A 144179-nucleotide genomic window follows, 5' to 3' on the forward strand; every position below is an offset into this window, starting at 1 on the left:
CCACGTTTGTACCCCTGTCATCCACTTCCTTTTCCTAAAACCACTGACACGTCCTTGCCCTTGAAATTCCCCAGGTCTCTTTGTGTCACGAGGCAAGGCAAAGAGAACTTCACAAATTCAGCTTCTGTACATGCAGATGTGTGGTGGGGTCCCCTGTGTCATGGAGTGACCACATGGGGCTCTGCATGTGCGGATGTGTGGTGTGCCCGGGCAGCAGTTGGAGCTTGGCAGTTCCTCTGGTCGCTTCTCCAAACACAGCAGAAACGTTTCCTCTGCCTGGTCTTTTGGGGCTGTCTAGAGAAAGTCTTGAAAAGTCCTGATAGTTTTGTTGGACTGTGCTTAACCCACTGACTGATGAAGGCTGGGACTGATTTGTCCTTCAGCACCTTAAAGCCAGGCCACCCCTTGGCAGGGCAGGTGTCTGAGGCATTGGGAACTCTTGTTTTACCACTTCATTACTTACCTGGACAGCCATCTCTTACAGCTTAAGGTTTGCTATTGCTGGCATCATGCTAGAATAAAAAATACTATAAGAAAAATAAAATACTACATAAAAAGAAAACCCAAACCAGAATTCAAAGCTGTTTCTTAAATTTGTGACTTTCTGTTCCTTGTATGAGAGAAATTGGGGACCTGGGTTTGTTCCCTCCCCCTTAGCACTGTTGAAAGTAAGTCAGACTTCTGCTTCCAAACTTCTTCAGCCTTTTGGAGGGTTGTTCAGTGTCTTTGTTGTCTGTTTGTTCTCCCACCTCTCCTCCTTGCTCAGGCTGCCAGCTCTCTGGAGCACTGCTGCTTCTTGCTGCTGTTCCTGTGCACGTGCCTTTAGACTAATATGGTGGGATCCTGGTCACAGATCATGGTGATGGCACCTCGGAGCAAATAAATGCAGGTCCAAACTGGAGCTCCCTGTGAACGAATCTAAAATCTAGGCTGGAATGATCTGACCAGGGGATGTTGATATTAAATGTTCTTTTCTGTTAATTGGTTACATATGGTGGCCTGAATAAATAGGTGTATACAGGGCTGGGTGCAGGAGTTTAATGTTCAGGAGGTTTTGTCTGCAGGCTGGGGTCACAAAAAGTGAGTGTGGAGGAACCAGAGCCTTTAGCAAGCCCCTAAGTTGTGGAGGAGTCCATTGCACGTGGGCAGGGCAGCAGCTGCTCCTCAGGGCATGCAGATTCCAAACATCCCAGTACAAGTGATGCCCTGATCCAGCCAGGCAAAGCAACACTGCTGCAGCCGCCCCCAGTGCAAGGAAGCAGCAGCAGAGGCCCACTGGCTGCCCTTGATAGATTTGTGCCCTGCTATAATGTAAAGGAAGGTGCAGAAGGTATGGCTAAGACTGGGGCCTAGCATAGATTTATTTTTTTAAATCTCATTTTGGTTGCGGAAACAAAAAATACTGCTATGTAAAATATGACAAATGTTTTTTTTTTTAAAACATTAAAAATTGACAGGGAGTTTATTCCTCCAGCATTTTCATGTACAAGTTAAGATATTTGAATCAATGTTTTAAAGAGAGGAATTTAAAGCAAGAAAACCCAAGACATGAGTTTACCTAATTTAAAGCAGAAAACCAAACATATGAGTTTACCTAACTGAATGACAAGTATGCATCAGTTCCATCAGAGGCTGATCTGAGGTGCACAGGAGATACTACTGGATAGTGGGAGTTGTTACTCACTGGGCTGTGTCTTTGCAAGTGGGAATTTGGGGTCATAACTTTATGGCTCTGTTTTGTAAATCTGGTATCAAATTGCTCAGTGGAAAATGTTACAATCTCTGCAAAACTGTAAGTATTCTGTGCCACAAGCCTTAAACTTTCACCACTTGACTGTTACACCACCTGTGTGTAATTAGCAGCTTGACATCAGATGGTAACTAGAAAGTTACGTTAAAATGAAAAACCTAGGCAACCTGATTTCCTATTTTCATTTTATACAGACAAGAAAAGACACCACAAATGCATAGTCCCTTCCGTGCACATATTCTCTCAAATATTTGTCAGAGGCTTTACTGTTTTAACCGAGGATACAGCTAGCTGAATGCACATGAAATACATTGTTGTTCATGCAAATATTTTCAAATTAGAACGTATCTGTGATATATTTTACAGAAACTTTGAGTGTTAGTACAGCTCAGCCACATGAAATCCACCTGGCGAACTGTGAGGTGTCTGGTTTCAGAGCCAGCTTCACTGAACCTAGCCCTCGTTGCAGAGTTAATTGGAAATATTTGTCCAGGGAGCTTGCCTAGCGAATTTCGTGTGTTGTTTGATTTCCTCATTCTTGGAGTTTAATCTGTCATATCAGAACGCGTGGTTTGGTGCAGTTGGTTGGTACTGTCTAGAGGAGGGGATGGGGTTGGAGGGCGAAGCCAGCAGGCAGCGCAGCTCCTGCTCCCTTGGATCCCCAGCAGCTGGGAAGCCTGGTGAGGAGGAGGGGGACAAGATAGTGGCCAGGGATTTTGGAGGAGGAGGAGGGTTGATGGACAGCTGACTGCTGATAGCAAGCGCAGGCTGGATCTTTGGCATTCAGTACAATGCCCTCCTTTGGGTAAAAGTGATAGCAGTAGGATATCTCTGTGCAGGATCACTGGCTGAGTACCCCACTATGATTGCCAAGTAATCCTAATTGTGTTTGTTCTTTAATCCAAAATTAATCTGAGCTAAGTCATCTGAACTCTTTAAAGTAAAAGCATTTGTTTCATTGCTGCTCTAAAATAGGTAAATCTCTTCTTCCGTGTTCTTTTCAAACTTTTGAGCAATACCTTGACTTTTTTTTAAAGCCCTTTTGCCAAGTTATTTTCTTAAACAGCAGTGACAAGAATATGAAAGGAATTAGAAAATTATTATGGGATTAAGACTCATGCACAAAAGACATGTAGATTCCTTGTCCTCCAAAGAGAGCAGGATCGGTTCTGCTATTAAACCTGGTGTACCTGAGTACAAAAGGGGGTCCTGTGCAGTGATGTATGTGCTAGGTAGGAAAGTAATGCATGGAAGAATCTTTGACTAAAAAAACCAAACACCTCCCTCCCCTAGACAGTCTAAAAGGGAATAGTCAAAAATCTCTTACGATTTTTAGAACTGAAGAAAATGTATTCTTCTCCTCTGTTTGCGAAAAAAGGTTATCTGTCAGTAAATAGCAAAGTGGGTACACTTCTGACTTTCCTGATTCTGTAATATGTTCTTTCTCATCAGTAAGAGATGCTTTGCTGTGTGGACAGATGTTTTTCTAATTCCGTATTAAGTTCCCATGTAGAGTGAAATTAGATGGGATACAAGAATGATTTATTTGATACTTCTTTGAGAGTTGTCCTCCCCACCTAATTTTCAGCAAATGGAAATGTCGCCATCCATATCCTTTTCCTTCTAACCATGGATATACCAACAGTTTTCATAACAATGCTGTGTATATGAGAAGGAAACTGGGTTTTTTGAGGAAAATTACATACAGCTCTCTGAACTCCTGTTTGTTACAAAATCTGACCAAGAAGTAATTACTTTAAAACTCTACTGACTGGACTTTGGGCTATTTGGACCTCCCAGCTTACTGAGGGCCAGTCTTAGACCATGAACTCTAAGCTTAGTGCTTGGTAACCATAAAGTTAATATCACTGGGAATTGCATCAGTGAGGGCTTCAGGATGTGGCTGTGTGCATTACTCTGTACCTTATCCTAGTTCCTGTTTTCTTCTCCCTTTGAAAGCCCTGTTTGAAGTTGCTTCTTAATCTCCTCAGCTGATGACTTGAAAATGCAGCAGACCTCCTAAGCATGAGTCACACCAGCCCTCAATCATCAGTATTGTCCAGAAATGCTCTGTTTCCTTTCTCATCTCTTCTTACTCCTTAACCAAGGGCAGCGATGATTCATAGTGTAAAAGGACTAGATTTGCCTTTGATATGAGTCAACAACTAACTCAAGATCAAGAAACAGCATCAAACAGGCCTTGCAAAAAGGGAAGGCAAATTTCTTATTTACTGTGGCTGAATCAAAAGTACAGGCATAGACATTATTCTTGAAAAATTGAAAGATAAATTACACTGGCTTGAAAATCCCCTCATACAGATTCTGCAAATGTTTGAAGAAATCGATGTGTGTTAAAATATACTATGTTCCAAGCAAATCAAAATCTTGTTTCTCTTTTAAACATCTTTGCATGGAAACCTTTCTGCTTTTCTTTTTCTTTTTTTTTAACAGAAATCTTTGTGCTAGGCACTTCACAGGCAAGCAGAACAAGATGAAAAAATCTCCCTTAAGAAATATTTTTAGGAATGCACTGAAAGTGTACAAATCTCATCTTATTTTAGATGTAAGTAATTATGTGCTTACCTGCTACTTATGTCTTTAGGCATTAATCACCTCTTTAACGTTAAGTACATTTATAAATTATTTTCCTCCATTGTGGTCTAAATACACAAAATAGGGGGAAAGTCTAGGGAGGGATCAAGACAAAATGGTTATAATGAATCTTGTAAATCTAGAAAGTTACTTCAGGGATCTTGAACTACTAGTATTGATCAACTCTGGGTGAGTAATACAGTTGAGCAGGAGCAGACTTTGCAGGATGGCTGCACCCCGTAGTCTTGGGGTAATTTCCTCTGAAGCAAATTAATATATTCACTATAAATATTGACTGTCTCTTTCCCTCTCTTTTGCAGAACTCAGTTAGCCCAGAAGATGACTTGTTTCTTTAAACTGCCTTGAAAAAGATGCTGGAGGAGATGGAAATGGAAATTTTTATTAACATGCTGAAGGAATTAGAGGGTTTCCTTTCCCTCTGCCTGTCTCTTGAAATTCAGCTTCTGTTGCTTTTCCCATCTACCATCATTATAGTTGTCTACCTGAACTCTAAGTTCTGTGAGGCTCATCTTGTGTCTTTAGCTGGTAGCCAAAACAATCACTTGTCATTTTCAAAGTAAGCTGACAACTGCTCAAAGGAAGAGTTTGGGAGAAAAGGAGATGACTCCCTGAGCAAAGTCAGGCTGCTTACATAGGTAGGTGTAAACTAAAATAAGATCTTGGACCGCACTGAGGACTTTCATTTCTCCATGGAGGCATGGATAAAATTCACATGATGATGCAGCAAATTCTTCAGAGCTGTCCACTGGGCTCTGAACTGGTGCTCCTTTGGTTGTAGCTCTCCACAGTGTTTTGTTCAGTTCTCAGACTGATGTTGGCTAATCCCCTCTCCATTTATAGTCTGCTCTGATTCAGATCCTGGAGCCTCAAGATGTTTGTTTTTCCTCTTTCTTTTGTGCAGCTTTTAAGGTGGGCACTATTTGTGTGGACTTTCTTAGTAATCTCAGAGAAATGAATGAACTTGTTTTACAGGACACAAGTGATTTTCATAACTGCATTTGCTGTCAAATACCTTCAGTGTGCTATTCTGTGCATAAAAAGATTTTAAGTCATGTGATATACTGTTGCAGTAGGTCTTCTGTATCATTTTGTTTCAATATATGTGCACAAATTTTAAGAAATGCATTAATACCATCTTTGGTTCTCCAAAGCAAGTAACTTCTACACAAACAGAGATTTCGTATGTGTGGTCACAAATTTCATGGCTGAGTACCCGAATGATCATATTCCTGGAAATTAGGAATAACCATATAATCACAGAATTATTAAGGTTGGAAAAGACCAAGATCATTGAGTCCAACCTGTGCCCAATCCCCACCTTGTAAACTAGACCAGAGCACTGAGTGCCACGTCCAGGCATTCCTTGGACACCTCCAGGGATGGGGACTCCACCACGTCCATGGGCAGCCCCATCCAATGATTAACATCCCTTTCGGTGAAGAAAATCTTCCTGATGTTCAATCTAAACTTCCTCTGGTACATCTTGAGTCTCCATCTGCTTGTCCTGCCAACCAAAACATGAATAGTTATTCATCTATGTACGTACACCTGTATACATCAAATGTGGTCTATAGGTCTTACCTTGTTTAAAATTACAGTTTCTCCCCCACCCCTCTAGTTTCTGAATATTCCTGTTTTTGACATTTGCTATTGTATTGATAGGGCTTTATTCTCCCCTGAATCTGCATTAATTTTGAATCAAATATCATATGTTCTTAAACCAGACTCCTCCACTCCTGGTGTCCACAGACCTTGCATGTATTCACTTTTGTGTTTGCTACATTGCAATTTTACACGCCAGTTATCTAGAACCTCTGAGCAAAGTGCTGTCTGCCACATAAATTTCTCCTTCAAAGTTGTTAAAAGGAGTAGGTTTACACTCAGAAGGTCAGCCAGCCTTAATCACTGGCTTTACCTTTTGCAAAGTCAATGCATTTTTTTGCATTACTGTCTCTTGCAGTGACTGATTGCGTCCTGTCTGAGACCAAGAAAACTTTCTTGAACCTGTTTACACGAACAACATCAGACTGGTGTTTGTACTACCTCTCTTTTACTGAAAACTCAGACAGAGTTTTTTCCAGGTTTATATTCTGGCTGTAAATCATCCATCTGCAATTGAAATAACTTTTTCTGTTTGTGAGACTCTTTTCTCCACCACTGGCATAAGCAGTTTATAGCCTGCTTTGGCAAACAAGGAGCCAAGGGGTTGTGCAGGCATAAGCACTGGAAGCTTTTAGTTTTCCTGAACATATTTTCTGGCATTCACCTTCTGTTAGGTTTCCTGAAGCATTACCTACAGTCTCTGGCGATCTCCATCACTGCAAAAATGTTGTTGCAAAACGTCACATAGCGGGTTCAGGTGATGATTCTGTATAGCAATTACCATCAGAAAAGCAAAGGAAGGGTGTCTTCTTCATAAGCTGTTCTTAGGCTAATTATTATGATTAATGTGTTTTGTACGCATTTTTTGTGGATTAAAGTTTTTTAGATCAACCATTATGGCAGTCAAATTGGATAGAATTTTTTTCCAGCCAAATTTATCATTCATGTGTACGTTTTTTCTCTGTAAGTAAAGAAATAATTGATAGCCATCTCTAACCCCCCAAGGCCTAGAAGGGCCTCCAGATCAGACCTGGTTTTCCTATGAAAGTTAATTATTTACTCCTACCTTTACATTGCTGTCTGTTATGTTCCAAGCTTACACCACCAACTCCCCATCTGTGACACCGTTCTATTGTTCATACTCACAGCAAAATACCATTGGTAAACTTCTGTATATTCCCATGTTAGGATATCCTTTCAGGAAACAATATGGGTGCAGTGCACAGCCTAAAAGTTACAGCGAAGCGCTGCGTTTAGAGGGTGTAAGTTAAAATTTCATGGACTATAATTTTCTTTGTAAAGAAATTTTCCACCACTTCATTGAACTACTTAGGATGAGATGAGAGGAAGAGGGGGTAAATGAATTTATTAAGAAACACTCTTCCTGGTAGATATGTGAAGTTCTGCACAGGCATTGGCTTGGCCCCTTAGGAGGTAGATAGAACATAAAATCACAGAATGGTTTGTGTTGAAAGGGATGTTAAAGCTCTTCTCATCCCACCCCCTGTCATGGATAGGAACACCTCCCACTATCCCAGGTTGCCCCAACCCCCATCCAACCTGGCCTTGGATACTTACAGGGATCCAGGGGCAGCCACAGCTTCTTTGGGCAACCTGTGCCAAGGCTTCACCACCCTCACAGGGAAGAATTTCTTTCTAATATCCAACTTAAATCTACTTTCTGTCAGTGTGAAGCCATTCCCCCATGTCCTGTCACTCCATGCTCTTATAAAAAGTCCCTCTCTTGGCTTTCTTTTAAGCTCAAGGTGGGGGTAGAAGGTTTCCCCTTCCTCTTCTGGAGCTGGTAGATGGAAGACTCATTCTAAAAGTGCATCAGTACTCTCTTCTGGATTTAGAGCAATAAGTCTAATTTCTTCCTTAAGTTTTCATCTAAGTATGCTTCTAAGTATGTGTTGGCACATGTATAGCAGAATTTGAATTCTGTTAACTTTATTTTGTGTTCTGTTGATAGCTTTTCTATGCCATTAAAAACATCTGAGAATATATTTTTGAGCTTTTAATGGCTTCTGTCTTCCTACTGTATTCAAATTCTTAACAACCTAATATCTGGCATTTTCACCCCTTGAGTAAGTACTCCTTTTCCTGAAAATATTTTATAAGAAAACAATTGTAAATGTTATTTCTTCTAGATTTTGTTTTACTTTCACATGGAGTTCATATCCACATGTTATGGTTTGATTTCACTCTAATGTCATCAAAGAAAGATTTTATCAATTCTTTCCCTATAAATAGGTTTTCTTTTCAAAATGATTTTGGTAACTTCAGCTGACTTGTATCCTGTACATACTCTCTGGGGGTGAGAGTAATTTATGCACCCATGTCTAACCCATAAAAACTTGTAGCCATATGTGAAGAGTCCCACAACATTTTCTTCGCTTCTATTTCTCACAATACTGGCATGCACACTCTCTCGCTTTTTGTCCTGGTATTTGGCTAAGGCTATGGCTAAAGTTTTGGTTCTATGATCCACAGAGCTAAATCAAAATCTGATTACAGCTTTAATCAGTCACAGTCAAAAAATGGTGCTAAATACCTCAGAAGTCTTTCCATCTTTTTGTCTCCTAGGAAATTTCTATCCCAATGGCTTGATTTTTCCCAAAACTGCAGCATTGTGATTTCTGTAATTTAGAATGGCAACTAGTTTGCTCTTCTCCTCAATACATCTAGTGCTTCTGACCCAGTACTATGTAATAATAGCCACTTTTGCCTTCTCCCCCGTCACTGTCTTCACGGAGGAAAATATTGGTTGAACCTCTTTCAGTTGTGTAACAGATGTCGTGGAGCAGTGCCGTGATTGACATGAGCCCTGCACTTATCCTTTTATCTCCACCTCAGGTTTTAGAGATTGCCTCCAAATTTATGGGATCAGATAATGCTCAGTCACCACTCCAGTGAGAATCTTGCATTGATACTTATAAGCCATAGATAGTCTTTTCTAGAATAAGCAAACTGTGAAAAGAGGGGATTAGTGAGAAACCAAGGGCAGAGAGGGCTCGCCACAAAGTCAGTAAACATCTGAGGACAGGATGAAATTAAATGCTCCATGCCTTTTAGATGGCCAGTTCTCTTGCAGCATGTGTCCTCTTTTGCCCTAACCCACAAAAAACATTGCCATCATGCTCACTGAAGCAATAACATGGGCTTCTTTTTAATCATGTTCCAGTTGCTCTTGTGCTTGATCTGGAAAGGAAAATACCTGAGGCCAATACTTGGCAAACTCTTTCTGTGTAGCAGCTAAGATTAAATAAATGTTCCACTGAGCTAATAATAAGAGCAAGTTTGTATCCAAAACCATTTCTGAAAATATGTATTCATTTTTTAAAAAATGTTTTCAAACTAACTTGCCTTCCACAATTTTTCAAAGAAACTGTTAATTCAGATTTCTCCAGATTTTTCTGTGAACCCTCTTCCTCTCTGAAAAGTCTACAAGCATTCACCAAAGGTACTAATGTTTGAGATGACATTCTGCTCTTTGTCAGACACTGCTGCTTTAACAGGATTATTTACAGTGCATAGATTACATTTTTAATGTTTTTTCAGGCATACATTCTGAAAATTATTTTATTCCAGTATTCAAGCTTTTGGGAACTCATCTTTTCCCAATATGCTTAGTTGAAGGACAAGAATGAATCACAAAAAGAATTGAGTAAAACTCAATTTAGCATTTCTAACAAGTTATTTACTGTTCAACTCACCCACTCCTGCAGTGGAGAAGGGGGGAGGCTTCAGGTAGAAGTTGAGAGCCTTTAAACTCATCTTTTATGCGTATAGGATAATGCAAATGCCATCCAGTTTCAGAGGAATGACACAGATGGGTTTTGCATATGTTGTTAGAGTCAGACTAATTTTAAGAAAAACAAATACAAAGGAGAGCAGATTGAAGAAGGAGATCAGTAAAACTCAGAGCAGGGTTCAGGTTTTACAATGTATGTCTGTTCTGATGGCTATGGAGTTATGCTTATACATATGCTCACAATCTCTTTGGGTCTTGCATTTCCACTCTGGTTTTACTGTAAAGAAGTTTACAGTAAAGTTTTAGGTTATTAAAATATTGTAAGTTAAGCTATTACCTTGAAAAAGGCCAGGTGAAATAGCACTTTCCAGTGTTCACAGTTGATTTTCCTGTGTTTTGGAGCACTGTAACTCTAAGCCAGTATGTCACAGTACATGAAGTTCCTGTGAAAGTTAGTCGGGATATATCCTTGAGGACTGTTATGAAGCATGCAACCACGAAATATGGATCAGAAACATAAAAATGGACACAGAAATCTGCAGCTAGTTGGGGCTGTGCAAGATGTCCACAATGAAAACAGAAACTACATGAGATTTGTTTAGTTCGAGGTTTTGTTTGGAAATTCAGAATAAAAACTGCGTTTGTCTGAAGTTTTATTCAAGTCCACTAACTTGTCTACTGATTCTGAATTCTTTCAGATAAATCTAGGCTGATTTATAAACTGGTATGAAAATCTCACTAAATTTGTGGTTTTGAACAGTTTAAACTGGCCATGCTATAAAATTGAGGTAGCACCCAGTGGTTTTGGCTGGGTTTTGAGCGGCTGTTTTGAGTTCAGTAGAGCCCCAAGCTCAAGGTGGAAATCCTGGAGGTGCCAAACCTGTCCTGCTCCCTGCCATGAGCCTTTGGCAGGGCTGCAGGAGTGTGCAGGGGAGCTGGGTCTGCTTCTGATAGAAAGACTTTAAGTGAGGGAATCTGTCCTTTCTCCTCGAGCAGATGTGCTCAGTCACAGAATGAAGTGTGAGTGTGTGTCTGCATAGGGCTGAAAAGCTGGTCTGGGCAGTGAGCACTCAGGCAGAAAAGTAACTGCCGCAAGTTCAAGAATGTTTTATCCAGTTGTGAGTTGAGAGTGTTTCTACTTGTGTTATTATGTCTACTATTATTAACCTCTTTCTTCACCTCATACCAGATTTTATCAGTAATGCGTGTTTTGAGAGACAAGCAGCTCTTTTCGGAATGGGGCTTGTTTCTGTGACCACTTGTTCTGCATCTGTCTTGGGTGATTCAGGAGCAAATTCATCCACTTGTCTCCTCTGAAATATAACCCACTGTGCTTCTGTTATGTGCATAATTTCACATATTAAATTTATTTCTTGTGCTGCATTTATTTTAAAACTTTATTCAGCCATGTGCCTCTGTGTGCGTTTAAAAGGAGCCACAAATATTTATGAGGCAATTTTAACACTTACCAATTGCTTTTGTGGGGCTTGATACTTTAATAGCTGTAGTTATATCAGCCTTGGCTGATATTTCCTAATTATTCATATCCTGACGTGTTATCAGCCATCATAGAGCGTTACCAGCATCATTTTAAGCTCTCTTCACCTTCTTCAGTCTGGGTTTTATTTGAAAAGCAGACATGCAGTCCCCAGTGAGAATTAAAGTAGAAGCATTAGCTTGCAAAATATATGCCAATGACCTAATGATTCTGACATTTCCACAATACAAGCTTTACAAGAAGGCATGCAGACAGCAAAGTCTGTTTTTCTATCTCATATTTTTTTAATGGCTAAATGTTTGGAGGAAACAAAATGGATTTATTCTGCTCAATCCAGGGTATAATATCAGGACTTATCCGGTTCCGGGCCCCAGGGCTTCAGACAACTAACAAAACACATCTTACTTCTGCTCTGCTAGTTCTCTGTTATGCTTTTCACATGCAGGAAGAATCAGTAAAAGCATAACCCAATTGAATAAAGCAGCATGGCCTGCTATTCTTTGCTTATGAAGCATCACATGATAGACACCAAATTAAGAAGAACCCCCCACCTGTGGTTAAGTATGTGTGCAACTGTCAAGCCGTTTTATCTAATAGAGAGGGAATTTTACCATTCCCTTCACTGCCAGAGTACAAGAATATGTTAAAAATGTTAATGCCTTACCAAAGCATGCTTCATTGTTTTTGAATAATCCAGTGATTTTACATCATTTAAATAAAATCAAAGCTGCTCCCTGATCTATTTTGAAATGCTTCCACCTTTCAAATCCTTTGCTCTGATATATGGAAAGAAGACTAATCTGAGGTGGTTCTCCTTATAGAGTTTAAGTTGCAATTTGTTTTTTGGCTCTTCAGTCGCTGTTTATGTAAGGATGTATTGGGATAGGGCTGTCTGCCATGATATGGTGAAAAAAGCAAAACCATCTTTTCTAATAAAAATAAGATGCTATTTAAACAAGAGGCTAAAGGAAATCTATCCTCTCTGTTGACCTTTCAGACTGTGGTAAGCATAGAACATACAGCGCCAATTTTATGACACAGTCATGTCAAATAGATTGTATGTGACATATTTGAGCTGTGATTTCAAAGAAGGTTTAGATGTAAGAGTCAGGAGGGAAAACCCATTCAAATATGTTCTTGTTACTTTTTGTGCAGTGACTTCATGGACCAACCACCTAATGACTAAGACATGCCATATGCATGAACATTCCCTTAACCACAGATTTTTCTTGTTCATTTGCTTGAAGAACTCCAAATTTTTCCTGTCATTGCCCAGGAAATCACAAGCAAATCTAATGGCATTGTCAAAGTCTTAGAGGTGCCTGGCATTTGTTCGGATACTGGGCTGGTCATTTCCTCTTTCGTGTTTTTCCTTCCTCTCTTTTGCATCCTTTATCTACTCAGGCAATGAGCTGGCTGCAGGAATTTCTCATATCTACAGATAGTGGGGTCCTTGCAGCAAAAGGGTTTAAATATCGGAGGTGGCCTTTGGACATTAAAACCATATAAACCTGGATTGCTTTCTTGTGATGCAGTGTTCAGTAAACAAGCAATGAAACAATAACTTCAAATTCAGCAGAAGGATTCGTACTGCACTTGTCATTGCCAAGTTCTGTGACAGAAATATTCCAAGTACCTGTCTGTAGACCAAAGACATGCAGAAGTGGCTTCTCACTGGGTGGAGAAACACAGTCCTTGCTGAGCATAAGAGTCATTAGTTGCGTTCCGGGATTTAGCCTGGAATTAACATGACTCATTTTCTTGCAACATTTCTTTCCTGCCGTTGCTGATTCTCTCTGTGCATGTAAAAGCACTGATAGGGCCATCATTAATACACAGCACCTCTTTTCTTCTTAACATTGGCTTCTCTTTGCTGCAGAGGTGAAAGCTGTGGAAGCTTCTGCCTTTGAAGAACTACTTAGGATGAAATGGTTTTGAAGTGCATTTAAGGGTGTTTACTTTAGGCACTTTATTTTTTTCTTTATTTTTATTCCTATTGGAACTGGCTAATGTTATTCATTAAACTAACAATTTCTCCCCTGCCTGTTCTTAAGTGTGACTTGTGACCTTGCAATCTGTGTATTTTGTCATCACAATGTGTTACCATGGAACTGATTTTGATGTCATGAATAAGGGCATTGTGAGTTTCCACATTCCCAAGCATATTTGAGACACAGGTTTGGAAACAAAAATGACTTCACCAGTTAAATATTGTTAGATCCTATAGTATATCAAAGGTAAGAACACTTGTGCCCTATATTCCTTTACATAGAAGAATCTACGGTTAGGAATTTCAAAGCAGGTATATACAAGAATGACACTACAAATAGCATTTTGCAAGATCAAATATTTTGTGAGAGTATTGAACTCTAACCCCTTTATGTTCCTGTAGACAAAAATCTTTCATATTGTTCATGGAGCCTCCTCAGACTGTCTAATAGGGATTCTGTATAAAGAGGAAGAAATGCAGTGTGCTGAACAGCTCCGGGATGCTGCTGGGACTTAACTCCTTCAAGACAATAGTGACCAAAGGGAGTTTTCCACCCAAGATCGCTCGCAGGCAGACAGAGGGCAATGTACCATTGCTGCTTTTGAAGCTGGAAGGAGTGTCAAGGATTTTTCAGAAAAGCACCTTACACAATGCACAAAGGGAAAATGTACTTTCGTTGTGCAGCAGAATGCATGTATTTCATGCCTTAAATTAAAAAAGCAAGTTCCCTCAGTGATCTACCTACCCACATAAGGTTAAAAGAGTTCAGTGGAATCTCTTGTCAAGCTGTTCCCCAGGGTGTTTAATTCATCACAGTTAAAGACTTAATAGCATTCTACTATAATGGAGAAGTTTGAAAAGCCTCAAGTGAGTTTTAAATCCTGGGTTGCAAAAAAAAATCTAGTTTAGCAGGAACCTCATATACAGTTCTGTTTACTTGATCTGCTGGTATTTTTTCAGATGAGACTTACCCATCCATTGCATTTTACAATCTAGCTCAGTAGCAGTTTGCTCCTGGCACCAGGCAAATATGTCCTCATTAAGTAAAATTTATGCTAATACCATTCTGATTAGCCAGCAGTCATTGATATTCACTCTCATTAGCTAAATTGGTTCACTGGAAGACATCCCGTCGAGGGGCTTTTTCTGTTTTAAATGGAATATAAAATGTATGGATTCACAGAGAAGACAGATGATGATAATTATACCCTGTGTTTACTCCAGCCGCTTTTTTATCCTAAAGCCTCCTGAAGTAATTTGCAGCATTTAGATCTGCAAGGAGGGAGAAGACTTTTTCCCCCTTAGAGAAAAACCTCTGTCAGAAATATAGAAGCCATTCAGGTTTTATTGTTATTAGCACAGATTGCACAAAGGAATCTTCCATTCTGAATTTAGGAGCACTTTTTGATGAGACAAAATGCAGACACTTCATAGGAAATCTAGCCGGGGAATAAGGTCAATTCATGCAGCAATGGGACTTTCTACATGCAATCCTTTTGGAGTAACCTTGTGACTCTGACTTACCATCTCTAGGAGTTGTGCCTGCAGTGATATTGCAAAATTAGCCTCAGAGTGAACCTTTCATCAAAAGTACAAGGATCCTGTCTGCCCAAGCTTACAGATTTTGGTTAAAGCGAATGATAATTTCAGCTGAGAATTTTATTATATTTTCTTATGTTAAAACATACATGATCAGTTCAAGCCATGGTTTGATGCAGTCTGGTATGATGCTGTGATGAATTACCACCTGTTTTCTCTTAACTCTGTTAAAGGGCTCTTGTTGGGCAGAAAAGACCAAGCTGGAAGCTGTTACTGCCAAGGTGTGTTAATCTTGCCATTAACACTATTAGGTCCAAGAACAGGTTTCTTTGTATCACAGCCTCCATTTCAAGTGCAAGAAGGAAAGCAGGGGTCTTAATGCCTTATATTCTTACTGATATTAACAAAAATCCCTATTGATGTCTCTCTCTTTATGCAGACATATCTGTCCTTTCCAAACTCTGCCCCTATAGTTGTCTGATAAAGTTGTTTACCTTTAAATATTGACACTGCATATACTCCATTCTCTTTAAAGAAGTAAAACATTTCTCTGGTCCATTCAACCCTTGACCTTACTAGAAGGATTATAAACAAGGATGTCTCTTCTTGCTAAATTTTTACCTTTTGGATCTACAATCAATACTGCTACTTCATCGAGGCTGCCAAGCAGCAAACAGATGGCAGCAACCACTGACCATTGGCAATGGTGAGATGGGAAACACTGGCCTACAGTGACCTTTGACTGGGCTTGAAATTCCTCAGTTTGCCTTTCAATTCCCATCACTGAATAGTTCACATTACTCCTGGGCAACAATTGCAGTGTTTTCACATGTGCACTTCTGTTTCAAGTAATCTCCCTCTTAGATTGATCTAATCTTTTCTTCAGTAATCAAAACTAGTTCCACATCCAAAAGGTGCTTTGGAGGGGAGATCTGTGACCACGAGCAGCAATGTGAAACCACCCAGATACAGATAAATTGCTGTTCTCTTTCACTGCACAGAGAAATTGTGTCCTAATGGTACAGCAATTACTTTGTTTCCATGGTAACGTGCGTGAGCGCTATAAATAATGTTTGATGTTTATAAACAATGCTGTTTACACTGAATTACATACACTATTTGTATGCTAATTTATGGGATTCATTTCTAGTTGTTTCACAGCAATAGAAGAGCAAACAGAAAGCTGAAAGTTTTTTGGGTGCTGTTTTGAACTGTGTGGTTATTAATTTTTCCCATGTTTATGTCCAAAGGAAAAACTGCATGAGCTGAATCTATTTCCTTACCATAATATATACACTCACTAATGGAAAAAAACTCTTGGAATGAAAAACTTACAGAATTAGCAGATTATTTTGCTTTCCATCATCACTACTGTACTGGGGGTTTTGTACCAGAAGGTAAAAAACATTTGGGTTACAATTCAGCAAAATGTTTCTGTGCATGCTTATTTTTAAGCTTGTAAAGTGATCAAATATCTTCGTTTGATATTTTAAAATTGCTTTTTAATTTTTTTTCCCACCTTTTATTATGTAACAGCAAAATATTTTCTCTGTTTTAGATTTGGCCATGAATTTTCATGATTTTTTCACAGAACCAGCAAAGAGCTGCTGGTATTTTTTTAATAACGTAATAAATTCACTGCAACAGCAGTTTATTTGCTAGTCACAAATAGTGGTTGGGGGAAAAATGGGGCTACTACAAGTATTTAATGGGGTTGCAAGAATGGTTGCAGTGAAGGCAAATTTTAATAAGTGACATAGGAATGTCCACTGGCAGCTGGAAACACAAGGACGAAGGCACGGCTCTGGAACGATGGAGCTCTGTCATTATCAGCACGTTGGGAGGCACGAAGGGCATTCCTCTTCCCTCCTCCTGCATGTCTGGGGAAGCAGAGCTCCCTCATGCAGCTCCTTGGCCACGGGCCAGTGTGACTGAAGCACTGCACCTACCTCAGTGAGCTCTAATTGCTGCCTACACACTCTGCGAGCAGTGTTTGTGCTTGTTTGGCTTGGGAGCTTTGATAGGCTTTAGCAGCCAGGCTGGAAGAGGGAAGCAAACATGAGCAAACAGATTTGTGTTAACAGACTGTGAGTGTTCATAGGGCACAACACCTGTGGGCAGACACGTAGACAGCGGCGGGTACACCTCTGAAACAGTAAGAGAGTGCCATTTACCCATTGTTAACGAGTAAATGAAATACATTGCATTAAATTTGTTCCTTGGCAGTCGTCCCAGTTGAACTGCCATGCTGGTTAACTGTGGACGCCCCTGTATTTACATTAAAATAGTTCAGAAAACTTTGCCTTTATTCATGCCCTGAGTATGCAAACTCAATCTCCTCAGCACGAGCTGCAGAAAAGGCATCGAGGTGGGCTGAAGGCTGAGCTTACACCTCTCTGGTTCCTGGTTCTGCACCATGGCTCCTTGCTGGTGGCAGGACAGCCTCACAAGGGCAGCAATCCCAGTCCATTCCCCTGAGCAGATGGGGTCCCCTGTACCTTTGATTTCCTGACACAAGCCACAGCCAAAATGACATGAATGGAGTATTTGCTTTATCCTCTGGGTGAGAGTTGTTTGTTTGCCTCATCCACACTCAGAGTGACTCCTCAACCTGTGCTGAAGCTGTGTAGCAACAGGCAGCATATTTATTTTGCACTGTTTGGTTGCTGGTCTTGAAAAGTTTTGGCTTTTAGGAAAGCACCAAGGAAACAAATACGAGCCAAATAATAAGGCTGAATAATATGGGATTCAGTAAAGGGCTGTTAGCATTGTGACAGGGCTGCAGTGTCACTTGGGAGCCTCTGCTTGGGCACTGACTGCATCTTGTCTCTCCCTCTCTTAAATAGCTTCTCCATCACTGGCCTCCATGTGTTCTCCTGAGCTGGTACCACGAGAAGCAGAAGCAACCACACCAAGTTTTCCAGCAGTTTGCCTATAGCTCTCAAAGTAGCATTCTGTAGCATTCTGCCCTCTTCTCCCCTAGAGGATGCAGAAGTAGTCACTACTCAATAAGTGCAGAGAAGCCAAGCATCTTCCATTTGGAAGTACTGAAAATGACTGAAAATCGTTCCAGCCGTAGATTGCCTGTTGGATTGAGTATTCCTGTGTTTCACAAATAGCTGTGGTGAGGTTAAAATACCCTGCTCAGTCTGTGCCTTGCTGCACCTACTGTGTGTTCCTTGATCCCTGTGTTTGATTTGATCTCTCTGACATGTCCTCTGCTACACCTGACATCAGGACTGAGTTTTACCAGGGTTTGCTGAATTAAGGAAAGGGGAAACTACCCAGTCATTGGGAAATATTTCACAAATGAGATCTCAGGTCAGGCCAGTCAGCTCGTATTTAATCAGCTGTATTTATTTTAAAACTGTGGCAGAATATGGTAGCCTGGCTTTGTTTTAATGGTAGGTTTCTGCTATTTAAATATTGTTTTCTGTGTTGTTTTGGCGGTTTTTTTTCTCTATATCTTAATATCTTTAAAAAATACTCGTAACACCTTTTGGCTTCATATATTTCTCTGAGATTAAGACAGTGGTATACTCCAGTTTTTTTTTTTTTTTTTTTTTTGTTTTTTTTTTTTGTTTTGGATGTCTGAATTTGGAAGAATAACAATAACAGAATATATCTGAGAAGGATTAGAGAGGGGAAAAATACAGGACTGTCTTCTTTTGGAACTGAGATATGAAACTCCACATGGTCACCTAGTCAGGATTTTTGCAAAAGTAGGAGGAAAGAAAGATTATCAGCTGCATTGGAACAGAAATGTTCAAAAAGATAACAAGCCCCTTAACTAGGAGTAGGATGATTTCCCCATCATGAGTACACAAACACACACACACACTCACACACTCAAAAGAATCCTGAAAAGTGTTCTCTTACCAAGGAAGCACAAAAATTTATAGTTCCCCTTGATTTAAGATAGGGTCTGGTTTGGACCAGTCAACCAATTTCAGTTTGATATTTGTGAAAATTTTCTGTGTCTTGTTCATCCTTTCTTTCAAGCTTTTAGATTATATATATTAAAATATGTAATTAAAATAATGCAAAAATTAGGATGCTGAGGAGGCCTGCCTTAAAAAATGTTCTCACTCCCTAGTCTTTTGTTTTTATATTTAATTTGAGATATGCATCACAACTCTATTTTGGTCTTGATTAACCTGTCTGTTTTCACCAAAGATTTTTTTTTTGCATAGTTTGAGAGGTACACCAGAGTTAGAAAACTCCCTCTAGGATCCTCTAGTCTGGCTTTGCTGGGTGTAGACTCAGAGCCGAATTTGGTGCAAACCATCACCTTGGGCAGGTTTCAGGTCAGGAGTTGAGCAAAGCCTGATTTGATTTATTGCTCCTTAAGCTGATGTGTCTTACCTTGCAGTCATCCATAGTGGAAGGGGAAGCTCAGCCCCCTCCTCTTTCAGCTGGAGATGATAGGAGCAGGCAAACACTTCACTGCTTTGAAGTACCAGCAGAAAGGCTTTCAGGATTGTGGCCAACACCCTCTGCAAGTGCCTTTTGGATCTGTCTCAGCTTGAGTAGAGACATTTGAACAGGTATCAGGTTGTGAGGGAGTGTAGCCAACTAAAAAGCTGAAGTGGAGAAGGAAGCTCAAGTGAACCCACCTAGGGAAAAGAGGCAGCTCTTGAATGCAAAAGGCTTTAAACAGAAAACTGAGGATTCTCTTTTTAGAGGGAAGCGAATGCAGGTCCTAGGGAAAGCATTAATTTAGCTGGGTTTTGAAAAATTTTATTTCTGTTTATTCTCTTTGCTGGTGGGTAGTTAGGCATGAGAAGAGAGTTTCAGGAACTACCTAAAACAAAATTGACAGTGCTGGTACTTTCGCTAAATGTGTTTTGTGTATACATGACTTCCTAATGCAGAATCAAAAACTACAAAAATGGTTCAAATACTAGTAGAGGGCATTAAATTCACTAAATCTTAACTTCCACTTAAGGGAAACATCCTCAAAGGGGTGTGGGACCTTTTTATTATCTGCTTCTAGAATCAAAAAGAGTGCTAGTTCTCACTTTTAAAAGTAATACGGTTTGAAAAATATGCACTGATTAAAAAATTAACATTTTCCACATGTACATTTTCATTTTAACATTTAGTTTGCAAATACAGCCAAAGCATACAGTGGCATCACCAGGGATTGTTAATGGCTCATTGCTTCCTCTTGCAGGTTTTTGGGACTGAAAGTTGATAAATACCTCTGAAATGGGGTTACCTCTGGATAAGTTAATGGAAGCATTACAAACTCAGGAGTTTCTGGTTTATGATCCTGAAGATTAGAGAAGCTGAATTTGAATAAGGTGCTTGGGAACAAGGAAATTTGGTGTTCTGACCTGATGTCTGTGTCCTTTTGCTACATTTTTTCCGTTTCTAAAATTAACTTTATAACTTTATTGAGTATCTCAGGGGTGATTTCTGTTTCATGGAGACGTTTCAGCACAGACTATGTGAACTGTTGCAAAGGGTTTGGAGATGTAGAGTGCTAGGGGTGTAATTAGCCAAAATTAGTGTGGGTGAAAAAAATCCAGGATATCCAACTTCTGTAAAAAGACCTTCAACCAGAATAAAAGAACAGAGGCTTATTCCAGGAACATTAATGCTTAGGAGTGGCTCTGTTTGACTAAGAAAATGCCATTAGAACCAAGTATTTATGACTAAACACACTTGAATAGAAAACATGTAGAGAAAACTCTTGGTAGTTCATTTGTCAAAAGCTGGCTGAACTGTAGCCCTGTAATAATTATGTACTGGGTATCACAGCCAGAGAAGCTGGTAACCGCAAACTGACTTCCTCATTCCTTCCCCTTCCTCCAGGAGTGGTTTGGATTAGGTAGTCAGCTGAAATTTCCAAAGCACGTATTTTCTTACCATGCTGCTGCGACCCATCTCCAGGTACTTCTTGCTTAGATTCCACCTAACTCCTTCTTTTTTCATTTCTTTCATGAAAAGAAAAGTTTATTAATGGATTGACTCAGTAAATCTTTCCCAAGTCCCTCTGCATATGCACACACGCACGGGGAGGAAAGCAACTTAGATACTAAAAAAAAGACAACTGGGCACTGTTGAACACAATCCAACAACTCTCTGGTTCCTTGTCCTGAACAACAGATATTCTGTATCACCTAATATTAACAAACAAAAGATTTTTTCCCACACCATTATATATTTACATTAGCCTACTCTTCAGGCTTGGCATGTTGGCTTCCTAAGACTATTTGATCCCAGATGCAGCTCTGTGCCAGAATTGCTGGAACAAAATGCAGTGGGTGGACAAACCTGTCCTGCTGCATTGCTTCTGGCCTTTTAAAAACAGAAAGCATTTTTCTGACTCATTACTGTAAATGTACTAACAGAGCATACCTGTGATGGTTTTCTGACTGAAAGTGCCTGCATCTGCTCAAAAGGTTAACACGGGTGCAGATCAAGTGCATATCATGACATATTTGTTGATATCAGCCAGGGGCAAATATTAAGTAGCTTATCTTTTTAAGAGAGAGATAAGGAGGAAGGATTGTGAGGTGCTTGCCAATGAATGTATATTCATCACAACTGTCGCTCCTATGTGCTGCAGGAACCACAGCAGGTAGGGCTGGTAACAGCACTGAAATCCAGGACATCTGAGTTCAGCCCTTACTCTTGGCCTTTGCTGGGGCCTTTGGCAGGGCATTTAGAACTAAATTAGGCTGCCTTCTGTTCCTTACTAGGTGGAGGGAGAGGTTTCACACATATCCCCTTTTAGCAACTGCAAAATCATAGAATCACAGAACAGTTTTGGTTAGAAAAGGCTCGTAAACATCATCTAAATCCAACTCCCCTTCTGCTTTCCATTGAGACCTGCTAATAAAAGAAAATACCTACAAATAAAAAAGGAGGTCTTATCAGAAGTTATTGGGTGCTGATGACACAGGCATATGGAAGACAATGTACAAAATTTGTATCCCTGTATTTCAGTAGGAGGCCACAAAATCCACTCCCCTTGAAAAGGGAAAATTGAGGAAGGAGCTTATAGAAATTGTTCTGAATATCTGCAGTGAGTGTTTTTCAGATATGCACACACATATACATTTTTATGTATTTACATGTATCTGTACATGTGTGTGGAAATACATGGATAATGTGCATGCATTTTAGGATTTTTATTTGGGATATAAGATGCAATTTGAGGACTACCTTTTTTCCCCCTCTCTCTGGGTATGCTAATTCCTACAAGTATCATAGAATCATAGAATATCCTGAGCTAGAGGGAAGCCACCTCAAGATCATCAAGTCCAACCTCTGGCCCTGCACAAACATCCCTCAATCCCACCCTGTGTCTGAGAGCATTGTCCAAACCCTCCTGGAGCTCTGGCAGCCTTGGGGCCGTGACCATTCCCTGGGGAGCCTGTTCAGTGCCCCAGCACCCTCTGGGGGAAGAACTTTTCCTGATATCTAGCCTAAACCTCCTGTTATATGTATATTTCTGTGTCTTAAAATAATGCAATACTTACCTCAGCAAAGTGCTGAGGTGATACTTAGCACGACGGAAAATTCTGTATTGTGTCTAGCACTACTGAAAATACGTGATTGTTAAATTTCACTGCCTTTTGAACAAGCCTAACCTGGAAGCTGAACTCAGCTGGGTGCAATGTCAGGGTGCAATCCTTGCAGGTAATTGGGATGCAGTTGCTGTGAGAGCCTTTCAGTGCAGCCTGGATCCACTCTGGTGCAAGAACCAGGAGAAGATTGCAATGGACATCCATTAGGATTGTCCACAACCAGCATCATTAAATGTTCACCCCTTGAATAAGAGTTCTCTGGACAGCTTATTTGTTTAGAGGAATTCAAAATCATAAATAAGATGCTTTGTAGGAAACTACTTCAATCAAATCACTGAATAATAGTCTGCTTTAACAATTCTCTTTGAAATAATTTCTGCAGGGAAATAGTCCATGCATTAAATCAGGAGTTGGAGATTGGCTGGAAGAGAGGAGCGGATAGCAGTAAAAACCAAAAGCAAAGCAAATTTCACTGATGTAGTAGCGTATGTATTCCACAACACATAAAATAATAAAGATTGCACTTAAAAAAACCTAAGGAAAATAGAATTGGTGCCCAAGAGCAACTGAGGCAAATGGTAGAGGGGAAATGGAAGCGCATTCACATGATACAAATTTTGGTGCTTAATTTCAGCAGATAAATTATCCAGCGTTTTCTTCCTAGAGTTTTTCTCCAGATGAGAGGGAGAAGGTCTGTCAGAGCTGAACTAAGGCCCCCCCCCGGAGCAAGATTGCTCTCCCTATTGTAGAGGGGCTCCAGGGAGGCCGTCACTTCCCTTAACCCGTCTTTTAGTCTTTTAAGTTGAGTGGTATGAATAGCCTTCAAAATGCCTTTGGGTTTCCCTTTACCCAAAGATTGAGGGAATGCTCCTTTTCATTCTCAGCCACAGGAATTAAACAATAAGATCAAAATCTTGTAATCTCCTTGGGAATTCCTTTCAGCTGTATGGGATCTAAAATGCAGGGTTTTCCCTAAATTGCTGGGCAAATGAAGGCAGAGGCTAATCATACAGCTGGCTTTCGATACAAACATTTCCAGTCTCTGGTATGGTTGCCAGTTGCTTGGGATTGCCTATGAAACAAATATCTTAATTGTTTTTATTACCTATGCAAGTTTAAGTCTCATTAAGCTGGTGTGTTATTGATTTGAGGATCTGTTTGCATCAAGAGGACCTGGAAACAAAGCAAACTTTAATATTTCAATTTTTTGGTCTTTCATTGCATTGACTTCTGAAAAGGATGATCAAAATAGACTCACACTGGGGTCTCCAAACAGCTAATAAATAGTATATTGCTTTTAGTACAAAGAGCACGACAAAAGATTTTGAGTTTACAGTAGTACTATACCCTCTGTCTTTGTGCTCTATGGAACATGTTGCAAACAATTACCACGTATTATGTGAACTGCCATTCTTCACTGAATAAATCTTTTAAAGCAAACATATCTCTACGGCAGGAATGTGCAGGGGTGAAATGCCCTAAATCTTCATTTAAAAAATTAGATGCAAGTTTTAAATTTGAAAATATATGTTCCCTGCCAGAAAATGATTCCCTACCATTTCCTAATAGCAAATAAAACATGAAAAAGAAAATACTTGCCAACCTTTAGGTAGGTTTGTTCAAGTCTGAATGCGCAGAGATGCAGATGGGGACTTTGGAGTTGAGGGGAAATGAGTTTGTGGGTGAAGTTCAGCCTACAGTGCGGTTTGTTTAGCACACAGGAGGTTTCTTACAATATCACTAACACAAACTGAAATTGCTTACAACTTCCCATGCCTTTCCAACTTTGATGGTTTTTTTCCTTAGGCATAGGGGTTTTTGTGTATATCCCACATCTTGTTGTGGCTATCACTCAGAGAGAAGAATGTTGGGTCTTTACTGTACCATTTACTGTATCGCCTTCGCTGTGGGAACTGTCATTGCAACAAAAGCTCTGAAGAGCTGGAAAGGAAATGTGCAGTCATTCTGTCCAGTTATGAAAATTAGCTTTATAGAAAGCATTTTCTGCTGAATGCCATTTGTGCCTTCAATAGTGAAAGCCACAGTGAGTTATTTGCATGGGAAAGCTGCTGTAAGGGAAGGTCTTGATTTGTTACCTTCAGTATCACTTTGGGGTTTCAACCTTCAACTGAGAAAGGAACCCGTGGAAATATGTTTAAAACTTTAAGTGACCTGTTTACAACATGCTTTAGATTTGTGAAAAGATTTGCAAAGCCTTTGATGAGTTTCATCTAGTTTCCAGATGTCATTGTAGAAACAAATGTAATATTATCGTGTGCTATAAAAGCTTCCTGCAGCTCTATTAACAAGTTTCCCATGATGTAATTAGAAAGAAGGTGCAATGTTTTCTTTGGCATCTGTGGGTAAAATGCTGTGCATACTTATGCTGCTGTAAACCCTGGCCAACTTAGTTCATTTTAATGAAGTTATTTTGGACTCAGTTCATGTAGAATTTCACTATAGCTCTATCTATATCTGGATATCTTCCCTGAGGGTAAATACAGCAAAAGTCACACATTTTCTTTAGATTTTGTATAGGAAGGCACTATTCTCAGTATCAAACATGTTGTAACTATTTTAACCAAAGTAAGTGCTGTAAAATCCTTCAGGTTCAGATTCAGGCAGGATTTTCAGATGTATCCATACCTGGCTTGAATAAGCTGGAGCATGTACAAGTGACTAAGTCAGGGCCTTCAACCCTCTGTTCTATGGCTCTTATTCCTCTCTGCTAATCTGTTATGTGAGGTTCATGGACAAGCACCATTTTTGAGTTGGATGCCAAATTTCTATCACAAAACATTTATTTTCTTCCACCAAAAAATTTGTCTTTTCATTGTAGCCAGCTAAAGTCTCTGATAGCAGCAATGTTGGTGCTGGTTTCTCTGTAGGACTGGTGTAGGTAGATGGCTTGAGTCTGATACCACACACAGTCATGTTCATTACTATTTTTCCCAAAACACAAAAACTGCTTAGGACTTTGAATTTGCCTGTCATTTCTCATGTGGAGAAGCCTGTACACAAATGGCCTTTTCATAAGACCTTGTTGCCTTTTCTTTTTTCCTAAACAAAGAACAAATAAAAGGAAAAGAAACTAGAAGGGGAAAAAATTAAGTTTTAATGGAAACACATTTCATTTTTGTTTTCTGCTTGCCATAAAACATTAACATAGTAAACAAATTGATCTTTGTTCTTAAGTTCTTTAATAACATAAAGTATTTTGAGTTTTGTCATGGCTAAAGTATGGTTAAACCACACATTGCTGGTCATGTTCCAACCTCTATTGTCACAGGTCTTTGACATTAAACTACATTTTTAAAATAAAAGTTGTGTGTAACCCACTTCTATTCACAGACACCTTTGTTAAAAGTCGCCGTTTTGGGGGTTGTTTCAGTGTATTAGTGGTAATGGTGTTTTCTGACCAAAACTACTTTTCCTTGGGACATATTTCAAAGTCCAAGCATTCCCACTGCCAGCCCCTGCTTTGTGCCATACAGCACCTTTTTGAATGCTGCACCTCCACGTGAGCAAAGCTTTTGTAGGATGCTCTGAAACATTACATTCTAGACTGCTAACCCAGTCATGGGACTGTTACAGTGGTCTTATAATAGCAGACAGAGCTATTTCAAATAGGGGTGTGGAAGAGAGAAAGTGTCACTTTGGTCCACTTTTCAGAGTGGTTGGTGTTATAATATATAACCTTTTTTCCTTTTTTTCTTTTTTTTAATGCAGTGTAGTTCGCAATAATTTAAAATACTCTATAGACATTTAAACGATATACAATAATATAACTTAATTGGATTCCTCAATTGTACTTAACAAATACTATTCTAATGTATTTACAGTATCTAGTACCATAAAACTGTGCATTACTGTGTTTGGGAGCTTTATTTGCTTCCTGTCAAGAATGTAGTGAAAGTACAGTATTATCACTATTATTCAACAACAATACCCATGAATCCAAGGGCCTTTAAATTACATGGAGTGAATCTAGTATTTTGGGGGCCCCTTTGACTTTTGTGAAGTTGCACTCATTCATGCTGAGGCTGGTATTTAGAAATCAAGAGCAACATTGAAAAAAATAAGCAATTTTGCATTGCTCTGTGGGGGAGTTATCAAAGGGGTCTGATTTTCAGAGGGTAAGTGCTTGGGGTCAGAAAGGCAGGTCCTCACAAGTGTTCAAATGAAGGTCCCCGAATCTTTAATTACCTTTGATAATATGGGTCCACAAATTACAGAGGTAATTCTGGCTCATTCACATACCCAGCACAGGAGCTGGTGGAGCTCTGGGTCCAGCAGCCCCTTTCCCCAAGAGCACCATGTGGATGGACAAGTGCTTCTGTGTCAGGTGGGGAGGACTCATGGTTCTGCAGCCCCTCAGTATAAGTAATGAAATGAAAATAAAAATGAAAAGCTAAAAATGCAGATATGCAGATGTAAGGACATTTTTAACTCAAGTTTTCAGAAAATCAGGCAGGGACCCTTGGGACAAGCAAATAATTACATGGTTAAATGGGCTGTGTTATAAGTGGGCATATCTGGGCTCTTGGGGTTAAAACTCTAGATTTTACAGCAGTAAAATATCTGAGGCTGTTTTAAAAATCTCTCGTAGGGAAAAGGTATGGGAATTAGGATTGAGTGCTATTAAGAAGTGAGCTTCTTTCTTTCAACATTCATGTGCTTAACAGGGGGTATGTTATTGCCAATCTTAAAATAAAGATAACACAGACTAATCCAGATTTTAGCTTTCTTATGCTTGTGAAGCCATGACAGCTCAGAGGGTGCAGCAACCTAGAGCTCAGCTGCCAGACTTTTATTGACTTCTGAGTGCATACTGAGTGTAAGTTATTTAAAATTCTTGGAAATATTAACTTTCAAGGGAAATATTAACTTTAAAGGGAAAACACAATGCCTGGAAAATCCTGCCAGTGCATTCAATGGCAAAGCAAAACCTTTGATATTTGTTGAAGCACGTTTTTGTATCCTAAAACTCCCTATGAGGAGCTGTGAGCAGGTGCTCCACACCTCAGGCCTGAGTCTAAAAAAAAGTCATTCTTATTCAGGAGGCAAGCAGGAAAAGTCAGTATCAAGCATTGGTAACCAAAGGTTCATGTGATATTTTCATTCGGTTCTGGCAATTGCTTAAGGCCTACAGTAATTGAACTCTCTAATAGTGGAGTGACAACAGATCAGTAGCGTTGAAGAACTTAGGGAGAACCAAATACAAAAGTCATAAAGTCAGAGTTCCAATAAGTTTACATTTAGTACAGAATTAAGACATAGCTACCCGTTAGTGCTTAGAATTTTTTGATACTATTAAAAACATAAATAATTATTTTTAATGTTCATTCAAAGAGTTCCAGTGTCACTGGCAGCTGTTGTAATTTTGTGCATGTCTGTTGGGGTTTTTTTCCAAACTGATAGTGGAGTATTTCTGCCATAAATTTTGCTCCCTACCAGTTGTTTGCTCTCTACCTGCTTTCTTAGAAATTTTGGTTTTTGCAGTGAGAATGCTGTGTTCTAGTCAGTGAAGATTTCATTTCCTTAAAAAAAGTCTTTGTTTGCACAGGGCTAGAGAGTTTTGTTGCTGTAAAATAGGAGAAAGTGTCTTTTTCTTTTAAATGTCGTGGGAGCTGCAATGCAATCAGCTTCTCTGATATGTATAATTTAAAACACTAAGAGAACTCTACAACACTCAGATTGTAGTTTAAAAAAAATAGAGACAGAGAGAAAGTTTCATGTGGTTGTCAACATCACCTTAATCCTGTTGCTCTTGTTTCCAAAGCAGTTACAACAGCCAGCCAGCCAAAATGCACCATCCTTAGAAGTGTAAGTAGTAGTGGGGAGGGAGTGGTTGTTGTGGTGTTGGCTGGGGTTCTTTTCCCCAAGAGAATTAGATGTGCAAAATGACGCTGTCGTTTGTTGTACTCCACTTTCCTCGCTCGGTGGTTTGTTCTGTTTGTTTGCACATGATGCCGTTATTTGCAGGTGAACACCTCTGTCCGCTCACTACACGTGTTGCACTTCACAAAGCAGCACCAGTGGAATTTGCAATTGCATTGCCACACCTTGGTGTACTGGTGTGTGTTGTACCCTCTTCCACAGCACATCATGTCACACCCGTCCGCATTGGGAGAGGTGCGGTTGCAGAGTCGTCCCTGGGTGCCGACGCTCCCTGTGGAAGCATCTTCCTCACAGTAGTTGGGTGACTTTTCAATATACACTAAATCTGTTTCCATGGGTTTCTGGTAGCTCTTAATCTGCTTGATCTTCAGGAAGGTTGGCTGTCTCAGTCTACTGGCTCGTACCACCTCCACTTGCACTGCAGCGTTGTATTTCTCTTTCAAAATATATCCAATCTCTCTGAATTTAGGAAGCGTGGTCCAGCAGGTCTTAGTTGTACAGGAACCTGAAACTCCATGACACTTGCACTCCAATTTCATTCTCTCTTCGAGAACCTATGGGTACAGACATTTGTGTATTGTTACTGCAGGAAAACAGTATTGCAAGCCTTCCTAAATCTGGGTCTGTTTAGGTCATATGAATATTCATTACTGCTGGTTGAAATTTTTTGAATGCATGCTTGTAAGTCTTCTCACCTCCCAGCTCATAACACATTTTGTTTCAAGTGGCACCTGGTTGGAAATACAGTGTTTTGTCATTTTTTGGTAAAAAAATTCCATTGTCTTTCCAAATATTGGAGGATATTTACTGACATTTTAGAAGACATTTCTTTAGAGACAGAGGGGACTTAAATTTTTTCAAAATATTTTCATTTTGAAAACAGAAAAAAAAAAAGGAGTTGGGGGTTTTTTAAGTGGCGTAAGATTCAGAATACTTAATTGCTTTAAGTAACGATCAAAGAATGCTTAAAAAGAACAGTATATACTGTGTGACTGAATAAGCCTACATGCAGGGAGGTGAAACTAGATGATCTCCAAGGTCACTTCCAACCCAAACCATTTTATTATTCTATATTCACTGCATAATTAAAGATTTTGCCTATGCACCTATACCTATACCACCAGTGGTAAATTTATGGACTATTCCACCCACAGAATGTCCCATCCCCTTTAAAAGCAGCACTCGTTGCAGTATTTAGTCCAACTATTAAGTGAATAATCAGTCACAAATACATTTTTTTCCACCAGGGCAATAATAACACAGCATTAGAGGGAAAAAAATCCACTGAAGGGTCCTGCTCAACAGTGAGCCAAAGAGAAATGTATTGCTGTTGTAGGAGGTTCAGCCAGAGGGGTTTAATTCAGAGTCAGAAGGGACACAAACTGGTGGCTGCTTGGGCTCAGGCTCCACTGTCATTCTGCTGTTTCTGCTGCAGCCAAGCCATGCCACGACTGGCACATCCCTCCTTCCCTGGGCCAGGTTGTGCCCGGGGGAAGGCAAGCGATGCCCTGCCGCTCCGTGTGTGCAGCAGAAGGAAGCCAGCTCCATGGAAGCGCCTGTCTGTTTTTCTGCCCTTGCGCTACCACTTAAGCCTGACCATAATTACACCCACAGGCATCATTAGCTTATGAAAATCAAGGCCTAAGAACAAAGCGAACTGATCTTTCCCCTTTGCAATGGGATGCTAACAAAGAAATATGAGCTACCGAGCTTGTCTGAAAGCATTACTGATGCTGCAGACCATCTCCTGTAGTGGTTTCGCTGCAGATCCCAGAACATGACTGAAATGGGCAAAGGATAAAAGGGCCGAAATCTGAGTACAATGGCATAATGAAGTAGGAGGGAGTAAAAAATGCTTACTGCTTCAGAAACTGGCCTTAAAATAAAAGCTGTACAGATCTGGTTATCCCTGCAAATAGAGGGCACCCTCCTGAGTTGTTTGAGTTTCACTTAAATTGTATGGTTTGTTTTTTCCCAAATTTCTGGGGTTTCAATATTAAAGAGACTATTTGGATTTGATTCTCCCTTGCCAACATACGGTAGCAAGTATAAGATAGCTGAGCAACCTATGCAAGAATCATAAAATATCCTGAGTTGGAAGGGACCCACTGAGTCCAGCTCAGGACAACTCCAAAATCCCACCCTGTGCCTGAGAGCATTGTCCAACCACTCCTGGAGCTCTGGCAGCCTTGGGGCCATGACCATTCCCTGGGGAGCCTGTTTAGTGCCCCACCACCCTCTGAGGGAAGAACCTTTCCCCTGATATCCAACCTAAACCTCCCCTGACCCAGTTCCAGCCATTCCCTCGGGTCCTGTCCCTGGTCACACAGAGCATAGATTGGAGCTGCCCCTCCACTGCCCCTCAGGAGGAGTCGCAGCCCCTGCTGAGGTCTGACCTTGGTCTGCTCATACATTAGACCTTCTGGAACCACAGGCTTTACCCAGGTCAAGGTCAAGTTACCCTATCAGAGGCAGAAAAGGTGTTTCCCAGCAAGGTTTACTGAGTTGGGGAAGAAATTCCTATAGCTGCAACTGCTCTAAAGAAAATCAGCAAGGCTGTGATGAGCTGGGTTTTTTGTGGACACTGGAATGCACTGTATCACCTTCCTGTCTCCTATACTTGGTAGAAGAGAAAACTTGCCACCTTCTGCTGCAGCAGCAGCATTTCAGTGGCGGTGAGGAGATGGATGTATTCTGGATGTACTCTGGGGTCTTTTAGGATCTCCTCTGTAACCATTTCAGGCCTATGGAGAAGATCTTTGGAGAAAGACCCCCAAATAAGATTTCAATCCTGTTCCACAAATCTGGGTTCAAATAATCTATTGGTATTTAGTTATGTTTGTAGGTATGTATAAACATGCTTAGAAGCTGTGCTTGATATTGCTGAAAAATGTTTGGTTTTTTTGAAACTAACCCATTCCTGCAGCTTTCTTAGCATGCAGTTGCAGCTATAAGAACTGCAGCAAAATCCATGACAAGAGGTGGAGGCAACCTTTACACCTCCACCAAACAGCACTATGATGTAAGGATTTCCAGGAAAGCATTGCTGATGGGATCTGTCACCCCTGAGTCATACTCCTCCCTGAGCAGTGAATCTTGATGAAGTGTACATATTTTGTCATGCTCTACATGTGTTTCTGGTGGCTGCATTTTGGTTGAAAAGGCCAAGCCAGTAACTTGCTAAGAGAGTGGAAGAAGTTCATGAGGCTCCTTATTCTTCTGTGGGCTCAACACTGTGGGCACTGTCCCAAAGAGCCTCTGATGTGCTTCCCTGATACACTAGAAAGTGTCATTGTTCCTGAAAGACAGACATCACCCATTTCAGTGTCCTGGGTGACATCTTTGGAAATGTATTTTTATATGTGGATTCCTGTCTGTCTATATAATAATTGTTTGCCTATGTGTATTTGGTTGAGATACTGATGTTTATATACATTATTACATACGTTTTGTATATATACGTATATATATAATCTATAGACACTGCTTGGCAGCCTCTACAGTACAATCTCCAGCAACTCTATCCTAAGTCTTTATTTTCTTTTTTTGCTGTTATCTTTCTGAAGGTCCAGTTTTGTGATTCATTTTGGTGAGCAGAAACCTGATTTCACTGCTGTGTTTTTTCAAAGATTCCCACTGTTTGTGATGGTGGGAGGACTTGCAAATGCAAGCCATGCAGGCTCAAAAAAGCAGAAGTTTTGAAAAGTATTAATTCATGCTCCTGAAGCCAATCTTGCAGGTTTTTTAAATTTTTTTGGAGGCTTCTCTCATGAATGTGGAATGCTTGGGGTTACAACACTGAGCAGAGGCCCAATCATCAGGTAGTTAAATTCCTGAATGCTATAATTTGTGTGCCCACAGTCAGCTGTGGGTATAAAATTGTGCCCAAAAACTTGGAGGTCAGGGAATACAAGGCCCAAACTAAGCAAATTCTAAGCAACATTTTTTCCCCCCTCTTTCCACCCAGATGCTGCCTAGTGCCCCTCCTTGCTGACAAGCCAGCATGCTCTGGCCCTCCCAGAGGAATGTCTCTCTGCATGGTATCTGAAGCAGCTTCCCACTTGCCAGAGAGGTGCCACGGGACCTGGCAAAGCTGGCCAGATCTGACCTTGCTTGCTCAATGCTCTGAATGAGGAGCAACTAACATTTTGCTTCCTAAATGTCCCTCCAGCTCAGCTTTCCTCAGTGAAATTCCCATCAAAGCTCTGACCCTGAACCTTAAAGGTACTTATTTACTCAAATCTAGGACACGATGCCAAGCTAGGTGCTTAATTAAAGATTGAAAATCATTAGCTCATATGAGCCACTCTCTCAGCAGTTTCATTTGTCATATGTCAGTGCCTCGTATCTAATCTTGAATGGTTTACAGCAAGATCTACCTCCCAGAGCAAATTCCCATCGTTGGGCTGTGCTGCCTCAGATTAATCATAGGAACATTCCTCAGGTCCCTTTGCCACATACAGGCCCACTCCCACCCCAGAAAGATCTTGTCAAGTAAAATTTTCTAACTACTGCTACTTTGTTAAATGAATTGTGAAATATAACTTTAAAGCTTTCTTAATCCCACATCTTTTTATACCTATATAAATCATACATCTAAAATGCAATTTGAGGGCTGTCTGCTGCCAGTTAAATAGAAAAAGACTTGCAAAGACCAAAATTAAACAAAATGATATGCATGAAAAGAAATTCATTTTTTCAAGTTCCATATCTAAACCCAACTGCATAATATCAGATACAGTTTCTGTCCATAGTAAAAATCCTATTTGGATAAAGTATGTAAAAACAATAGTTACATTTTGTGTGTGTTTTGGCTTAGCCCTGCTGGTTTGTGTTTTCCCTAATGGAAATGCACATTGTTGGACCAAATGCTGAATGTAACAAAATCCATATAACTTTTTGACTGAAGTATCTAAAAGAAATAAAAGACTTTAAGAGTTTTGCCTCATCAAATATGCAAGCGATCAACTTTTTGTTTTGGGTAACAACTACCAAAAGAGAAAGATTCTGGTCACAGGATGTCACCACTTCTTTGATGCTCATGCAGCTGCAGCCACGAGAGCTGAAGGCTTGCTGATGATGTGTGGGCACTGGCTAACCCAAGTCTCAGTGCAGCCTGGGGCCCACCACTGCTGACAAAATGCTGATCTTCTGGACCCATCTGGGAATCCAAGATGAGTTTGTTTGGGTTTGGTTTTTTATCTTGGATAGGCCGGGGTGTAACTAAGATTAGTAGGGTGTAATGCTACTCCTCTAATACAAATGTCCTGAAATTATTCTTTGTTAATAGCAGATCACAGAGCCCAAAATTGAGTAGTTCATGATGTGTCTCCTTAGGTTGTGCCCAGCCCTGTGAACAGGGAGCATGGAGCCAGCAAGAGAGGAATAAGGATACTTCAGCTGCATGATTTTCTTTCTGCTCCTCTGTGAAGCTGTTCCATCAAGCATCACAAGAGTATTTATATTCTATGGGATGTGGGATGAGGAACTGAATTACTGTGTTTATTCCTCTTGTCACATCCCTGTTTTTCTTATTGTTTAGTTTAATGGGAGCAGGGAGCCTTGGCTTTGCAGCAGGTTAGTATCCAGACACAGCATGAGGCAGTTTTTCCCTGGCACTGGCCAGAGCTTAGCAGGGCTGGGAACTGTGGGGGGTGCCAAGAGGTATCAATTCACCTCCTCCTGCCCTCCACTTGCCTCCCTAGGTAAGGCATCTTCTTCCATAGTGTCCCCACTTAATGCGTTGAAAAAGCTGAGGAAGGCCCACTGCACTCTTTACACAAGTTCTCCTCTTAGCTACCAGGAAAATTAACCCAGCATTTTGGGACCTGCTGTCCATTAGATGGATGTCTCTACTTGTTATGAGGATGAACAATAGCCTAATCCATCAGTGTTTATTCTCTGCTTCCTAGGAAAAGAGAAAATAGCTGTTTGAGCAATAAACTGCTGCAATTGGTTACAACTTTCTGAATATTATTTTTACAGTGGAATGTTGCAAAAAGCAATCTTCTTCAGAAATGTCCTCCCAGTCATCCCCAAAGCAAGTGTGCTTGCAGTGTTCCACTCTCTTACCTTACAGGTAAAATTTTAAATATCACCTTAAATAGTTAAAAATATTTCACTGGTAGTGTTTTTCTGTCAAGCAGAACAGACGTGTCAGGTTTGAGGTTGTGCAGTGATATTTCACTGATGTTTGATATGTTTTGCATGCATTACATGGTATGCAGGGGCATGCACATTTCTTGAATAAAACCATTTAGCAAGTCCTAAAATATTTGGCTATTCCCCCCCTCTAATTTTAAAGCAAAATGTTCAAAATTAGGGTAGTACCAGATGTAGCTGCTGGCAGTCTGCGTTAAGGGTGTGTTTCTGGAAGAACAAATAGGCTAACAAATCCAGCCCAACTGGAAGCAGGAGATCTAGTCTCATGAGATTTTGAGCCAAAGCTTGCATATTCAGGACATATGGATAAGCCTTTAGTTATCCATCTAACCCACCCAAGCTATAGCACCAAAATTTTTGAAATTGGATTTATGTCTTCAAATCACTTTAAGTGGGAAGATGGAAAGTATAGCATGAAGTACAACTATCAAAAGCTTTTCTTTCATGAGTGGTCTCACAAGGGATGTGTAGTGAAATAATTTGTCACTTTTAGAGAAAGAAACTTTCAGCAAATGATGGACTCGAGACTGTAAAACCTGGAAAGTCACATTCTTTGCATCACTGAAATGACTTAGGAAACAGTCACATTTTAAAGAATATTTTAGTCTTATAAGAGCATAAAATTAGTTGGCTGTCACGTTTGAAACTGGAGTTCAGCCTCCACTGTGTCTTCAGAACATTTCATGCAGAGTCTTTTTCTGGGCATTGCTTTTTATCTCTACATCCTGTCAGGTGACAGTGTGGGCAGTCTGTAGCATATCAGGTGCTGTGCATCTTGCAGGAGCGAGCTGATTAATTATAATGCTTCATGTGAGGTGAAGGGAGTTTACACTGTCTTACATAATATATGCACAGACAATATACATAAATATGTATAAATATCCATAATTACATGCACACACACTACGTATATTTATGCCTGTGTATTATATTATATTATATTAGTAATAGTATTGCATTATATATTAGTTTTATATTTTTATATGTATATATATATGTGTATATATATATATATATATAATGAAAGGTAATCAACAAATCACCTCATTAGCTATTCTACAGCCAAAGCAAGTGAGCAAAGAAACCCCTTCCCAATACCACAGGCCTGTTGCACCTGAAACTATGAGAAAAAGCCATGGCTTAGATGGAAATGTTGTCCCAAGTAATAGAAAAATCTTTCTTGTTTTTTCCCCACACCCCATACTGTTTCATATATAAGATAAACTGTTGTCATCTTCCAGGCATTCCAAAAAAACAACAGGACAAACCCATTGCCACTACAAAGGAGTAAATATTGGAATGGTATCAGGCTGAGTTGCTGGCAGTGAATGTGATGGGTGTGTTTCTGGAAGGGCCAGTTTGTTGTCCATGTAACCACAGTCACTGTCTACTGTAAGAGCCTAATTGATTGATAAACTGTTAGAAACATTTCTACTTTTTGGTAAAAGCTGCAATCTGCTACCAATTTGTCAGTTTGTTCTTCATACTCACCCCATAAAAACAAAGAGAAACATCCATTTTTATAAATGAGATTCCCCATGAGAGATGGTTATTGTTTTGCAGCTTTCAACAAAAAGTTAAGATTAATGATATGTGTTCCTAGATGTTACTCTAAATTCATTTATCCCAGAATAAAGATACTTATTTCTAAAAATACATGGTAGAAAGCTGTCTCATAAAACAGCATCTAAGCTGACTTGGTTTGTTGGTATTTAATTTTTCATTACTCTGTCAAAGTTTTGCCCACAGCTCTCTCTGTAATCTTTCAGATTTGCCACAAGACATTCTTTCAGTAACATTTGTATTAGACTTATACTAGTCCTCCTTTGGGGGCTTGTTTTCATTTACTACACTTGTACTTTCCATCCCAAATCATAGTGGACATTTAGAAACTGACAGAGAAGTTTGTTCCTCTGCTCTTTCACACCATGAGGTGCTGCTTTGCCACCAAGCATAAATCTTCCATCAGGAGCATCTTGTGTCACCAGGAATCCCTGAGCATTTATTTATTCCAAACGACACCAATGGCAAGATTATGATTTTGTCACTGATGCTATTTATTGCAAATCTGTCAGAAACTTTGCAAACCTGCCATTAGCTGAAACAATTCTTAGAAATGCAATGCAGAGCCATTGGGGGATGCACGGCAGGGCAATTGGGGGATTCATTCATTCCACAGTCATCAGAAATTCCCTGAAAAGACTAAATGAAAATATTTTCCAAGGAGGTAATTTATCAGAGGGTAGTACTGAACATCTCAACCCTAGACTCCAGTAAAAGACCCCCCAAGACTGTTTTTCCCCTCATCTGTTTGCAAAGTTTGTGCAATTATTTTTACAGCATGCTGCTTTTCCACGAAGAAAAATTCCTCTGGGCTCTGCTTTTAGCAACAGTGAAATGCCAGCAGGCCAGCTTTTGAGAGCATCCCTACAAGGGCAAAATATTAGAGCCATACTGCTGTACTTACAAACCCCTCTGATGCCCAGGCGTGTGTGGGACAAGTGCTGGGAGAGATTGAGAATGGGCAAGATTTCTGAGAGCACATGAGAAAGTCCTTGTGGTGTTATAAGAGAACATTCAAATAACTGCTCAGGGGGAAAAACTGGTGGCCTTGACTAATGATCGTAGCAATGAACTTCTGGCCACCTGGTAGACATCAACAGAGGTCATCAAGGGCCTACCACTGACTTCAGAGCAAGTTGGGAATAATCGTAGTTGGGGTTGGGACCTCTTCGTGTCCTTTTTTCCTCATGTTTCTATCTTAGAAGGCTCTGGGCTTCAAAAAGAAGACTAAAATGAAGGTAGCACATTTGTTGGCTAAAAATTGTTCCTAGCTAACTCAAAAAGCCTATTTGATATGACTGAAAAAGAGCTGCAAGCCTTACCATTACACATGTGAATGTGGGGTTTTTTAAATGGTCAAAGTGCTGTGAAATCTCTGTAGGAAGCTACAAAAGCATATATGTCCTTTACTGTCTTTACCATTACCACTCTAAGGTAGAAAATACTGTTTGAGCACTTCTGAAGCAACAAAGTAATTAAAAAATAAACAGAGTTGACTGTGTTTTCCTTCTTACCTTTCATTCCTATTCATTACACAGGTAAAATATCCTTACTTTGGGTTTTTATAATAGCAGTCATGAACCAGAAGCTTGGCTACAAAGTGTTTCCAAATTCTAAGACAAGCCACATACAGATCAGCAGGATGATACTGAGAGACTTTCTCAGAGCAGTACAAGCATTTCCCAGTTGTGTTGTGAGAGTTTTGGAAGGGAAAAGGATAAAGATGGAGGTTCAGTGTAGTATCCAGGCAAATGGAGGAGCCAGTGAGGGAAGGTGTGCTTCTGGACCTTACTCTAACAAACAAGGAAGGCCTTGTTGGGGATGGGAAGGTTGGGGGCAGCCACGGCTGTAGTGACCACAAGATCATGGAGTTCAGTGTCCTATGAGGAGGAAGGGAGCTGCAGGAGCTGGGGCTGTTCAGCCTGGAGAGGAGCCCCAGCTGAGAAGGGCCCTCAGCCCTGTGTGTCCCTGTGTGCAGGGAGGGCTCCGAGCAGGGCCCAGGCTCTGCTCCGGGGGGCCCAGCCATGGCACCAGAGGAACGGGCAGGGACTGATGCCCAGGAAGTTCCACCTGGACAGGAGGCAGAACTTCTTCCCTGGGCAGTGCCCAAGCCCTGAACAGAGACCAGAGAGGGTGTGGAGCCTCCTTCTCTTGACATACTCGAAAACAATTTGGACACAATCCTGAGTAACATGGTCTAAGGGATCCTGCTTGAGCAGAGGGGTTTAGACCCTTCCAGCCTTACCCATTCTGTGATTCTGTGATTGCTTCCGTGATTCTGTGATTTCTGACTTGACTGTGAATAAGGACCATGTGGAGTATGTAAGAATTACATTCATTCATGCATAAGCAAAATCTCCTGGTTATAGATTTTGTGTCAGGCTCACAGTCCAATCCAGCTTTACCAAGGACCCCCAAAACTGCCAGATTTCAGGTGAATGTAGATCAGATTACAAGTTTGCCTGGATTCTCAGAAGGAACTTGTGATTTCACACTGAAATTGCAGAAAACTCTGTAACTGCTTTTGTAAGGTCCAACCCAGAAACACAGAAAGCATATCCTGTGTTCCAGAGTTTTGTTCTAACTTTAAGTTTCAGTCAGTCTTGAATTCAGAATGTCTAATTTATACAAATAGCAAATTATCTCAGAAGAACCAGAATCACTAAATATTACAACTCTGAATATTCATTTTATGGGAATAGATATCATAACACCAACATTATTTCTAAACATGACTCTCAAAACCACCTTTTATATTAGTATTATGATTTGTTTTTTGCAAGAACATTTGCAAAAAAGAAAATTTTAGAATTGTTAAATGGAATTTATTTGCATGAATGCTGTTACCAGGAGTATCCATAAAAATATGCACTTCTTTAGTTTGCTTATGTCCCTCTGCTTATGAAATTCTGATGAAAAGTAAAATACTTAATAAGAATCAGCAATGTGGTCTAGTGGTTACTGGGCTGTATTTAGAATTGGGGGACCCATGATCAATGCCCAGTTCACATAATGAGCTCTTTCTGTCCTTGGGACTTCACTGTTCTCCATCTCAGCTTCTGCTTTTGTTCTTTTGTCCCTCTTTCACATCTAGACTGTGACATGTTCCAAGCAGGACATGCATCAGGATCTCCATGGGGGTGGCACAGCACACACCACAGAGGATGCCAGTTTAAGGAGGGATGATAATGCATCTAGCAGTAATAAACTCTCCCTGGCAAGTTTAAGAGCTGGCTTCCATCTTCTTTTGCCTCCAAACACAATTCATGATGCTGAGCTGAAATTCCCAGCCTAGGTGAAATGGTCAGACCTGGTCTTCCAATGTGATGGTGAACTGCTGAATGAGGTTCTTTTGTGCCCATGGCCACAATATTTTAGGAAAAAAGGACTGTGCCCCTCAAGGCTGCTTTCCTGTTTGGCTCTTCAGTCAGCTTTCTCCTGCACATCTGGAGACCTCAGTGTGAGCTATCACTGAAGTACCAATCCTGTCTCTATGCCTGAGATTATGCCTCTCTCACCACATTGAATTTATGTAGGATTTCCATCCCAGTGACTACTGCCCATACAGAACCTTCAGTTTCAGTGCACGGCCAATGCAACTGTGTTAATAAGCAAGATCCAGGCAGTAAGATAATCGCACTGTTTCTGTCACCACCAATTCTACTCTCTTTGCCCAGTGCTCAGTTGCAGGACTGAAAGCACACATGGTTTCAGAGGAGGAAAATTCAATCTTACTTTGGTGATTAGAGGAGAAGGATTTTATTGGATTGCTATATTGATATATTGGATTTTTCTGCAACATCGGAGTGGAGGGCTTTTCCTGGGGGAAAACAATTTAAAGGGTATAATCTCTCCTGGGGTAGGTATATATGATGCAGAAAGATCTGTTACACTTTTTAAACTACAAGCTTTGAGAGCTATGAGGATTGTTAGTGAACATAAATCAGCATAGATCCATGATGTTTATTGTTTCCATGACAAGCAATTCAGTCATGGTTCTAGACATGAAACTGTTTCTTCTTATGCAGCCGTTTGTAGCTGTGTAGTTACAAAGAGACAGTTGTGTGTTTGCCAAGAAGTGCCCTGTGTACTACTGCGTGTATTTCATTAGAGCTGGGGTCAAATAAGTGGTTTGGGTTTGGCTGGAGTAAATATCTGGAAGTGCTGTGGAAGCTGAGCAATGCAGACAACTCAGTTCTGTCCCATCACAAGCCCTGACATCCCTTGCTAGATTTTTTGCAAATTGGATGAAAAGCAGTGATATATCATTATACCAAACAGATCCTGCAAGCTCCTCCCTGTTATCAGGGGGGCTGGAAAGAAGGCTTAGGAAGCAGAAATTTTTACAGGAGTACCTGTAATATATGGCCAGCTCTGAATAAAAAGAAACAGCAAAAAAACCGTGAACAATAGATACCATCTGGTGACTTGATGTGGGTGCAGGATAACATCAGAGAGAGGGTAAGTTCTCAGGGAATGCCTCCTGCCACCAAGCCAGCCTCCCCCCATCCTCCAGCACACACATCCCCATCCCTTGTCCTTTCTGGAATACCTTTCTTCCAGCCTCATTGTTGTGCAAGTTCATCAGCCTCCGTGCATTCTTTTTGATTTCTCGGGCATCAACAAACCTCCGGGAGAACTCAATGCCGTATCTGATATCCGCAGAGCAGCCTCCCCACTTCCAGCCCTCCTCCTGGTTGTAGTAGCCCTGTTTCTCTCGGTCACAGCCACAATTGCTGAGGTTGCCCTGGCTGCAGGCGGCCGTGACAGCGTGTGCAACCCCGGCAGCAGTAATGGCATAGGTGAACGCAGCTTCCCTGCTTCCTGTGGAGAGAAGCCAAAAGCTGATGGGTTGGCAGAAAGGCAGCACGTACTTACTAAAGAAAGTACATACATTATCTACAGCAAGGGGGTCAGGCAGCAATGTGAGGAGGGCATTACTGCTCAGTGTGGATTTCTCATTCTTACAGAATTCCACGCATATTTAAAATGCTTGGCTCAACTCGGGCTTATTACCCCAGGTATGCAGCCATGTGATAGTCCCATGTAAACCTCTTCACCAGAGGGGAACTTGGCAATGAATCTGGACAGTGGTGAGGTGAGGCCACAAGATTTGTTTTCACACTGTCTAGTCAGGTTTGCAAGCTGAACTTCATCTGTTTCAGATTAATAAAAAGTGAGTTAATAACTACCTCTGAGCATTGGCACTGCATGGATAACGAAAAGTGTTCAGACAACAACAACAAAAAAAACAGGGCACAAAGGGGGCTGATTATTAATCTAGCTTTATAAATGCTCCAGCAGCACCCATTAGTGATGCTGAGTGCAAAGTACTGCAAGACAGACCTACAGAGACAAGAACTGTGTAGGTTTCATTTTCTTTCAAGGTAGAGCTTACTCCTTTCCCTTGCAGACTTCTCCTGTGCATTAGTTTGGCTGAAGTGACCCTTTTCCACTCCTACTCTGAATCAAACCTCTGCATTACCATGGCTATTGAGCATACAAGGGGCATAGAAGTGCTGTGACAGCACTATTTTCTCTCCAAAACAGGAGAGATATTGTCATGGAAGCACAGACTTGTTTTAAAAAAAGTTGTTTTAGAAAAGGAGTTATTTATTTTTTTTTTCTGTGATGCTGCTACTTGCAAAGGTTCCTCATTGCCAATTCCATGTAATGGCTGTTGATAATGAGTATATGAAGAGAGGTAAATAAGGCCCCCTTCTATACTGGTGGGCTGAGGTGCCTGTGAGGTGCAAGGAGATAGAGAGGCAGAATGATGGGAAGGGAAGCTACAGCCCATCCCTGCTCTCATGTGAGACCACGCTCTGTCACTGACTTCACATAGGGCTGAATTGTGGCTCTAGGTGTTTTGCTGCACTTATTTATAACACTTGCACACAAGTTCCCTTCTCAGTGCTTTCCTCTGTGTTTCTCTGGTAATAAGCAGACAATCCTGTAGTGCTGCAGCCAAAGAATAACTGTAAAGAATTTGCAGAAAGTTGCTGAAATGCTTTAATGACCACACACAGAGCTCTAGCATCATAAGTGCATTTGGGAAGGAAAAAAAAGGAACAAATTTTCCAGAGGAGGAAAATAAAAACCAATTTAGAAGCTAGTTTTAATATTTTAATTTTTGGATTTGTAGATCTCATAACTATTCTGGAATGATAACTCCACTGTTATCATTTATATGATATTTATATGAAAAATGGGGGGATTTATATTTCTTATTTCATAGATAGCTTCCTGAAAGATTACATCATTGCCAGACATGAGGAAGATCCTACAAGAAACAATCAGAAACTGAGGTTTGGCACCATTTGCTTGTTTCTCTAAAGCAATAAAAAAGAAACTTTGGGTAAGGGAAAAACAAAAGGGTGCTGTGTTCTTCAGCTACCAAGAAGGCTGAACTGACATGTGCATTATTTGAGCACATGGTGCAGTTGCAGGACGGCCTCTGCTTGCAGACACAGCGGTGTTTTGCCGGGCTGTACGATGTGTGCAGTCTGGTTCAGTGCTTCCCAAACCATGGTCCGCAGAACACTGGTGGTCCAGGAGGCCACAGTAAAGGGTTCACAGCTAATCCACAGAGCCATATTAAACACTATTTTAAATAGTGTTTTCAATTAAAACTTTGATGATAATGATGCCTGGTGGTCCATAAGAAATTCTGAGGGTTGATAGCAATCCAAAACAGTTATGAAACTACTGTTCTAGTTCCTAGTGTTATCTTCATATGTTGATATTCACTCCTCTCCTCTTCGCTTGCCAGCTGAAGTCAAATCTGGCACTCTTGTTTTAAAATGTCTTCTGTTGACTTGCAGGATTTCTTTCTTCTTCTTTTAAAAAAAATTCTATTTCTAATCTATAAATTGAAATATTGGAAGTATGAGAGGTAATAGAAGCTACATACATAGATACAGTTTGCTTTTCTTCAGGATGAGGGTAAATGACGATGCAAAATCAGACCCAGGGAAATTTTTGGTTCAGTCACCTTTGAAGTACATGTAGAAAGGTTTATTAACAAGAGGAAATTTATTCCTGTAAGGGAACATAGCAGCTGTGACCTACAGTTCAGTAGTGGCAGTTGCTCGTATTTTGTGTTTAAGCTCAATATATTCCCTATGTCTCCAGAGTACATGGTAAGACATTTTATTATGGCCACTGTGTCTGTGACCTCTTTGTAAATTTTCACACATTGCTTCCCTTGATCAGTTTCATAAAATGTCAGCATATAATATTCCTATTATATGCTGACTACCATGAGCAATAAAGGAAAGTATCTTTCCTTTACCCATTTGAGAGCTATAGGAGGGATGGAATTATCTCAAGTCATGGGAAAATATCAAATGGAGACCACAGTGACTCTCTGAAGAGATTACTCTCCTGTTTCGATGCAACTCTAAAATAAGAAGGTCTCAGAAATTAGACCTGGCTTGAAAGCCAGGTTTCTTTAGCAAGTCAAGTTGTCCTGCTAAAAAAATAAGGGTTTTGGGAGTTACTATTTTTTTAACTAGAGGATGTTCTAAAACTTCACTTGTGTTCCTGAACAGTTTGCTAAAGTCCCAGGATCAGTACAGTCTATCAGAAACTGCTGATGGGGGAGGGAGGGGAACCTCTGTGCTCAAATAATGTCCACTGTACACAAAGCTTTCCATTGGCATGTCATCACTTGGAATCTGTTCTAAGCAAATCTTTGTTAGGCAGCTAAAAATATTTATGTAATGATTGCTGTGACACCTTAATAGAGAACAATAATCTCATTTTATGGAATTTTCTGAGATTTCAAAAATATTCTTGGTCTGTAATGAAAAGGAGACAAGTCTTTCCAGAAATGTTCATGAAATGAAGACATAAGTAGCAGCAGATTTGGGATTTGACCCAACTTTGGGGGTAGATTTTTCTTTTTCCAGTGAATATCCTGATTATCTAGTTATTTAGCACTGTATATACTCAGTGTCTCTGTCTCAGAAGAAAAATTCTTGTCTGACTTCCAAAGTTTTCTGTCACATAGACCAGAATAATTCTGTCAAGATTTTTATTTTGGTGAAAAACACATTGCTTCGGCTTTTATTGCAACTCTTGGATTCATCCATTTCTCTGTTAGAAATGCCTGCCTTGGTGTCAAAGACGACAGTTCTGACTTTATTCCCAAAACATAGAAGGGATGTTTTCATGAGTAACATGATCTAATAACCATCTGATCTGATAACTGTCTGATCTAATAACTCCAAAAGGAGATGACTGCCAGCATTAATTAGGATTAAGCCTTTTTTCTTTGGTGAAGGTGCTCAAAGCCACCTCTAGCCATCTGCCAGGCCATCAGAGGAGTCTGTGGTTTGCCAGTCTGAGTTACTGCCATTTTCTTGAGTTCATTTGCATTCTAACAAAGGACTGTACTTTAAAAGTGCTCTAATAGACAGCAATGCAGGCAGCTGCTGCTCAGACAGACAGACATTGGACCACTGGTTCCTTAAGTGTGTGTCTTCTGGCAGATAGGCAGAGAGGAGCCTTTTTTGTCATTGGAGTCAAGGACTAGCCTATATTTTACCCCTCATTTAGATGCCATTTCTGACAAAGTTTTAGACTTCTAACTGAGCACTAAACTTAGTATGGTTTGATGTGGAAATTCTTACAAGTTCCACAATTGCTGTAGCTTACCAGACTCGAACACGCACAGATTCAGCAGAGTATTTTCAGCCTGGAGCCACAATCAGCTGAGAATCACAGAGACTAAATACATATTCAATTATTCAGCTGTGAACACAGAGTTAAAAAGACTTAACTGTCCCACAGCTATTTGCAAGACATCTATTTGTCTGAGTAACTAGATGAGAATTCTGCTATTGCACATGTCATCCTGCAATGACTCATGTCAGCAGCTAGATGAATAAGGCTGCCACTGAATGTCAGCTATTAGAACTGTAATTTAACTTGAAATATTAAACTGCAGAACATACAGTGTTTGGCCAGTAAGTTCCTAGATCTTGCATCAGCAATGATAGAAAAATGTACTACACACTGTCGTTAAACATAACAAATTCTTCATGCACTTACACAAGACACCAGATTGATTAAATGACACAATACAACATAGGTCAATGGGAAAAAGAAATGAACCACAGCAGAACTAAAATTTTTTTGACAAACCTACCCTTTTCAACAAGTCTTGTAAGCTGATGACAGATTGAGTCATTTTTTATGGCAAAAGACAATAGATACATCTAGATGAATAAACTTAAACTCAGACAACAGCAGCCTAAGTAGTGTTGGATGAAAACTTTTACAGACAAGTTTATTTCCTTTGTAATTTTGTATTTTATTCAACACAGATATTAAAAATTCTCAAGGAAAATAGTGCAGGCTCTTCTTTTTGGGTTTGATCCAAGGGCAATACAAGTCAGAAGGAGTTTTCTCACTGTCTGGAGCAGATTCTTTATTTGCATTTTCAGTGTAATTAACTTTGAGCTTCTTGGTTTATAAAAGCAGGGATTAATTTAATTTTTCTGTCCCTCTAACTTTCTGTACCCAGTGCTACATGTCAGAACTAAGGGCCACTGAAACCCCTTTGTACAGGCAGAAAAAGTAAGGCAGAAGAGCAGGAAACACAGGAGGGTCTCTAGTCTGTCAACCCTGACATAGGCTAATAAGACAGATGTTCCTCACAACAGCTTTTATTCTTCCTGTTCTTAAGGATCTTCAGTAGAGGAGGTTCCAGGGTCTAGTCCAGTACCTCAGGACCCCCACTGGTATGTATTTACTAATATTAACCTGAAATTGTCTTTCTGAGTGAAAACCTACTGCTTCTTTCTCTAGAGCTGCCAAGAACCAGTTATTCCCTCCTTCTAGCAGCAGCCCTGAAATATGTAAAGACTTCCACACCTTCCCAGATGTGTTCCATCATCAGTCCTTGTCCAGCACCCCCAAGAGCTCTGCTCCTTGCCCCTGCTCTCCCAACTGGATGGTTGGTGTTGCAGAGATGTAACAGGGTGCTCCAGATGAGGTCTTGCCTCCTTGGGCCCTGAACAGAAAGAGCCCTTCATATGCCTTGTGTGCTGTAGTCCTGTTTATTCCTGCCAGCATGGTGTTTTCACAGCAGCAGGACACTTTTGACTCTTGTTCAATTTGCAGCTGTCTTCTGTGCAGCTGCTCTCACACCAGATGTTTCCCATCTTGTATTTCTGCAGATGATCATTCCCACGTATAGACCTTTGTATTTGCCTTTCTCATTTGCCTCCTCTTTCTTTGCTTTAGCTCTTTTTTCTTCTTTTCTGGATCACTTCTCTGTCATAATGTTCAATTTTGACCTCGACTTCCTCCAGCTTCCTGGTAGCCCTTCCCAACATTACATAATTCACAAATGCAGTGTGCTCATTCTCTTGGTCAAATCAAGAGTATAATGCTGACTGGTACCAGACCCAGCACAGATCATAAGAAACCTAGTCAGCACACCCTTCCACTTTGATAACTACCCTGCAAGTACGATTTCCAGATGGTCTGTACCCATGTGGCATCTTCTTATTTTTCTTATGAGAATGTCATATAAAGCAGTGTCAAAAGCTCCCTCTAAGTCCAAGATGTATGGTACAAACTGCTTCTGCTCTGCCTCTGAGGGCCTGGGTGGGCAAAGAAGGAAATGAGATTGGTTTAACATGATTTGTTCTTGGCAGATCCTGGTTGACTCTTACTCATCTCCTTGTTCTTAGTTATGAGCTTACAAACGGGGGTCTGTTCCCATATTTTTTCAGTTACTGAAGTTAAGCTGATTGGTCCTACAATTCCTTTCTTTTCTTTTTTTTTTTTTTAGACAAAGGCATACATTCGTCTTTTCAATTCTTCTCAATTAGAGTTCTCTGCAAGTTTTCAGCACTAGTGGCTGTCAGGACTACCAGCTGCACACTGGCTCCATTAAATGTTCTGAGATGAGGGACAGCTAACTGGAAGGCAATCAACATGGACAAATACTGCTCTCTAATGCTCAGAGGGTATTCCTGTGTTGATGGTATTAGTTTATAACCATCTGCTCACCATTCACCTGTTTAGTGAAATCTGAGGCAAGAATGCTTGGCCTTCTTGGTATTATCCTTGGTTTGCACTCTCCTCAGGGGTCCACTCCACTGTGTAGTGGATCAGCTTTTATTCTACATCTACTCGCTGACAAAGTACTACTGACTCATTGATTTCTGTGTAGCCTTCTGTCAAAAAAAAAAAAAAAAGATATAGCCATCCATGTTGTGAGGTTCCTTTGTAGCACCTATGCTCAGAAATATTCCTGAACAATGAACTTGGTACTGGTTGAGTATCTGTTACTGGCAGGACTTTCTGGTCAAGTCTTATGGAGCCTGCTGATCGTCATGTTCAGTAATGTTCTCTTTACAGTATTTATTAATTTCATTTTTCCTCCTTAAACCCCTGATTTTCTACTACAGTCTTGTTTAATTTTGTTTCATCCATATAGGTCTGTTTAGTTGAACTAGAGCTAGAGCAGGGGTTGCACATGATTACAGCAGCTTCTTCCTAGGCTCTCTGTGGTGTCTATTTTCAATTACATGTGGCCAGGACAGAGAATATTGCAGATCTCAAAGCTGAGCATGTGTAGTGATATGACATAATGGTTTATTTACAGATTCTTCTCTTATTCAGCATTTTTCATCTCCAGGCTCCCACTAAGTTTTTATGGTTGGAGGTGCCAGGATCTGGGCCATCCCTTTAGAATTGCTCTGTCAACTGAATTGTTTTCTGTTGCTCATGTGGGTTTGTCAAATCTTCTTTTAGAATGCGCTGTACATGAACCAGAATTATTTCACACGAGCCTTATGGTAGCTTCTTGCTGTCACTGTTTATATACTTTTGGAAGCATGTCTATTAAGAAGAGATACTTACTCTGCCTCTGCTTTTCACATTTTTTCAAACATGTTTTGAATGTCATGGTTATTTTCTAAAGTCTTGGTAGTACTTTCCACAGTGATTTCTGTAATGAGTCTTCCAAGGATTTACAGGGATTTTTTACTTAATCTACCCCATAAATTTATTCCGTTAAATCCTGGCAACCTTAAACAATAGTCAGCACTTCTGTTCCAGTGAGCATAATCGTGTTGTGTTTTTGACTGTCTTTTGGCAACATGTCCCTTGGTGAAGTTTTCTGGGACAGTTTCTGTGAGGTTAGTGAGTTTGCTGTAATCTTTGAAAGGATGTTTAGCAGTGCCCAGAGAAATATGAAATTTTTCTGCTCTCCACTGTAACACTGTATTTGCCATAACAAATATTTCTTATCAGCTCAGCCCTAAGAAACAAACTGTATCCCATTCTTAACAGAAAATGGGGAAATTGAGGTTTGGTCCCAAAGCACCAGTGCTTGTTTTTGTCAAAGTTAAATCAGAACATGGTGCTGAGCACACATTTAAAGAGTGCATGAGAGCATGGCTTCAGGAGCACGAGGGGGTAGTTCCCAGATGCACTGTGCCTTTGAGAACAGCCTGTGTGTGTCACAGCTGGCTGTGTTTTCACAATGCTGCTGCTAATACTATCAAAGTAGCATGTGGGAAGCAAGAGCTGGAGCAGAGAGATCGTCTCCTGCTTGTGTTCTCTTCTGGACCTGCTGGTGTCCCACTGTGGCACTCAATAATTCCCTGCTGAATGTTTGGTGCCTTTTCTTTTCAGCGATGACAAGAGGTTTGATATGTCATAGTATGTGAAAGCTCAGCTGGAGACATCTTGCAGTGTACTGGAGTTTTAAAAAGTTCTTTGCACCCCTTGCATGGAAAGCATGGAAATCTGAAGGCATCCCAGAGAAACTGGGTTCTTAAGTATACCAATGTCCTTAAATTAAATGGGTCTGTGAGGAGCCAGATGTGTTACATATTCTATTCTATTCTATTCTATTCTATTCTATTCTATTCTATCCTAATCTAATAATTCAACTGCCTCAACCTGTTAACAACAGTTCTTATGTAGGATTTGACAATGCATTAAAGTCTCTCTTTTAAAGGGCATTTCACAGAGGAAAGTAAGTCCAATATTTAAGAAAAATGGAAGGGAATCTATAACTATGTGGGCACATATTTTTATCTTTTTTTTAGGTTTGGTCTTGATAGTACTCTTGCACTATAATATGGCCTGTTAAAGGTTTCTGTGGTACCTGTGCAGTGCTCAGCGAGGGAAACACTGTTCACTCTGATTTAAGAAGTAGAAAATATGCCTGCCACATAATAAAAAACAAAAGGAAAAAAAAAACCAAGCAGAAAAGAAACCTCCACTCTCAACCTGACAAGAAAACAGAGTGCAGTACTACCGATCACGTTTTTAAAGTATGTTTGCTTTCAAGTCAATTTTGTGCTCTATTTAATGAGATACAAGAGCAGAGCAGGTGGCTACCATACCACTGAGATTTTCATGTGCATAGATTTTATTGGCTTGAGCCTTCCATGAGTGAATCAGTTCAGAATGGATGTACTTTAGGTAGGATCCTACCAACCTAAGTTATTTGGTGATTTTGTGTCTGTATTTGGCTTTGCTCTGGACCCCATTTCACAAATACCCTGTCCTTCCTTCTATAATATTCATTAATATTAAAAATCCACTACCATGCAGAATCAGACTTTCTCAGTGGACTTTTTGCTGGATCACTATTTTAATTAACTGATTTTAATCATCTCAGTGGCCTAATATAATTGTGCTGTGTTGAAGAGCACCTCTATAAAAATAAATCTGCATGAATGCCATTTGCATGGAGCCATCTTTTCCTCTATCATCTTATGTCATTTCTAACCCAGATAACAAATCCCCAAGGGCAGAGGTCAAGTCCGTATTCTTCTGTAAATCACTGTGCATACCTGTCCTTTGCTGTAGAAACATGTTAAATAATAACACCTTCTAAAGGGTCCACTGAATTATGGGTAGTTGTATGCACCAAGCTCCTATACCTGAGCATGCCAGAGTGTGTGTGTGGGGGTTTCTGTGTATTCTGCAGATGAAATTTCTGATCTTGCTTCCTGAAGTGGTTTAGTTAAATCATGAGTATTACCTGAGTGTCCTGTGCAGAGCCTATGAATGGGCCAGCGCCACTTTGCCAGAATTATTGAATTACAAATATCTGAGTGATACCTGGATGAAATTGGTGTTGGACACAAATCTATTTCTGCAAGAGGCAGTCCTTGCTCTAAGGAGATACATCTTTCAGCTGGAGAGGGCAAGAGAAGAGAGATATTTTTACCTCTCTTACACAGGGGAGTGGTTAAGATATTTATCCAGAGAACAGAAGGACATGCAAGAGAACAAGCTGTCCTCTTGTCGGATTCTTTTTGTGCGGAGATAGCAGAGTAACTCAGTTGCAGTCTTCTCAAGCAACAACTGAAATACAAATTCAAGCCAGGGAGAATATCCATGGAACTGCATGGTGGGACAGGAGCCCTCCCAGAGAGGAGCAGCAGTCCTGGGACTGGAAATCCTCTGCTCTGCTCTTCCACTGTTCAATACAGTATTGAACTGGACATCTACTGCCAGAAGCATAGAGAGGTCTGACCCAGCAATGCTGAGCATCCCAATGCCTGCCAGAGAAGGACATGGCTGTTGGAATCCACTCCTTACACTCACACCCACACACATCCTCACATGCCATACCTGCTTAGCATGGATCCACATCCTTCCTTTTCTTTTAATTTGGAAAAAATAACTGACTAAAAAATAACTAGTCTTCTCAGAAGAATTGCTGAGGTCCTGTCTGCTTCTGTTTCAGAGAGATATCGAGTGATTTTGCATCCCCATTTGGAATTGATAACATTTCTTGACTACTAGTGAGATATGTGCAGCTTCAAACTGGATCTTCTGTTTGTCAGCATAGACTTTTTTTTTTAACTCACTTTTTATGTTAGTCCACACAAACGTTTGAGATAGATAGATAGACAGAGATATAGAAACATATAAATCTAGAAACCTCCTTTTGGAAACACATACAAAGCAAGCGTAGCCCAGGACATTTAGCAGGTATGAGATACTGCTTTCAAACTAGGTCCTAACATGTATGGGATACAAAATTAATTACATCTATAGGGCAAGAGCTAATCACCTAGAGCTAAATCTGCAACAGGGTGTTGGCTCTAAAAGCCTGTCTTTTAGATGTTCTTCCACATAGCGTTTTCCATGTGGCTGACACAAAAATCCAGCCTCACCAAGCACTGAGAGAATTAGAAACCAAAAAAGCAGACTCCCAGAAGGTATCAAGCTGCATGGGGAAGCCCCGAAACTAGCAGTACAAAATGCAAAGAAAGGGAGAGTCTAAACTTATCCCATCAGAGTTAAGCCAGATTTCCCTGCACAGTGAGTCTTTCCAACTGTGCTGGCAGCAATCATCTAAGTGTAATTGCTGGGGGGACATGGTGGTTTTAGAAAAGCAGAGCCCACCCTTAAAATATTCTGACTGGGGAAAGAAGATTTCTTTACATGAAAAGCCAGGAGATGACTTTGTTGGTTTCACTGATTAGAAAAAAGACATTCTACTGAACATAATATAACTTCTTCTAGTGTTTTTTTCTAGTTTTTTTTTTTTTCAGTATCATTTAACTTGGTTCTATCAAGTACAGAATTAGCATGAGTTTACATAAAGTACTAATACTACTTAGTCATGACATTTCTAAAGCAAGATTTATGAAGAGCAGCAGTATCTTTTATTAAACTGAATCACATACACTAGGCATCTAGGTGATCTATGAAGGGTCTAATAAATATATATATTTTTTTTTAAATTATCTTTCAGATTTCCAATCTAAATCCAGACAAATATAATGAAATGGAATAACCACTGACATTTTAGTTCTCACTGCAACAGTAACACAAGACGAGCATTATGTGAAATAACTATGAATTAATGACCTTGTTCTACACAACATTTCGTGGTAAGAGCAGTGAATATGGAGGACATACTGCCCAAACCTAGAAATGGTGACAACCAGACTGGGAACTCTGAAAAGCATTTCAGGCTGCTGGTCATGGAGAAACAGCTCCTGTGTGCCTAGGACAGCACTTTCCAGGCACAGAGATTGTTATGCTTTCTTGTCTGGTGACTCTACTATTCAAGATGGCCTTATTCTTAATAAGTGCACAGACATAGACAAATGAGTTAAGTTTGACCAAAAAAAGGAAAAATAATTTGCATCAAATATTATACCAGAATGTTGTCTTCTGTAAAAATTCTGCACAGGAACATAGCAGAGACATTCTTGCTGCATTTGCTGGGAATGGCTGTTGGATTGTCTCTTGGAGGATAATTCTGTATTAAGGTTGTCCTACAAATCTGTGGCTCACATAAATTCCTGGCATGGTTTCCAGTGCCTGGCAGGATACCTTAGAGAACCAACTCAGTATGTCAAACTCCACAAGCAAGTCACTTGCACTGTCACAGGTGACCCATCCTGTAGGTGTGGGGGCTTTCATGTGTTTGGTGCATTCTTGGCAAGGCAGAGTTTGGCCAGGGGAGACAATAGTGAGTGTTATGGGGCTGTTCAGGATGTTCCCACCCTCTGGATATCTCCCATGGCAGCAGATGTGCCTTGCTGGCTTTAGCCCACCCCACCCAGCCCTTCCCCGGTGGCTGCAGCAGAGGGGCTGGGCTGGCAGACCCCGGCCTGTGCCTGTGCTCTGCTAACTCTGCTCAGAGGTCACATCTCCTGGGCTCAGGGAAAAAGGTTGGGCAGTAAACCCTGCAAGTGACCGCAGTCCTCTCTCAGAGCTCAGAGGCTGTGGAGAGCAAATGAGAAAGTTCTGGTGGAAGGGCTGGGTTGGGACTTGCTTTTGAATTTGCTCAAATGTTTTCCAAATGCTCTTTCACACTGCTTGTGTGGCTGCATTCACCTTTCTGATATGTCTGACTTGCCCGTACATCTTGCTGGGAGGAGAGACACAGTCAAGTGATGATGTCCACCCTTCTTGGCATTTAAAGGGTCCTTGCCTGGTAGTCACGTTTGTAACCCCGGGGAGCAAGACACAGCACAAATCACACATATGAAAGAGATTTAAAAGACTAAAGATCTCAGAGAAGTTTGGATAAATACACTAAGTTTAGATTCTGATCCAAACCTCTCTGGTTTGCAAAATGAGTTTGGAAGCATCACAAGAGCAAAGTCTTTTTTTTTCAGCTCTGGAGTTTCTGGTCTTGACAAGAGTTGGGAAGTGACAAGATTCACATAAACAAGGAAGGGTTATCTGAATCTTCTCAGGACTCATGACAGATACTGAATCAATGTTTAATGTGAGCCTGTCCAGCTAACACCACTGGGTCAGGTTATCTGATCTAGTAGACAAGTGGTTGCTGTTTATTATTTATGTTGTGTTAAGCTTGTGTCTTGCCATGTACTGAGCGAGCCCTCCCTAAAATGCTGATCCACACCTGCAAGAGATTGACAAATGGCAGATACCATAACAACCCTGCAGGTTACCTGCTGAAAAAACTAAATGTTATAAGAATAAAAAGATCAAATTTCTAGCCCACAGTCAACTGTTTTTAACCACTGTACCCTAGAAATGAATGATGAATTTTAAACAAAGACAAGAAGAAAAATTTCTAGGTTTTTAAGGTACTCCAGCTTCAGACCAGGATCCAGGCTTTATGACCAGGAAAGGAGGAACAAGACCCTTTCTGCTGTACATGAGTATTTCAATAGATAGATTGGTATTAATACCAGTATTCCAGAAGCTGCTCATGTAAAACTGCTTCTAAAAACCACTAGCAAGTGTCTCTACTGCAAATCCCCCATTAAAGCAAGATGTGGGTCTCACTAAATAATCTTTCCAGCCCCCCATTTTGCAGCAGCTTATTTCCAGATCTGAACTTCGGAGCTGACCCTTGTCTTTGTGATGGGCCAAACCAAAAGCCAGATCTGAACACGGCTGAACTCTGGGAAAGTTCAAATCTATCGTTTGTGGTTCAGGTTGAGCTCTAATTAAAACAGACCAGCTAGAAAGGCAAATGTCTTAAAACCAAAACAAAACAAATGTTTCACGTGAAAAGTTTTGGATCAGGCTATATGGTACCAAGTAGTGTTTTTGTCTATCACATGATGTCATGTTCCTCTGGTTAACACAAACTGACAGCATGCACATGCTGCTGCATGAGATGTTCCATGCAGACACTTTGAATCCAACTTCAAGAAGAAAACAGTATTCATGGAAGTGCTTTCATGATGTGCAAAACCCCATCAGCAATCGTCCCGCCACTCAGCTCTGAGGGTAGGCTGCCACCTTTCAAACTTTCCATGCCCATCCCTAGCAGCACAGTGTTTCAGAGTCTCCCAAAAAACCAGTGTCTTGCTTTCTCTGAGTGAAGCTTATGCTTCATTGTGTCAGTAGTATGTGGAATATTGCCACTAATCCCTGAAAACAAACAAGAAGGGGGTACTGCAGAACCTTCGGTTGCGTAAAAGGGCAGGGAACACCCAGATAAATCTCCTGCTCAGAGCTTCTATTTATACTATAGTTAATACTACAGTGTCTGTAATAGTCAACATGGTTGAGCAGTAGACAAGGGAAAAGCAAACAAAAGGGAAGGGAACTTGGTTTCAACATTACTGAACTGCTGAAGTGAAGGAAAATGGGAGACAGCAAGGAGAAAGGAAGGGAAAGAGGGAAAAATTCTAGCGCCCCATCTCTGGTGTCAGGATGTCACAGTGCACCAGTAGCTAGAAAAAGAGGGAACTCAAGACAGGAAGATTTACTCAAAGAATCACAGCACACATACAATAAGTAATGAGGATTTACTCTCCCTGTGGGCTTTATTCGCTCTCTTTTATTTTACATGTAAGTACTGAACATCAGTTCAGTGTTTTCTCTTCATGAAATTTGAGTGGACAGTTACCTAAGGTTTCCAAACTTCCTTCTTCTGCAAACTAAGCTAATAATCCTACCAGACCTCTTCTACTGAGATTTTTCACTGTGTTTTTTTTTTCAGGCCGGGACTCACTTTTTAGAAGACCAAATTCTTCCATGACATTTCTGTCCTTTTCTTTCCTCTTTGTATAAGAAGACTTCAACAGCAACCAGTTTTGCTTGAGGATACATCCCAAATGTTTGAGTGGACGTTAGTCCCCAATAATTTCAATTCTTCAGAGTAATTTTTACTTTCCAGAGAGTGAGATATGAAGTGACTTGACCAGGGACACAAGAGAAGTCACAGCTGGGAGCAGAGAACAAGTCCATTATCTCCTGGTTCATGCTTTCACCATAAAATGATTGTTCTTACATTGAACTAGGAAACACAAGGTATGTGAAAAAGAATAGGAAGGGAATGGTATTGAGCTTCTCAATGTGATGCCTTCCTCTCAGCTTAGACTCAGAGAATGAAAAATTATTTTATCCATTCTGCATGAATACTTCTCAAGTTAAAGAATATTCAAATGTTTTCACTCAGGAAATTTTCACTTCATTTTGACTGGTGAAGTTGTAACTAAAAGAACAATCTTTCTAATTAATCATTCTTAGCAATAGACTAAATTCTATTTATGGCATCATTTTAAACACACCAAAACACCAGAAAGCAGTAAAAGACCCACATAAGCAAAGGAATGAGACACAGTACTTTCTTCTGTTTTGTGCGGTTCATGAAATAGGATTGCCAGGAACCTAGTTATTACTTTAGAATTTTCTTTAAAGCAAGAAGTAGAGTAGAATGGGAATAGATACCTGCTCATGTGCTACACATGATAATATATTGATGGCCAGAAAATCTAGCTGAAAGAATCACATGGTCTTTTGTCATTGTGACAAATATGGCAGAAAATACATGCTTGTTGAATTGCGTTAATCCTTCTCTGAGTGTGGAGGACCCAAATGCTTAGGAATGAGAAGCAGTCAGAGAATAAAACCTACCTGACTGTTTAGGAAAGTTCACCACCTTTGCTGTGGACTTACTGAAATACCCTGTCTGTTTCTGCCTGGGATACTGGCATTAGCAAATTTCCAAACTATTGACTTAGACATCAAGATTATCCTTCAGAAATGCACTGACAGGTACCCACCACTGATAGATAGAAACAGCAATGCACAGGTGCTCTGTGCTGGCCACATCTGATTTTGGATCCTGTCATTGACCTTCACCATTACCAATTTTTACTGCTTCTGGCCCATCCCTTTTTCTTTCCTCTCCCTTCACATGCATTTATAGGTCTGCTACACTCTTTCCCACTTCCTCACATCCCTAGCCAGGCACTTGAAAGGCTTCCATCCCAAAGATTGAAAACATACTCCATATTAAAACAGGATAGTATGACCAGCAGTTCCATGTTTCAAACACATTCAATTTATATCAAACTGAGAATAAACAGCTGGGGAAGCTACTTGGTGGGTTGCTGGAGACTGTGGCTTCCATTTTTTGTGGAACATGTCTCTGTCACTTGCTAAATAGGTGCACCATCTGGTGGTAATTTTGGACTCCCACTTCTTAAATTTCCAAAGAGCAGTGGTGGAGCTACGCCTGTGGTTGCAGCATTTATTTTTTTGCCACTATCTGTCTGAAAGTCCTCAGATAAGACAACTTTTGCAGGTACTACTGGTGATTGAGTACTAAGAATAGGTAGGACTTTAAATAAAGATCAACTTTCCATGTCTGCTGTGTGGGGCAAGCAGGTATGACTTTCTGAAAGGACCACATGCTCCCCTGAGAAACATACATAGAGATGGAAAAATTCCAAGCACAAAGAGAAATTAGGTATTAGGGGAGTCTAAACTCCCAGGATAGGAAACAGGGACTGTCGTGCAGTCGAGTTAAGATCCAAATCACCCTCTGGAAGCATTTCTCCCTGTTCTTTGACCATACAAGGAATACAGCCTGACTAGGTTCCTATCTCAGACATCTCATGCAAATGCCTGGAGCTGTGTGATGTGAAACTGGGCCAAAGGAAAGAAGTGAGGAAGGGGCTCCTCATTTTTCTGCCTTTGTTGTCTGAAACCCTTTAATTCAGCAGCAGAGAGAAACCACTACTATCTCTTGTGCCATTCCCCTCAGAAAATGCAAGGTTGCACTGAGCATGTCTGATGGGACTTAAAATGGAGATCTCTTCTGAACAGGATGGCTGGAGGCTGAATCAGACAGAAAATGAGTCTCCACATTTTGGTGAAGAAATGAGTGAACAGGTAAAAATAAGTCATGATCCATGAGTAAACTTTTTTTGTTTTAGCAACCTGGATAGAGCTGTAAGGTCTACAGCAGTTCAATGCACGTATGTTGAGCTTCTATCTAGAGATAGCAGTGCCTTCTCTCAGTGCATCAGTGATCTTTCTGGGGTGAGAGCAAACCAAAAAGACACCTCAGTAATTCAAGCCCATTTAACTGACACCGGCTAAGTCTTAGGAATCATCTTTCTCACACAATCCCAGAACTGGAGTTGTGGAGAAAGCATTATAGATAGGAAGAAATTACACTTGTGGCTAAAAGTAGTCTGTCTCCTAGGTGCACTCCAAGTGGATCTGGGATGGGCAGAAGGACCCATCATCAGCTTGATCTGCATTGCTGTCTTTCGCTATGACTTCTGTATTCTGCAAACCACTTGGTTCTGCCTTTAAAATGAAACACTTTCAAAGCCTCTTTAGTAGCACTTACAATGGAGGGTTTAAAGTTAAGCACGTATTGGGTAAAAAAAGCATGGCTGGAGTCTGTGGCCAGTTTGAATCCTGAGGGAATGACTACCTTAGAACTACAATGCTAGATTCACTTTCTCAAGCCTCCAAATAATAGATTATAGAGTCCTCTTTCTTGCTTGCTTTATTTCTTTTTTTAAATTTGCCTCTTCTGTCAGTAAAAATAATATTGTACTTCACAGTATGAACATCAGTAAGAAATAAACTACAGTCATGCACAATTTAATCCAAGGCTAAAAGGTCAGACAGGATACGCACGAAGGAAATTTTGTCAATTAGAAAATGAGGTATTTGTCAGATGTAATATTTTGCAATACACCAGCCACTTCATTAGGAAAAGAAATTGCTGGTGACTGGAGGCATGATGGCAAACTGCATGGATCAGTGATCTAATCCTGAATGCTAAAATATTTGTTTGCAAACCAAAATGTGCAGATAACAAATGCTGTGTTTTTTGTAATGTTTGTACATGCCTCTCTCTGCACTTCAAGCTTTTCAGTTTAGAAACAGATGGTTTACCAAACAGAACCTATCCCTAAGAACAGAGGAGAAAAGGGAGGGATGCTGCTACATATGTAACTCTGAAGTCTAATGGCATGTTTAGCCTGGCCTGCTTGATGTAGAGGTTGGACTAGATGACCAAACCTATCATCTGTAATTCTAGGGAAGAGATTTTGACAACACACTTAACCGCAGTAGTAAAGCTCAGGGAATCTCCAAAGTCGTTAGAACCCCAAGTTGTTACAGGATCACATACCAGCAGGTGCTGTCCTGTACTCCCTGTCATCCTCCATAAAGAACTTCCCCTGCAGTGGCAAGGTATGGCAGCACCTGCCTGTTTGCAAAGTTGCTCTGTACTTAAAAAGTCAAATGTCATATGGTTGATTTCTGTTTAACTGATTGGGTTTTAGCTGAGTCCCTCTATTAAATTCAGCTTCACTTTCAACTTCTGCTCATAATCAAAAGCCAGGAGACTTTTTAGTGGCTGTGGTGAAACCAGTGGCAAAATTTCTACTGACAGCAATAGGACAAGAATTTGGCCCCTGCCCTTTTGGATTAAGACCAGCACCACTTTATTTGACTTTTAATGTCATTTGCCTTCCTGGTTTAAGCATGCATTATGTTGTAAGTCATTGACCAATAGGACTGGGATGCTGAAGTAACTCATGAGTCAGCATGCTATGGAACATTTGTACTCAGCAATTTTATTAAAAAGTGATATGAAAAAAATGACACTAAATGAACATTAATGTTCCTTGGAAGCATTTGGAAGTAAGGAAATGCCAAGCTTAAAGCTGCTATGCGAAGTTAGCCCTGTGTCCAAACTTTGGTACAGTATTCAACTAAATCATAGCCTAGAATTTGCATACTATCTTTTCCACAGGACCTCTGACTGACTCATCCCAAGGGAAACCAGAAAAGTAATATGGAAAAAGTTACCCTGAATAGCTACAGACAAAGCTAAAAGAGAAAAGGAGGACTTTTGTTCTGGCCGGTGCAGAGCAGGAAATTATCATCACAGACCCAAGGCCCCATCACATGTACCTATTCCTTTTCCACTACACCTAAGTATGCAGTAGGATGATCAAATGCCAAAACCTATGAGTACCCATCCCTCCCCCTCCCTACATGTTTCTTTTCCATACTGACACCTAAATGGAGCGATTCCATACAATAAAAAAGGTCCATTTAGTTTTGAACCCCTTCCCCATGTCAGCCCATCGGTTTTTCAGGAGATCTAAGGTCACAGGAAGACAGTGTGTCGTGCTATATGATGTGCAGCGTTGTGGAACCTTACATTCCAGCATACCCATAGAAGCATGTGAGAGCAGAGTTGAGGAGATCCAGAGACTTGAGTCTCCCCAGTTACAGTTCTTGGCATTAATTTACATCAATGCATGGAACAAATTTAAAATTAAGTGCTCTGACAACAAAAATGGAGTTGCTCACAGTCTGGTATGTTAGTGCATTTAAATTTGAAAATGTCTACAGAAAAGCACCTGTTCCAAGAAAATCTTCATTTTTATATGGAATGGAATGAATCAGAAGACCTTTCCTTAAGATGGAAAATCCAGATTTCATTCAGATCAATAACCACCATTCCTCATCCAGCTGCAAGCCGCACACAGTTCACCAAGTAATTATATTACCATATTAGTGCTGTGTTTGGAATAAGGATGTCTGCCTTTTAAAGAAAGTCTGCTGCCAAATAGGTAGGTATTTAAATGGCAACAAGAATGTTTTCATTTAAGAGAATTTATACTATTCTTCACACTCATGACCCTTGAGGGAAGAGAAAACACAATTGAGCTATACTTGAACTAAACAGTAAAACCTTACAAAAAGACTAGGAAGTGGAGAAGATGAATTGAGATATATAAAAATCTGTCTCTTCATGGCTGGAAATTATTATATGCTGCAGACTATATATGCTTTTATTTCTTTTATAGGGACACAAAAAAATAAAGATTATAAAATGAATGTAGCAAAGTGACATTTTTTCTGGTTAAGTCAAACAAAATTTATTTCTGTCAGCTCGTAATTTACAAATGGTACTGTCCATTAATGTTTTTCTTTTCCTCTATGATTGACAATGTGTTTTGAAAACATTACTAAGGCCTCCCTGAATCATTTTGAGGTTCTGGCATCTAAGAAATTTTTAAAGCACAGAGAAATTATAACCCACAAATGTTCAAATTGATTCACCAAGCTGGGAATCCTCCATCCTGTCAAAATAGGATGTTTCTTTAAAATAGCAGCACTTCCTTAAAATAAAAAGATATTTTTCTTTTTCTAAAAACATCCAAGTGACAGACATTAAGAGTCTGAACCTACCACTCCCACAATAGCCTGTCTCCTCAGCTAAAAAAATACAAATTCCTAGCACCTTAGTGGTTTCATAACTTTTTTACTGTTCCTTCACAACCTCAGCTACCGCCAGCTGGGAGGGTTTATTTTCTTATTCTGGTTTAGGTTACTGTCTTACTTTGTTACTTGTGATAGTAAAAAGCTTGCCCCCCTTCTACAGTAAGAAAGTATGAACTGTTTGAATCAACTCCTCAATTTCCCCCCAAAGATGATAATACAAACTGAAATGCCCTCTCACACTCTTTGCCTTGTAACTACTACATTATCACACCTTTTCCCCTGTGTTCAGCTTTCAGTTGTGATGAGGTGCACTGAGGAAACTGTTCTGCTAAGGCAGCCTGCCTTTGAGGACTTTTCTCACTACTCAGAGCAGCATGCAGGGCTTTGGGTGGAACAGCTCAGCTTTGCTCCAGCATGGCCTGTCTACCTCTGTAAGGCAACTTGTGGGATAATCACTGACACACCAAAATCCTTCTGCAGTAATATATAGCTAATAAGTGAGAACAAATAGATTGGACATTCTTAAGGTTAAAGATATTTTAGTTTCTCCTTGCAGCAACAACACGCCAGTTGTGAAAATAAAGGAGCTGTTTGGGACATTTTAAGAGAAGACTTTACAATGACTGTTTGCAGGGTGTTTAATCTTTCCTGCAAAATGAGCATGCAGAGGAAGTCCACAGATTTGGGGGGTTTTACCTCTTTACTGCCTGCCTTTACCTGCCAGCCAGTTACCTAGCTGCTAGGGGTGGTGGTTCATCATGCATGTCTTGTTGTGTTGTCTTTTTTTTTTTTTAATTCAGGCTAATAATGAGAAAACTCTCCCTCTCCAAATAACTGAGAAATATACATCTTGTTATGCACCACTGTGCTTCTATTAAGAGCTTATGCTTGCTTAAGCCACAGATCATTAAATTTGCCATGGTATTTGTAGTTTAACTAAATCAAACGTGCAAATGCAATGACTCCACATGGCATCTTGGGAAGTGGACATCAGCAGTCACTCCAAGTTGGCTACATGAGCAATAAGGATATTTTTTGTACTGGTCTTACATCATCTTCTGGAGCTGCACACATCCTTAGTACAGACTGCAGCCGATTGAATGCATCCTGTGCACCTCTCTCCTGGCATCCCAGACAGCCCACTGTACTAGGAGCTGAAAGCTGATGCCATGCTCTGAGAAGCCACCCCTCACACCGGAAAGTTTTTTACTATATCCTAGCACCAACAGAGAAATCCAGTTAAAATTACTGAAAACAAATTTTTTTCTCCTCAGTTGCTTGAATGCTCAAAGGGCATTGTTGTCTGGGCCCATGCTATCCAACAAAAAACCCTAAATTTTTCCACATTAGGTCCAAAAGCCACTGTGCAATTGAGGTTCCCTGTAGCTGACAAGTGCCTAAACCAATCATAGCACCTACTGCTATGACAAAGATAATTACTGCCTTTCCGTTGGTGAAGTGTGTACCCCGCTCTGTATCATATTTAAAATAATCTAATTCCAACTCATTTTCCCCCTCCAAATTGTTTCCAGCTGTACAATTCCTTTTTTTCCCCCATATTGTTTTTATTGGATATAGTGCAAGTTCATAAAGATAGATTTTCCCATAATAACTACACAGATGTTAGAATATTAAACATACAGTCAACCTGATATATGAATATTACTAAGCCTTAACAAACATATAACAAACAACATAAATTGATTTTAAAAAACTGAAAATGAGAACACAGAGTAGCCGAGAAGGAAATGGCAGGAGAAAATAAAGGCAAGAAGCGAGCTAGAAATGTACTTACTTTAGCATACTGTCTGGATTCATTTATGGTTCCCTTTATTGACTCGCTGATAGCATTAAAGCACAACTATGGTTGTAAAGCATTCCTAAGAATGCCGCCTGTCTTCATGTCTTGGAAGTTTTCTGCTCACCCTGAAAGCCAAGCTTTCCAAGTTGGCCAACTCATACCACACTAGAAACTACTGTGCTAGATTAATCCATCTGCTTGGACCCAAATATCCATTTTTGGAGAATAATGGGCCTCTCTACTCCTCCCATTTTTGGTAGGAAGTTTTTATGAACATTTGGCATCTCGGTTAAACCATCATCATAGCCCAGAATAAAAATGACTGGATTCATATGTGGAATCCAAGTTTAATTAAGCCTATATATGGCCTGAACCAAGAATAATTTACTGGCTGACACCCCCTCAGCATGTGTGATAAGATGCCAACCGTTTCTCTGTGACTCCATCACTTAGATATCTTTCATGCCCCATTCCCATGTTCCAATTCAGGCCTGCAGCTAAAACATGGGATCAAGAGTGGACTTACAGTGTTATCTGATTCCAGCACAACTAGAGCAAGAATCACTTTTTTTGTGAGTATCTCTCCTTCAGAAGCTATCCCCCTCCCTTTCCCAGTCTTACGTTTGGAATTATCCATCCTGTCCCCAGTTTATGTGTGCATGTGTACAAGTGCATGCTTGTAGAGAGAGCTGTGACATTCAAGTTTATGATCTGATTGTGTTTACCAAAACTTTTCTTCACCTGGGAGTTAATAAAATTCATGCAGATTTTTTTTTGCTCTAAAAATCCAGGGTTTTTCTCCTATCCCTCCCTCATTCTGCCTGGAGAGTGGATCAAAAGTTGAGTGAATGGGAAGAGACAGGAAACTTCTTAAAATGTTCTTCTCCTAAACCTCCCTTGGTGAGCAGAGCTGTAACTTCCCTTCAGATGCATTTTTTCAACACAGCAGAAAACTAAAGACCAAAACAAAAGGTAAGACATTAAAAAAAACCAAAAACCAAACTTCAGAACTCCCTTGGGTTTGGCCTACTTGTTAATATTTCCCTGTCAGGTGTCCAGTTTAATGATTTTCCAAATCACTGCACCAGTGACACCACCAAATATTGCTAAATCGTGATCATTTTCCACTTCATGAGTCTGAGAAAGGAGACAGGTACAGATCACTTTGGATATCTTGACAGATATATTTTTCAAAACACCAAAACACCTCTGTTTTGCCCTGGATTTAGCACTGGTAAGAGCTGCCTGTTCATAAGCACTTGAGCTGGAAGGATTCCAGTGGAAAGGGTCAATGCACAAATAATTAGCCAGAATAATCCACTGTCAAAGAACAACAGTAGGTTTCATTTCTGCTATTGATTCGGACTTCATACTACAGAGCCTGCACTGCTTACTTTTTTGGGGTGGAGTTCTTTGCTTTCTATGCTATTAATGATCTGTAGCTTTTAGAGGCATGTAAGTGACAAATTGCTCTGCCCATCCCATTCCCACTTGGGGGAATAGAGACCAGTTCCTAGTGGAGCTGGAGCTCTTTTGCATCAATAACCTGATAGGACCAGAGGCGTTACTCATCCAGATCAGGGTCCTCACTTTCAAAATGTTAGAAGGGCAATTATCTTTCAACAGTGATTACCAGTAATAACATTTGATATATAATTATTTTTTAATTAATTTTAAAATTTTTAGTTTTTAATTTTTGACTCGGGTTGTTTAAGAGGCTTAAAGCAAGAAGGATGAGTGGAGAGTACAGATGATTATGTGAGAAGCTGGCATGAAAGCTAGGGATGTGTGCAAGAAGGTGACAAATGTGTGTACAGGACAGCATGGGTAAAGTAAGTGCAGGACTGACTTTCTTTGGGGATGGCATGAGTATGGAAGATTTCCCAGCTATAAATGTATCAAAATAAGCTATATGCAATGCTTGGCTAATTCATCCCATGCTACAGTCTTTGTACATGCCACTAATTTAGATTTCTCTGTCACTTTTTATCTCTGGCTGCTATAAATCTTTCACACCAACATGAATGCCCCATCATTTCTATGGTTATTATTCCATCCTCTGGACTATTTCCATTTTTTTTAGTGCAGATTCTATGTACTGTATTGGTGATGCAGCCCTCATTCACTGAAGTACCTCTTTGAGTAAATAACTCCTCACTGATCCATCTTGGAGCTTAGCTAAAAAACTGAGGACTTCTCCTGGCACAGTAGGATCCCTGGAAAACACAAGGGGGGACATGTGTCCCTGTGTCATGTCTTCTGGCTTGGTGGTGGGTGGAAGACATGCATAGTAAGAACATAAAGGCACCCAAGAGGTGATCGTAGCAACAGATACACATCTGTTGGAGAAACCTCACCTTGGGTGAGTCTGAGTGTTTGCTTTGAATCTTGAAGGGGGAGTGTTGCACCAAAATACAAGTTAGAATAATCATAAATCTTCACTTGTCAGTGTAGTGGTAGAGTCTTGGCCAGTGGTTAAAGAGCAGGTCCCCTATTTCCCATGCAGCAGGAGAGCAATTAATATCATGTTATCACTGCTTACTTTCCCTCCCCACCCTGAGACCTGAATAACTCACCTTCAGTGTTCATCTCCCCAAGGGATTCTGGGATGGAGCTTTCCTTTGGGGTGAAGTGAAAAACATGCCTGTCTTTTTTTAGTTTTAGTCCTTTCTTCAGTATGTTCAGGCAGAACCAAATGGCCGGTTTAGTGTTTCTGTGTCAGACACGGGTGTGTTTTGTTACACAAGTGAATCTTTATGGTTAAAGGTATCTTGTACTTTTAAGTAGTGGGGTTTTTAAATCTTTGTCCATTTTTTACCTTTTCCCCCCTTGCTAGTGTAATAACACTACTTCCTAAACCCTATCCTTTTCCTAGGTACTGACCTCATCATCTCTGGGTGCTACTCCACTAATAAAAAAAATAAAGACATGTGAATTATGGGATCCTTTATAGACCTGCATGGAACTTGTCTGGCTTGGCTGGAAGGGGTCATGTAAACCTTCTCCATCTGTTGGAGTCTGTGTGGTTTCACTCCCAACAAATGTCAAAGCAGAACTCAGCTGCAACAGCCAAGTTTCATCTGTGCTCGGGTTAACCCATAAAAGAACCCACCAAATTCCACATCAGTCATTTCAGACTTTCAAGAAACCATTCAGGTTCAGTGGAGAGGTGAAGAATCTGGTAAACATTTTGGCAAATATGGCTTGAACAGTGGCTCAAGAAAACCCTGGTTTTTCCAGTTTTGTATAGTCTGACCAACCTGATAGCTGGTCCATCCTAATGACAAATAATTTCTGTTCCTTGTAGCACTTACTTTGAGTAGAAACATTGAGAATGAAAGCACAGCTACAACTTGTCCTCTTTAGTCATTTGAACTGCATTAACTTGCAAAGTTTTGGAGGAGGAAAAGAGTCTCTGTGGTGAAGAGGATTGTTTCCCATGAGCACAGTGGTGGAGCTGGTAAAGCACCACAAGTTTTTCAGCTTGGAGAGGAGAGCAGAAATGGTGAAATCCTTTTCACTGGAAAGCTTAGTAATGACACCAACTCTGGTACAACCCTCCAGAGTGGCCCTTCTCAGGCCATAGGGGATCTCACAGAAGGTAAGAGAACCCACTTATCTAAGGTCAGAGCATGCCCACAAACTTTGGCAGATGAAAACAGAGCATGAAGAAGTACAGCATGCTTGGCAGATGTATATTTTCTGGCAGCAACATAATTCTGGTTATCAACTGAAAGCAAACAAACATATTATCAACCAAGGAGGACCAGACCATGCCTTTAACAGTCAAGACAAGTGAATAGAGTTTTTTCTGGTTCATTTAAATTTGAAGGTAGAAGTCAAAAGTTAGGCTAATTCCTGAATATTATTCCTTGAGAACATAATATAATGCTCACAGAATATGACAGACCCTCTGCAAATGTAAGTCAATTGCCCAATGCCAATGGATTTATTTTACTCTTTACAGCTGAACCACTGTGTCTTTAAAGTGCCCAGACCCCAGCCAGATTCTCAGATTCGGATATTCTTTCAAAAAATATTCAGTTCCCTTGTTGACTCAAACATACCTCAGTTTTTGGCATTCATTTCACAAGGGTGTTAGAAAAAAACCCTAAAGCTTTGACCACCACTACAAACAAAAGCACCATGTGAGTCGACTCCTCTTTGCACAGAAGAAATTAAATGTTATGACTTTTTTTCATACAGTTTTAATGAGATCTTATGTCTAACCACACTCAGTTGTGTTGGAGGGACAAGACTCACCTGAACCATTGAATGCAAGAGGTATCATGCAGAGAAAAATGAAACACATGAAGAATAGGCTACAACCCCACTGAGAAGCTGGATGGTATCACTTTGAGTGCCTTTGAGGGAGCCACACAGTACAACATGTTATCCCAGCCCAAAACAGCAGACAGTATGTGAGAATGGGCAGCCCTTGGGGGAGAGAGAAAAGGTCAGGAATAAGCTAAGGATACCCAGCTGGGTGATGAGGAAAATAGTGACCTCAGTGCTGGAAAAAAAATTTACATAATCTCCCCTGTGAAATAGTATCAGACATATGGTAAATGGAAAGGTATTGATTTAACTTCTGCCAGCTAAAAGCTTGTCAGGCCAAGACCATGTGTTATTTTCTTTGAATAGGTTTCCTGCCTCAAATCACTTGCAGTATTTTCTTTGCAGTATGATAGCAACACTAAAATGTATCACTGCTGCATATAGGAAGGCCAGTGTCATATGCAGAGTACTTCCATCAATTATTTGGGACTATCGCATTATTTATGCTTCTGGGAAGTCTTCAGAGGGATTTTTCTGAGCTGCTTTTTGTTCATTTTTGATTAGCCTTAATATTCACCACAGTTATCATGACAACCTGTAACAAGACAACAGCTGGAAATACTCTCTTCATGAGCTGTGACCTTGGATGGCTGTGCAGGCACTGAGGCCATTGCTGGGTCTGAAGTTGCACAGATATGAGTGACTTCATCTACAGATCACTGGAGATTTCATGTGTCTTGCCAGTTACTTTTCAGCGAGTGGAAACACACTTGTTCTGGGAGCATCACAGTTGAACTCTGAGGGTTATAAACCTTTGCAGGACCATAGCAAGAAAGGCAAAAGAAAACCATCTCAAACAGATCCCTACAGCACCGTATTAGAGACACCCTTACCTACTCGAAGCTCTTGTCCAAAGACTGTTTTCTCTCCCAGTGCAGAGCAGTTCCACCTCCCATACCGAAACTGGTACTGGCACTCATTGATTCCCATTTGTGCCCCTTCCCCGATCACAATGATGGCATCAGGGCGGCTCTGGCAGATTGCTCGCTGCCGAGGGGCCAGGCCTGGGATTTTGTTGCAGATTATATTAGCTCCTAAAGCCACCACGGATGACAAAGCTCTGAGGAAAAAAGCAGAAAGACACGTTATAACCAAATTGAGGTGACCAGGTGCTGCTGTGTGGCTGGCAAGGCACTGTGCAAAAGAGGAAGGGTTGGAGGTTGAGTTACTGTAATTATGCCAACTTGGCACAATGTCTCTGGTCTGGTATAGGAGCCTGGAAATCTTGCAGTAATTCCTGATCTGATTTGTGCCAGAAAAAACAAAGAAATGGAATTTTGGCACTTTTGTTTCCAGTCCTACACAGAGACATCAGCTTGTGAGATGTGGAAAGCAAGACTTATTTAAAAGAAAAATAGTGACAAGTGATCATCCACAAATCTCTGAAATTCATGTCTACTTTGAATGCGGGTTCAGGCTTAGTGTTTTAGTTACTGCAGCCAGTTCATCCACCCCTCATTTGGAACTGTTAAGCACAATTTAGAAAATGACTTGACACTAGCACCACTCTTGCCCATTGTTAGGCTCAGGGTATTGAATGATTAATGAAGTTCACCAGCATAACTGTACTTGAGATCTGGCAAACATCATGGAGTACATAGGAGTGAGTCTTAGTATGTGCCATCCAGACTATATCTGCAGTTCTCATTCTTCAAGTATATTTTCAGAATTCATTATGAAGTTTGCATATAACTTGCACCTGCCATATGTTTTCACTTGAGTGTATTTATTTTTCATTTTTCAGCTCACTTTTCAACATCTCCACAGGCTCATTTTTCAACATCTTTACAGGCTACATTTTAAATGGTAATATTTTGGGAAAAAAATGGGAAAACATGGATACACGTTCAGTGATGCCTCTGGTCACATCTACTGAGTAGCCACCAGGCCCATGTGGAGATGCTTCAGGTGGCTCTGGACAAGCAGACACTGCCCCATGATTCTACTTTCCCTCTTGAACACCAGCCTAAGCCTTTCATCTTAGTATTAAAAATTTCCCACTGGAAATGCTTCATTGGGGAAATGCTGACTAAACAAAATTAAAGAATTACATAAGAACTTATCAACTTCATCACTGCAAAATTACATAAATGCTGCATTTCAATGAAATCAGAGTGTTTAATTTTGCCATTTCAATAAGCTACAGTAAAGCCAGACCAAGGAGGGTGAAATGGAGCACTATTCCCTGGCCAAAATGAAATACTGCTATTCCTGTGGAATGGCAATTCCATGATGATTCCCTCTGCCTTTAATAGGTATTTGTGCATCTTTTCCAAAGTTAACAATCCATGAGAAATTCACCACTTGGGGGTTTTTTATTTATGGCAGGGGCGGGGGGGGGATGGGTATGGATATAGAGATAAGGTATCAACACATGCCCTGTTGTTCTGCCTATTAAACAAAAGTAAGAACAAAAGGTAGTTGCAGTCTGACCACTCTCAGTGTTGGAGCAGGAGTGCTCAGACCTGTAGCTTTAATTTGTGTTCCTCTGGGTGCTGAGCAATGAAGCTGGAGCATTAACTGGAACCAAAGAGCCCCTGAGATTCATGCAGGTTTTGAACTAAGGTTTTGTTTCTGACAAAAAGTGTTTCTCCATTTAAAAAAAAGAAAAAGAAAAAAATTTAAATAGTGATGTCTTTAAATCAGAACTTTCCAAGAGATGTGATAATCTTAAAAAAGTATTATGAGTTTGATATAGGGGTAAGATTCTCTTTACAGTGGCTTATGACCTTAATGCTATGGCTTCAAAAGCTAATGAAAATCACAGAGGAAAGTATCAATACTTAACTTTAAAAAAAAAAAAAATCAGACACTTTTCAATATTGAAAAGTAAAAGTGTTATTTGCTTTGGAAGGTCATGGAGCTTTTCTCTCTCTGACTTCATCCGCTTCCCACACAAAGTAGGATGAACGTTCTGAAAATATTGCAGTAAAACACAAAGGAAAGCATTTTTCCTTAATAGATGTTTTGTGTCAAATTCAGAAACATGCACTCGTTGATGATGCTAAAATGCTGTGCCCCATTCTTACCCCATCCCCTCCACATGGCTTTGCCCAGTTCCCTGGGACAGACCAGGTGCCCAAGCGTCCTGCAAGACCTTCCCGCCTGGTAACCCATTTCCACTTCTGCTTCAGACACTGACCCTTCCAGGAAAACCTAATCCTGAGGAAATCTGGGGTTGACTCCTAAGAAAGAAACATGCACAAGGCATTCATCATTCCATTTGATGCTTAGCACATGCACAAGACATACAGTTCTGGTCTCATAGCTGCCTGACAGTCATCAAGTTACTGAGGCTATGCCACCATCTTACTAGGAAGAATTACATCTAAAAATTGTTTGTATGTTATATAAATACTTTTTTTTAAATTAAAAACTGATAAAAACCATGCAATAACTTCCTGACATCATTTTTTTTAAACTGGTGGGCTTCCAGAGTTTCCACTAACTGTTCTCAAGTTGAGCAGCAAAACCTTACGACTTTCAAAAAAAAAGAAAGCAAGAATTGGCCACAGCATCTAAACATATAATTTTCAGTTAAGTTGCTTGCTTCATACACATTACTGCTGTCTCATGATTAGGTTAAAGAGTATATTCTTTGGTTTCCCATTGTTTTTGGAGCAGACCTTGGTCAAACTGACAGTGGGTCAGTTTATTTGTCCAGAAAATAAGCATGATCATATCTGCCTCAGAAGGTATCGTGAGGGTGTCGTAATTATTGTGTGCTTGTAACGTGTATTGAAACAATTAAACTGCAACTACTGGGCATTGAAGGGGTCTTAGTTTTTCTATTATTACTTCCAGAAACTTCCCCCTCTCTGGCCTGAACTTACCAGCATATCCCCTCAGTCTTGTTTAGCCTACTTTTAAATTGTTACAGTGCCAAAAGAAATGCTGAATCATGAAACTGAGGTTTTGGAAAACTTTATTTTTATTAAAGAAATGCACCCAACAGCATTTCAAGCTTCCTCTCCTCTATTTCTTGTGGCATCCCTCAATTTGTGCATCAGTCACACATTTGGGAGGGTTGTGCACTGCCCCTGCCCCTTGGCAGGTTGAAGTCTACGTCATTTTTTTTATGAGATGGAGATTGTTTTACTTTATAGCTGTCAAAAGGCAGATCCTCCATGCCACATTTTGGCATCTTCTTTCATCTAATCTTTCTTTGTGGTGCAAATTTCCTTGATTCTTATCACCAGAAACTCCTGAGTGTGTCATTTTGTTAAGATTTCTGATGCAGTTTACAGTAATTGTAACCATCCTGCACCACGACAGTCTCCACACGCCTCAGAGTCTTCTGCTGGGTCATCCACATGGGCTATCCAATTAAACATCATCCACATGGCTTATCCAGATAAACAGAGCTAGTGGAATAATGGCACATTTCCTGAGGAATTAGTGTCCTTAGAATCCTAAGGCATTAGTGTCTGGAATATGGAGAGCCTTCATGTTTCTTCATGCCTATGCCATTAATCCAAGAGAAACACCAGCACTGAAATTGAGCAATGGCTATAAACAGAGTTATACCCGAATTAAAAAAAAAAAAAAAGCAAAAAAACAACGACCAAAAAAACCACAGGAAAAACCCAAACAAGCCAACAACAACAAACAAACAAACAAACAAACAAAAACCAAACCAAAAAAACTCCACAGATCTGGGCTTGGATAGGACCTTGTAGTTCAAACTTCCATCAAATTAAACCTGATGAACAAGGTTTTGGAAGGCGTGGTCTCTGCATAAGAATTTTGAAATATCAGGGTTTTTTCCTTTGAAAAAATAACTAGGACTGTGTCACAGCAAGCAGAAATTCACGGCAGTGGGAGACAAGTTTCAGCTTATTTTCTGAAATAATGCTTGCTTACTTATGCAAAGACAGATGAATCCTGTCACAAAATGAGAAAATTCTCCCTGCAAATGTATTTCCTGTTACAGTTGTATCTCCTCTGTAGGACCTAAGCAACTCCAGCTTCCCTTTTCACAAAGTGAAACGAAAATTATTAAATATTCTAAGTAAGTCATAAAAGTAAAGGTCTTTGAAATGCTTCAGAAATTAAACACTAAAGCCACTTGAGTTTTAAGAACTGCTTGTTGGAAGAGAAATGTACTCTTCATTCCTGGTTGGCTTGCTTGAGTCTCCATTTTATATTTGCAAATACAAGCATTTGCTTAACTTGAGCGTGAGTCATTTCATTGATTTCCAATGTTATCAGGTCCTTGCAACTTCTGATTAATTTCACGTATAGGAAGGTCATCATGTGAACTGCAGTTTACAGAGTCTTTGCACAAGTGGAAAATACATAAAGTAAATCCTTATAATGGACAGCTGTACAAGCACATGAGAAAAAAAATTCTAAATTTTATTCTTGTTGAAAGAATCTGAACTTTGATAAAATTATGCAACAAAGTTGTACACTTATAGATGAAGAGCAGTAACTAACCAATCTTTGGAGTTGTCCCCAAGCTCCTGCACAGGCAGAGATGTGTACTGATATTTCTCCAAGGAGTTTAATATACCATTCTGACAAATACATGACAAAAGATGTAAAATAAGAGATTAAGCCAACAACACATTGTATACAGATGAAACGCTTAAACAGGTTGATTTTAACCTTTTGGCTAAAAAAAGTTTTTAAATTGTTTTAAAAATTCTCTGCTAATCCATGTTGCCTGGGCAAATTACATTTTATTGGAGCCCAGGACTGGCTTCAGGAACTTCTTCTCCTCCAGCACCCTCCTTCATTTGCATTCCTGGCTGCACAACAGCACAGTGCACACTTCCCACTGAGCCAGGCTTACTGCAAGCCCTTGGATAGGCAACTGTAGGGTCACTGAGATCCCACCCCAGCTCTGCTTCTCGATATTCACCTGAAACTGCTATTGGACAGGGGGTTTGTTTTCAGCAAGGAATGAAGGGATTTTATCCACATGAATCCCATTATCAGCAGGGGAGCTGTGCAGCTTTTTGGCACACTGTACCGAAAACTTGCCCAACCACCTCTCACAAAAAATCCACATAGTGGGTTCTTTGTTAGCAGGAACCACTGAGGTATTTTGTGGTGACACTGCGACACATCTGAAATCGTACACCACTACTGAATGGTTGACTTAATTAAGAATTCCTAAGTAAATATTTTGAGTGTGTATCAGTTGCAGAAATTGGCAGGAGTGTCCTGGGCTCTGAATGCCATCTGCATATGTTTAGGCTTTCAGTTTTGTTTTCCACCCTGGCTTTGGGAAATTGTTGTTCAGCACATATGTTACTGAAGCGGAAATCCAGTAAGGCTGGGTGGTACAACCCTGTGGTGCTCTTCCCTCTGCTGGGGCTCCGGCCCTGAGGGTTGCACACAGCAACCTGTTCATTCCCACCAAATGAAAGGCAGAGATTTCTTTGAGGAGCTCAAAGAAGTACCTGATACCCAAAAAAGTACCTGATATCCTACGTAGTGTGCTTGCTGGCATGGTCAGGAATGAAAGTGGCAGGATAGGTGAGTTGAGGGGATGACTCACACAAGGGCAGAACATGCCTCTGGCTAAATGCCTGCTTGAGAGAGGTGTGGGGGCATGGCCCCTATCCCTGTATGCCATAGTGATGGGGGGAACACCAGCAAAGCCTTGGATCACACCCTCCCCTACCTGCCAGCTGGGATGGTTGCTATGAAGCCAGCAGTGAATCATTAGGCTTCAGGAGAAGGAGGGGAGACATTGCCTGGGAGCCATGTTCACAGATGAGCACCAGCAACCAGCACCAGCCTCCTGCGAATTCCTACTGTTCACTGAGCAAGAGAAATCTGATTTTGACACATATCTTATTTGCTGTATGACTGGTCCACTACAATAATTTTTATTAATCTGTCAGTGAGGCAACACTTGATATGTAGCAGCAGGATATCTTGAAGACTGTTACATCTGTAGTTTACCTGTATTCAATTTTTTTACACCAAAGAAAGGCTCGCGGAGAACAGAAATGCCTCACATGCCTCATGTGTCCTATTGTAAAGGTCACAGTAGCAAATTCACATTTCCATTTTCATTGGACATTCACTCCTCCTGAATTTTCATGGAAAACTACTGTATAACGAAGATTTTCTTTCTTGTCTCAAAACACTTTATTCTCGGGGCATCTTGTTATATGGTGGAAAACACATCCTGTGGATATAAAAATTAATGAAAATAAAATCAGGTGTTAAAATATCTGAAGTGTGGCAAATTCCAAAGGAATTTGTGTTTCAAGAATTTTTGGTAGGCCAGTGTTGGAAAGCTGCAGGAAGGCTGCAGTTCTGGCATTCTCCTGAGCAATTCATGGAAGGCTGGAATATGCCTGCTTTGGTCTTGTCAGTGATGAAGGTGGTGACATACATGGTGTAATTGAACTTATCTGAATAGGCTTAATGAAAAATTGTGTTGATATAAAACTATTTGATTCCTTTTACAACCAAAATTTAATCAGATTTAGAAATCAAACTGAAACAATTTTGTTTCACACTGTTATTTTATTTTGTCTCTATAAACACCGTTAGCAGGACCTACCAGCTCAGTTCTGCAAACATGCACACACCTTACCGTGCAAAGTACCAAGCAGCTTCCACCCTCAGTAACAACAAAGTCCATTCCTGAATGCCAAGATGCCTGTTAAGCACTCACAGTTGGTGTTGTCTATAATTATATATTATTATATATATATTACTATAATTTGCCTTCCACTCCATTTCTTTTTCTCCTTAGCACTAGAAAGAGCCACACTGATATCTGACAGAGAGGCACAGAGCTGTTTGCTGAGCAGCAACCCACCACAGTGGAACACAAAGTTCCCTTGCAGAGTAACTGGCGGGGGAATATTGCAGTTCTCCTGGCGTGGAATGCAACTTTGAAACACCAAACTGGCTGGAAGAGATAACTCACAGATTTTCTGTGTCTATGCAGAAAACAGTCCAGTATCATAGAAAAATAAAATTTTCACACTTCTATATGTAAAGTCCATGGTTTTGTCATGTTTTTCATACAGTAAATAAGAACAAATAAACTTTCTCCAATCACATGCGGCGTATGTATAGATATGGGCATTTTCCAAGCTTTATCAATTCCTAGCCTTAATTAAACTTAAGCAAAGTGCATACTTTGGCTCTAACCAAAGTTTAGCAGTCTGTTCTCTTTGGGGAACAGGTTAAGAGGAAAAGAGAAAGAGGAAGTCTTCAGGCAAAGTCCAAGATTCATCAAGACCATACCCTGCTTAATTTGTCAGATCTGATGAAAGCGTGTCACAGTCCTACCACAGATGCCCTGCACAGAAGCAGTTATCCATGGGTTAGCTCATTCTAAAATGCCAGGTATGCACTGTGGCTTTAAAATCTTTAGGGTGGACTGTTACTGGAATCTATCTTAAAATACATGCTTTGTGATATTTTTCATTAAACATTTATGATAGATCTTAAATTTTTGGCTTTGCATGCATGAGGCTTCCATAGATATGATACAAAAATTGAAAGAGGAAAGCATTTAATAGTGGGTCTACAGGAAAGGGAGACTTTTCCTTCTTGAAGTGAAATCAACTGGCTTTACTGCTATCGTGGTTCAGGTAGGAACTCATTTTTGTTAGTCTGAGCAACCAATGAGAATAAATTCTGAAAGTCTACTGGTGAGCCATTATGTTGGAGAATTTAGTCTTTTGTGTTAAAATTTTAAGACTCCATTGCAGTGTCTGTTAATCATGAAGATCAAAGTCTGTATGGAGCTCTGAGGTACACCCAAAAAGCCATACAAAGTTGTCTCAGATGTTCTTTTGTCGTTAAGGTGGGGAGGCCACATTGACCCCTCCCACAATGTGTGCTTCAGACTAAATGACCACTGAAAGCGCTATTTTTGCATGGATATATGACCACAAAACAAGTCTTACTGGTCTTGAATTAGCAGCAGAGGAGAAAAAAAATTAATTCTCTTTGTCAGTGACACTGAATTTTTATCCACTGAATACCCCACTATTACGAGCCATGATTTATTTCTTTTATTCCTGCCCTCACCACTGTTTTCATGGTGGTAAATCTTTCCTAAGGCCATAAAAAATCAGGATATGGAATTAAGTAACATCTGCGAGCAAAATTAAAACCAAAAACCCATAAGCTTGGTGCTGTCAGGTTTACTTACTGGCTCCTACATCTGGAATGGGAGCATTGCTCAAACCAGCAGCAGCATTTGTTCTCATCTGCTCTAAATGCCTCAGGCAAGATCGTTGTCAGGGGGACGGGGAGCAGAATGAGTTCTCTTGATGTTTCTCTACAGCTGCTGAAGCTTTGGGGTGACAGATCATCAGAAGGGCAGCTCCTCCTGCTCAGGTGTGCAGCAGGCGAGGAAGTGAGTGCGAGGAGTGGGTACATCCTTGGCACCATCCAAGGGGGACCAGACACCTTGACATGGTCCCAGTTTGGTTGTGAAGCCTTGAGCCCTTGTGTTTTCCTCCTCAATTACCCACTCTCACCTTTCCCTCAAACTACAGTAGTTGGGGGACACTCATTCATAGTGAACACACTTGCATTGTTCTCAAGATGTGGGGAAAACTGTAAAAGAAACACCAAGTCCCAGAAGCAGAAACCATGGACCTCTCCAGGCTTAGCATGAACGGGTAAGAATGGGGAAAACTGTGGGGTTTTAAAAATTTTTTATATTTCATTTCAGAGTTTATTCCCTCACTGGAGAGCTGCAATATCCCACCAGATATGGGTGGTGTGCCTGCATGAGGCTGGTTGGTGGTGCAGAAGTACCTCTGTCTGAGACATAGGTCGAATGTACTCTCCATTTCCAGTACCAAGGACAGGAAGGAGAATGCACCTTCCACATCACCTTGAAAAGAAACAGCTGCTGCTCTGCTCCTCAGAGTCATGGTATGGTTTGGATTGGAAGGGACCTTAAAGCCCATGCAGTCCCACCCCCTGCCATGGGTAGGGACACCTCCCACTAGACCAGGTTGCTCCAAGCCCCAGTCCAACCTGGCATCAGGCACTTCCAGGGATGGGGCAGCAACAGCTTCTCTGGGCAACCTGTGCCAGGGCCTCACTTTCCAATAGAGCAGGTTGCTCAGATTGACACAGGCTGATTGCCTGGATACATGTTCTGCTCCCAGGACAGGTTTGGCAGCCAGGAGGTTGTGCTAGGGCTGCACAGGCAGCTTTGAATGAGCTCCCTGGGCTGGCTGCTACTTCAAACAAAAGTGCCCTGAAAGTCCCCTTCAGCCTGCATAGCTCAGCTAAGCTCTTGCAAAGCCTGGTTTAGGAAGGAAAATTATTTTAGGACCACCTTATTAAATACAAGAGATCTATTGCAGATTTCAAGGTGCTAGATGCGTGGCTGACACCCTTTGTGTTTTCCTGGTCATGTAGTTCTATTTGCTTCCATGGAAAATTTGCTGTTCAGCTGCAACTCAGCCCAAGTCAATGCACCAGAATATGTCCCTGTACAAAGACTTCATGCTAAACGCCAGATCCCAAAATAAATTAAGAAGGTAGAGGTGTTACACTAAGGTAGTTGCCTAAGAAATGCAGAGTGCAGAAATGCTGCACTTGGTAGGTTTTGTATATTTTTAGTTAATAGTTACTGAAAAGAAAAAAATGCAACATATTTTCAAGCAAATAGCAAACATCACTTGGATATAATTTTTTTTAATAGTCTCTTAGTGTGTTAACTAATTTTATCTCTCATTTTCTGAGTCTGTTTCCCTATGAGAAAATTATTTGCAGTCTATCTTGTACCACCACACCAGCTGTAAGCAAAACTGCTTGGCGCTTCCATGGAGCAGGCCTGCATTCCCTGCACCCAGCAAAATTCCCAGTGGCTATTGGTGGTCACACAAAGAGAAATTCTGATCCATCAGATAGAAAACTTATGGCTAGCTCCTTACATGGATTAACCTATTGAAGTTATGAGACAATTTGTCTACTTGAGATTATACATGTTGGTTATAGGAAAATAGGAAAGGAAATAGGGTTTGATCACCAGTCTGATCAGACCTTCAAATCTGTACCCAGAAGTTGGATATTATTATAAAATAGTTGCAGTCTGAGAAATCCTCAAGTGTGGAAAAAAAGGGTGAACCCCTCAGAAACTGCAGAATACAAAAGATTATTTCCTATGCAGATTTCCAAGCATTTAAAACATTATTGTATGCAGCATGTGGGCTTTCTGTGAACAAAAGCTCTCTGTTTTATAATCTGAACTGTCAACACTGGCACAAAATAATGTGATACCAAACAGGACCATCTATGAATTTCTAAGGTTTCTTTCAGCTACTTATTTCAAAATTTTAATTCTGAGTGATGTAAGAGGCCTGGTAAACCACACAGTAACTTTTCTAGTTCCCTGGCTTGTTGAGTCTATTCCAGGTGTTCAGAAGGATTAGCAAAAGTCATTTTGAGTTGTTTTTGTAGAGGGAGTTTCTAAATTTGGTATGCAGCCATAAAAATCGTGCATCTGTGTTATTATCCCAGTGGCCCATGCTGGGTGTGTCCTTGGTGTTTTGCAAATCGCTATAAGCTTGTGAAAGCAGCTGGATGGAATACTTCTCCTAAAATCCTCTCTCAAAAGATCCAACACACACTGTCAATCATACACATGCAGGCATTTACCTGCCTTTCTGTTATGTGGCATATTGATCCCAATTTAGCTGCTTCTTGCCTTCAAACTGAAGATGCTGCTGACTATGGGCATCTTCAATTTCTTTTTCCTTCAGTTCTCTCTCTGAATCTAATAATTTGAAAAAGTCCCTTTATGGCCACGCAATCCAAAGAGTGAAGAGATTTAAAGAGGTAAGCGATAAGGATTGTTTGGGATTCATAGCTGAGCCTGCAGAGGCAGCACTAAACAGCTCCACCAAAGTGAGTCGCATGAAATCTACAGGGGCTATAGGCAGCTGGTGGCACACACAGTGTCAGCCAGTGAGCACCCAGAGCAGGTTAAACCTGGCTTAACAGCTACATCTGAGCCACATACTGTTCTTCATCTTCAGTTAGCCCCACACTCCTAGAGAAATCTTCTTTCACTGCTAACAAATATTTACTCTCATTTTTCTCCCTGATGCTTTTAAATTTTTACCCTTAGGTGAAACAGAAATTGATGGAGAAGTGCAACCTTTCTGTCTGAATTGCATTTATCTGTTCCACAGAAGAAAAACTTAAGCTAACAACAGCATCACAAACTATGAGGAAGATGAGAAATTATCAGAGTTTCCTAAAACTCAATGACTTAAATATATGTTAAGCACTATGGCATACTCGGAAGGAGAGTTTGTTTTAAAAGGGTTGTGGTCATAGGCAAGGGCAGCCACAGACCTTCTCTAAGATGTGAAATCTTCAGTCTGTCCCCTCAGTTCCCCCAGTGGTTACCCCAACGATGTGATATGCCTTCGTACATGGTGTTAGGCCAAGAGCATGCCTGTCTTTAGGCACTACATCAGAACTCCTGCACCAAGGGTTTTGAAAGCACATGCCAAGGCATGTCAGACTGGCAGCTGTGTGTGCAAAACTGGCCCCTGTGTGTGCATGTGGAAAGGCTCCTTTTGGGAGAGTACGAGACCATGAACGCTGAGGACTGAATGAGCTGCATTCCCCCGAGGGAGCTTGGTGAGAAAGCAATGTGGTGAGCACATCTCTCTGAGGGGTGATGGGAAGGCACAGGATTCACAGAAGGGAGCAAACAGGACAGTAAGTGACTGTGAGGAGACAGTAGTCCATCCACCTTCCCTGGGCAGGATCAGCTACACCTTTCCCACTCCTACCAGGTACTTTGTACCATTAATAAATCATCCTACCTAAATTTTCCCTAAAAGGGTGGTTGAGCCCTGAACAGGCTCCCCAGGGAATGGTCATGGTTCCAAGGATGATAGAACTCAAGGAGAATTTGAACAACACTCAGGCACAGGGTGAGGTTCTTGAGGTTCTCCTGTGCAGGGCCAGGAGTTGGACTTTACGATTCCTGTGGGTCCCTTCCAACTCAGAATATTCCAATATTTCTTTTCTATGATTCTATGAAATTTCTGCAATTGAAGCTCAGGGTTTCTTCTCTGATACCCAATGGGAACAGAATATTTTGTCCCTACAGGCCTTGCACTGTCATTTAGGTTGTTTATAAATCTTCTGCAGAGCAAAACAGCCCTCATTCAAATCTTCCTCTCATGCATGAGACCTCTGATCATTTCTATCCCTCTTTTCAACGTTCCCTCCCACTGGTCCAAGCTTTTCTGCACAAGAAGATAAACTAAACATCATGACTGGAATTACACTCCCGTCTCCTCCTCTGGAATACAATAATAAGATAACCTCTTTTGTCACCCGACGCCTTTAGCTCCACTTAGTGCAATAGAGTTGAGACCTAAAGTGGCTCTTTAGTCCTCATTCTACAGTGAATTACCATTGCTTCTGACTTCTTCAGTTCCTGCATGGACTGGATTGCAGCTGTGTCAAACGGGCCCAAAAGTATTTTGGCTCCTTGTGTCTCACCCCCTCATTAGTGGAACGGTAGCTGTTCAGCAATTAGTGTCCAGTTATGAGCATTCCTTTGATTTGCAGCATCTGACTTTGAGAACATGTGACAGATGGAGGGGAAGTATGGTTAAAAGTGTAGAAAAACAATTTCCTCAGATTGTGCTTATTATTTACATTAGAGGTTTTAGTGTCTGAGACGGGGCAAGTAAAAGTATCTTCACTAAGTACCTAAAATACAAAAAGCTTGTGTTTTAAAAGCACCTATTTTAAGAGTCTTAAAAATATTGCATATATTGCCTTGCATTGATACACTGCCTGAATAAATCTACGCCAAGTTTTGGTGCAGTATTGAGTGGAATTACAGCATAGGAATCAATTTTCCCAATAAACCATAGCCAAAGTGGGCTTGATGTGTTTTAGTTTCATTGCACTTCTGAGAAATGGAGTGACTGTACAGGAGAATGAGAATTGCTCCAACTGGAGATCTGTGAACCAAGGGGATGAGGTGGCATCACTTCCAGCCTTACTAAGTCATTCTTTTGTGTCTCCAAACAAAGCCAGAGAAGTTTTTCTTGTAAGGAACTACATGCATTGGTGAAAATGTGTCTTTCAGTTGCAGGCTGAAATACTGTCACACTTTGATTTCTAGGCCAGTCTGTACGTTCAAGGGACCCTAGGAGTTAAGATTTACAGTTCAAACCATTCAATGCTTCTGAATTTTCTGTAATTCATGGATTTTCTATAGAGCATGGATGATGTAAGTTTCTTTCCAGTAACACTTCTAGAATTAAACCAGTGTTTACATTTTTAATCCAACTTCTGAGCATTTCACCCCTAGCAAAAATCAAAGTGCCTGATTTTATTGGATTACCATTGCGTTATGCCATTAAACACGAATCTTTAGACTCCAGTTTCTGTACCTCACACACAAAGCATTTGTGCCATATCCACAAGTTTTCCTAGCATAGCCTACATGATCCAGGATGAAAGTTTACTGCCATGGAAAAAAACCATGCAGCATGGGAAAGACATTATGATAAAATAAAACTGAGTGGAAACTGAAAGCCCAAAGGAACTTTGAGAGCTGGGTTTTGGTTTCTTTGGATCTTTAATCCCCAGAATGGCTCCATTTTTTTTTGTCCAAATTGTTCACCCAGGTCTAATGACCATTGAACAGTCTGGCAGGCACTACACATGAGATAGGATTAGGAGGTCATGGGTTCAGTCCGTAAGTAGGACTACTCACCCCTCTCACAAATCTACTCAGTTGACAGACAATTCTTTGTGATGAGTTGGCCACCCATTTGGAGGGTCAACAGAATTGTTGCTTATTTTGAAAATTTGACCATGAGACACAAACTGCCTTTCTGTGTGGGGAAGCCCACCCCACAGACAGGGAAAAAAATCACAGTTCATGCTGTTCAAAATCCATCTTCCCAAGACTCTTCCTGTGCTGGCCAGTGTTTTCCAAGCCAATTGCTTTTATTCTGTCTTCTGGTGTGTTCTAAAAAATACTTACAGAATGCTAAAAATCTTTATTTTAAGGGAAAAACTAGTTACACTAAGGGAACAACATATGTATTTCTTCAGTTACTTTAATGAAGAGAATGTTTTGAATGCTTTCAGGGAAAAAAAATTATAAATAATACCTTAATGCCATGTCTTAAAGTATGCTTTTGAACTCCCCTAAGCATCTTGTTTGTTATGCTTCAAAACTTTCTGTCACCAGAAAGGAAAAAAAATCTACAGCATTCCTTCTGTCTTACAGAAAGACGAGAGTAAGAAAATCACCCCTTTGGGGTTTTTTGTTTGGTGTTGGGAAAACTATAATTTCATGAAGGATCTGATAACTAACCCATATGGTTCATGATCCTGATAATACAATCCAAATATCACAAACCAACTCCCCAAAGCTAACAAGAATCAGCGTCTTTGTTGTAGAACAAAACAATGCGATTTCATGCTAACCCAAAATCCAGTTCCTCTGGAGATAACAAATGCTTAATTCACAATGAGACTAGATGGTGATAGATGATGACGCATGTCCTACAGTTTGATGTTGCCTCCCACAGATGAAACAGAGGGCTTGATCTCTTGTGGTATTAAAAATCCTCTGGCATTTTTTAGAATCAAAGAACTGATGGAAAATCAGATAATTAAACTTGCCTGTGTAGAATCCCTGTAAGCATTAACTATATGTTGTATTCTTCTGTTCTGTTTAAACAGTTTTTCTGCATTTTGTCTCTATAAAAACCATCCTAGCTTTTTTATTCTGGGGGCAAGAAACCTGCTGATTACTTAAGCAGATTTGATTGTTTCTTGCTAAAGGGCTGATATTTTACAGTTCAGATTCGAACTATTCAACCTAGGAGTTTAGACATGGTATTTAACTCTATGGCCCAAGAGGACAATCCCATGAATGTAAAACTGAGCACACCAACAGAGGCCTGCAACTGTTTTGGGACTCATTCGGGGGACACAAATATTGTATGTTCATGACTTAGCTGTATGAAATGCATACAAAGTATAGGTGAATATGGGTTTAACTCAAAAAGAAAAGGAGTAAAATTTTGCTTAGAGTGTTTCTTAGGGTGCTCCCCGAATGAAGAAGGGAAGTGATGACAGGATAGATTTTGCCCATAACCTACCATAGAAGAATTTTGGGTGGCAAAAGAGCCAGACTTATGAAATAGGCTAGTTCAGGGCTTTCTAGAAATGGTAATGAATTAATCCACACTGCACAGAAGAGATGATCCTCCTTGTTTTACTAATAAAGCTAAATGGGATCCACAGATCTAGAGACTTCAAACGGGAAACTTGACCTTATAATGATTTTTATACCGTGGACTATTTTTGAACCATAAACTGTCATGATAAGTTCCCTATCCAGTTTGGTTATTTAGCTCAAAACCACCACTGTGCTATTTCAGTGAAAGACAAACACTGACAGCCAGTTTCTAGGTGAAGGGATTATTCTCAGTTCTGACAAATGTTCAGCAGTGTATCATCATGTATGTCCAAACAACACCACTGCACAAATCTCTAACACAGAGAAAAGTTCATCATGAATAAAAGTGTTTCCCATGCCAAAAAATCAGTCACTCAGAAGGAAAATGGAAACCCAAAAGAGAGATCAAGTAGCTTGTGGTGTAAGGTCCTAATACACTGCAGCCAACTAAAGTCACTTCTACTGACTGAAGTCTGCAGCAAGGCTGAAATGGAATAAATTCCAGGAATAAAATAGGACAGACCAGAGAAAACTGGAAATACTGGGAGAAAGAGGTCTCATAGAGTGAACCTTCTGCTATCCACTGTCAGTGTCACTTCGTCCATGATGTGTTCCCAGCTGTGACAGCACCAGGAGAAGCTCTGCACAAGAAGGGGAAGGAGGCGTGGTGTGGCCTGAAGAAGCTGCTGGTCCATGCCAGGCACCACTGACTGCACTGCCAGGGGCACCCAAGCCAAGCTGGGCCTGGGAATGCCAACAGCTGCCCTGTGCCAGCCTGCCAAGATCCCATGCCAAGATCCCAGAAAAGATGGGCACTATGGCAGAGAAGATTGAGCCGCTTGACCTCAGATGACTCAGTGTGACAAATACAGGGCTTGCAGAGAAAAATAAAACTCTACATAGCCCAAAAAAAAAAAAGTGATAATTCAGTGTTTGCCTGATGGCTTTTTTTTCAGTTATAAAAAGCTTCTTGTTCAGCTTTTATAAGATACAGTTGGTGTAAATTTTTAATGCAAGAATGAAAGGAGAGAAAAAAAATTCTGGCACACTTCTTCTGGTAAGTTTCTAGAAACTGATGTTCTACCTCCCTTATTTCCCTACCCACATGCAATGACTGCTGTATTCGCTGGTGAACTGGAAAAATCTTCTCTGAGGATGAAGAGATAGTTCCTGTTCTACAACCAGTAAGTCCTTGAATTCTATGTAGAGACCATCAATGAGGCAATGATAGATAACAGCTGTGGTGTTCTGGGTTCTGGAAATTACCTCTAGGCTGGCCAAACTCACATCATTCCAAACTACCAGTTTGATCATGATCTGAATCAAAAATGTGAAAATGAGAAGCTGTATTATATTTATCTATAATAACTTATCTCGGTGGCCACGAATTCTTTGCATCTTCATGGGTTTAAAATTCTGCACAAAATACCAAAATTCCACCCGCAGTCCCCACGCTTCACTAAATTCAGTGAACTGACATAGAAGTAAGCTAATATTTTCAAACTGCTGTTACTCCAACCAAGAGGGGGTGGAATTAAATATCCCTGACACTGAAGCATGGCAAACTGGTGGGTAGCTTTTATTTTTTTCTTATTGACAGACTGTCTTCCTAGTGGCTGAGATCCTTGGGTTTGATTGCAAGCTGTTGACTTGCAAGCTTACAGCTGTCCTGGCCTGGGTAAAGTTATAAGGGAAGCTGTGCAGAAAGCAGCCAAATTGTAACCTGACACTGACTAAAAAGAAAACATGAAGAAATAGTGCCCTGAGATGATCTTGTGAGTTACTGAAGCCAGGAATCAAAGCCAGACTCCTGCAATTTCTGTACAGCAACTTTATCAAGGAATTAAGTGCTGCTGCAGGAACTCTACTCTTATCCTGGCTACAATGTGTTAGTTTCCATCAGGTCTTCTTAATTGGCATCAGCTGATGGTGGGATCCAAAACATTCTGAACCTTCCTTTGAGCATGGTGAGACACTATATAGGCAAATGAAATAATCTTCAAACCTACCCTCTGTGAAATAAAGAAAAGCCTAGAGTCTTAAAAAATCAGAGATTGAAAATTCCAAGCACTAGCAATAGATGAGAAGTGGTACTCTAAGATGTGAGTACTGAAGGACAGAACTATGCAAAAAGCTGTTTGATTTGAATTTGAATGTGGCAATTAATCCAAAACATCTTCTAGTTTGCAAAGGTTTTAATGAATTTTAATGAAAAAGCTGATGAAAAGTATCTTAATTGGCTCCCTACCATTTTAACTTAGTGACATCTTCCATATGCAATATCTTTGTCAACCAAACTCTTGCTCAGCTCCTTGGTGATTACTGAAACTTGAAGAATCACCCATTCCTTTTTGGAGACAATTCCAACCCTTACAGCACAATGTAAAAGGAAGGGATTGAAAACCCACAGGGGAGCTTGTAGAAAGCTGTTAGTTTCCTGCAGATGTACATGTTTAGACAGGATCAAACCCAAGCAGTTGCTGGACACGAGATTTGGTTCTGCTGGTTTTAGTTGTCTGCACTAGTATCTCCCACATTTCAGAGTCTTACAGCTTCTAAATGGCATGGGAAGTCTCCATGGCACACACTGAGGGCAGAATTTCACATTTACATTCCTGTTGTCTTTCTAAGTGAAAGACCTTAGGACTATAATGTCAAATCACCGGAATGATAGGCCAGTTCCTCCCATAGGTTAGGATTTGAAATGAAAATCTGAGATTGTCCTCTGGAGACATAGACTCATAGAAAATCAGGCAATCTGACTCAGGTCTTGCACTGCTCTGTTCACACCTAGAACATCAGTTCACTTCCCATGTTTACAACCTAAGGCAGGTTGTGGGAGGGATGCATCCAGTAGGTGCAGGATATTGAGAGTCTCCTGGTCCTGAAGAGCAGCCAAAACTTTCTCTCCCTGTTTTCCTATTCTTCCAGAAGGTCCACAGATGAGGAGAGCCACTTCTCCAGCAGCTCCAATACTGGATCAAAGTAACAAAATCTGGTCCTACTCTTGGCTCTGATCTGCTGTGTAGGTTTGAGTGAGCCACCTCCTTACCTTGTGCTGCTTTCCTGCTTCTTTGCATTTATCTCTTACCTTCCTAGACAGAGCATAAGCCAGGACAGTGACTTGCCCGTACTTGCAATCTCTTCCATGCTACAGACTGAGTGCTAGGCATTCATTTATTTGAAAAATTAATTATAAGGTACATATCAACTGACTCTCACATAGGCACCACCAATAACAAACAGGCTGACAGCAAAAAGGAGAGGCATTAAAAATTAGAGTACCATCAGTTTTAGTGCTTCCCTCCACCATCCAAATTATCCTTTTCAAACTCTTTTAAATGATCACTTTTGCTATAGCTGCTGTTATTCATTCGCACAGAAGAAAGGTATTGGGCTGGAATGTGGTCTTGCCTCTCCAGCTGCCCATAGATTTTTCCCAGCTGAGCTGATGTTGTTGCCAAAGTAGTAATTCTAAAACAAACCATCCTCCTCACTCCTGCCAAACATGTGTCAGTGCTTTCCAGCTCCAGAGAAGGTACATGAGTGTAGGCACAGCAAATGTTAAATATCTCCTTCAGGTTGCTCAGGAGTACCATCTTAAGGACAATTTTCAAATTCAGCCATGTTAAACAGACACACACTAACTAACATGTTAGTTACATGCCTAGGATGCTAATGCTAGTTTGTGGATCAACAATCTCCCACTAAGGATGAGGAGGACATCCTGAATGTATTAAATCTCAAATTCTTAACATAGATGCACCAAGTATAAATCCAGCACAAGTTTTGTGAATTTATAAGTGCTGACTCCCCACTTGGCAATAACACACCTCTTCTCTGCTCCACTATCCTTGCCTGCTGCACATTCCATGGTTCTGAAGGAGCTGAGCTCCTACAACACACTGAAGCTGTGGTGCTGTGCCTTGGCTGGTGCAACTACAGGACACCCATATCTGCACTGCCTCTTTCTCAAGAACCAAGGGGCTGCACAATGCCACGTAACACTTTGTAGTATCACCCAAATCCTCTTTTGACCCCTGAAGAGGTCACAAATTATTCATCTGAGAAACCCAGCTTTAAACACATGCTGGAATGGATTTTGATTTTTCATGAGCACTTTCCAGGATGAATAGCTCATCACTCCCCATAGCAGTTTGCTCTAGCGATTCCAATTGAAACATAAAAATATGAATTTTTCTGTTTTCTGCCTCTAGTCATTGGTTCAGACACACACATTTGTCACAGAAGAGCAAATGACAGCCAAAAAGAAAACTGAAACATCTGCAGTACGAAATTCAGTTCTGCCCTATGACTCTGACAGTGGCATCCTAAGATGTAGATGCTTTCTCTTTCTTCACTAACTGATGTCACTGCTTTTCCCTGGGTTAGGTAAACAGCAAGAGGCCAGGTTTACCCCATCTCTTTCCCTATCTTAGGTTCTTCCCAGCTGCCCATTCTCTTTGTGTGTTCAAAGGATACTGCAGTGCTCACTCTGCAAGTTTAGCCACAACCCAGGGGCCTCTCAGAGGGAAAGACCTTTCCAGGCCTGTCTCATGGCCACGGAGCTAACACTGGAAATAGGGGTGTTAATTACTACTGGTTACAGAAGTGGCCTGATGGGACCCATGGGGGAGCTGCTGCTGAAGCCGCAACATCTATTTTCTCCTCAGCCACCCAGCAGCTCTGGTGTGGTGATGTCCCCCAGCTAATACTGCTCTAGACAGAATTTGGGCTGCTCATTGTGAAGCTGGGAGATCTCTGTTCAATGGACTTTGGCCAACCACTCTTCTATCCAGATACATGCTACAATATCCTGCTTCTACTACCTACCACCTTTCTTCACTTACCCTGGGAAACACAGCCAAGCTGCTGTGCAGGCTGTACCTTTTACAAGGGTTTTTTCTTAAAAATAATCCAAAGCAAACCCAGAAACTGCTGAGATTGATTTTCTTCTTTCAACTAAGACTCAACTCCGCCTTGTTTCAGATACTGCCACACATGTACACATGTACCTATGTTCATACACACCCAGCCATTCACCTTCTTTCCCTGCTCTTGCAGAGTGCAATCAGCCGTAGATATTGCAGAGTGTTCTAACATCTTTATCTAAAAATACACCTTGTTTTAATTAGATCAAGCATTTAGGAGCTAGGATGGATTTAATCAAGAGTTTGTAAGCAGGGTGCAACCTTTAGCAAACACTGAAATTATCACTTAGCAGTTTTCCATCACCCATGTAGCAAAGTTTTCATTTGCCCCATGAACGCTTCTGTTTCTTTGGCAATACACAAAGTAGTTCTTTTTTTTTTGTTCCCTGCTAAGGCATCCAGATATGTCTCTTTGTTTACTGAGTTGTTGACACAAAGGAGTCCAGTGTAACAGGCCAAGTTGATATATCTCTTCACTTTGAGTAGGACTAGAAGGATTAGCCTTCGAAAATGAAAGGGGTGCAGTAAGCCAAATACCAATGTCATTAGAGCAATATGATGGATGAATTTGAGAAATGCCTCTAAAATTCCAAACTGTTAAACTCTAGGATTTAACAGGCTTCAATTAACTTGGTAATTTAAAAGTGAGTGAGCCAATATACTACGATGCATCATAGATGAAGCCTCAGAAAACTAAGCATGAAAAGAACTGTTCCCTAAAACGAAAAGACAGTTTGCATCAGGGTTTTATGTCCTAGTTCATTCTGCCAGTCTTCCCATTCAAACCTCTCTAAGCATACATAATATTAAAGTGATAGAAAGCAACTCTACAGTAACATTTTCAGGTCATGAGGTCAAGGACTTGCAAGTCAGAAAATGCCAAGACAAGGACTGACAGGGAAACTTGAATTCACCTGTCTCCTGTGCATGCACAGGAATGGAATGCCCCCTGCAGTTCTACAGCAACACAATTTTTTTTTTCCACAGGATCCTCTCATCCACTTGGTGCACAGGGTGGATGCACCCCTTGATGAGGAATTGCGTTGTCTTGCTTCCTCCTTGTTCACTGTGCACACCCAGGTTTTATAAGCATTTCAAACTCCATTTTATTGGAAAAGTCTGAGCTTGACCTTGCCTTTTGTATAGTGAAGATCAATACAATGTGTGAGAGAATCACAGAAAAATCATCCCATAATACCCCTTTGAGGAGAGGCGACATTATTCCTCCCACCTTAGATATTCAGCAAGATTTAGCTACGAAGTATTGACTGGTCCACGGTTTGACAACTCTTAGGACTTCAGCCGTCAAAACAATTTTTTTTGTCTGATCCTTCTGACTTCTTCTGCAGCTGGGATCACCCCCTGTTTCAGCAAGTCACATTCTGGGAACCTGAATCAAGCAACCAAATACAGGGAATAGCTACTACTCACTCAAAACCCAAAAGACTTTCGTATAGCAACACTCAAATACTTGACTCAGAGGAGCCTTCTGCTCCCCCTCTGCAGCCCTTACCCTGACACAGCCCCTGAGGAAAGCCTACAACCCAAAGCCACTTGAAGTAAATGCCCCGAGGCAGAAATACTGTAGAAACATGTGACTGAATTAGAGATCAGACACTAATGCACACTTAGGTAGGAACCACATTCAGGATCCATTGGCAGTTGTCAGAAAAAAAGAAATAACTACTAGACTGAAACTTTAACCCAAATGGGAGCTTTCAAATACCAAATCTGGGCACAACTTGGATACCAACTGCAACTCTATGTTCAAAAGCACACTATGAAAGGTCAGGGCAGCATCACTTTCTGTAGCCTCTTTTCTAAGCATCTTCTGAACTGTCTCATCTGAAATTATTGAGGCAGAAATTTCCTGTCACAGAACAAGAGAAGTCTTGACACCATATCAAATGCATAACAATCCCTCCTATAATTTCAGATAAAAATTCTCCCTCCCTGCTCTGGTTTGTATGCATAGCCTTCACTTTCATCTGTGGCCCACTTTCCCACCCTTATATCCATTCTGAGTAGTGGTACACTTCACCTGTAAATGGAATCAGTTGAAATGGCTTAGGTCCATTATTGACAATTACACTTGAAATTCACTGCATTCTGTCCTTCAGGAAATGGGAAAAAACCCCACTTCTGAATTTTGGGAATGCCCAAAATTTAGGCTTTATAACATTTTAAAAGGGTTAGAGAAAACTTTAGATTGTCCTAGACATTGTTTTTCTGCCTTAGCTTCAAAGATGCACTTCCATCTTTTTTATTTCACGTCTGTTTTGTTATGAAAATCTAAAAGCTGACTAAAAAGATTGTTATAATGCTTATTCACCTTTCAATGCATTTTCTAAAGAAAGAAGATAAATGAATCACTGACAGGCTATTGCAATGCACAGTGCAGGCCCTAGTAAGGGATAATGTTGCAAGTAAAAGCAGTAAACAGTGATCTCTGCATTGACAGAACTCCCAAAAAGAAACTTCAAGAGTTAAAAACATTTCTGAGACTGCAAGCCTCACATTCAGTGCCACCTAAAAACCAAAGCAAGCAAGACACAACACTGAAATGAAGCAGCACTAGGAAAAAAAAAAAAAAAAAAGTGTCCTGCAATGCTTTATGGGCAAAATTTATTGAGTTATGGAAAGCAAAGCCATTAGAATAAGAAGGGGTTTTCTTGTATTGTTCATGCATTCTAGCACCCATTTAATAAGAGATTACTGGGAAAAACAGCACAGCATCTTTCTGGAAAAGCTAATCATCTGATCTTGTTGCCCATGCCACATAATTGCTGCTAATCCATATTCCATTATGTCATGCTCCACAATACCCCTTTCCTTGCATTTGCAGTCCTGATACCTCCTCTTCCTCCACTCGCGTCATCTTCTCTGGTCCTTCTAACCACAGGAAACAGTTTTCCTTTATTACTTTCTGAAAATTGTGGTTGCTAAAACCTCTTTGGTATTTATGATAACTATTAGTATCTATAGGGTTTGATTGACTCACACAGCCACCCTTGGCTCTTTCATGGTAATTGCCTTCCACCCACACTCCCTACCTTCCCAGATCTGAGCTCCCTTCTCTTTCTCTCTCTCTCTGTCCCTCCCTGTGACTCACCCTCACTGCCTGGAAGTCCCAAGCACACATTGGCAGCTCTAGAGATTATGTTCCCTCTTCCCAAGGTGCTGCTGAACCCCTAACCTGTTTGAGAAAACACCTTTGCTCTGCTTTCTTCTCAGTTGTACACTGATAACCCAAAACAAAGCTGGAGAAGCTGTTTTGCCTCAGGAAGAGCAGTGGGTTGGTATAAGTGGAAGCTGTGTCAGGGGAGGGTTAGGCTGGATATCAGGAAAAGGTTCTTCCCCCAGAGGGTGGTCACACACTGAACAGGCTCACCAGGCCAGTGGTCACAGCCCCAAGGCTGCCAGAGCTCCAAGGGTGTTTGGACAATGCTCTCAGGCACAGGGTGGGATTGAAGGGTGTCTCTGCAGGGCCAGGAGTTGGACTCCATGATCCCTGTGTGTTCCTTCCAACTCAGGATGATACACTATCCCACTTTGAAAGAACTGTAGTCATCTACCAGTGTCATCACCCTCCTCAGTCCAGCAGCCTGAAGAAGGATGCCACTGGTGCAGCACCTCAGAACTATTTCAGTTTATGAGGGGCTCTTACAGCTCCAATTTAGCAACCCAAAAATCCATGCAGCACAAAGACTGCCATTGCTGTATTTCCCCCAACACTGCTTGGGTTTCTTGCATGCAGTGGGTCACTGGTACAGAGCAGAGTTTGGTCCTCTGCCTCTTTAGCATCCCGTTTCCTCCCTTCCAATTCTCTTGCAGCTCACCATTCAAGCAACCAGGCTATGTCTAATTAATTTTAATGGGAATTAAAAACTGATCTTTCACAGAATCATAGAACATCCTGAGTTTTGGTAGACTTCTTCACTGGGTCCTGTCTTCTGTCCATTCACAGTGCTGCCAGATGCACCTGAGGGAGGCAACCAGGTGCACCAGGTTTCCTCTACCATCAAGGAAAGAGCCAGACACCTCCCAGGATGATTCAGAGCAGAGGTGGATTGAATTACCCCACGGACCTGCCTGTCTCTCCATTAGCTACAGGAGGCACCCAGGGAGGCCAGACTCCTAACTTGAGAACATCTCATTGCCTAAATTTGGCTGTATGAATCCACCTCTGCATGTTGCTGCAGATAAACATTCAAATAGATTGCAACACGCCACCGCCTTTCACAGCTCCCTTTGTTCTTCTCTTTGTTTACCTCTTATCATGGAGCAATTGTGGTTTCTGCATATTGAATTTTTCAAAGGAAAAATCCGACACAAAAATATGTATTCCAGTTGACTTTGAAAACAGCTCTGGATTTTAACACCGAGGCCAATTTTCTGTCACTCCATAGCAAGTCATCTCTGAGGAGCCACTCTGGTGTGCTTTGGCTTTAACAGGAGCTGCCAAACATTAGCAGCAATATTTGCCATCCCTCTGGGCCACGCAGGAACATGCGGTGTGTGTTATCAGCCACTCCTGGGCTTGATTCAAAGCTCATTGAAAACAGCAGGAGTCTTTCCACTGGGTTAATTGGACTGGGAAGTCAGTTCTCACAGCAAAATGATTACTTTACATGTTCATCAGTACATGACAGACAGGTGGGTTTCAAATGTTTCATGATAAAGGGGCCTGAGCTATGGCCAGATTGACGTGTCAGCTCTCCACAGATCAGGGGCCATGTGGGTCTGGTGTTACAGTCTCGTGTCCATGCCTTTTAGTGCTGATGGGAGTGCATTAATCTTCCTCTGCTAGGCTGGGAATGACATCTCATACACATAGGGGTTTCACAAGTGAAGATAAGTGCCTTATCCAACACTAAGCTCCTCTCTATCTGCTCCATCCAGCATTCTGCATTTGAATAACAGGGTGTCAAGTAATCTCAGACTTGCGCTCCAGTTTATGGCTTAGCTTTTCATTTTTATGCAATTAGAAGTGGTAACATTTATCTGCTTTCAAAGGAGACTATTCCCTCTTCCTCCCTCCTACTGCAACCTCCACACCCTCCCCTTCAATCAGCTGCATGTCAAACGGGAAGGGAACTGGAGCAATTTGACTCACATCGTTAAAGCAAATTATTGTATCAAGCAAAGTCAACCTGAGCCAAAGTCCATTTAAGCTACAAGTCTCTGGGGACTTCAAAGAAATTACTGTTCTCGCTGGCAATGAGCATATTAGGAAGCCAGGATTAGTATCCTGCTCATGATTGTTACCTTAGTGTTCCTGTCTTGTGCAGGACCTTGCTTGTGCATGTTTTCCCCTTTCCTTCCCTGCTAGACCAGGGGATGGGTGGTGGATGATGAACCCCAAAGGTGCTGATGATTGACTCTGCTAGAAGATACTTTGTTTGGGCAGCTGTGGAGTCCAGCTTAAAATAAATAAATAGCAAATATTAGAATGGCAATGAATGGGAAAGGACAATGCCGGGGTGACCACCCCTAGAGCAGAGTTGGAGAAGACCAGGTCACGCCACGTCTTTGTGTATATATGGGGTGGTGAGGCAGCCCTGGGGGCAGCTCTGTGAAAAGAGATATGGTATGGGATCCAGGCTATAGGCATAGCCAGGGAATGTGTGCATCTTTGGCTCAGTGTACTGGCAATAGCACAAACATGCAAGGGAATGAGTGTTCTTCAGGCCTTCAGAGAAGGTAACTACCTTCACTAAGCTTTTAGCACTGCTAGGAATGGCTTCAGAGACAGATAATTAAAAGGAAATCTGTCCAGCAGCCAAATTTTCCAAATAGTTGAAAGCCATGTTTCCAGCACAGGAGTAGTCCGATTTCCTGAAGAGCTCATACCTCCTTTGGACAGTACTTGATGTTACACATTCAGCACGTTCCGTATGCAGATCTGTCACTTTCAATTTTGCTGATTCCAGGCAGATTCCCTAGAGGTCTGAGCTCCTGTGCTAAAGGCAGCTCTTAAAAACAGCAACACAAACGGTCCAAGCACAGGTCTGAGAGGAAAGGGACAAACAAAACGTCCCTGGTCAGGAGTAAAAATGTAACTGAAAACAGTCTGGTGAAGCAACCACCCACCCGGGGGAGCAGGCTGTGACTGAAGCACGCACGTCACTGGTGGCTGCTGATGGCACTCAGCCTTTCGGTGCTGGCCCCGTGGAGCACACCAGGCATGGGCTGCTGACACACTCTAAAGTGTGTGTACAAAGTTTTAAACGCATATGCTCCTACTGAGTTCAAGCCACAGCCAGTGGGATACTCCCAGACTTAAGAATTTTGGTGAAAATTGGCCACAAAACGCCAGAACTGACCCTAGACGAGAACCCAGTACAACAGATTGCTTTGTTCAGCAAGACACTGATATCACTTACATTGTGGTGATATCAACTGCTAAGCTGTGGAAATCCTCCTCTGGTACTCATCCTGCACCTCTTGTACCCATTAACCCAGGCTCCCTGGAGACACTTCTGAAGCCCCAAACCTAAGCAGCAGTTATAAAACCACCAGCACATACATAAACATATTTCCCCCCAGAATCGGTATTTCCTACGTCAGACACAATAGTCAGCCTTGGATGACTGATGGGCTTCATGCGTAATATCTCGTAAGTCATTTTGGCTGGGAAAGAGCATGCTGCACCCCTGAGGAATTGTCTTGTGTCCATTTCTAGGCCTTATAGGATCATATGACTCTACAACAATCCACAATTTTACCTTGTTTATGGCCTCAGGTTGCCTGAAAAGCACCCCTGGTCCAACATATTCTCATTCACCCTGTGGTCTATAGCTTATGAGGCTTTTTGCACTTAAAACATACAATTGTTTTTTTCTCCTGATTGCAAATAACCACACTAGACAACAAAATATCCATCCAGCTCTGGGACCAAAGTGAGAAGATATGATCATAGAACCATTAAGGTTGTAAAAGACCTCCCAGATCATCAAGTCCAGCCTGTGACCTTATCAACCACGGTGTTCCTTGGACACCTCCAGGGATAGGGACTCCACCACCTCTCAAGGCAGCCAATGTCTACAACACCTTCCATGAAGAAATTCTTCCTGATTTCCAACCTGAACCTCCCCTGGCACAGCTTGAGCCCATATCCTCTTGTCCTGTCAAACTGAAGTTGAACTTCAATTTCCAGATTGTCATCAGAGCAGTGCCGGCGGAAAGGATTTTGCACAACTGGGCACTTTCACACCTCCACAGTGCCAGTACTGTGTTACAGACAAGGCCCTGAACTATCAGTATTAAGACACCTGGCTTTGGAGGGAGGTGGGCATGACCAGCAGTAAAGATAATGTTTCGTAACTCTCTCAGGTATTTCCAGGATAAACCTTTATTCTCTACAGGGCAGCATCACTCTGGGTATGGCAATCCCATCCCAGCATACTGGAGCACCCACAGGGTCTCCTTGAGCCACATGTGGGGCTCTAAGAAAGACATCCCTGGAATACATGATGACAGAGGCAGCAAGGCTTTGTTGCCAGCAGCTTACACACCCCCAGCAGCACTTTCAAACATGCTGGCAGGCTCTCCCACAGACAGGAACTGGGGCCAACTGCATGAACATGTCCTCACTCACTGCTGGAGCTGCAGCCCTGTTCTGGTCACGAGTGCTTCTGTAATGAGTTCATTTGCCCTTCAACACACCAGCTACTGAAACCTCACTGCTCCCCTCAGTCTGCAAGGAGCCTGAAACCTTAAACTCAAGAGAAACATGAGCTGCCCAGTTCATGCCACAAATCTGCTTTTCCTGAAATCTGGCAGAAATGGTAATTAGTGTGCTTAATCATTTCACTCCTAGTAATGCAACCAAAAGCTTTCAGGCAATGTGCTCATGGATCACTTTGGGTTGAAGTAGCATCTAAAAAGGATGCAGCATGGAGAAGATTCCTCAGAGCCACTGCTCATGTGGGACTTAAAGAAGGAATTCAAGCTCTGCACCTTTGCATGACAGCCCCGCTCCATCTCCCATCTAAAAGATATCCCAAGCACCCAAACTACCAAAACCCCTTCCTACAGAAACTCCCAAGTTTCAAAAGTGCTGGCTTTCAGATCCTTGTGTCCAAATCCCTACTTCTCTTCTGACAGCCTCTTGCAACAAGGGAACAAGGGGAAAGGATTCATAAAGTAAAATTAAAATTTGGAGCAACACAAAACGCCATGCATCTTATCAGAATACATAATGCACAAAATAAGGCTTTTAACAGCACAAGAGGTCATGCCCAACCAGATATAATTTAAATGCAATCTTGCTGTGACTTATTTTGTTGGTGTAGGTAAAGGTTATATGAGAACAGCTCCATTTACTTTCTCTCTCTTAAAACTCAAACTTGTTTCCAAAGTCTCAGTTCTAATGAGATGTGAGATTTTAAGCAGTATTCAAGTTAGTCCTTGGAGCTAGTCCAGCTTCAGAGGTGGTGCAATACAGAGGAGGAGAGCAAGCAGACATGAAAACACTAATGAGAATGCATTAGGATCTTGAAGGAAGAGGGACACATGAGTATCATTCAGGGGTACACAAGTATCATTCTGACACTACTCTCCCCTTTTACTCTCCAGGATCTTTAGCAGCAATAGTCCAGCACTTTTCTGTCAGGTCAAATGTGCCAGCATACTGCCAGACAATTTTTGAGAATTCTCTGCTTCTCAGCAGTTAAATTTTTGTCCTTTGCAATTTCCAGATTTCTGACAGAACTCCTAGTGACAGTTGTAATAATATTCTGTAAAATGCTGTGGTGGTGATTCTTTGAATGCCTTTGTGGTTTGCTGTCCAGAGTTATAATAACCTATGCTTGCCCAGATATGTGTTCTCAACTTGGAAGCACTGGAGCGAGCATTTACTCTTCTGCCTGGGGAACTGCATGTGTGTGCCTGCATGTGTTGCTGAACATGAGAGCAAGTCTCTCTCCAGGTATTTGCCAGGTGCTTCTTGGTCCCCGGGAAGTGCATTTTGGGGTTCCCATTTCAGGGAAAGTGAGTGACTTGAGGTTTATTCCAAATAGTAGAATACACTGATGGGAATTATAGGTGGTTTCTGAGCCTCCTTTGAGTTTCATGTGCTTCTCTGTCAGTTATCTCCTTCCTTAATCATTTTATTTTAGAAACAATAATAGAGGGAAGAGAGGAGAGGGAGAAAAAGAAAATACAGCTCTGAGATTGTATGACAAGACTGAAATGGCATAGCTACAGTGAGATAAGCCTTGATTAAGATAGCTTACTTCAGATACCAGTCTTCATCTCAAGGAGTTTAATTCGAGTTACCGAGAAGGATGAGATACAATAGCCAACTTATGTTAATATTTGCCTGGTCTCAGGTCTACATATATATCCTTGGTGAAAACTGCTGAGTGAAACTGAGAATCAGGCTTGGACACACAGCAAAATCATATATGTATGGATGAGGTACCAATTTCAACTAAAATGATGTGCAACTTTGAAGAGAGAACTCTAAGAAAAGCTAAAAACCTAAAAACCCAAAACCACTCATAATCACTCAGACCTTCTCTGGAGTCTTTCCATACCTTATAAATCTTTTATATATATATTTCTATCCATGAAGAAAACAACAGAGAAGAGAGATGTGAAATATGAATTTTTCTGGACTTAGTTTTATATAAAGAAACATATATCCCAAAAAACACTTTACAAAGTAATAAACTAGACCCTTGTAGTGCATGGGTGCTATAAAAGCCAAGGTTTCTATTCTGTGCCAAGCAAAGACTTCTATATATATTTTAAAAACTGGATCCCAGTCAGCTGAAATATTGAAAATAGTTCTAAAGATGGCAAAGAAAGAGCTGTATTTAATTTGGGAAAAAAATCCCTTATGGTTTGGCTGCACACAAACAACGCTATACTCCCTGAAAGCTTGGCTTTTGAAATGAATTCATGCTCTAGAGGAAGGCAAAGCTGAGCATCCCCTCAGCAGCAACTGTGAATTCAGCCTCACACACCAGTGTCACACCAAAGATTTGCAATACTATGTATTCCCAGTACACACTGGGGTTGTGGACTCTCAGGCCATACTGTATTTTCACCCTATATCCACAAATTAAATCCTGTAAAGACAGCCTTTATTCCACATCCCTTTTAACCATCAGAATTAGAGCGCTTCTGAATCTCTAAGTTTAAAAGTGCACCCATGTGAGGCCTTATATTTCTCAGATGCTAAATCACAGAATTGTCCTTAGGGCAATTCAAGAGCCACATCAGAGACACCAAAATCCTGCAACCGTAGAGCTGAGCACAATTTATGTGGAGCAGCCATGCAGAAAATCTTCCAATACCAAATTCTCTTCCTGATGTAAACTGTGCTTTGTCTCTTATCTCTTTTACATTTCCTCTCCTGTACTTCTCCTCTCAAAAAGGGGATCAAGCTCTACTAGCTGAAACTAGCCAGCTATGACCTGCGCTCTGTCCTTTGTTGTCTCTCTCCCTGGCCAGAATGGTCAGTCACATCCTGTCTGGGGAAAACCAAGCCACCAGCCACACAGTGGGTGTCTCTGGGCTGAGCTTGGTTTGCTGAGCCACTCTGCTCACACCTCCTGATCACACTTCCTAACACCCCACTTGCCTTCTGGTTACAGGATATGCTCCTCTCCAAGCTGTGATCCTCATGATGAGTGGCAAAAAAGCTGCTGTGAGGTGATTAAATTTCAGACCAACTGATGGGGTCATGGCTTGGACCAACAGGACAGGTTGAGCAATGACTGGACTAAATGCTAAACATACCAAGAACTGGCTCCCTCTCTGGCAGCCATCCTAAAGCCTGTTTCATCCTCCAGATGCACCTTTTTCAGACTTCATGGACTTCTTACTTTTTTCCTTTCAGTTGTTAGTCTCCTTCCTGATGGGTTTTTCCACCCCTCCCTTCTCTCCATTCCCTTCTCCCTGGGGAACATGCAGGCCCTTCCCTGGCTGTCCCTCCCGTGCCACCATCACTCCACCTCCCATCTCAAAACTCCTAGGATGGTAAGCTTGGTCTTCACACGCAGCCAACAGGCTGAAAGGCAAAATCTGACTTACTTACATAAACTCGGGTGTCCCAAAGTGAGAGTTCTCTGACAAGGTACATTTTCGGCTCACTTTTAATGGGTTTGGAAGGGAAAACGTAAACTTGAGACATGCCACCCAAATTTAGAGCTTGCTTCAGGAAAGAGTTAAGCATGTCTTGGAATCCCTTTGTACTCAGGGAACATACAAGGGTGCTGGGCACTGTGTATATCCTGTGTTTTCTACGTGTGTGACATGGTCTGTTTAAATACATGATGTAACTACAAGCTCTCCAAAGCCTGTATGCTTCCAGCTCTCCATGAACTTAAGCTTCAGCTGTTACTGAAAGGGAAGCTTCTACACTGGAAAGAGAAACTATATGCAAAGGGCTCCAAATAAGCAGAGAAAGAGAGAAGAGACACACTTAGTTTTAAAAAAATTAAAGAATTATTATTTCTATGCATATCTATATGGCTACATATAATTGTTTAAGCACAATTTCTTCCCTACTCTTTATCTTCCTCTATTTCTCTTAACAGGGATAACTTCTTCACAGCACGAGGATACATAAAATAAAATCTTTTCCTTTTCTTTTTAACAAAATAAAAGGAAATCCAAAATAGATGTTTCACAGTCCAAGACTAATATACGACTGGTAAGATGCCTCTGACACTTCACCTGTGTGAGAGAAAGCAGGTTCTACCACAGCCTCACAATACCATCAATAAATACCATCATTTTTCCCCCTATTCATTGCTTCAGAATATCCATAGCTGTAATGGATTTGCTCAGAATTCTCTATCATCTTAACAGTCACTCCTTTGTTATCCCAGCACACGTCACTTCCATGTGTAATAGGGAAGAAAGAGACAGGTGACTCACTGTTCCAAGGAACTAAAGCAATTGAAGTAATGCCCTCATGCTAGCTTCAGTGTAAATTACCCCCAGAAAAACAAAACCAGTTACCCTTCAGGAATTGCTTCATCTCAAGGGAGAGCTGGTGGCAACACTGCATGGTTATGTATTACCTGAGGAAGGCCAGAATCTTTCATTCGGCATGCTGAAAATGTGCTGCTCACCTTTGGTGTTCTCTGGGCTGGGTCTCTTCTGGGCAAGAGCTACAGCCCAGGAAGCAATACTATTTATTACCAACAAAACTATTTCAGCTGCCCCTAACTCCACTATCAGGTGTGCTGAAGAGAAGGACTTATGGTTTGGGGGTCAAGCTGGAACTCCATTCCAGTTCCTGCCCTGCTGGGCCATATGATTTGAGCGAAAATAATTAGTCTCTGCCTCCTGCAGTTCTCCAGTATCTGAGAAATAAATCACCTCCCAACAACTCAGGGTGCTAGTGGGCATGCACAGAGATCTGTGGTGGGTTCAGCCGGGGCCACTGACAATATAAACAGCTGCTGGAAATGTTACCAGATCTGACACACAACTAGGTATCTCTGAAAGAACAAGAGCAATGGAGAATCTGATCTTCAATTTTAATGGCAGTTTTTCTCCTGAGGGATTGTAAGATAAATTTGAAGGTGCAAAATCAATTATAGGTTAAAACATAATGTAAGCTGGGGTTCCAGAGTGTGTAGACACTATCTCGGAGAGCTTATTTCGGATCACACCACATGGGTCTGCCACCTGCCATCTTCCAAAATCCTTCCCATCATCTAAGCCCTCTACAATCAAGTAATGAAAATTATGTATCTTAAAGTGCCAATATGCACATTAAAAATCAGCAGATCAAAGTAGAATCTAGGACAAAGAATAATGTTTTCCTCTTTTTAAAAAATTATTCTGGGAAACTGTATGGCTCAGGGGCTTGGTATTGGGATATGGAGCCTTTCATCGCTGATCCAAACATGACCCAAGTCGGTAGTGACCAAACAAATGGTTACTGGTTGGCAGAAGCTTTGTGGCCTAGAGTATTTGAAATGAGTTGATGGTCTTAATCCAGTTCCCAGTGGATGACTATCCACATCACAGAAACCACCACCACAATTGGCACCCTCTTTGGCAGCCTTGGCAGGTTGGCCAAGGATTAAATAAGTACAGAGACTGAGCCACCCGCTTATGCCTAGCTAGAGGTTGCCCCTCTAGGTCATGGATGAGACATGAGGATGGGGTGGAGTGGGGAAGCTCACACACCCTCTGCTTGTGCTGTGCTGGTTTTGTGGGTAAGAAGAGGAATTCATTTTTCAGGGCTGTGATTCAGGCACCCTTCACAAGCAGTATATTCATATACATCTGTTTAATTTAAAAAGGAGCCAGAAACTGAAAGAATTTCAGGATTTTTTTCTCAAAAAATATGGCACCAGATTAATTTCTGGGGAATTCATCCAAATCAGGATAGTTATGCCTGGGCTGCATTTAACAAAACGCACACAACCAACCTGTAAAGTGGCTCTGCTTTGAGAAACATTCCTTTTGCTCTGCTATGTTTTCAGTAAACACTTTAATTATCTCACAAGATGTCTTAGAGCGTACATAATCTGTGCCAGCTGTTGTCAGAAGGCTAAAGCTGATTTCTAATTAGGTGTACAATGGCAACTATCATGTAAGAAAATATCTGATACACCTCAAATAATCCTGTCTGGGCAATACAAAGAAAAGCGGGACTTTGGCTAGTGCTGAAAGTTGGTTTTCAGTTTTGGAGAGGTAAAATGCACCAGTTTCTCTTTCCAAAAAACAGCACTCTCCTAACAAAATACTGTGAGCTAAATCCTGAAGTTATTCAGGCAACGTTTGGGTGGAACCAAAGTTTAAAGTTCAACTTTAGGCAGTACCTAGCTGGCTGTGAGTAGGGAAAATAGCACAAGTCTTGCATGTGCTTCCAAGACACAGAGCCGTCCTCCCCTGCTTGCAGGTCAAGCAGGCAATGCTGGAAGAGCTTTCCTGCACACTGTCAGGAAAGGCTTCCCCAAAGTTGAAGCAAGACTTGGGAGCACTTTAAGCCTCTTCTTGACTACCTCATTTCTTATCTCCTACAGCACTGCAGCAAACATGGCAGGCACCGACAGCTCTGCCCAAGGAAAGACACAGAGAACAAACTCCACAATTCACTGGAGGCCCCCCTTTCCTACTCACCTCCATGATAGCCAGAACACGTCACTGTCTGTTGGACTTTGCTACACCAAGTCTTTAATATGAAGGTGTGACTGATTCAACCCCTAGCTTCCACACCAAGACAGCAAGGCAAGAAAGCCTGGAACGGCAAGGTGTTTTCAAACTGCAAAAAGGAACTGTCATTCGATCTCCCCTGCAGCATGGCCCTCATATATTTAAGAATTAAAAGACCTTATTGCAAAATGGAAATCCCAGGAAGCAAAAGTGGCAAACTCTTAGAAGGTTCCTCATCTCTTACATACAAAATGGAGCATCTTGTCCAAGGGAGCCACTTCATTATTTGCACCTGAATCGATGCTCAGGTTAGTGGGTCTTCCTGAAGGGAAAGTCCGGATTTGGAAATAAGTGGAGATCAAAGTGGTGAGAAGTAGGATCTCTTCCCTGTTAGCTGGAGGAACACCCCTCAGCCCTGGACATCCACACATTTCTCCCATGCCAACACATGTTAAGTGTGAAGAGCACCCTAACAGAAGTACTTGACCCAAACTGAACAAATTTCCTAATTGCAGTAAGACGACACTTGACAAAAAATCACACCCATGGACAGATCAGGAGCATCTGGCTGCACCTCATGACTCCTAATGGCCCAGGGGCACAATTACATCATCAGGTGCCACCTGCCAAGTCTTGTTGCTAAGGGACTGGCTTTAGCACACTGCCTAGCTGGGGCGGGGAGAGGAGAGGAGCACACAGGGCCAGCCACATATGCTTGTTTTAAGTGCATTCCTTAAAAGTGAGTATTTACACCAAGAGGCTACCTTGGCTCTGCTCAGAAGCATGTCTGCATTTGGGGATTACAAAGGAAGGAGCAAGCTGTTGTTTCTAAATCCTGTCCTGCACCTCCACACCCCTGGCACAGCTTGCATTCTGTGTTACTGGTTCATGGACATCCCTGAACTTGCACTCTCCATCCACAGCCTTTCCAACCACTCAGTGCAGCCTGCAAGAGTCCCAAAGAGACTAACAGGCCTGGAAAATCTCTTGGCTGGCAATTTTCAAAATGTTTTGCCCTTTTGCTCCAAAGAGAGGACAAAGGCACAGTGAGATGCAGACTGTATGACTTCCCAAGTGCTGTGCCATGAAAACAGCAAACTGACTTCAAAATCGACAGCATGTGTCCGGGTGAGGCTGTGCTGCTCACATCACTGCATGCAAGTCCTTCTCATCTTCCCTGCTCTCTTTCATCCTTAGTTCAAGGTGTGAAGCCTAACCTCAACACAACAATTAGTGGATCATGGCCCAGCAAGAGAAGACAGAACAAACCTCTGCCAGGGCTGTGGAGCTTCTCTGGAACAATGAAGATCATAAAACACATGACAAAGCTCCATGCCTAGAGGTAAGTTACTCTCGGTCAAAAGGATCTGTCTGGGGAACAAATTTTTAGAGATTAGCCTAATCCAGAGTCTGATGACCTTTAGGTCATAGTGCAAGAACTTCCTCTTTGATACATCTTTTACAACATAACCAGAGTGACATTAACAACAATAACCTGACCCCATCCTGCCCCTCAGAGGCACCTACCCTGGGCAAAGCTCCCCAGAGACAGAGTAGGCAGAGGAATAAAAGACTCCAGGGAGTCTACTAGGGATGTGCCAATCTAATTATTGTGGGCAGTGCCAATAAAAAAAAGCTAAGCAAAAACTGTAAAGTTAGTTGATGTACTCTTTAGGCCATGGGAGTGGAATCAGATGAGGCCATATTTATTTGCGCTTCCACCCTCAGCCCTCTCGATAGCGTCAAAGTCCACTGGGTTTGAAACTACCCTGAGAGATTTAGCAGTAGTCCACAGCAGCAGGGAAGGGATTTAAGTCCCATCCTTTGCTTCTTGCTCACTGTGCTGCAGCAGAGCTGTTCTCCATCCAGCAAAATCATCCTTTTCTGTAAGGCTCAGCACAACAGATCTGATTCAGGAATGTTTCCCTTCCTCTTCATTCCCCTTGAATCTCTCACCCTGAGTCATCAGACTACAATATAACTTTAATGTGGAAAGTTTTGTGGGTATGTTTTGTTTTCTTTTAACTTCAGAAAAGAAAAGGTACAACCAGAGGGGGAAAAAAAGTGTCTCATGGTTGAGAGGACTCTTTTGACCAAGGAGTCACATGGCTCCCTGGCAAGCAGCCAAAGGAGTCATGAGAGATGTGGCCATTCCCTTCAGCACTCCCTTAACCATGTCCTGCCTGATGCCCAGCACACCAGCGGCCGCCTCATACCCCAAGGCCAGCAGCTCTCTGAGGCCAAGTCTTGTGTCACACTGCCCACAGTGGCTGTCTGGCTCCCAGGGAAGGAGAAGGCACTGTCAGAAATGACGCTCATGACTTTGGTGAGCAGCCCTTTCCCCGACCTCTCCCCGAGGGCATGCTTGGCATGGTGGTGAAGAGGGCGACGGTGATGCCATGTTTCAGATGAGACGCAAATCGCGCCGTCTTTGCTGCTTGTGGTCAGAGTCACTGAAAGTAATGACGCAGCACTTACGCTGCATTTTCTCTTTCCAAAATGCTGTGGCAGTTCTTGCTCTCCTGCCCCTCCCCTACCTTCAAGTCTTGCCAGTGCTGTTATTGCCCTATTAAAGCTGTGGGAAACTGAGGCAGGCAGAAGTCACGATACTGCTATTCAGCATCTCAGACACTAGCCCAGTCTCGGACTGTTCCTGTCTTCAACACAGAGTGAAACCCACCATGGGAAAGTGCAATCTTTAGAGAGACTGGTCCTGGCTAGGGTCCAGATCAATTAGAGATGTGCTTGGGCTTTTTCAGATGCTTTCCTGCCTTGCTGCCAGGAATGTCAGGACTGGTGCTGGTCCTGCATGTCCATACAGCTCTGCTGGGTGCTGCACAGCAGCTGCTGCATTCTACCCCAGCAGTGAGGGAAATGATCCTTGACAAATTCACTTGAATACTGGTAGGATTAATTGACTTACAATCCTTGAATGAAAGAAACTATTATTAAATAGTAGTCACATTTGATAATTATGTCTCACTTCGGCCAGACTAGGAAGGTGGATATGATATCCAGTCCCAGTACTGCAGCACTTTAAGATTTTAAATTAGATACAACTCAAAACATTTCCCAGGCCCTATTGCATGCAGATAGTGGTTTATATCTTTCTGGCTTATGCTTACTTCCAGCTTTGAAGCCTGGGATGCTCTGCTATACCTCTCACGCAACAGCAAATGCTGCAAGGTTTTTGATGTGCTTTTCCCCTCAAAAAATTAAATAAGGTTTTGGACTTACGTCTGGCCTTGCTGATTCCAAAGGCCATGATTCTTTCAGTGGCCCATGGAACTGATTTTGGGGTTTGTCTGGCATGGCCTCCTATCAATATTGTCTTCGCTGTATGTTCTTGTGAACTATGGCCAGATTCCCTATAAATTGCATAAAATGGGAGCCTGTGCCAAGGCTGCATTCAAAGGGATACTGTAAGAACAAGGCTGGTGCTGACTTTCTGTTGGTACTCTTCTTGATTGCACTGAGTCACTCCATTGACTGCAGCAGAGTCACTCCTGCTTTATTAGCTTGCTGAGCTGTGGATATGGCCTCAGAGGAGAGAAGCCTTAGGCCCTTAGTGCTTAAAGGACAAGATATAAGAGCTTGCTAAAATGCTACACGGTGATGGCCATCCAGCATGAAATTATTTCAAATGCCTTCGGTTGTGCATTCCAAGTACGTGCAGGTGAGATGCAACTTGCCAGCATTACTTTTGCATCACAAATCTGCCAGTAAAGTCCACAGAGTTCCATCAGGTTTGAAAGTGGTGCCACTGCCTAGTAACAGTGTGGCTGTACTCCAAATAAAACATTTGGAATGTGCAGGAACCAGTGAACTTGGTGCCACTACATGGGGGAAATTCTTCTGCCACCTATCAAACACCTGACCCTCACTTCCACCCTCACTTGCACACTTGCTATACCGCTGGATGTCCTTTTTCTCCTTATTAGGAACTCAGGGTGATTTCTGACCTTGGACAAAGAGCTGAAACAAAGACTGTCAACACGATGATTAAGTGGGATTTTTGCATAAACATGAAGTTTATCCTTTTTTAAGGGAAATCTGATCCACAAGCATAGGCTGAAACAAAAATAAATGTTCAAAACCATAACAGCGATATGGGTACTAACTGTACGCACTATTAAAATTATTTCCAGGAAAACAAGATACAATAACACTCTGATTTACTCTGTCTTGAGATCTTCTAGAGAATCTATGATTTGCTGTAAAATAATTAGTAGGTGATAATCATCTTGCTGTCAGCTCCTAGTGGAAGAAAGATGTTTTTATGTGAAGAGCAACTCTTGGCCTTAACTATCTTAACTTCAGAAAACATGCCCATACTCCATTAGAACTGAACAAGGCAGTGAACTTTCAGCTCCATCCAGAAAACTGACTTTTAGAAAGAAAGCCCAAGAGGAAAGCATAGAAAAAACAACTCAACATGTTATCTAAAGTTTTGTCCTAAAAACATGTTGGCAGTAATGAAAGGGAGAAGTCATAGAAATGCATATGGACAGGAAAACGTACTGAGCAAATATTTAGGTCTCTGTATCTAGAATTTTTTTCCATTTTTGCTAGAGCAGTATATGTTCCTTAGGCATGTGTTATAGCAAATGCAAATACTTAGGAATTGTCTTGGCAAGAAGTAAACAGCAAGTCCTGCGCAACTCTCCACAATGGAGAGAAAATATATCCTTCTACATTTGGGGGAGGATTGAAGGGACAGCAAAAGAGGAGAGGGTTCTAATAACCCTTAAAAGACTGAAAGACATTCTCCAGAAATATGCCTTCCTTGGCTTTTCTTCCAGAGTACTCCTGCGCCTACACTCCTGGACTTTCTTATCCTCCTACATAATTCTGGGCTTGTAATCCTGAAGCTTTTGGTGACAAGTTTCTTCAGCTCATTGACAGGGTATTCACATGTGCATGGCACAATTCCAGAACAAAAAAGTCATGGAGATTTTGCTTTTCAGTCATGGTTCTCACGGAGAGAGGCCTGTCTGGTTTTCACAGAACCCTTCCATGTAGAGTTTTACTGTAACACTACGCAAGTTACAGACCTGGGGTAGGCAGGAGAGGTGCTCTACAGAAGGGCAGTAGAGCATCAAGGGGGAAAGAGCAAAAATAATGAGAAGAACCAAGCAGACAGGCGAACCTGGAGTTGCAAAAACTTATCTGTCAGGTAATTAACAGGTAGATGTGCTTTGCCAGCAGCCATGAAAGGCACCAGTGAGAGTCCACCGAGGGTAAAACAACATGCAAAGGTTGTGGGCTGAAGAAATTGGGCTTGCAACATTAACCAGCTCTGTAATGCATGGTGTCGGCATGACTGTAGAGATCCTTTGATCTACAGCTGGTCCCAGGTTTTTGTTGCTTGGGGTAACTTGGGAGGACTAGAGGGTTAAACCGTATTTTGGGGTTAGGAGGCTCTGTGCATTTCAGCCCCAGTTACACAGTCCTGTGCACTGAGAAAGCCCATGACACCATTCTACCCTCAGCATGCTATATTGCCAGGTACACATGGTATGTTTTTCCCATTGCAAAAAAGGTGTTTGTCAGTCTAACTGTATAATTGCAGGTCATTTTGTTTAGCTCTTTAAACTCTCTTCTGAGGTCTAGCCTTGTTGGGCGTTTAATACGCAAACATATCTCTATTCAATCTTACCTATTCATCTGAATATTTCATATTGCTTTGTACCCACTTTTTATATTATGTTAGTAACCCAACATATGTACTAATTCCATGCTGTCGTCCTATACATTCTGGGTGCTGTCACCTTTCCTTATAATTTCTAAAGTAATTTTTTTTTTTTTTTTCAATTTCAAGGTGTGCTAAACATCTAATTTCTGGAACCTGATTGTTTCAAAGGATTGAGAGAGTTGTCTTCATCCAAATGCATTTGGATTCAAGGATATTCAGGATTTGAGTGCTTGAGCTAGACCTTGGCAGGGAGAGGAGTGGCCAGCCACAGATTTACCAGAGCTCTCTGGTTTTAGACAGGGAATTTTATCCTGGGTCTCACAGTGAAATGCTGGACTTTACCTTCTAGAGCTACCAAAAAATCATACCACAATCATTCTCCTGTCTTTGTGTAGCTGCTTCAATACATGGAAATATCCTGTCTTAGGCAGGTAAGGCAAGCTTATGGTGGTTCAGCATAAAAATATCTTTTATCTTTTCTGCTGAGCAAAAGCATTAGCTTTAGATGAGCCTGAAAATACTTGATACCCTTTGAAGATTCACCTGTTCTGCCTATAAGCTAATACATTGCCGAGGGATGGTAAAGTGGAAGGAAGTCCTATTCCAAATCCTCTTAGAGAGGATCATTATTACAGTACCACGTCAAAGGAGAATCTAAGGATCTCAACAGCACTCTCCTTGGGCATTGTATACTGCATAACTAGAGGCTGAGAGAGCAAGCTTGCCCTAAAGTCTCAGTTATAAAATGTACAAGGTGTAAAAGCAGGGAAATGATGGATTTACATGCAGCTCAGTGACTGAGCCAGAGACAAACCCATTCCTGTAACAGTCAGCTTAATCCTGCCCTGATCTAACCAGGATGAGAAGAGTGGGCCAGGCCTGTGTAACCCTGACTGCACCAGCTAAAGTGGGAGCATCAGTCACACCGGCTGACATTGCAGGTGAAGCTGTGCCCACTGTCCCCTTGAAGGCTCTGCCTCACAGAGCAGCTGGGCTGTTCTCTGCCTGTGCAGCTCCCTCCAGCACTGACAGATTAGGAGGCAAACTCCAGGGACTCTCTCCCGCAGTCCTAATCTTTATGGATTAGGCATGACCACTTTCCTGTAGGCATACGAACAATCTGCTTCTAATTCCTTCTAATCTGCTTCCCACAAGTGTGAAGAAGCCCTGTTGTTAAGGATACGGAATTGTAAGGATGTGGAAGAACCAGCAGAACAAATGCAAAACATGCAGAGGATTTTTCTTTCTCTACATTTCCTAACCAAGCAGTGACATCAACTCACCAATATAAATGATTTGTTGTGTTATGGTGTTAGAAAACATATCTGCTTTGGAGATTTGTGCTGCTATTACTACATACACACACTCTCTCTTATGAATTATTCCAAATTACTTTATAGCAAATAACTGAATTAACTGTGGCTATGTGCCAGCAGATAATCCCCGAAATAAACTTCTTAAGAACCGACTCTCACATTGCTGGTGAATGCATCCAGCCCTAAAGAAGATGAACAGTGAAAGGGGAGCACCAATGGAAAATGGATGTGCACCACCTTTAAAAGCAGCTAAATATGTGTATGTGTACAGACATATGCACACTCCCACACGCACTGCAAGAAACAGTGGCAGTGTTCTACATAATCCTGGCATTTAGATATTTATACTAATTACACCAATATTATTTAATGGCAGCCTTATACTTTAAATATTGAATTGGATTACCAAAATATATCCAGCATTAAAATGCATCCGCTATTGGAGCCACAGTCAGTTTTCTTTTTCAGAGAGTCAGACACAATTCTTCTGGTTGTAAAAATGTTCACAGTGCCACAGCAGGCCAAAGGCTACCAGGCAAGCACGCTGAAGAAGATGACTTTATCAGATAGCACACTTACAATATAGAAATCAGTTTTATAAAGGAGTTGGTTCTTTAATTTTGGAAGTAGTTGACTAAAATTTAACTTTCTTCCCAGCTATTGCACACCAGACACTGAGGTGTGGTGCCCGTTTCATTTCATTTCACCATTGCCTTATCCATTCTGAAAACCCCATTTCATGACGATGGGATTTCTCCTTGACAGGTTTTGTCGCAGAATAACAGGGCAGCATCCCATCGCCCCCGGCCTGCATTCCCCGCACCAAGAGTGACTGAGCACGGACACCCCGCACTCCGTTTGCTCGCCCGATGAAACTCGCCCCCTCTATCCCTGAAGGAGCAGCAATGCAGAAGCCAATGAGTCGTTCCCATAGCCAAAAGATGATAGAGATCTCGGGGAAAATTACCATAACCATTGACAGTCCCTGAGAGCTCACTAAATGGCAGCTTGGGAAGCATCCTTCCCTCCGGAGTCCGGAGAGCGAAGGTAGCAGAAACAGACACCGGTAGATAATGCTCCAACAGGCTCTACTATGTTTTAATCTTCAAAAGCTACCATTAGTTAGCCAGAGAAGTATATTTATACACCAGACAAATACCACAAGTTCAATAGGCTGCTCTCCATTAAGCACTGAAATAACTCCTCTTTCTTTTCACTTCCTACAAGGAGTGAGGCGAAGCACCGCAGCCCGCCCAGCTCTCCCGCCGCTGCTCCCGCTCTGCGGGAAGGATTGGGGGGACACAGCGGAGACGGAGCAAGTGTGGCCGGGGGCTGGGGCCAGGGGTGGCGTGGAGGGGAAGCGGGGGGTTCGGGTCCCAGGCACCCTGTCCCCCTTGGCCCCGCGCGCTGCTTTCTCCCCGGGAAAGCAGCCTGCTCCGTCCCTCCGGAGTGATGGATGGAGGGAGGTGCGCGTCGCTTTGGGGCTCCGCTTTGTTGGGTTTCACCTCCTGATCCCTTTCGCTTCTGCTCTGCTGGGCTGCAATAGCCACCTCCGCTGCGGCTCCGCGGGTCCAGCTCCGAGTGACCTGCAGCGGAGGGGATGAACTGGGGACGGCCCAGGGAAAGGCGAGAGAGCATTATTTATCCACCACAACTTCTCATTGTCGCGGGGCAGCGCTCAAAAGATCCCCAAGCAGTTGGCTTTAAATAAAGCAGGCATTGCTTCCCTTGTGTTTCCCCTCAGCAGTCGCCTTAGTATTATTATTATACTTCTATAGCTTTTGCTTTCGGACCTTATAATTATGTCACACAGCAAGGGAAACCGCCAGCATCCCAGCATCTGGTGTGCGGTTGAAAACTTTTGTTTTAAGATTTGAACTATTTATAGAAGGAAAACTTGGTAGGATAGTAATTTCCTACGGTTTTGAGAAAAATATGGCTACACTTATATTAAAAGGGTGTATTTATTTATTTATTACGACTCCTTCCTCCTGTCTAAAAAAGAAAAATAAAACAAACCAACCAACGAAAGATAGCATGGCAAGCTTTTTTACAAACTATCGGTCACCTACGCAGCAGACATATCCCTCCTGTGAACAGAAACAGGCGGCTCTGGCTGAATTGATCTAACGTGCTTCCATAAATCTAAGTGCTTTTAAAAATCGGTGGCCAAGACATGTGCATTTCATTAAGAATTAAGAATGCAGAAATAGGCTTTTAGTTTCTTTTTATGGGTGTGTTTATTCCTACTTTTCTCCCATAGCGGTGGGATATGTTTTTTCCATAGCCCACAGAAAATAGACGGACACACACACAGAGGAACACACGTACTTGTTTATGTGCATGTGCTCCTGTGCACGCTTACAGAGAAAAAACCCCACATACATATTAATCCACATATAGTTCAGGGATAGGACCTCAAATTTGCATCCGTCGGGGCACAAAAAACTGAGGTCGGCATGGGGGTGGGAGAGAAGGGAAATCTATCCGGCCCCGGCAGCCGAGATAAATGCGGGACCGGGGATGCCTAGGTGGGATTCCCCATCACCGACAGAGGTGAACCCCTCTGCCGCAGCCCCGGCAGCCTGGGCAGGCTCCGAACCGCCCCAGAGCTCTCCCGGGCCCGATCCCCGCGTTCCGGCACCGAGACTCTTGCCGTACCCCCGGGACTGGGGAGCTGCTCAAGGGAGGGAGAAGGCTCCCCGATTTTAAACCGGCTCCCTCCGCCGGGTACCTGCCGCCCCTAGCACCCTCCTCTCCGCACGGCTGCCCCGCGGCGCGGTCGGGTCTCCTCCGGAGTGCAGGAGAGCAGAAGCCCTTGACAGTTCCCCGGCAGCCCCTCCGGACTCCGGCTGCAGCCCCGGACGGGCCCGGCTCCCCTCCGGCCGGCGCGGGGACCCCGGCCCACCATCCCCGCTACCCTAACGCGGCGGCCGGCGGGCGCAGAGACCTGCCGGGAGACCTGCAGGAGAGCGACGGCGGACACTCTCTCCACAGCCCGCGCGGACTAGCCCAGCCGCGTCTTATCCACCGCAACGATAGATACAGATACAGATATTTTAAAAAGAGACCGAAATTCCTCGCAGTCCCACCCACCGACTCTCATTTCCCCCACCCCTACCTCCACCCCCTTCCTCGCAAGGAAAAGGTCCTGGAGCCAGCTCTAACTGCGGGACTGGAGATCCCTCCGGAGCGAAAGCAGCCGGCCGACGAGCGCCTCGGGGTTGGGCGCTCGCCGCCGGCTGCGGCAGCCCCGCGCTCCCCGGGATCTCCGCACACAAACAGCCTTCCCCCGACGGGCGCGAAGCAATGCCCATCTCCGGTTTGGCAGGAGGAGGAGTCGGGGTCGGAGTCCCCAGGGGAGACGCCGGCCGCTCCGCTTCCCGTTGCCCCGCCGCCCTCCCAGGTGCGCCGCCCCCGCTGCGGGCACGCCGGGCCCCGGCCTCCCCAGCGGGGCAGCCCCGGGAGTTACCTGGCGGTGCGTCCCTTCCCCCGGCGGGGTCCGACCAGCAGCGCCAGCACCGCCACCAGCACAGCATCTCCTCCTCCTCCTCCTCCGCCGCCACCACCACCACCATCCTCACCACCACGCACCGCACGGAGCTGACGCCCGTGCTGGCTTCTCCCGGCTCCCTCTGCTCGCTCTGCGCATTGCCCCTAGGTAGCTGCTAGCGGGGGCATTGCAAACAGTATTTGAAAAAAAAAAAAAAAATCTGGATCACTTACAGGTAACTCCCACTGGTAAGGATGAGGAAAATCTGAGGGTAATACACTGAGAGTAACACACTGCGAGATGAAAAAAGGATCATGGCTGAATCCCGTTTACACTCTTGAGTTCGCTTCCTTGGTTATTCCTTTCTGGCCCCCCCTGGTCGTAATTCCCCACCCTTTTTGGTGTCAGCTGTGGCTTGAATCTGAGTTGGAATCCAGTCCCTTGGGCTTGGGGGGGCTTTGTCTGTTTGTTTGTTTGTTTGTTTGTATTGTTGTGTGTAGTATTCCCCTGGTGCTAATGCTGCTCCCTGTGCAGAATGTGTGCTGCTGCTGCTGCTGCTGCTCTCGCTGTTGCTGCTGTCTCTGGGCTCCTGCCTGTCATGTCTCAGTGGTTGGAAGTTGTTACAGTGGGTTCTTGTGTTGGAATGAGGATGGTTTAAGGGATTTGGATGGCAGAAAGTGCCTCTCTCTCTCCCTCTCTCTCTCTCTCTGTAACTCTCCTGAGACCCGGGGCTGCCATTGGGCAGTCAGTCACTGCAATCCGCCTATCCGCCTACTTTTTTTCTCTCCCTCTCTTTTTTTTTTTTTTTTTTTTTTTTTTTTTTTTTTTTTTTTTGAGGGGAGGATGACAATGGAAAGACACTGATCTAGCCCGGGCTGCAATGAATCCGTGCTCCCTGGCTGAGCCTTCTCCGTACGCCTCGCCCGTCAAGCGCTCCTTTCGCGCTCCATGGGGCATTTTTAACTCCCCCTCCACTGCTCGGTGGGCTGCGAGCTCCCTGCATCTGCCGTGACACCCTTAGCTCGTCCTGAGAGAGAGCCTGAACGAGCTGGCAGCTCCCAACTCCGCTCTCAGTTAATTGCTTTATCGTGGCCGGTTAGTCCCGGTTCCACCAAAGGGTTACGCCTTCCCTCCAGCCTCGGCGGGGGTTTGGCTGTTGTTGTCCCCCCGATGTTAAAAATTAAGCTTCGATTTCAGGAGCAACGCAAGAAAAAAGGGACGCATATGTAGTCATAGCTTGACTGAGTGAGAAATAAAGACATGCACACTCGTGGCTTCCCGGCGAGATTGGGTTTCGCGTGAGAGCAGGGAAGGAAAGGACTAGCGTGGAACAGCCGCTGTAGGGAGCGAGCGGGGGGCGGCTGCCGGCGGCTCCCGACTCCCCACACCTCTCGCCACTCCCGCAGGAAGAGCTTTCGTCTCCGCTCTTCCCTCTCCTTCTCTCGTTTCCGAGAAGAGACGTTTCCCGGCAGGTTAGTTGCCTCTCCCCCGCCTTCCCCCCGAGCCGAGCGACTCCTGCCCCTTTGGCACCGCCTCGCCCCGCGGCCAAGAGATGCTCGACCCTTCCCGCTCCGGCGGGCGGGAGCCCTTCGCCCCGAGCAGCCCCAGTCGTGCAGGAGACAGTCGCTCTTCCTCTGCATTGTTGGGCGTCTGTCCTTCATTTCGGAAGTGCTGAGAGCGATAGTGCAAAGATGTGCGCTGCAGATACCGGGACTGGAGGCTGAAAACGAACCCCGAAAGAGAAACGGCCACCGAAGACAATTAAACCCAAATGCAGCTGAAATGAGCAACAACCAGGCTCCGAAGTTCCCTCGGTCTGTAAATGTTCGTCTCAGGTTAATTGCCTAATGACTGAAGAAGATGTCTTGGCTAAGAGCTCTACCAAACACCCTGGTAGCAACTCCTCCAGTTAACCAGTCCCAGAACGGGTGCAGCTGTCTCCGCGACACAACGAAATATTCCCTCAGATGGAATGGGAATTGCAGAACTGGTGCAAAAACGTTGTATGCCACTCAATATGCGATGAATATCTTCTCGGGGTTTGGTTGCTTTAACCACTTTCATCTGCAATGTCAGCCCAGACGTTGGGGCAGTCAACATCCTTTGGAGAAACGCTGAGCTCGATTAACAAGAGACGGAAGCTTAAGCCTTTCAACGATTCCAGAACCGTCTTATTTATAATTATTTAGGATTCTAAAATGGTCGTATTTATATTTCTGTAAGTGTGCGTGCGAGTGTATATACAGCAAAAGAGTTAGAGATGTATATCTCCTGCAGTGCCCTTTCTCCTGCTAGACATGGGGCTGGGGCAACTCTGCTAAACGTGAAACCAGGAGAACGAGTAGCCACTTTGAATGTTTTATTTCCAGCATTTGTTCCGCTCCGGATAGGTATTTTAAACGTGCCTCTGCTTTTAAAGATGTACCTGGGAGGAAAAGGGAGGGGGAGAGCGAACTGTAAAAATGCAAAGTAAATGTTGGCACTGGACAATTTCGGACTTGTGCTGGCAAAGTTTGACCCACTCCAGCTGAAACGAAGACGGTTTGCCAATTTCTAATTTTCAGGTCGAAACTGACTTTATCCACAGATGTGTTGTGTAGGGGAAGAAAAGTCGTATAAAGAAACCAAGCCTTGCAGCTTCTCTTCGGGGAGTTAGTTTTGATTCTAAAACCAGGGGCCGGTTATTATGCCAAAAAATTACTGATGATGAATGATGATGATGAGGAGGAGAATGACGATTATGATGATGATGATGAGAATAACCTTGTAAATTCCATCCAAATGGTTTCTATACGTATGTCAGCCGGGGTAGCGAGAACCACATTCATTTTGCTGATTGAAGACGAAAACATTCCCTTCAATAAAACGTCACACCGGAAGAGAGGTGCTGTCGGTAACGTCTAATATGGGCACTTCAGCATCTGTCACTTTTTTTTCCACAAACAGGTGTATTTTGGACAAAATGGGGGCAGAATGACACTGAAATAGTTGCCGACACTACAGGCGGGCAGGCACTAATAAACTATTTGCTTTTTTTTTTTTTTTTTCCCCTGTCATCCATCTATTCCCAGCCGCGGTTCCGTTTTTACCCTAAGCCTGGGGACGGTCCGGAAGAAGGGCACGTCGGAAGCCGGGAAGGTGCGCCAGGCGGGCAACACACCGGGTCCTTTCTGGGAGGAACCGCGCGTTCCTTGTACCTCACCGAGCTCCAAGACCAGTGCCGGAGGAAAGAAGGCAACAATGAGTCTCAGAATAAGCGGTGTCTGGCCGATGGGAGGGCAGGGAAGGCGGTGGCGGCAGCACAACGGCAGGTGCCCGTGGAGGGGCCGCGGAGCGTATGGTCCCGCCGGCGGGACGGCGCCAGGCAGCCCCGGGCCGCGGCCGCACCTTCCGGCGTTCCGGGCATAAATCGCGCGGGTCTCCTCTCGGGGCCTCGCCGGAGCTCCCAGAGCTCCACGTGCTGCCCGCCGCCGAGGCTGAGCTCCGGCCGCTGTCTGCCGAGGGCCGGGGGGACAGGGCCGACCCGGGCGGGCTCCCCGCGGCTGGACAGCCCCGGGGACGGCGAGGACAGCGGGATTTCGTTGGCCTTTACCGAAAACGCCGCAAAGCCAAGGCGAACTTCGACGCAGGAGAGGCGAGTGGGACCGTCTGTCCCGTTCCCCGCCGCAGCGTCCCTGGGAGTCCCGAGAGGGCGCGGCGTGCTCCGGCCCTCCCAGAATGGGCCGGGGTCCCCGACGTCCATAGCTCTGTGCGCCCTCAGCTCGGATGGGCACGGAAGAAGCGTCCCCGCCGCCTCCCAAAGGGGTGCCGACACCTTTCGTTGCTCCCTTGGGCAGCGCCAGCTCCCGCCTCCCGCATCCCTCTAACCGCACCGTGACCTTCTCCCCGCGGGGAAAGGGGATTTTCCCCGCTCCCTTTGGAGCTGCCTGGCTGTCACCCTTCTTTTCCTCCAGAATAAAGAGGAAAAGGGTGGGGTTTTCCTCCAGATCTCTGAGCGGGGTATTGTCCTCGACTCCATCTTTCTGAAAGACACATCACTCATCCCCAGACCTTCCGCTGTGATTTGCATCTGTGGTGCTGCTGTGACTTTTAATTTCTGACGTATTTATTAATTAAACGGTACCCGAATGCTCTGTGATCTTGGCAGGAAATATTTCTGTTTCAGTCCTGCCTGAGGTCAATATTTGATGTGACCTGTTTTCGCGAGGGGTTAAATGGAGTTAGCGGGGCTGCAGATGCTTTACGCTTCAGTGCCTGGAAACGTAATCGACAGAAATATTAAGGGATGCTTCACCTCACGCCTGTTTCTCCAGCAAACTGGGGGACCGGAAATAGACACGGAAACAACGGAAGATCCCCGAGAGGGAGGACTACCTGAGTGGGACCCTGCTCTCTCCTCCTACCTGGAGAAGATAGTGGTTTTTTTGTGGGACCCTGCCATGTCACCCCATGCAACACCCCGGCCCGTCCAACAGTTTCTGTATTGCGTTATTTTCTCTCCCCTCGGTGTCATGTTTGCCACCGAAAGTGGAGCTTTTAGCACGTTTTATTCAGACACGAAGACGTGCTCAGCAGTAAGGAAAAAAAAAGTCAACCTGCCAAGCCTCCCCTCTTTGCCGTGGCTGACACGACAGCTCTCTCCTTCCCCCTGAAAATCAGCCGAATGCCCTGGAAGACAGACTGCGTTTTATCTGCCTTCACACCCGCCCTCACCCCCTCCCCCCTCTTCCAAAGCAAAGAGCTCACCAGAAAAGGCATCATTACACCCAAAGGATATGGTTTCAACAAAATGGTAGTTCCAGTGGCTGATGAAAGAGGAAATAATTGCACCCCACATGCCTAGCCCAGAAGTAGCCCTGGATCTCAGAGCAAATTTCTCTCCTATTGTTCAGAGAAAGTGAAGTATCCTCATCGCCTTACAGGCACGGTGATGGATCTGATAGTTTCCGCAAAGGCTTTTACTGTTCCTGATGTGCGCTCAGTTTCACTTCCAGGCTCAGTCCGACAGCATTCTTGTGATTTTTGCTCTGCGTCCCTTCTAAAATAGCCAAAATCAATTTCGAAAAGAGATCTGCCTTCCAGACTGCAACAAGTGCCCAATCCTCTGTTCCCTTCCGCCGCAGCGAAAGCAATAGCTGTATTATTGCCCTTATTTTGCAAAGCGTTTTCTTCGAGCTCGCCTGCCTCTCTGTGATGGGTGTGCTGTACAAAGTCCTCACACTATTGAAGTAGATAGGGTACCCTGTCATCGCTTCATTTATGGATACACAGCCTCAACAAATTCACTACACTCGCAGCAATCCGAGCCTGGAGGACGACAGAGCCCATCGCTGCCGACCACGGCTACGACAAAGGGCTGCACAGGTACTTGGCCTCGCAAAGGTTAGAGCACTGAAAAGACCTCCTGTCTCCAGCGGTCAGGATTTGGAGCTACCCCCGGGCATGTGCCTCAGCTGGGGCAGGGGCGGACGCGGGGTCCCCACCGGGGCAGGGTAGGGGGCAGCGCGGAGGGCGTCGCCCGTGCCCCTTCCGCATCCGCGCATCCTCCGCGGGTCGCCTGCGGGGCAGCGCCGTGCTCCGCCGGCCACCGCGGCGGCACCTGCGGCAGCAGGGGCGGGGCGAGAGCCGTGCCAAAAATACCTAAGTAAGCAAACACAAAGGGATGCGACCTGGCTGGTGTCTGCCGAACAACCCGCTGGGAACACTGCCGGGACGCAGCCCGCGGGTCTCGCCGGCGCCCTGTAAATGGGACAGCTCTGCCCTTGCTGCCCGCAGCTGCAGGAGCTGGGAGTATACAGAGCCTGCCGCTCCCTTTCTCATCCCCGAGGAGCCCAGATTAATTCCTTCCCCCCGCTGTTTAACCTTAATCCTCGGCTCTGGCGTGCTCCCTCTTGCAGATTCCCTCCCTCTCCTTGCCAGCCCCCTCCTCCCGCCGCTGCCTGGGCTCCTGACACGGGGGACGGGGCTGTTCTCGGCGCGCATCGTGCGCGGAGCAGCGCCCGCGGCGGCGGGTCCCCGCGGGCAGGGCCAGGCCGCTCCTCGCTCCCCGTTGCCCTCTCGCTCCGCTGCTCTGGTCGGGCTCCAGCCTGCTTGTCGCTCCGGGGAACTGTGCCCGTTCTCAAGCCTTTGGGAGCTGCCCTTTGGCTTCCCCGTCCTCTTCCACGTATTGATTTCAAGGTGGGAAGCGAGCGTTTTTGGATTGCAACTCACCTTACGCATTCTTGATCATAAAAAAAAAAATAAAAATCCCGCAGCTATGCAAAGACAGGATCTTTAAAGAGTTTGTAGCTCGACAGGTAAGGACTCGGCTGGGGCTCAGGAATGTGGAAATTCAACTCAAGTCAGCCTACTGCGACGAGCAATATTAATAAGGGCATACAGGCACTGGGGGAGAGGCAGAGGGAAAGAGGGCGAAACTTGGCAACCAAAATAACCGCGTGCTCTCGATTGCGGTGATCAAACACCGAGGAGCAAACAGCGGGCTCCCCGGGAGCCCCCGCCGCACCCTCCAGGGCCCCGGGCCGGTCCCTTCGGCTGAGCCCGCTTGGCTTCCCGGGAGCACCAGAGCAGAGGTAGCCGGACCAGTTGTCAAGTTAATTTCAACACGTCCGTGTGATGGATAGAAACGCAAATTGTGTCTAGGCCTGCATAAACCAAATCCCTGAGCGCAGGTTCAGAGCAGGGATTCCCCTCCTCCCGCCCCTTTCGCCTAATACCTCAGCTCTGCTCTATTGTCCCAGCAGCAGCGCCTGAGTTAACTCTGTCAGGCTGCCTTTTTCTTTTTTTTTCCTTTGTGGGTACTGCAAGCCAGAGATAATATTTAAGTTCGCTTAAGCAGTACAAAATAAAAGGATCCGTCATCACCCGCGACCGGCTCCCTGCAAGCTCGGGGCGAGCAGAGCGCCCCGCCGCCGGGCATGGCCCGGGACCGGAGAGACCCACGGCCGTGCTTCGGGGGGCTGCCGGCGCTCGGACACCCGGGGGGCGGAGAGAGAAATAACCACATCTTTCCTTTTCTTTTCCTTTTTTTTTTTTTTTTTTTTCCCTCCTTTGCAGTATTTTTCTCCCAACTCTGCACTAACGTGACCCAAAAGCCAAGGAGATTTGTCGTGCACAAGGACTTACCCTAATTTGACATAGATGACTCCAAAGCATAGAAACACGTAGAAAATCCACTTCCGAAAGTTTCTGTGCATGATCTAGGAAATGGACTGAGCCATAAAAATCGCACAAAAAGCCGAACTGATCTTGTCGATTAAATCCCAGTCAAGAGCATTGCTGAAGCTACCCAGGAGAAAAGCTGGCCGAGCTGTAAAAAGTCAACTCCGCGCAGATAGGCAGCTCTTCCCAGAGCCATGGTGACCGAAACCGGCTCCGATATTAAAGCTAAAGAGGAAGAAAAAATGGAAAGGGCTGCTCAAAAGGGTAAAACAAAACCCCAAGACAGACAGTCTGAGGGAGAGAATGAGCAAGCACTGATCTTCATCAACTGCCTCATAGAGCCCTGAAGTTCAATCTGTTTTTACTTGTTCTGACTTCCCCAGGTAACACTACGTATCTTGCAATCTATGGCTCCAGGTAGGAGGATCTCTCTCTCTCTTCTCTTCTCTTCTCTCTCTCTCTCTCTCTCTCTCTCCCGCTCTTCCCTCCACCCCGCATGTGTCATATCTTATCTGTGTGTGCGTGTGCGAGTTGTGCGTGTGTTTGTGTTTCAAAAGGCATGTCCTTAAGCCGGAGTGTTGGGGAAAACACATGAAACCTATCCAATAAGGGAAATAAAGGTCTCGTCCTCTCAAACCGAAGCATTTTTTCATTTCCTCTAGTATGGTAACGCGGCTGGATTTGCAATGTACAGACTTCGCAAAAGAAACTGTTAAAACTTTTTTCTCTCTCGCTCTTTTTTTTTTTTTCTCCGCCTTTTTAAACAAACAGAGGCAGGCGTTAATCCCCACTTGCTGCACTTGCTGGCAGCTCCGTATCCTAAAAGGCAACGTGTGTCCAGACCACTTCTTCGGCCATTTGACCCTGCTGGACACAAATGCCTGCCACCAAATTTGATATAATTTTCCGCAGTAAGAAAACATGCTTCCTCCTTTGAGAAACAGATACACTTGGCTTCTAACACCAGTTTAGGATATTCAGTTTGCTGCTCCTAGAGAGATTAATCAGTGAGACAAAACCTCACTTTGTGCTCAGACACTAACAAGGAGCAAGGCTTCATTTTCTTTCTGTTTTTTCTCCTTTCATTTCTTTCTCTCTGTTTTTTCTACTTTTCTTCTTCACTGCTTTCTGAGCTGCTCAGTTTATTCCTGCATTCTGTGGAATTATCTGTTCCAGTCAACTATACAATGTGTGCCTGTCCAGAGGCACAGATCTTGCATGCATACGCACGCTTAAATAGCACTCTGATACAAGTCTGTGGGCTGTAGGGAGTTACACAGATACGGAAAAACTCGTGCACCTCTGCCCTCTCCTACACATACATTCATATACGTGTAGCAACAGTCAGCACAGATGGCTCTAGGCATCTCTCAAAGAGAATCGGCTAAACACACCAGGAAAGGCTGAAAGGAAAGCAGGCAGTGACAAGCAAGCAAAAGAGGCTGAACACAAAACTTCATCATAAAGTATCTATCCTGACGGAGAAAACAGAGGATCTTTTAAAGGCCAGCCAGGCTGCCGTTGTTGAAGAGGTGCAGTGTGAAATCGCAGTTCATGTTTAGACTCCCACAGTAAAGGCTGTCCGCACCTTGCCATCACCCAGCCAGCCCACGAGAACAGAGTCCTCTCCAGGCATCATGCAGAGACCCCAAGCCGGTCCCAGTGAGGGCAAGCGGAAGCGAAGCGGGACAGAGAAGGGCCGTGCTGGGGAAAGGGGGGCTCAGAACGAGTCCCCCAGTAGAGACGAAGGCAGCCGAGATTTCCCACTCCACCGCCAGCTCCGATTCCTCTGCCTGAGGATCGGTTTGGCTCTTTTCTCCCCGCATTCCTCAGTTTTATTCTTTAATAATCAGCGCTCCGGCTTTCGGAGGGAGCCAGCTCTCCTACAGTCCACTCGGCTACACTGTCATCAGTACTCAACTACAAACGATTTGTCCTTAAAAAATGCCGAGGCTTCCCTTCACACTCATTTCCTTGTATTTAAATGTAATTTATTCTATTTTTTTTCCTGATCCAACATAAGGGGTTTTTTGTTCTTCATTACCGCTATTTTTAAAGCAATTTTTGGTAAGATGAGGCCGTGTTTCACAGAATCACAGGAATCCCAGGCACATGGTGTGATTCTTGGGGTTGTCCTGTGCAGGTCCCTGAGTTGGACTTTGAGGATCCTTGTGGGTCCCCTCCAACTCAGAATATTCCGTGACTCTTCGTGATTCTATGTTTCCCCTTTGCCAGAACCATGTCTCCAACAGCCTCGTAACTTTACCCACAGCTGCCTCCCAAAGTCTTCGACCAACACCAAAAGGTCATTCACGATGCACCCCCACAGTCACCCGCCACCTGTGAACCTTTTTTCCGGTTTTTGAAACTTTTTGGAGACGAGTGTCGTGCGTCCCTCACGAGCGTCGCGGGCATGCGGCGGCGGGAGGAGCGGGGTACGCAAAGATCTGCCCTGCGGCCGGGGCGGGACGAGGCGGGTGGCAGGGCTGGGCGATGCCGAGGGCGGCGGCGGGCCCGGACGGCGGCAGTGGGCGGGTGCCGCGGGGATGTGCCCCGGGGATGTGCCCCAGAACTCTGTCCGCAGAGCTGCCCCGGGGATGTGCCCCGGAGCTCTGTCCGCAGAGCTGCCCCGGGGATGTGTCCCGGGGATGTGCCCCGGAGCTCTGTCTGCAGAACTGCCTCGGGGATGTGCCCCGGGGATGTGCCCCGGAGCTCTGTCCGCAGAACTGCCCCGGGGATGTGCCCCGGAGCTCTGTCTGCAGAACTGCCCCGGGGATGTGTCCCGGGGATGTGTCCGCGGAGTTGGCGCAGCCCCGGCTCCGGGCGGCCCCGGCCTGTCCCGCGGGGTCACAGCGCCACCCTGCGGCGATTCGGCGGGGGCGGGGGTACTGCGGGGCTCGGGGAGCGGGGCTGCGGGGAGGCCCCGGTCCTGCCGGACTGGGATGCGCTCAGGAGCTCCGGCGTCGACGGGACGTGCAGACCGCGCCCCTCCCGCCGCCGCCAGCTATAGGAGCGCTCCACCTGGGAGCTGCCCCTGCGCTACCTCCCTGTCCTTTGCCCACGCACCCGCGCCCAAACCCGGGTGTGGGTCCGGAACCGGCGTGGAGGGGCAGGCCGCCTCCCGGCGTGTGAGGCCATGTACATTCACCGGCCAGGGAGATTAGGAGGAGTGAGGGGCTCAGCGTCACAACTATGTGTTGTTACTGGTCTCCTCTACACACCCCTCGTACCTCTTTGCCTGTTTTCTCACAAACCCCACGGAAGTAGGAATGCAACTCATATTGTCTTAATCTCCTCAGTGACTACATGCTCACCATCAGGCTAGCACATCCCACTTGCTTCTGTGAATTAGTGAATATTCTTCATGCAAACCCAAGAAGTTTCAACAACAGAAACTAGGCTAGATTGTGGCATCGTTTAGAGGGCAAAAATTTTCTGTATTTTTGACCCTTACTCCACTGTTATCTTCAGCTAATTGATTTGAAGATCCTGGACTGGGGGAAAATTAGATTTTCTTCCCTTCAAATATCAGTTTGACTATTCCTGAAAACTTAGGCTAAGGATAAGAAGATTTAATGAAGCTGAATAATTCTGTGATTTAAGAAAAAACCCCTGTAGAATATTAAAATGGTTAATTCTCACATTAGTATTCAGAGATTCACCTAATTACTTTATGTGCAAAATATATAAAGCCGGTTGAATTACTTTAAACAAATACCATCTTAGTAAAGCTAAAAGACTTTCTGGACACAAGGTAATATTCCTGAATACTAAAGCATTGGTAGACGTGGGTTGAAACCATTTGCTGAATGCTTTTCTAGCGCACATTCTTATTTATTACTCATCCAAAACAACTGGCATAGCAGGGGATATAGTCAACTGAAAATTCCGTAATTCACTTTCTCAGCCACTGACTTTCTGCTGACAAAGCTCAACATTCACACCTCCAAAACCTGCTAAAAGAAAGGTCACCTACACACACTTCTGCTGGTCCCCACACTCTTCCCACACCTTCCCACAGCCTTTTGATGAAGTGGCTTCTGTGGTAAAATACTTCAAAGCCCTATTGAGCTTCAGCTTTTCCAATCCATCACAAATGCATTTACCTGCACTCCAGATGGAGAGCCTTTTCCTTCACCTAGGGAGGAGAATCCAAGTGACCTTCAGAAGTCACTGGTCAGGCTGTGAATCTGAAAGCTTACTTAGGTGTTAATTTCTTAAAAAAATGAAGATGATGGGAATGAGATTGACTGGCCCAGGCATGGGTCCCATTTATTCCAGGCTGTGCCACAAGGGACATAGTGCTGTTTGTCTGACCTGGGGCTTATAGGATTTCATGAACGGGGAACTTTGCCCAAGCAGGAGGAGCAATCCCCACAGTGTGAGAACAGCTTGCAGCCTGCACAGCTCTGTAAATGGAAGTATGAGCAAGCAGGACCAAAGGGGAAAGGAACTGTTGGTCACAGGTCATCATCTTCCCTAGCATCTTTCCAAGTATAGTGTTCAAAATCAGAGTAAATCCTGTCAAATTTCTGGGGAATGCAGACAATTACAGAGAAAATTACTCTGTGATAGGCCACTTTACGTGCCTTTCTCTTCTTTCTGTACTGCTCAGATCAGCCACTGGACCAGGAGCTGGACTTGGATGATCCTTGCGGTTCCCTTCCAGCCCGGGATATTCTGATTCTGTGTGCGCTTGTTTTAAGTCCCGAAGGCTTAACTACAAGGCAAATCCAGCTGCATTTATCCCAGCCAGCCACTCTCTGGCACTGTTGCTCCATCCAGGAGTTTAGAGGAACACCCAGAACAACTGTCTCTAGGCTGTATTTCAGGAAGCAAGCCCTTTCATTCTATCTTGCAGAAACAAGCGTTCTCCCCAGTCCTCGCGACACAAATGTCTAATCAAAGGAGCATTTGCACATTTCTAATCAGTACAGCAATTCAGAGATTTAAGGTTTGAGACTGTAGATTTCGAAGTTCCGCGAACAACTTTTATTCCATGCTTCAGATAATACAGTGAGACATCATTATTGAACTCAAGTCCACAACTTGCCTAAGATAGCCCTACTAAAGAAGCCTACTACCAAATGAACGCAAACTAAATACTCAGTTTAGCAAGATTTCTACTGGCATCAAGATAAAATAAATTTAGACTAGTAATTAAATCTGTAATCAGCAAGTCTCTAGGCCCTACAACTATATACGATGCAACAAAGGAAAAATCAGGATTCAGAAGTAATTTTTGCTGTGATTTACGTGCTCATTCCTATTTTCTAATTATATTCTCAGACATATCTAGGTAGGAAAACACCTTTTTAGTTATCTGTGGTTTTGAAAGATGACTACAAAAGATATCATAGTGGGTTTAGATTACACTTAACCTTTAAAATCGTCTTTCAAAAGCTAGGGGACTGAATAGCTTCATGAGATATACTGATCTTGTTTTGCCTGCCTGTTGAGCACTGCAATTTTTGAAAATATTACAAGGGAAGCTGCACATTGTTCAGCAGTCTTTTCTTCCAAACTGATCTTCTCTATTGTTACCTTACTCTATCTGGTGCAAAATGCTTTTTAGCTTCTGAGTTGTAAACCAATAAGCATTGATAATCAGCTTGAGAAGACTAAAGCTCTACGTCTTCTGTGTGTTTGGCCTGATGTTCTGTCCCAGTGAAATTGCATCACTGTAGATTTGAAACACAACCAGACTTACAGTTTGCATCACAGGGAAAAACCTTGAAATCTCATTGAAGTAAGCAACACATTCCCCTTCAGACACAGTGAGACCCACAGAGTGTTTGTACCAGGTCAGCATCCCAGTGTAACGCCAAAGTGGCCACAGTGCCAAATCCGGGGATGAGCTTGTAGATAGGGAGCATAGCACTCTTCTATCAATGCTTCTCTCAAGGGAAGACTGCTTCTTAGCGAAATTACAACAGAAACCTTCCTACCCTTTAGCTGCCAAAGAGAAAAGTCTACCAGGTCCTATTGTAGGTTTTTCACCACCGCACCTGTCCCCTTGCCAGATATTTTCTTTATCCCTATTGTATGCAGCAAGATTGTGAGTCTAGAGTTGCAGGGTCCTTTGGATTCCTTCTTCAGGTAACCCTCCAGAGATGTACTTTTCATTGTAAGAAGACAGGGTGCCTTAGTAAGGATAAGCAAGAGAAATATAGCGGAGAAAGAGTATTAATTGACAAATAAAATGTGATGATGGTTCTCTCTTCCAATTGAGCCAGACATCAGTATTTGGAGCTCTAAGGTATTATGAGGTTTCCACTTACCCTATCTCCATCCATCCATGTTCTGGCTTCATTGCCAGACACTGAGACAAAATTTACTTGTTTCTAATTTGAGCAGTGTGGAGATAACTAACTTCCCACTGGCTTGACCACAACGTGGATGAGCTTACCTCTTTTTTTCATTTGTCAATATATCACTGGTGATACATCTTAGTCATGTGAATCTCCTTTAGCAATTCATCTTACTGCTTTCAAAGGTATTACTCATAATCTCTCAGATAAATGCATTTCTGCCATCAGACAAAATACATGCCTCTGGGATTGCCTCCAGACCAGAACAGCATCACTGTGTGTACCTACACAAAAATCTTGCATTTTCACTAACTGCAAATACAAAATCTTGTAGCTTCATTAATTGCAAAACCAAAAACCTTGTCATTTCATTAATTTCAAATAACCATCTATAAAAGAAAAAAAAATCCCAAACCTGCTTTTTTATTTTTTTTCTTTCTGATTTCTAAACTACACTTCCCAGAAGTCTCAGGTCTACAGTCAAAGTGCCTATCTCTGTCTTGCTACCTGGTGCATTCTCTTGTCAGGGAAACATCCTGAAAGGCAAATAGTGCAAATATAAGAGTATCTTTTTTCCCTCATATTCAACTCATTTCAGCAACCAGTACGAAACTCCATAATAGCAGACCTATGTTTAGGTCATATTCGGTATCTTGTAATCGAGCCTTTAAACATTCTTTTTTCTCCTAAGAATAACTCATTAATGGACTTGATAACCATCTCTTCATAAAAATACAGGACTTTAAAGGCTTTATTCATATTGAAATTATTAATTTGTTTTATTGTATACTGCTTGCTATTTGGAGATAAATCTGTGTGAATATGAACCCTCCTGTTTGGAATAAAAATATAATCTCTCAATTTTGTGCATGTTGTTTTTAAAAACTACTCTGATGATCTGTATTTATATACATTTGGCAGTACATTATTTCTAGATTTCAAAAGCTAATCACATGCCTTCCAATGCCTGATGTTTTTAAAAAACAAACGAGAACCTCTGGATTATTTTGTTCCATACACGTGAGATGCCAAGAAAAACTCCTTAATGTGATTTTTTTCCCTGCTCACAGAAATTACTGCCTTCTAAGAAAAACAGGCATATCTAGAATTGCAATATTTAAAATTATCCTGATTTTTAAAATAAATCTAATAATGGAAGTGGGGGAGGGAGAGTCCAGACATTATTTTTGAAAGCACAGGACTGATGATATTAATGTTGCCAACCTAAACATGAGAACATTGGTTTGTTTAGCTTGCTGTCTTTTCCACCAGCCATCATTTAAAACCATCTACTGCTCTTACCTAGGAGAGTCTGCAGTTTATTTACAGCTATGGTAAAGTCAGTGCTGAAATAAATGTCCATTCATTAGGCTACTTCTTAGGAGTAAGAAATATTTCTAGTGTCCTAAATCTAAAATTAATGCCCTATTAAAAAGCTTTTCAGGTGACAATGACCCCTAGTGAGTAGTTTTATAAGGATGTGTCCAACGAAGTTTACTCTTCATTCATCCTTCATCTGTTTTCCAGAACACTTGTCTCTTTTACATGGATATTTTAATCATCCCCTCTGTATATCAGGGTTTGACTAACCTAGCTATTGTTGTCATGCTGCAGTTCTATGACAAAGCAGAATCAGATATATTAACATATATGTAGTGGCCAGACTTTGGAAATTATCTAAAAAAGTTTGCCACTCTTCCCTTTACAGCTTTCAACAATACATCAAATAATGTTGTTTGCATCATGTTGTCCCCCAGGTCACTAACTTAGAATGGTCACTTATCTACAAATCTTTCCTACATTTTCTTTCTATTACAATAAGCCTCCCTTTCATCAGGATTATCAACAAAAGCTGCAGGGTATTTTATCTGGCTGCAATTCAGCTTCATGTGAGGGTACTCACATGCACCCTGCGGTATTTTGTGCAGTTACAAGCAATTTATGAGATGTTTAAAAGTGCATACTTCACTTTACAGATTTAACTCTTTGCTTGACTCCAGTGTCTGATTAAACTCTCAGTACAAGATATCTGTAGAGACCAGAGTTTAAACCTTAAGTGCTGTTGACAGCCTCTACTCTTTCGTCACCTCCTTTGGAGCCGAAGGTTCTCCGCAGATTGTTTGGATGCAGCCCTAACATGGCTTAAATGCATTATAAAAAACATTTAAAAATTCCTTCCAAACCAAGCACAGGCCTTCTGAGCAAGGGCCCAAAAAGGCAGGAGATTTCCCATTAAGTCTTTCTGGCATGAGACCTGCACTCCTGCTCTGGGGCTTGGGCTAGGTGTATCTTTAAAGGTCCCTTCCAACAAAAACCATTCTACCATCTATGTTTATTTGAAATCAGTGTGTGGTCACCCCAGCATCTCCCTTTCCCCCCACCCAGTACCTCCCTGAAAGCTGCCAGCATGCAGACAGTCACCTAAGGAAGCACACCAAACCAATCCTGTCAGACACTGGGCTGGCAGGTGCTGGCTCCTGCCGTACCTACCACCCCTGAGAGCAAAACAAACACGGAGCAGAAGGCAGTTATTTAGTGACTTCAGCCACGGCCTCACTGTAGCAAGTCTTCAGTTCTCTGTGGTTTCTAGAATAAATTTATCTTTCTGCTTTTTAAAAGAAGGGTGGAACTAAGAACAGATGCCACTGTGCTTTTACCTGCATACCTCTACCTGTGCTTTCAGAAAAGTGAAGAATTGAAGAATCTTTGAGAAAGATGAACATGTTTCACCCCAGGGTATTAATTAAATTCTTTCATTCTTCTTTGGGTACAGACAATGACTTTTTTCTACAAGTTCCTATGAGGGTTAGCAAATTGGAGACTAGCTTTGTGACCTCCACATAATTCAACACAGAATTTCTGATTACTGAGTGTAAATGATTAGTCCCCAACATCCTTCCAAATCCAGAGCATAGCTCCAACATCCAGTATTGCTCTTGGGGATGCTCCTCACCACTTCACATTGTGTCCATGGGATCTCTGGATGCAGGGGAATTTTATACTGAGTAAATTATTCCCTCTAAAGTGATCAAAAGCTTTGTTCACAGAATCGTTCCGGGCTTGTTTGTGTGCATGCCAGAGCTAATACAGTCTTTTGCCCTTTGCTATTTGGGACGTTTAAAACTCCAGTTGATTGTTATGAATTGTCTACTGAGCCTCTGTGAGCCATAAAGTGAGAATCTATTTATTGCCTTGAGTAAACACAGTCTCTGGGCTAAATGTCTTTTTATCATATCTTTTCACTACATTTTTTTCTTCTTTTAGAAAGTCATAACCTGGGTTGATTCTAAAGGCAATGGCCCACAGACAGTATCTTCCACAATCATGAGGCATAAACACAGGGAGAAAAACCCCTCTTTTGGCTGACAGCTGTACATGTCCCCTTCTGGCAATTAAGAAGAAAGAACAGCAATTTCCTATGAGTTTCTTTCCAATTGCCATATTGTTGTATGGGTACTTTTCCTTTGTAATGTGAAAATCAAAGCTTGTCTGTCTTTTTTAGAACTGCACTATGTCAGCTCTTGTAAAGCTTGCCCTGTTAATAAATCTTACTTTTCTTGGTGTCATAACACAGAGCAATCTGTTTTCTATATGTAGCATATGTTTTGGAAGAATCCAATTTAGGACAACAAATATTTAGAGGGCTTTAAGGGTGGCTATTACTTCTACTTACATATTGACCAAAAAAAAGAGTCTTCAAGAGAACAGAAAATGGAAGGCAGAAATTGAAGAACAGTGATATAAGAGAAAAATGGTGTGCAGAAGAGATCAGCAGATAGAAGAGAGGACTGGAGGAAATAGGAGTTAATTGGAATAGTAGTGAAGGAAAGATTCTGGAACTAAATAAAATCAAGCACTGATAAAATGAATCACTGTATTAAAAATATACAGGATATACAGCATTTCCTTGGTTTCCCTAAGAATTTGCTATAAATCAACAACTATATTTTAAAAATAAAAATGAAAGCTGGGTTCAAGAGTGTAATCTGACAGAAAATGTAGTATTTCTAGAATCCACAAGATGCTGTTTCTTTCACAATTTCCATGGCTAGAGCTCTCTTTTTGAAATTAGAACGTCACCTCTCCTTCAGACTGGCTTTTCTGATGGTCTTCCTTGTAGATGCTGACAGACCAACTCATTTCAGCTCCAGCTCAGTCATTTTAAGTGTATTACATTGTTAGTCTGTCAAGCCATACTGCTGATAACGCAGTAAAATAATACAACCATAGAAGTCAAACAAGTGGCAAGTGGGTGCCCTCTGCCTTTTAATTCTTTGTCACAGATTACTTCAGCTCATCATTGTGGTTTGTCATGACTTCAGGAAACCTGAGGACGCTGAATTTGACAAGCCTAATGTTAGTCTGCACTGAATCACTTCCCTACTGAATGACTGTGAGTCACTTCCATCACAATGCCTCCTGCCTCAGCAAGGAGATGCAGACTTTGCTGCCAGCTCCTTCTCTACAGGCTTTACTACCTACCCAGAATCAGCGCTAGAAAAGACAGCAGGGATATCAATAGTGGGGGGAAAGCTAAACAGGTGGCAATAGATTTGGCTGATATGAAAGAAGTGATAATAAAGCCAAAGGATATAAATATTCCATGGTCTTTGGATGTGTGAGCTAGTTTTGCCAAATGGGATACGCAAAACATGTGACCTAGACCTTTGCATTCATGGCTTGCAAAAAGCAACACGGATGTTTTGATGTTATTACTGGGAAGATTGTTAACACTTTTCTACATAAAGGGCAGAGTATTGGTCACTTTTGCACATTTTGTAATGAAGGCACTGCTACAGAAAGCATCTGTGAATGCCAGTGACTGCATCAGTTGTTGCTCATTACAGGCAATTAAGCTGTTTATATTCTCACCTAAGAGGTTTTCCATAAGTTATCTATTTAATTACCAGTATGGATGAAACAGGGGGAAATTACCACTTCCTCCCAGGGGGAGAAACAAGTCAGGAGATCAGGTTTGCCTTGTTAAAGACACCACATGTATTTTATGAGATCACCTGATACTCCCTGAATCACTCTTGGCTTGTTCAGGGAACTTTTTGGAAGTACAAGGACTCTGATTTCTACTACTTCTACCCCCTTAAGAATGATTTACCTATCTTTCCTAAAAGCGTTGACATTTCCAAAGACACTGGAAAACCCTTTCTAGAGAGCTGATCAATGCCCTATCCTTGTCAGAGCTTAAGAGGCATTTGGACAGTGATAACATGTTTTAACTTTTGGCCAGCCTTGAAGTGGTCCGGTAGATAGACCAGATGATTGTTGTGGCTCCTTTCCAACTGAAAATTTAATATTCTATTCTATTTTATTCTACTCTATTTCTCAGTTTGCAAACGGTTTGCATGAAAAAACTTTTCTTTCCCAATTACTTAGAGAAAATGCATCATACTCAATTCAAACAACATAATGGTGATACTGGCATGTAGACATATCTTGAAGGAAACAATTCAGAATGATAAAAGCTTAGTGTTGGTGCAGAAACAATTTTTACACTTCTGCCAAAAGACCTACTGTGTATTTGTTGGACTAAGCACAAAATATTAAAAAAAGTATACATATAAAACCAAGCTTCCTTAGACCTTAACATATACAGAGAATCTTGTTTTACTCAATTCCAAACCAGTACTTTAAGAGTAAACCTTTATTCACAGGTAAGGGCAAGAAAATGGACACACAGTGTCAAAACACACGCAGGTTTATGCACCATTCTGGGTTTTGGTGGTGGGTTATTAGAGTATGAATTATTAAATAAAAACTTTACACACAGTAAGAATTTTCATGGCTTAAGACAAATCTTCGGTCCTCAAGGACTCATGTAAAGGAGCTCACTTGTATTTCTTTTGACAGGTCTATGACTTTCCATTTCTCTTCTTCCAACTGTTATTGTTTTACCACTCTTTAGGTCCTACATCTGGGTTTACAAGATGCTACTGACCACACAAACATAATTTAATATCCCGTCTTTGGTTTCCTACCAAACCACAACACCATATAGCCTATTTATTTTTCTCATTCTTCTGTCTTTTTTTTTTTTTTTTAATGTAATTCTCAGTCTCATATGAGCAAGCCCAACTCTCTCTGGTGCTGCACTAATGTTCCTGAAATTCAGATCTACCTCTTAGAAATTGACACTTGGTTTCCTCTATTGACATCAATAATACTTTTTCCATAAACTTCCTCATTCTTCCCATTATTGTTTTATGTTACAGCAGAATATTATTCTAATCTGCTCATTTTCAATCAATCTAATATAGCCCCAAAGTGGATTAGCCAGCAGGCACTGCTAGACTGCGCATCCATCAGTTGACAGCTATAAAATCCCCGGATAATTAAATCCAGAGAGATATCCAGAAAGGGAAGGGAAAATTAATTTGTCTCCTACTTTTCCATCTGTTGCTGTTCACTCTGTATAGTTGAGGATCAGCGCCTTGCCCTTTCTTCTTCCATCCACCCAAAGCTGAAAGTGGCTTCCACCCCTGGGGCAGAAGAAACAATGTTTTGAGAAACTGAACTAAGGGCAAGGAGGATATCCCCTCACCCACTCCTGTCCCTAGGTAGGAAGTTTCTCCAGTAGTCCCACCAACACTACAGTACGTACCATGATGGCTACACCAGTGTCAGTACAGTGAGGCATCCAACCCCATGGCTGCCACGTCCTGAGGGTGAGTGTTCTGTAAACCATCTGTAAACTGCCCTGAAAGCAGGACATTATATGACACCTTACTGTAACAGGGAAGTAAATCGAGTGTCATAACCCCATTACTAAGCACCGATGGTTGTGTCCTTTGTGTGCACGGGCTTTTTCCCCATGTTCATGTTTCATCATGTGGACAAAATAAGGGCGTGAATGAGATTTTTTTTTTTTCTGAGTTTAATTTGTCTCTTTCTCTCTGCCTACCTTTTTCTTCCTTAAGTACATTTCACCAGAACTTGCAAGTATGTGCATTCAATAGTCATGATTTCTTTTAATCATGTTCCTTTTCTAAGCAGTTTCTTCTTAGACTGCAGAACTTATCTTCAGAACAAAGAAGGAGCTTGAACTTGTATGTTTTGTTCAGAACAGAATGTCTTCCTTCAAGCTGTCTGAACCCCACTACGCCAATGCTAATGCCAATCCTGCTTAGTATGAGCATTACTATTTCTATTCTTTGAGAAGGCTATTCACTATTTGTAAGGAGTAAATTTATATTTGCTATAAATATCTTTTGCAGCATTTTCCATGTAATTACATATCAATACATATCAATTAATTGCATTGTGATATTCATCTAACTGAAGGTAACTGGTTATCAAGCATGCAGACTTTTCCCCTGCTGTATCGGCATCTCCCACCCTGTCTTTTCCTTCTGACATCATCAGAGCCACTATACTGCAAATGCTGCTTAACTACCACTCTCATCACTGAGTCAAAAAAGTAAAACTCCAGCAAAAGTAAGAGGTCCATTTTTCCTTTAAGCTATCTGCCAGCAGACTAGTTGGTGGTTTGAGGTTTCTTTCTCCTGCTTTAAGGAGGAGCTGCTGAAGGATGCTTGAGGAAACTGCTTTGGCAGGGAGAAGCTAAAAGGTTTTGTTAGTTGCTGTGTGTGCATTAGGTGGATGCTGTAGCACATTTTTGTCAGTCTGAAATAAAATAGTCTTTTTAATGGTGTGGGCTCCTCCCTGCTGCCCAGAAGGTGCCTCAAACAATTGCAATGGAATGGAAGTTCTGGGGAGGAAGGAAGATGAAACGAGTCATGAAGCCTCCAAAGGACTCAGGCTGCCCCATTCCACAGACCTTTAACTCTTGTCCTAACATTTTAAAATATTCCTCTGACATATAAAAAAACCCCTAATTTTCTTCTTCTTGGACAACAAGTAAGATAGCATTACTCCTACAGATCCAGCTCTTTTGAAAGAGGCATACAACACCCCTCTTTCTCCAACACAAAAAAAACCTTGTGTAGGCTTTATTTCCATAACTGATCAAAAGGACTCGTAATTAAGCAGCATCCAAAGCAGGCAAATCCACAAATCTTGGCTTTCTGACTTGACGTGCCTTAAAGCCAGAAGCACTGAAGTGATTGACAGCTTGTAAGAATCCCTTGAAATAAGCACTGGCCCCTTCCCACCACTCCCTGCCCTAAGCCTCCCTGTCTTCAGGGACTTATGCTCAGCTTCACAATAAAATATATGAGTCTGAAGGGCTGGGAGAAGGTCTTTCTTAACAAATTATAATCCCACTGAAATCAGTCATACTGAAGATACAATGTCACTTGTATATCTGGATATCCATCAGCTTTAAATAAGATGCTAATTGAAGCATCTAAGCGTGATTACAGCTGCAAAAACATTTAGAAATGCAACCAGTGCTCACTGATGGTGCACTTTTGTGGTACTTTTGACAGCATCACTTCTTAAATGATGCAGAGCAGTGTTTGTGCATAGAAGTTGAGCTTCTCCATCTTAAGGTCTGCCACTGATAGATTTATGTGCTTTGGCAGTGAAACCAAGACAGCCAATGCCAAGATAGAGCCTGAGCACAGGTGAAGTAAAGTGCCATGATGCTGTGTAATGGATGCAGCATCTTTCTGGAGGAGACAGATCCCTGAGGGCACCAGATGCCACCCCTGAGGCCAGTGAGCTTGACAAAATGGTGGAATTAAGGGTCCTCCCCTTTCATTTTATTTGCACTTCTTTCCAATCTGAAACTTCCTCTGACCACCCCACTTCATGGCACACTCTGCAGAATGTCTTTTTGTACACACCACTGAGGGGAAGAGTCCTTGTTTTTTTAGCTGGAGGAGACTGAGGTCAGACCTCACCAGGGTCTGCAGCTTCCTCCCAAGGGGCAATGGAGGGACAGCTCCAATTTCTGCTCTGTGTGACCAGGGACAGGACCCGAGGGAACGGCTGGAGCTGGGTCAGGGGAGGGTCAGACTGGATATCAGGGAAAGGTTCTTCTCCCAGAGGGTGGTCGGGCACTGAACCAGGGAATGGCCATGGCTACCACAGCTCCAGGAGTGTTTGGACAACACTCTCAGGCACAGCATGGGATTGTTGGGGTGTTCTGTGCAGGGTCAGGGGTTGGACTTGATGATCCCTGTGGGTCCCTTTCAACGTGGAATATTCTATGATTCTGTAAGAAGAAACAAGATGATGAGTGCTCGGTCCTGAGGAAGGAGATCCTTCTCTCTCGCAGGACAGCAAGATGTATGTCATGCATTGTGTTCCTTGGCTTATGCAAGGCACAAATTCATCCCTACTCCTTTTACTTCCATGAAATCCCAGATTGTTATCATACCTTAAAGGAGTATTTCAGTGCACAAGCCCAGCAACACTGTTCACAGTATCAGCCAATCTTTGCTTTTTAAAAGTAAACTTAGAATAAAACCTCGATTACCTGCATAATTAATCCCTCTTCACAGTAATTTGCGTGCCTGAATAATTAAAGAATTAGGTTCTAAAAATGAAAAGCGAGCAAATCCTGCATTTTTGTACTTGAAAAGCTGCAGCAGCAATCATGATAGCTCACAGCACATACATAATTCAAACTGAGCTTCCTCGCCTTTATTTTTTTTTCTTGCAGAAATCCTCTTAGCGCTTCCTAATTAAATGAAAATATTTTATAAGCCATCACTTTGTGACATCACAAGAATATTTTAAACTCCAGATTAGACAAACCAGATTTACATTTTTGGTATTTGTGATCTGATATTCAACATTTAAAGGAACCATAAACCACCATAAAGGGGTGATAAAACAGGCACGTATTTTTAAAGGAAAAAAAAAGGAAAGAAGCTGTATTGCACTGGTCAACTGAGTTTAACTCAACATTCATTTTACTTGGCAACTCGGCAGTTTTGATTTACACTGCTAAATTAAAAATTTTACAAAATCCTGACACAAATTATACACTCAGCAGGTGTTGGGGGGCCGGCGTATACACTGCAGGATGCCAAGCCAGAGTTGAAAGACGACGCTTTCCCCACAGAATTACTAAATTTTACGTGTTTAACTGTCCCGGCGCCCCGGAGGGCCGTGACCGCTGCATGAGGACAGCAGGGGGCGCCCACCGCCCGCCATGCCGGGCTGGCAGAGCCCGCGCGGCGAACGTTCTGGAACGGCCCCGCGGCCGCCTTGAAGGGCCGTGCCGTGCGGGGCCACGCCGTGTCCGGAGCCCGGAGAGGCTCGGGCGGTGTGTGGCTGCCGAGTCCCGGTTAAGCCCAGACGGGCGGGGGGAAGCTCACTCGCTCCCACCTTAGCAGAAAGCTCAGACCGCTCTTCGGTCGCCCCGCTGCCGCCCTGCAGCCAACCCGCCTGCCTCCATTTTCTCTGGGCTCTCCCCGCAGGCAGCCGTCCTCAGCCACCGCCCCCGCCGCCTTCAGCTCGCCCTTCCCTGCGGGCCGAGCAGGCTTGCACGGCTGGGAGGCCGGGGGACGGGTGCCGGACAGTGGGATCCCGGTTGGCGAAGCGCAGAGCCCTCCGCCGTGGGGGGCAGGACCCCGCGGCCCACAGACATCTTCATTTCGGTCCCCCCTCCGCCAGGGGACACGGGCGTGTTAGGCTGGAGGGCCGTGCCTGGAAACACAAACTGGAAGAGGTCGCGGCTCTCCTCCCTCGTTGTCACCAAGGGTTTTTTTTTTTTAAATCTTGGCGCTCTCCGGAAGCAGCGCTGAAGGGGCGCGGTGGGCGCAGGGCTCTGTGTGCTCCCATGCCCCTCTGGGGGCTCCTCGGCTCCTCCGCAGCCCCCGGATGAACGCTTGTGCCACTCCTGGAGCTAATCCCACCCCGTCCTCCGCTGTCCCGTTTAATGCGCAGGAGCGGTGGCTGTGTAAAATGGCGAGGCTGGCTGTGTGGCGCTGTGTGCAGGGACCGCCTGCTCTCCCCCCTCCCCGGGGCTCCTCTCTTTGGGTCTAACAAAAATTCACCAAAATGCTAACATCCACAGCGTCCCGGTGCGTCTTTTCCCTCTCGAGTAACCGACTACGTAACATTCCGGGCCCCCGAAGTGTATTTCAAAGACAAGGTTGCTGAAATCATACTAATCCTTTTGAGAAACCCATACCGATTGTTTAAAAATATTTGCATTGCACCCGTGTCACGATTTTTACATGAGTTTATCGCTACTCCTGAACACTACATTTTTTATTTAAAAATAACGTCAAAAAAATTGCTTTGCCCCGCCCCCCCCCCCCCCCCCCCCCCCCCCCCCCCCGGTCACGGTTTTTACGTGCGAGTTTATCGCCACACCTGAATTTTTTTACTGTTCGTGAAGAGGAAAGTGAATCCCGGGATTTAAAACTTTCCCCGGGTGCGATGGTGGATTTTAATTCCTGCAGCCAGCCCCGCGGCTGGCAGTCACGAGCAGAGGGATAACTGGGGATGTACCACTGTAAAACAATCCCGAGGTGTTTGCAGAGAGTGGCACCATCATGTTTTATCACTGCGGTTTGTCACGCTGCTCAGGATCACCCGGGGATCGTCCTGGTTAATCCGGTTGGTTTAGACTGAGCACTGTCTGACGCAGACATAAAGACAAAGCCTGTCAGACAGAGCCAGAGAAAAGCTGTTCATTTTACTGACTTTGCATTACCTCGAGTCTGATTTTTTCCCGATATATTGAAAAAAGCCGGGGGGAGGTTAGATATATATTTTTATATGTGCCTATAAATATATAATCTGTACTTTATAGATTTTATGTGTATAAAAACTAAATGTCAATCAGAATATCTCAATCCCGGGTTTACCCCTTATTAAACTGTTTTGGAAGATTCTGCAGGGCCTAGTGCACGGGGACGGGGTTGCTGATTCGTGCAGAAAGAGAAGAGACATTGCAGGGGGGGAAACTAACTAACTAACTAAACTTTAAAAAAAACCAAAACCAAATCAACAACAACGACAAAAAGAAGGTTCCTTCCCTCCGTGCTGGGAGCGTCGCGGAGGGTAATCCGAGCTCAGTCTCCGTGAGCCAGCAGTGCTGCGCTGCTGCCCGCCTGTCCTAGGCTGGTATTTGGGGGTGTATTTTTGTTGGTTTTTAATTTTCTTTCTTTGCTTTACTGAGATCTCCACAATATTTGGGGTTTGCGTAATTAACTCTTTCTGTTGCTAATTTAACGATCAGGGAGGGCAGTGTGCGGGCCCGATGCCGCAGCCCTGCCTGCGTCCCTGTTGGTGCCGCGGGCTGCTCGCTCCCGATGCTGGGCTCTGTGTGTCCCTGCGAGCCCGGCTGAGTTCTGAGGGTGCTCTTCTATTGCTCCGCCTCGCAGCGAATATCTGATGAGTTGGAAAGGCCGGACGCGGATAAAAATAACTGGTGGGAGTCGGGGGCGCCCTGGGCTCTCCCCCCCGGCGGTTTTGGTTCTCAGCTGGTGGTCCTTGTGCTGGGCATCCCCCGCGGGTGGGTGCCGGGGCAGCGGGATTTACACCCCGTGTAACGCTGCGGTGTCCGTGGGACGGCGGTCGGAGCGCGCTGGCTGTGCTTCCTCAGGGAACGCACGAGTCTGCAGGTCCTGCTCCAGAGTGCGGCTGTCACATCTCCTAAAAGCATTTTTCCGTCATGAGAGCCCTTTTTTTTTTTTTTTTTTTTTCCTTTTCTTTTTTTTAAATTCCCGTTTCGGCTGTAACTTTCGCACACTTTCTGTAGTGCTCACATTGTTTACGTCATCCTTTGAGAGTGGTACAGTGAATTTGGGATTGAAACGAAGTCGTAGGGTTTATTGCTTGTTAATGTGGGCTGTTGAAGTGAGGTTGTTTAAGTCCGTAGTTAGGCCTTTCTCGGAAGGTGGCCCGTTTTCTCCTAAGGCTTCAGCACCCAGCACCTTCCAGGGAGTTCCACGGGACCAGTGAGCGCTTAGCAAGGGGGAAAATAATTTTCTTTGTATTAAAAATAAAACTAGGAGCCCCAGTGCCGTGCTGGTCTTGAGAAATGAGGGACTAACTCTGTGTTTTCCTGTTTGAAAGCCCTCTTGCTTTCTTCGAATAGTGCATGTTATGTGGAGAGCAACTGGAAATCGCAAAGAATTTTCAAATAAGTAACTTTCACGGAGCACTGGTGAATAAGTAACACTGGTCGTTAAAGCAGTTAATGGATTATTAGAAAAGTAATTTATTTGAACCGTGAATCGAAGCAGAATATTGCGGGATACTTGATAATTCAGTGTAATCCCTTTTCTCTGCGCTTTGGAAGGGAATATCTGCAAAGCCCCCTGGCTTGGTTCTGGCTCCCGCTGCCGCGCCGGTCCGTCGGTCCCGCTCGAGCAGGGCAGCTGCCGCCTGCCACTCGTGTGCCCTCCCTCTGCAAAGGAAGGGACCCCGGACGGTGAGGAGGGATTCCGGAGAGTTTTGGGAGCAGCTCCGTGCCGCTTGGGCCAGAGCAGCCCTGCCCCGGGATGGTGCAGCCGCCGGGGCCGGTGTGCGGTATCGTCCCGCTCGTCTCTCAAGGCTGAGGAGACAAAGGAAAATACACCTGGCTCCTGTAGTGATTCTCATAGGGCCTCGTTCACTTCCAACCTAAGTCAATAGAAATTTTGCCTTTCAGTTAGTTAAAAAAGTACAGTAAGGCCCTACTCGTCACCTCCATAGTTTTGTTTTGTTTTTTCTTCTGGATATTCTTATTAATGGACTAATGTACTAAACATGGATACAAAGTGGATCTGAAAAAAAAAAAAAAAACCAACCAAAAAAACAACAATAAAAGCTCGACATAAAATAGTTAAAAAAAAATACAACCAACCAAAAACCCTGCACCTCCTGAATTCTACATTTTTTACTGCTTGTGAAGAGGAAGGTCAATACAAGCAAAATTACTGAAATCTTGTTTTGTGATGTCTCTGTTGTAAAAAGAATTCTTTAAGAAAAACATTAATTCCTAATTAGGGAAAATGAATAGCTATCACAGTCTTTTTTCCTAAAAGGCTTAGTTCTTAAACTGGTAGGGTCATGTTTTAAATGTTCCGTACGTCTGTAATCGCGTTACTGGGATGTTTAATATCTGCGGCATCAGCCAATACTTTAACTACAAAAGTAACAATTAAGCGAGCGAGATTTTTAGAGACGTATTGTGTGTTTCCTCCTAACTGCGGCGACCTTGGGGCTCGGAGGGTGTCCTATCCTTTTTCTTTTTTCCTTTTTTTTTGCCGCCAGCTATCAGTCCTTCAGCAGGCTTCCCGGTTTCGGGAATGCTCTGTTACTTTACCGTCATTTCCAGGTAAACTCCGATGTGGTCTTAGAATTATTTCCTGTATTTATATGTTTATTATTTAAAACCAATTGCGTCAAAGCAGCCCTTAATAGTAGGACGTTTACTATCTGTAATGTCGATTAGCTTCCCACAGGGAGCTGTCGTCTGATTTTTTTTTTTTTCCTCTCCATTTTAAATGCTTCCAAATAATCCCGCATCCTTCCAGCAGAAAAATGGGGGGAGCGTCTTCTAAAATGTTATTTAACACGAAATAACGACGCGTTTGAACGTCTACAAAGTACTGACTGTCTACTCTCAAACTATTACCTCAAATAATATACCACGCTGTGTTCAGGGCTGGCGTTTGCTCTCCCGGCTCTTCCTGTGTCCTATTAATAGGATAAATCCGCCCGCGCATGACCCTTCCTACAAGAATTCGGCTACAGTTTGCTTTGACTTATCGCTGCCTGTAAAATGGGTCCCTTAATTAAAAAAGAAAAAAATATACTAGTATCTTTCCTCTTTCAAAGCACTTCGATGGGGAGCTTGGGGTGGAAGAGCACCACGCGTGTATGCCTACAAACCAAGGGAGGTGCGGAACCTCGCCTGCATCTTGACAACAGAAATCTGCTAGCTTTCACTAGATAAATTGTGTTTAGTTTAGCACTTTTTACCCCAAGGAAGTGTGTTTTGGTTGGTATGCAAAAAGCAGAGCGGCCGTCAGGGACTTGCCGCTTATTTCCCCAAACTTTGTCAAGCGTTGACAGATCAGGAGGTGAAAGCATATGTATAAAAAGCCTCCTTTTTAAAAGAAAAAAAAAACAAAAAACCAAAAACCAAATAAACACACAAAAACAACGAACAAATATATGTGTGTATATATATTAAAAAAAAAAAAAACCTCAGTAAGAAAAAAAGTAATAAAACAAACCTATGTTTTGTTTTTAAGGTAAATTTGTTCTCCTGCCCACATGGAAAGGGTGCCGAGAGGAAGAGCTGCAGTCCAAGGCCAGCTGAAATCCCCGTTACCATCTCCCACCTGGAGACCCCCGCGGGGGCAGACCTGCAGCCGGGGCCCCCCACTGCAGCCGGACTGCAGGACCATCCCCTGCCAAAAAGCGGTTCCTGCCAAAAATCAGGTCTCCTGGGAGGGGTTGGAAGATGCATTTGCTGGAAGATATTAGGAATGAAGGAAAAACAGCTGGTAAAGATGAGCTGGAAGGTTCTGTGTATTTGTCTCCAATCAGCATAAACACCGCGCCCCCGCCCCCTTTTAATTTTAGGGGTTAAAACCAGAGGATATTTCCTCAACAGGTACCTAAAGGAATAATCCTGATGTTTGCTCTGTCGACCCCTTTGCATTTAGGTGTGGGCTTTTGTGCATTTGTTCCTCACAAGTAGCTATTATTGCTGTTAATTGTAAAAATAAGGAGAAAAAAAACCCCCACCATGTTAAAAAATGTGAATTCTTAGCCTGCTAGCAGAGAGCTCTCCTCACTCTCCTGGCAATTAAAATAAGGGTGTCGATTTGGGTTAAGGAGCATCCTTCAATTTTAAGGGAGAGGTGCTTGAAGTCAAGAATGCCTTTTCGATTTTGTTGTTTGTTTGCTTGTTCGTTTGCTTGTTTTTCTCTTTTTTCGAAGGCTTTTCCCTTTTACTATTTAAGTAATTTTGGAAGAAGACATTTCTCCTCCGTGCTCGTTTAGGTTATCCCTTCCTTGGAAACTCCAGACGGGAGGGAAATAGGTGCACATAGTTTGGGGGTTTTGTAGTTTTTTAAGGGTATTTGTCCTGCTGCAACCATTATTCCGAGGATCCTGCGAGGTTTTAATTTACCGGCTTTCAGGGCCCCTTTCTTCATATTGCAGCCGGCCCAACTTGAGACTCCGGAGGAAAAAGAAAAACAAGTAAAAATAATAATAATAATAAATATAAAACAACCTTCCCCCTTCCCTCCCCATCGCCCCCAAACTAAGCTGTACCCCAAGCAAGGCTTCGCTTGGGAAGTCAAATTACCGCTGTTCCCATCAGGACGCTTAAGAGTCATTTTATCTGCCTGAACTTTAGGACAAAGCTGTTTTCCAGAGGAAATTTCCACTCCTGCTCCCGCCTCACACCAGAGGGCGCCAGGAGCCTTCTCAGGCTTTGCTGCCTCAAGTGCTGCCAGAAATTAACTCTTTCGGCGCTCTCCCTGAATGTTTTTCTAACCTTTCTCTTTTAAAATATACAACTAGATTCTAACTTTTTCCCCCTATAAAATGCATGTTGGTTTGTTCTGGTTTGGGTTTGTGAGGTTTTTTCCCGTCCTTTTACTAACCTTTCCCATCTCTTCCTGGCCTTCACCCTCCTGCAGCAGTCCCCCAGAACTCTCAGGAGATGTACAGCTTCGCTCTGTCTCCGCTAACTTGGTTCTAATTAAGTCACTGGATCACATTTGTGTGACATTACCGTGTTGTCCCTCATAAATGTGTGGGATGAAACTATGAAACTTGTCTGGTTGTGTTTAAGCTTAAAGGGTCACTTAGGGCTCTTCAAGCAGAACACCAAAGCGTGGCACCAGACGGAAAACAGTGTGGTGAGGCCCTGGCACAGGTTGCCCGGAGAGGCTGTGGCTGCCCTATCCCTGGAAGTGTTCAAAGCCATGTGGGACAGGACTTGGAACAACCTGGACTAGTGAAAGGTGTCCCAGCCCACATATGCACAGTATAAGGTCTCCAACAGAGCTTATAATTCTCAATAAATTACTAAAAAGGGAGGTAAATAATAAGAAACAGAAGAAGAAAGAATAAAGAAAACATTAGGATATGTCATTTCCATGTTTCCTGTAAACTTTCATCAAGAAGCTAGATAGGATTTTGCTATTCACAGCTAAGGATCAACATAAATGCAAAATGCATGATCCAAATAATTATTAAAAAATCGGAGCATAAAACATAAAAACTAACCAAGAAAAGCATTTTAATTCTGGAGGCTGGTGGGAAAACTCAGTTGAAGATAAATGTTTGTCCTTGTGCTGTTTAAATTAAAACATGGATTTAAAAAATTTATGGGACTGTTTGTTCATTTATATAATTTAATTTAGCATCTGTCAATCATAAAAAAGAAAATGAGTCAAAGGCTTCTGACTTTACTCAAACTCTAATCCCTTTAAAGGATCAGATTCTACTACTTACTAGTTCATGTTGAGTTTTATCTTTGAAGTGTGTGCATAAGGTGAAAATCTTTGTCTCAGAGCAAATGGGATGGTGTGCTGGACATTGTGAGAAAGTATTTTAAAAGGCAACAAAAGTCTTCCAATCCTAAACTTGGAAATAGGCGGTGTTTCTCTGTGCCCAAAATACTGTGTGTGGTGGAACTCCGACATTCAGAGGTCTTGATGGACATTCATGTCTGGCCATGACAGTGGTGGATGCTTGATAACTTGCTTGATTTTTTTTTTTTTAAGGAGTTGGGAGCCTTTGGAAGGACTTCTTGACTCTTGGAATAAAACAGAAAAAAAATCATGTAAAAATGCAAGTGGCCCTTATGCCACTTTTATTGAAGCTGACGGTAACCCCCTCTTTGACTTTACTGGGAACAGGACAGAGCCACTTAAAATGCTATTTTGTAATATAAATCTTTTAAGTCTTAAATATTTCCATACAGTGGAGCAAAGAAGTCTCAAACATCGTCAGAAAGACTGCTTCTTGTTAGGCCGTTACAATGTGCTATTTCTGTTCAAATAACGTTTACAAATAGGAGAGACAAATACATTTGTACAACTTGGAAGTCTGACACTACGGTTGGGTGTTTGCAGCTTTTATACATTATGGTATTTCTGACAATAATTTTAACTCTTTGGTTGCATAAAACAAAGCCCAGATGTTTCTCAGCAGCAGCATTTCCTCATCAGGTCTTTTAGCTGAGCCTTACTGGAGTGTAGAGTTTGGTTACAGCTAAGCTCAAATCTAAATTTTCCAAGAGTATGGAGGGACTACGTGGCAAGGCAGGGGTAGGAAGAGGGAAGAGGGACATGGGAGGAGGAAACAATCTTCTTCTCCAGATGTACCAAGTCTGCACCTGTGGGACCTTGGAGAACTGTTAAGTTCTTGTCTTTGGAACTTCTTCCCTTCTTGGCAGTGGCTTTAGAAAGGATTAAGTGAGAGAACAGTTGCAGAAAAAGCCCTCAAAATACTACACTTTGGGAAGGTCAGGGAGGGCTGCCTTCTCCAGAGCTACAGGGGCTCCAGG

General features: G+C 42.6%; 1 protein-coding gene across 2 annotated transcripts; it reads right to left on the bottom strand.

Annotated features, from left to right (window-relative positions):
* Positions 1–28262: 28262 nt before the first annotated feature.
* On the bottom strand, positions 28263–119497 carry WNT7B (Wnt family member 7B; the record flags this gene model as incomplete). 2 transcript variants are annotated; one of them, XM_082281199.1, is made up of 4 exons in its annotated part: positions 28263–28742; positions 40466–40737; positions 67375–67601; positions 119427–119497. In XM_082281199.1, the coding sequence occupies 4 exons, from the start codon at positions 119495–119497 to the stop codon at positions 28263–28265; spliced, it is 1050 nt and encodes a 349-aa protein (XP_082137325.1). The 2 variants fall into 2 exon arrangements, with proteins under 2 accessions (XP_082137325.1, XP_082137324.1); XM_082281198.1 differs by lacking the exon at positions 119427–119497 and adding an exon at positions 112535–112617.
* Between the last annotated feature and the right edge of the window lie 24682 nt (positions 119498–144179).

This window comes from Coloeus monedula (genome assembly GCF_965178545.1).
Source record: "Coloeus monedula genome assembly, chromosome: 4".
Taxonomy (NCBI): domain Eukaryota; kingdom Metazoa; phylum Chordata; class Aves; order Passeriformes; family Corvidae; genus Coloeus; species Coloeus monedula.